The 104333-nt window shown below is 34.1% G+C and overlaps 5 protein-coding genes across 7 annotated transcripts; all 5 read right to left on the bottom strand.

The window, feature by feature from the left end:
• Nucleotides 1-524: 524 nt before the first annotated feature.
• Nucleotides 525-12869, bottom strand: LOC113513310 (beta-1,3-glucan-binding protein 1). Its single transcript, XM_052903020.1, has 9 exons — nucleotides 12621-12869; nucleotides 10645-10869; nucleotides 8485-8753; nucleotides 6657-6787; nucleotides 5440-5606; nucleotides 4683-4827; nucleotides 2936-3015; nucleotides 2111-2256; nucleotides 525-779 (listed from the first exon to the last, which is right to left on the bottom strand). Exons 1-9 carry the CDS (start codon nucleotides 12739-12741, stop codon nucleotides 591-593), a joined length of 1473 nt encoding a protein of 490 aa, XP_052758980.1. The 5' UTR covers nucleotides 12742-12869; the 3' UTR covers nucleotides 525-590.
• Nucleotides 12870-19605: 6736 nt separating this feature from the next.
• LOC113513817 (beta-1,3-glucan-binding protein-like) lies at nucleotides 19606-38145 on the bottom strand. The gene is made up of 8 exons (XM_052903021.1): nucleotides 37971-38145; nucleotides 27104-27328; nucleotides 26178-26437; nucleotides 25132-25265; nucleotides 23994-24160; nucleotides 23173-23397; nucleotides 22354-22496; nucleotides 19606-21430 (listed from the first exon to the last, which is right to left on the bottom strand). Exons 1-8 carry the CDS (start codon nucleotides 38101-38103, stop codon nucleotides 21248-21250), a joined length of 1470 nt encoding a protein of 489 aa, XP_052758981.1. The 5' UTR covers nucleotides 38104-38145; the 3' UTR covers nucleotides 19606-21247.
• Nucleotides 38146-38213: 68 nt separating this feature from the next.
• LOC113516608 (cytochrome P450 9e2-like) lies at nucleotides 38214-52756 on the bottom strand. Of its 2 annotated transcripts, none has more exons than XM_052903019.1 (11): nucleotides 52610-52756; nucleotides 51392-51594; nucleotides 47113-47276; nucleotides 46547-46684; nucleotides 45792-45994; nucleotides 43686-43821; nucleotides 42233-42328; nucleotides 41383-41604; nucleotides 40292-40392; nucleotides 39582-39750; nucleotides 38214-38871 (listed from the first exon to the last, which is right to left on the bottom strand). In XM_052903019.1, the coding sequence occupies exons 2-11, from the start codon at nucleotides 51589-51591 to the stop codon at nucleotides 38702-38704; spliced, it is 1599 nt and encodes a 532-aa protein (XP_052758979.1). In that variant the 5' UTR covers nucleotides 51592-51594; nucleotides 52610-52756; the 3' UTR covers nucleotides 38214-38701. The 2 variants fall into 2 exon arrangements, with proteins under 2 accessions (XP_052758979.1, XP_052758978.1); XM_052903018.1 differs by lacking the exon at nucleotides 52610-52756 and adding an exon at nucleotides 52015-52143.
• Nucleotides 52757-53597: 841 nt separating this feature from the next.
• LOC113512748 (probable cytochrome P450 9f2) lies at nucleotides 53598-65357 on the bottom strand. 2 transcript variants are annotated; one of them, XM_052902991.1, is made up of 11 exons: nucleotides 65212-65357; nucleotides 61271-61473; nucleotides 60340-60503; nucleotides 59926-60063; nucleotides 59643-59845; nucleotides 59210-59345; nucleotides 58680-58775; nucleotides 56684-56905; nucleotides 54705-54805; nucleotides 54248-54416; nucleotides 53598-53964 (listed from the first exon to the last, which is right to left on the bottom strand). In XM_052902991.1, the coding sequence occupies exons 2-11, from the start codon at nucleotides 61468-61470 to the stop codon at nucleotides 53798-53800; spliced, it is 1596 nt and encodes a 531-aa protein (XP_052758951.1). In that variant the 5' UTR covers nucleotides 61471-61473; nucleotides 65212-65357; the 3' UTR covers nucleotides 53598-53797. The 2 variants fall into 2 exon arrangements, with proteins under 2 accessions (XP_052758951.1, XP_052758952.1); XM_052902992.1 differs by lacking the exons at nucleotides 60340-60503; nucleotides 65212-65357 and having other exon boundaries at nucleotides 61271-61451.
• Nucleotides 65358-66278: 921 nt separating this feature from the next.
• On the bottom strand, nucleotides 66279-98087 carry LOC113513897 (uncharacterized). Its single transcript, XM_031912816.2, has 21 exons — nucleotides 97931-98087; nucleotides 95681-95883; nucleotides 92164-92327; nucleotides 90635-90772; nucleotides 89666-89868; nucleotides 84263-84398; nucleotides 81835-81930; nucleotides 80693-80914; nucleotides 78130-78230; nucleotides 77217-77385; nucleotides 76542-76705; nucleotides 73292-73494; nucleotides 72696-72859; nucleotides 72030-72167; nucleotides 71430-71632; nucleotides 70868-71003; nucleotides 70131-70226; nucleotides 69315-69527; nucleotides 68134-68234; nucleotides 66802-66970; nucleotides 66279-66581 (listed from the first exon to the last, which is right to left on the bottom strand). Exons 2-21 carry the CDS (start codon nucleotides 95878-95880, stop codon nucleotides 66415-66417), a joined length of 3183 nt encoding a protein of 1060 aa, XP_031768676.2. The 5' UTR covers nucleotides 95881-95883; nucleotides 97931-98087; the 3' UTR covers nucleotides 66279-66414.
• Nucleotides 98088-104333: the final 6246 nt, after the last annotated feature.

Raw genomic sequence — 104333 nt, 5'->3', positions numbered from 1 at the left:
CTTTTGTGCCTCCAACAAACTATTTATAATTACTCTTCTCCATCCAAAGGTTACCTGGAAAATATCGCTTTTAGCGATAAGGCCACCCATTGTTTTCTCAGTGTAATATTTTCTTGTAATTGTTTGTATTTATAATAAGTTTACTATTATAATCTTATGGAAATTAAAATTTTATTCCTCTGTACCTTGTAAATTCACGCCATATCCCACTCGTTACTGTTTCGCCCATGATAGTCCCCATGCGTTGCCGTTACTGGGGACTCAGGTGTTATTCCTATGTACCCAGTAAATTCACGCCATATCCCACCCTTCAAACCGAAACACAGCCATGCAAACACAGCTGCTTCACGGTAGAAACACGAATGGGACAGAGGTACCCAAGCAATCGACTTTTGTACATGTTATAATTATATAAATAATTATATTGGATCTCTTATTAATTTTTCTTAAACAACTTTCATGTACAGACACCGTTTAGCTATAATTTTATTATATCAATAAGATGAATTAAAAAAAAATAGACCTTTTGTACTTAAATATAAAGATATTTATTGAAAAATAATCACATCACATTTTAAAATATTTACATCCTATAATGCATAGACCCTAACATAATCGACTTGTAATGAGCTAGTGTCCTTGAACCAGGTTGGGAACCACTGGTCGCGATTGTTCCAAAAGTTGAGCATGGCTTTCGTGGCCTTATTCTGCCAGGGTTTAGTGGAGCTGTCGGGGAACTCGTGGACGCCACCCACGTCTAATCCAATGGAGATGTAGAACTGTTTGGTGATAAAAGAAAAAATAAAATATTTACTATAACTTCACACACATGACATGCCATCATAAAAAATCATGTAAAAATAACAAGCAACATTGGTCATCATAAAAAAAAAAATAAAAAAAAAATTGTGTAAACTTAAAAAAAATAATGAACGAATGAATAAATAATAATACGGGAGTAAACTTAATTAACTTTGAAAAGGTTATTTTTTTTATAACAAATCAATTTTAGTTTTATTTCAGTTGGTGAAAATACTATTTTTATATTATGTTACAGTAACTATATCCTGTGACTTCAACCGCGTGAATTAGGGGGGAAAAGGATTGTTAGTAATGGAGACTAAAAATCCCATTGCTAGCAATATACCTAATCAGGTCGACCTCCACGCGGTTCCCCCTGGAAACTATCATGGTTAATTCCTGATGAATTCATCATGATAGGCTAACTGGCCTGTTTTCATTCTCATCTATCACCCTTCACTGGTGCCCCGCCAGCGTATCCCGTTAGCGCAGGCGGGGTTACCATACCATTTTCACCCATCAAAAAAACCGCGTGAATTAGTATATAAAGTAACTTGTATGCTAAGTTAGGATTCAATCTAATTGTGATCCAAATTTTGTTTAAATCTATTCAGTAGATTTTGCGTGAGAGAGTAACAAACATCCACCGTTACAAACTTGTGCATTTAAAGAAAGAAAGAAAGAAAAATATTTATTTCGAAATATTCATACTTATACCTAACTAGCGGCCCGTCCCGGCGTCGCACGGGTGGACATTTTTAACATTTCCCTTCACTACTCTGCTCCTATTGATCGTAGCGTGATGAAAAGTATACTATAACCTGCCCAGGAGTATGAAGAACAATTGTACCAAGTTTCGTTGAAATCTGTCGAGTGGTTTTTATTTCTATAAAGAACATACAGACAGACAGACAAAAATTTTACTGATTGCATTTTCAGCATCAGTATCGATCACTAATCACCGCCTGATAGTTATTTCGGAAATATATTTCATGTACAGAATTGCCCTCTCTACAGATTTATTATAAGTATAGATAGATTAGAAATTATGCGACCAAAATGGTCACCACTCAGCTAACTGTTTAGGCATTCATACGTAACGCCTAAACGCTGATTCTGTGGTACCAATGGGAGTGGCATTAATCTATCCCTTATTTTTTGGTACTTCCAGTGTTCATGGGACGGTTATGTCTATGAATTTCCATCAGGTGGATCATCAGATCAAAAATTGGGAGATGAATTTAAAAAGACAAGACAAGAAATTAGGAAAGGATTTATATAAAACAGTATTACGAGTTATAATATTTACATAATCATCGAGGGGAGCCATAGACGTCCCTTTCAGCCATTGCGAAGCTGCTTGGACATTCTCTTTCTTCGCATCACCATAAAATCCATCTGTCGGTGGTGTCACATCTCCATATTTTTCTCCGTCAACGAAAAGGGATATACCATCTGTAATTAGCTGCTTATATCAATATAATTTTAAATAATGTAATTTTAACAATTAGTATTAGAATATATATAGGGTATTACAATTTATGATATTTTATATGATATAAGAAGGAGATAGAAGGGAAGAGGGAGACCGAGACATAGTTACATCAGGCAGATCAAGGAAGGAGTTGGTGTCGTGTCGTATCACGGGGTGAAGAGACTAGCTGAAAATCGTAGTGAGTGGCAAGAGCTCCACCGACAAGAGCGCAGCTCTTAAATGGATAGATAGATAGATATATAATATACCAATGTTATTTATGTTGTGTTCGCATGGCTGTGTTTCGGTTTAAAGGGTGGGATATGGCGTGAATTTACTGGGTACAGAGGAATAACACCTGAGTCCTCAGGAATGGCAACGCATGGGGGGTATCATGGGCGAAACAGTATACTCTGTTATGTCCATGGTACTGCTCATGTCTATAGGCGACGGTTACCGCTTTCCATCAGGTGGGCCGTCAGCTTGTTTGCCATTTTAAGTTGTATAAAAAAATTTAACTTATACCCTTCCTCATCCAATATAATAGTGTATGTCAAATTTTATAGTGACTGGTTAGACCGTTAAGGTGTTATAATGTAACGAATAAACAAACGCACTTGCACATTTATAATATTAATAAGGCTATATTCTAGTACTTACCAGGCCTCCATTCTAATGTATAGTTGTGGAAATCTTTATTCCAATGGTCAAATCCAATTTTTTGCTTAAGATTAACATTCCTGAAAATAGATGGATTTATAAGATAGTAAGTATAATAAAGCATAAAGTAAACTACTCAATAGTTATTATATCTCAAAAAATCAATATGAAGGCTCTTGATGTTAGACATTTTAATTAACAATTGTATAACTGGCTTAATGTTAAATCGTTTTATAGTATAGACGAATATCTGAACCATAATAGCAATTGACAAGAATGTATATTGAAGTATAGTGTATGTAACAATCTAAGGTAACAATTTATCAATTGCATTTCTTTTTTATTATGAATGTTAGTTTGGTATTTTATCTTATCCGTTTAATAATAATAATATTTTTATTCAAAAAACATATATATATATATATATATATATATATATATATATATATATATATATATATATATATATATATATATATATATATATACATGTTGCATAAAGTACAATTTACAATTTATATTCAACAGTCCCCAAACGAAGCCAGACCTGTATCTTGGGGAAATATATCTTGTTTAAATAAATATTATTATTTAATGGGCATTAAATTTAGGTACTCTGATATTAATTATTTAATTTTGACATACTTCTTTTACGTACAAAATAACTAGGTATTCTGGTGAAACATGTAGCTCGAAGTGTACACGACAGAACATCTAATGTAACCATGTTTAATGCAAATAAAGAATCTGAATGTGAATGTTTATCATTGTTTTATATTATATATTTCATATATATTAGTATATCTATATATACTGTAGTTTTATAAAACTATAATATTAATTTTAGTTAAGAAACTACAGTTATGTTTTTACGAATAAATCTCATTTAATTTCATATCTTTTGGTAATGTGTAATTCATTTCATTACTTTTTTTTATACAACTTAGAATGGCAAACAAGCTGACGGCCCACCTGATGGAAAGTGGTAACCGTCGCCTATAGACATGAGTAGTACCATGGACATAACAGAGTATACTGTTTTGCCCATGATGTTTGTACCCCCCATGCGTTGCCATCCCTGAGGTCTTAGATGTTATTCCTCTGTACCCAGTAAATTCACGCCATATCCCACCCTTCAAACCGAAACACAGCCATGCAAACACAACTGCTTCACGGTTGAAACACGAATGTGACAGAGGTACTCAAGCAATCGACTTTTGTACAAAGTCTCCCTCTGGTAAACTTCTATTTTCTTCTGTATTCTTCTGGTGACTTTTATTAATGTTTATGTATTATGTGTATTTCTTATGTATTATATGTATGTATAAATAAATTAGTATGTTCTAATAATTATGTCACATATTTTTCGTTCTTAAGTATTTTAACATTATGTCAATTAACAATAATAAAATCGTAGTAGAATATTTAAAAAATCAGTGTTAATTAACATATACCCTATGTTACTTGTCGAAAATGTAAACTTTTATTGCTGAAAGAATTTTTAAAGACTAGTTATTGAATTTATCCGTCACGAATAAACTTTGTCTCTGTATTTATTTATTTAATTCTTTATTGTACACACCAGTTATAAAAATATGACAGAGGTAATCAAATCTACAAAGGCGAGCTTAACTCTAATAGAGTTAGTTTTCTTCCAGCAAACAGCAAACTTTTTTTAACTTCTTTACAAATCTTTCCTGTTTGTAATATTAGTAAAGGTTAAAATTATAAAATAATTTCTAGTCACCTATAGGGTTCTGAATCGCACAGTATAGGACCGCCATATAAGGTTTTGGAGTACTCCACATTTCCTTTGACGCAGGCGACTCGCAACAGTCCTGATGCGTAACTATGAATACCGTAAATACGATCGCGAGGCTCCAGCAGGATTTCTAGAACATTAATCAAATTTAAATTACATTTAAGATAGAGACATGAACAGCACAGAACAGAACAGACAGAAGGTTCTCGAATACATTGTGAGGTCTATGGTTCTCCACATCATCATATTGTATCAGCTGTTAACCATTCATTGCTGGACATAGGCCTCCTCCTTGGGGGGGGGGTCGGTCTTGCCAGTAGTTGCCACGTTTGGCAACTAAAAATAAAATATTTCTATATCTTTTTTCTTTTAAATAATAGTAAGTACTATTACAATTATTGACAAATTTAAGTATTGTATAGGATATACGAATTAAGTTTCCAAGAATGAAATATCTGTCATAAAGACCTCATATCAAATGAAATTATGATTTTATATACGAGTAGTAAAAAGTGTAATAACAAATAACTTAACTTGGTACACCAAGAAGCAAACTTTAATTGTAGCAAAACCAGTTAATTTGATTGATAAACTAAATTAAGAAATTAATTTTGATAAAATTTATATGTAAGTACATTTTTTCAGTTAAAAAAAGAATTTTCCAAATCGCTTTACAACGGACGGGAGTTATGAGGTAACGAGCATTTATTTATTTTGGAAATTATTTGATAATAAAATATACCTGGTATCAACCAGTCACCAGTCGGCATTCTCGCCCTGACCTCCACTCTTCCATATTTAAAGCTGAACCTATTCTTGGTGTTGATCTTGGAAGTTATGACTGGGGGTAAGATTATGGGTCCGGACGCTACACGCGTACAATCAGCTGCCCCTATTGTACCTGTACATCTGACATAATAAAAAAAAAAACAGTTTTTTCAACAACTATTTAGAATAGCAAACAAGCTACAAGAGAGAACTACAAGATGTTTAGGTTGTTTTTTGATGGGTGAAAATGGTATGGTAACCCCGCCTGCGCTAACGGGATACGCTGGCGGAGCACCAGTGAAGGGTGATAGATGAGAATGGAAACAGGCCAGTTAGCCCATCATAACGAATTCACAAGGAGTTAACCATGATAGTTTCCAGGGCGAATCGCGAGGCGGTCGACCTGGTTGGGTATATTGCTAGCAATGGGATTCTTAGTCTCCATTACTAACTATCCCTTTCCCCCCAGATGTTAAGGTTAGTAATTAAACATTGCGTCCCAAAAAAAAAAACGAGTTTAATTAAAACAAAACTGGTTATTTTAGTTTAAAAATTAGACTACTGAATTGATATCGATGAAATTTCTACCGATCTGTAAGTATATCTCTTCAGATAAAAAAAATACAAATCGGTTTACAACTGACAGAGTCATAAGAAATATAACCGAATCGAGAACCTCCTTTTTTGGAAGTCGGTTGAAAAGATAATTAATTGTTGAGTTTCCTCCCAATAGATAATATTCCGAAACTACAGTACCTGAAATCACAAAATGTGAAAATTTTAATGAGTACAAACTAACATAAATTAGGTTCAGCGTGGAAATGCAGCAAGTATCCTAAGCATGGTTGGGTATATTGCTAGCAATGGGATTCTCAGTCTCCATTACTAATAATCCCTTTCCCCCCAATTGTATAGATTAAATATACATAAGACCAATAGAGTCACTGGATATATTTACAGAAGTATAAAAACAAACAAACATAGTGTACACTTGTTTTGCTTAAAAAAATATCTGTCAAAATCCTGTGAGCAAAACGTCATTTAGGTTGACTAAGTTTTCGCCTGTTTAAACAATTAGGGCTATATCTGTCTATATAATTACAAGACTATTGGGCACCAGCAAGAGTGTCTTATGGTTGGTTGAATTTGTTTGTTTACATTTCAATTAAGTTGTATTGAAACAGATCATACCTCTGCGTCAAATCCAGCTGTTGTCTCACATAATCTTCGCCGTACTTAGACTCGAGTGTTGTTGGCGTAATAATCAATTTGCCGTCTCTCACATGTACATTATCGTACAAATATACGTTGAATGGATAATCCTGTAAGTAATTATTACGCGGATTATTTTGGATAATTCGTTTTTGATTAATACTAAGCACTGTTCATTATGTACATTCGTATTGTATCTGTACATTCGAATTGTATGCTTTGTGAGAGTAAATCTATTTTATTGTCTTTGTCCTCTATAATCTTTTTTTTTTTATACAACTTAGAATGGTTAACAAGCTGACGGCCCACCTGATAAAAAGCGGTAACCGTCGCCTATAGACATGAGCAGTACCATGGAAATAACAGAGTATACTGTTTCGCCCATGATACCCCCCATGCGTTGCCAGTCCTGAGGACTCAGGTGTTATTCCTCTGTACCCAGTAAATTCACGCCATATCCCACCCTTCAAACCGAAACATAGCCATGCAAACACAACTGCTTCACGGTTGTAACACGAATAGGACAGAGCTACCTAAGCAATCGACTTTTTTCCAAAGTCTCCCTCTGGTAAAATCTGGTAATCTTATGATATAAATATTCATGTTAGTTAATTTTTTTTATTATTTCAGCTGATTACTGTCCACTGTAAGGGGAGTTTTTCCAGTAGTCGCCATGCTTGGCAGGTGGGTTGGTAAACGCAGTTAAACTTTTAGAGGTGTTTTAAGAGGAACGCTGTTGACTATCCCTCGCCCACCGAGGGGAAAGGGATTCTTAGTAATGGGGTCTGACTGCCCCATTACTAACAATATACCCTATTAGGTCGACCCCCACGCAGTTCCCACTGGAAATCATCGTGGTTAATTATTGATGAATTCGTTATGACGGGCTAACTGACCTGCTACATCCTCACTTATCATTACTCACTGGTACCCCGCCAGTGTATACCGATAGCGCACGCGGGGTTACCATTTCATTGTCATCCAGTAAAAAAAATCCCTCGTCCACCCTAAGGGCATCTTACGGCACCCACGGGAAAGGAAGGGGTAGCCCATTCTATGCCGGGGCACACACGGAAGTAAAAATTAGTACGTATGCAAAGATCGGTAGATAAACAGTAGGTGTACAATATTTTTTTGCAGTATACTTTGTTATGTCCATGGTACTGCTCATGTCTATAGGCGACGGTTACCACTTTCCATCAGGTGGGCCGTCAGCTTGTTTGCCATTCTAAGTTGTATAAAAAAAGCTGGCCAAAAGAAAATGCATGAATTAGTTGCGACAAGAGGAAACTCTTAAATACGAAGAGAGAGATTTAATTCAAAATGTATTTTGTTGCGAAATGACTTAGCGATGTTATGAATATTAATAGATTTTATAAAAATGAGTGACTGTCGTTTATAGAAAATGTCTGTAACATTTTATTTATGCAACTTAGAATGGTAAACAAGCTGACGGCTCACTTGATGGAAAGTGGTAACCGTCGCCTATAGACATGAACAGGACCGTGGTCATAATAGAGTATACTGTATCACCCATGATAATATTTAATAATATTTATGCGTTGCTATTCTTGACAAATAAAGTATTATGCCTCTGCATCCTGTAATTTCATTGCCATATCTTACCTTTTAAATCGAAACACAGCCATGCAAACACAACTGCTTTACGGCAGAAACACGAATGGGACAGAGGTGGCCAAACAAACGACTTCTTTCTTTCTTTCTTACTTTTTTCCCCTTTGGTACACACGTACGCAAATAGCTTTATACTTATTTCTATTTTTAGAATACAGTAAATAAAACTTACCGGTTCACCAGGAAACATATTTTCTGTCGTCCAAATATTGCCTTTGTCGATACCTTTGTTAAAATTATCTTCAAATAACAGCTGTCCTTTGCAGACAAAGCCGGGTACAGACACCATGGATACAGATATTTCGCAAGGATAAGTATTCTGGGAGGTGGGAGGATTGGTGACTATGGCGGTGGCTGGGGTGATAGCGGCTGGGGGTTCAGTGACCACAGCGTCGGGCTGGGATGTAGGTGCCACTGGATTTCCAGCCTCGTCGACGTAACCTGGAGGATAAAATGAATATTAATACAACGCATATATCGTCGTTGTGCAGCGAAAATTTATCAACTACAAAAAACAGATTCTGAGAATAATCGCGTTTGAATATTTTTTTACGTAAAAATCGATATAGCTTCTAAATGCTAAATGCTATCAAAAATATTTGTAGGAAGAAAACATAGCTTACAGTTTAATAAAACTGCGTGTAATGAATGAAATTCAACAGCAGTTTATTTATTTAAATTAAAATAAAAAAATCAACTTAATTAGTTTTCGCGGAGAAAGGTCCGGTAGAACTGGTACTTAGGTATTAATTGACATTCTGTAATTTCAAGAATATGAAAAAAAAAATGCTTATATTGTTTAAAATATGGCATTTCAAACCAAATGGGGCAAAAAAATAGGTTTCGCCAAAATTGTTAGTTAGTGATTTTTCGCTACACAACGACAATATGCCTATATACTGCCAGCACTGTCGTTTGGTGCCAATATAGAATGAGCAACCCCTTTCTTCCTCTTCGGTATCGCAAGAGGCGACTAAGGGAACTTTATGGTCAAGGGATGGGCAGCAGCGTCCTTTTTGAAATAACACCAAAGCCTAACTGCGGTTGTCTACTTGCCTGCCAAGCGTGACAACTACTGGCAAACCCTCTTTTATGGGAAAAGGTATGTTTAGTAATGGGCAGTTAAGAGCTGATATAGTAAAAACAAATATTGTACCCATTTAAAACATTTTATATAGACTCAATAAGTAATCCAGAGAGTTGTTTGATGCAACTACATCATTACATTTTTGCTTCTTTTTTAAAGGCGTACAGTTCTATTATACAAGTTTTTACCCTCAACTTCGTCCACGTGACTAGCTGATTGACAGAAATAATTAGTAGCCTATCATATGTCCTTCTCCATCTCACATCATCATCATTATCGACATCAGCTATTAACTGTCCACTGCTGAACATAAGCCTCCCTCTATGGGGTTTTGCCAGTAGTTGTCACGCTTGGCAGGCGGATTTGCAACCGCAGTTAGGCTTTGGAGATGTTTTAAGAGGGACGCTGCTGCCTATCCCTCGCCTTTCCAGAAAGGGGTGGCCTATTCTACGTCAGGACCACACGAGAATCACACTATCTCATATAGTCTGTGTATATTAAAAGTTTAATAACATTTAGTAGGCTAAAGTGCCAAGTGGTAATAAACAAATAAAAAATTACTAATTTTGTTGATTGAAAATTATTATGTTTAATGCCGCTAACATTAGTGTGTGTTTGTGTGTGTGACTGTCAATGTTGTTGTTGTCACTCAACAACAACAACAATAATAACAACAACTAATAGTAGCGCAATTAAACAATATAATTCTAATTAAATAACCAGTGATATGTATTAACTTCCGCATGACAACACCTAGTTCAGTAAAATATTTAAAAGACTTACTTTAATAATGTTTGAAAGAATTTTATCATTTTATCATACAGGAGCCCAATTAAGGATAGTTAGATATTTAAGACATTACCTTATTATTCATTATTAGAGCAACTTAGAATGACAAACAAGCTCATGGCCCATTTGATGGAAAGTGGTAACCGTCACCCATAGACATGAGCAGTACAATGGACATAAAAGAGTATACTGTTTCGCCCATGATACCCCCCATGCGTTGCATTCCTGAGGACTCAGGTGTTATTCCTCTGTACCTTGTAAATTCATTTGTAAATTTGGCGCGAAATTTGCTGGGAAATTCATTATAATAGAGCAACGGATCTGATTTCATCCCCACCCATCATCACGCGTTAGTACTCCGCCAGCGTATATCAATAGTTCAGGTGGGATTGTCACTCCAGTTTCAACCCTCGAACCCTTTAATGTAATTAGAAAAACTTTAATTAAAATATTCACCTGTAACAGTCCATTCTCCATTATCCTGCCGATACCCTAGTCCTTCTTTTATCACATAAGTCCAGAAGTATATCTTGTCTCCAATCTTCAACTTGGCCTGCTTGTCGTTGAAGGTCCATCTACCACCTTTGGACTTGGTGATGTCTCTAGACCAATGACCGGCTTCCAGACCTTCCATTTCCTCGTTGAGTTTTCCATGAAACGCGAAGAGTGAGTAGCCATCATCTATGCGAGAACAAATTAAAAAATTATAAGTTTTTTCTTTATTTAGAGAAATGTTCAGGTTTGGAAAAATAATAAGAGGTACTCTAAATAACTTCATTATAAAAAGAAATGCCATCAAAGTGTATTTAAAATTGTTTTGTAATTCTTGTGTGAAGTTTTTCACAGTTTTTTTTTACATATTGAAGCGAAACTGGAAATAAGGTGTTGGAAAATAATTTAACTGATTTTTTTTAATCCTATTAATTTATATTAATAGGATCATAATTAATCAGTTAAATTATTAATTATTAAATTAAAAATATTTTTAGGATATAGGATTATAATAAATCAATTGGGGTCGTCTGTCTGGGTCGTCGTACACTGCGTTTGCACGTATGGGGTCGCCACTCAAGAACCTTTCTTTCCCATCGGTTATCGGTTTTTCGAGCTATATGACTAGTCCATTGCCACATCAGCTTGCTTATCCTTCCCCGTTACATTTGTATTATTCATTATTTTCTCGTATTATTTTTACATATGTATTATTATTATTATTAACAAAAAAGTGAGAAAAAGTTTTAAAAATAATAAATATTTTTTCTTTATAATATTATTTTAGATTTCGTTTTGTTTTCTTTAAACTAATCTGCAAATAACGGTATGTAATAAACGTAACGAGAATTCTCATTTGTTTGCGCCTAGTCAATAATTCATTACTAATAGCAAATAAATGTGAATCCATTATCGGAATAGCACTGAAAAAAAAAACTTCGGTTAAGTCCCCTTACGCGGGCTTAGAGCCCCTTCGCCCCTGCCCTGCACACGCCCGGTGAAGCTGTAAAGGTCATCTGCGGTCAACAGCAAATACAGCTCGAAAAGAAAATCAAGTTTTATTTTTTACAAAATTTGTTGATTCACAGTATATTAATTATGTAAATATACATTCTTATATATAGCTACTAATAATTTATTATATTTCATATTATTTTTACACCATATATGTTACGCTTTATATACAAACCCTACAAACACTTTCTCTTATCTCGGATAAGTCCGCCTGTGTACATTTTTGTTTATAACAATAACCTAACCAAATATCTATATTTTTTTTTGGTGGGTGAAAATGGTATAGTAACCCCGCCTGCGCTAACGGGATACGCTTTAAGTTGCAAGCAATGGGATCCTGTATATTACACAAGTCTTAAAAAGATATGGTTCCAAGTTTCCACAGGAGTTGATTTTCAGAATATCAGCTACTTATTTACTTGAATTATAAATAATCCTGTTGATTTTTCAAACCTTACTACTGTATTTATTTATTTATTTAATTAACCAACAATTGATTCCACAAGATAATATAAATATTTATACGATTATGGAGCTTAGAACTAAGTGTAACAATTTTTTATAGGCAAACACAGCATATATTGATACATTTATAACAATTAGTACGGAGAAAACAAATATAAACATAGCTTACAACTATTATTAAATGCTTACCAACTAAAGTCACCATATCCATAAGCAGATCCAGCTGCACGACTCATTTTATACATTTATAGACATTTCGAACAAAAGCAATTGGACATATACTATACTATAGTATATATATATATATATATATATATATATATATATATATATATATATATATATATATATATATATATATATATATATATATATATATATATATATATATATATTTCCAATATATATACATACTATTGAGTATTTATAATCAATTTATTATTTTTCTAATAACACATTACCTGGCAGTGAAACCCTCAGACCTTTAGGCCATATCGCCTCTAACTTTGCCGGTGGCACTTCGTAGCACGAGACACATATAAAAAAACACAATAAAAATATTACCACAGTTTGTTTATACATTTTTGTCACTAATTATATCGTCATCACTGTCTAACTTAATAGAAACGAATGAAGCAGATAGCTAAGTGTATATTGCCGAGATGACCTTCTGCACTCGTCCACGATGAATGACTGACTGGCCGGATCTTCATATATCTACGTTAGTAATTAACTAGTTTTTTTTTTTTGCTTGATGTAGTGTTATTTAGAATTTGTTGCATGACGTAAGCGAATTAAGATCAATATCCAATAACAAGCGCTCAGGTATAATCAAAGAATAATATCAAGAGTCATACAATCGAATGCCCACAGCTACTTCTCATTATAGCACTGTTCGACATTGACAGGAAACTCATTCTCACACGCTTGAACCTAAATGGTCACGTACATTGTGATTTCAAAGGATTTTTTCCCGCGAACTCTCAGGCTCTGGAATAAACTCCCTGCAGATGTTTTCCCTAGAAACTACAGTTTGGGGTTCTTCAAAAAGGATATATTTTAAATATAGGTTAAATACCTTTATTATAATTTTGTATGTTAGCATACTAGATTTATAATATTTATTTGGTTTTTGCGGTCATAATGTTATAATTATTTTAATGAATGAATAAGTAAATATTAAAGTTTTGCAGGCATTCATAGGCTACAGTAACCGTTTACCATTACACGGGCTTTGCTTGTTTAGCATTTTTGTGGTATAAAAAAATCACACCATTTGTCTGGTCCTCGTGCTAGAACACCCTGTGTTCACCCTGGGATCTTATCAACGAACATTTGAGTACACATTCAGAACTCGCAAATGCGAGCTAATTCCTAAATTGGCAAGACCGGGAATCGAACCTGCGACTTTTTTAACGTGAAATAAATTACCCACCACTATGTCGCGGAGGTCGTCCACTTGATGCTTTTTTTTTAACTCGGAGTATCAAAATGACTTTATTATTTGTACTGTAATTGTTTATATAGTATACATTCACATGAAAGTAATAAATAAATAAATACATAAATATTTGTAAAAATAGAGGCATTATTTGCATGTTTCCAATGCTTTCCAGCACTTGTGTCGTAGACTCAGAATTTTCATTGCTACATAGCAGCCTTCAAAGGACAAGCAAGCTAATTGGCAATAAAAATACGTAAAATTCATTTAAGAAAAAAAAAACAAATAGAGTATCTTCATTTTATAATTACTATTCCTTTAAAAGCATAATATTTTGTTTAAATCTAAGAATAAATCTGTAATCAATAATTATTTTACAGAATATTTTTTTTTATACATCTTAGAATGGCAAACAAGCTGACGGCTCACCTGATGGAAAGTGGTAATCGTCGCCTATAGACATGAGCAGTATCATGGACATAACAGTACACACACATACTGTTTCGCCCATGATACCCCCCATGCGTTGCCATTCCTGAGGACTCAGGTGTTATTCCACCGTACCCAGTAAATTCACGCCATATCCCACCCTTCAAACCGAAACACATCTATACAAACACAACTGCTTCACGGTTGAAACACGAATGGGACAGAGGTACCCAAGCAATCGACTTTTGTACAAAGTCTCCCTCTGGTAAATATATAAACATTACATACAACATAAGAATATAAACATTTAGCGATAATAATGTTGAATTATTGATTATGAACCGTATTAATATATAGGTACAATGATTATTTTGACCTGTACACATGATAGCGTTGACCTGGCTGGACACTACCATATTAATAAGATTGTAATTAATTTAATTTTGTCTAGTTTTCTTTAAAATTGTCACAATATTATATACCGTTCTACTTATAATGGCAAACAAGCAACGGTCCACCTGATGGAAAGTGGTAACCGTCGCCTACAGACATGAGCAGTACCATGGACATAACAGAGTGTACTGTTTCGCCCATGATACCCCCCGTGCGTTGTCATTCCTGAGGACTCAGGTGGTATTCGACTGTAGCCTGTAAATTCACGCCATATCCCACCCTTCAAACCGAAACACAGCCATGCAAACATAACTGCTTCACGGTTGAAACATGAATGGGACAGAGGTGTCCAAGCCCATGTACCTACAAACCCGAATGATAGATAAAACATTCTCTCAGAACTATTGCTTGCGGTTTGCGGTTGCATTAATGGTGATCAGTGATGATCATGTTATCTTTATCACTACTTATTTCATCAGTACTGCTATTGTGGTATTATCGATTGAAGATTGTAATTAGATGTCTGGTACCTCCACAACCAGTCACGATTTAGATGTATAATTTATACTAATAGTATAAATAAAAAAGATTTGTTTGTTTGTACAGCAAAATGCTAAGCACCTGAGACCTCATTTTGCAAGTATTGCGACGACATTTTTTTTCATGTAGTTTATTATAATTTTTAACAATTTTTTTGACCCCAGTATTTTTTTTTATACAACTTAGAATGTTAAAAAAGCTGACGGCCCACCTGATGGAAAGTGGTAACCGTCGCTAACATGAGCAGTACCATGGACATAACAGAGTATACGAGTACTGTTTCGCCCATGATACCACCCCATGCGTTGCCATTCCTGAGGACTCAGGTGTTATTCCACCGTACCCAGTAAATTCACGCCATATCCCACCCTTCAAACCGAAACACAGCTATGCAAAAACAACTGCTTCACGGTAGAAACACGAATGGGACAGAGGTACCCAAGCAATCGACTTTTGTACAAAGTCTCCCTTAGAGTAGGTGTAGTCCTTCGTATACTTTTATAAAATAAATTTTCTCTCTTCTTTTTTCTATCTAAACTAATATAAAATACTTATTATTTCTATATTTATATAAATGAATATCGTTCCCTTACATATTGTTATTTTATGAATTAATGTATAGTTTAATAATATAATAGTTTGTACGTAAACAATATGTAAAAATGTAAAAATTGCAATTAAATTATCATCACAATGACTGTAAATTATGGGTATATATCTAAAAATAAAAAGATTTATTATATATAAATAATATAGAATGTATAAATAATATATAAATGACGGTGTAACGTAACGGGCATCAACAAATGTCTTTTGCATGTTTATTTCTACTCTGTACATTATGTGGTTTACCTTACGATAACCTTATACCTATGTAAATAATTGAATATAACTGCCGACACGAATTCTTCGTAAATTCTGAGTAAAATCATGAGTTGCAATCAGTAACACGGGATTCCCCAATTCTCGACAATACTTTACATCATCACCTAAGTTTAGTTGGTATATTTATTGTAGGTACATTGACCTCTAATAGATAATGATATAATATTATACATATAATATATAACATTTTAAGTACTTTCTTTTTATTTTATGTGTTTGCTTTTAATGAATTACTCAAGCTGTGCACATAATGTGATTGGATTATAACCTAGCCGAATCACAAATGTAACTATTATTTAAATTTTATTTTTAATTATTTATTTATTTATTTAATACTTTATTGTACACATTAGTTATAAAAATATGACAGAGGTAAACAAAAGTATAAAGGCGAGCTTAACTCTGATAGAGTTTTCTTCCAGCAAACCCAAAGTGGAAAGGATCATCAATGTCAGCGGATACAGCAGTGTACAATTTTTAAACGGTCAACATTAAATGAATTTTTATGGTTGTGGTTTGTTTTATGTGCCAATAAAATAAAATAAAATAAATTTTTTTTTTAGGAAAAACAATATAATATAATTTTATAATATTTTAATGTAAAAAATATCGATTTATCTTACGTGTAATTAGATCGAGAAAGCTTGACTAGTTTCGGAATCAATTCGTGACCCTTAGTCTAATTTAAAATATACATATAATATAAATATAATATACAATAAATATTTTATAATACAATATACTACAATGTATTATCATGTATAACGTAAAATGCGACTACGGAAACCAAAGTCATTAGTGTTTTAAATTTAAATTTAAGTTTCATTTAAACTATGGGAAAGGATCGGAGAAATAAACAAAATGATGTCTCTAATACTTTGGTTAAATAATAGGCATTAGTGTACCTACATTATTAGTCATATAGAAAAACTGAATTTTTTTTTTATACCACTGAAGTGGCAAACAAGCATACGGCCCACCTGATGGTAAGCGGTTACCGTAGCCTATGAACGCCTGCAATACCAGAGGTATTACGCGCGCGTTGCCGACCCCGAAGAAACCTCTTTACCCCCCTTTTGAAGAACCCCATGCTGTAGTCTATATAAATTGTCGCATTACTGAGTGTAAAGGAAGAAAAACTCGTAAATACTTTGCACCATATCATATAGTCTGCTTATTTTTACGAGTATAGGTGACGGTTATCGCTTTCCATCAGGTGGGCCGTCAGCTTGTTTGCCATTTTAAGTTGCATAAAAAAACACATGTATGCTTAATTATATACTTCGGAAAACTTTTTAACCGGCTTCAATAAAAAGGAGATTCTCAATTCGGTTGTATTTTTTTATGTTTGTTACTTCATAACTCCGTCAGTTGTAAACCGATTTAAACATTCTTTTTTATCTGAAAGGATATACTTACAGATTCGTCTCACAGAAGTTTTATCATAATAATTCTGTAGTTTAGTTTTTAAATGGGGCCAATCTATAAAATTGGTCCTATTAGATCGATATTTATTTATTTACAAAACAGATTGTCAGGCATTTTGCTTTTACTACTTCCCATGACAAAGCCTTATATAAATTATTTCATATGAACATTATATCAGTTTTTAACTGTCCACTGCTAAACAAAAGCCTTCCTTGGGGTTTTTGCCAGTACTTGCCACGCTTGACAAGTGAATCGGCAGCCGTAGTTAGGCTTTAGAGATTTTTTAAAAGGGACACTGCTACCCATCTCTCGCCCTCCATTACTCGATTCTTACGACACCTACGGGAAAGGGAGGGGTGGCCTATTCTATGCCGGGACCACACGGCGATCTCCCCTTATGGGGACTATATATTTTTTTTTGATGTATGAAAATGGTATGGTAACCCCGCCTGCGTTAACGGGATACGCTGGCGGAGCACCAGTGAAGGGTGATAAATGAGAATGAAAACAGGCCAGTTAGCCCATCATGATGAATTCATGAGGTATTAACCATGATAGTTTCCAGGGGAAACCGCGAGGAGGTCGACCTGGTTGGGTATATTGCTAGCAATGGGATTCTCAGTCTCCATTACTAACAATCCTTTTCCCCCCATGGGAGGCCCATATTCAGCAGTGGACACTAAATGGTTGATATAATAAAAATAATAATTGCCATTTAATGTTTCTCTCTTATCTAGATCGACCAGTATTTAACATAATACTGTGTAGGGAGGGAAGGGTCTGTTAGTATTGGCCACAGCAGAATATCAGTGTTTTGCTCTTTTAAGGGCAAAGCAATAAACTGAGCTGTGACCATTTTGTGTTACTATGGCACACGCATGAAGGAATGTTAACAAAGGAGATTGTTAGATTATGTATTTTGTTTTTGTATTTTTGTTTTTTTATTTGTGCTTTTTTTATTTTTATTCTTTTGTCTCTTTTGCTGTGTATTACGTGTATGTTTTTTTTTTATTGTAATTTGTGTGCTGTAAGTAATGCAAATAAATTGTCTATCTATCTATCTATCTATCTATCTATCCATCTATCTAGTAATGTGGATTAATAGCTCTATTGTTAGCAATATACTATGTTAGGTCGACCTCCCCGCGGAAAACATCGTACTTAATTCCAGGAGAATCCATCACGACTGCCTGATCTGCCTTTTTATCATTATTTATCACCCTTCATTGGTGCCCCATCAGCGTATATCGTTAGCGCAAACGCAATGTAACGCAATGTAAATAGGACTCTATTTTCCGTACTTAGCCTCCCATTTGGGCCGTTGCGCGTATGAGTCGTGGCTAGTTCAGCCAACCTAGCTCCGCCCAGAAGCACAGAAGCTTCCTGGGATCTTCACATGCCTCGCGGAGTGACCTCACCGTTCCGAGGATTTCTAAACGTTGATGGGCCACAGCTTCACATTCCAGGATTACGTGTGCAGTCGTTTCTTCGGCGTCGAAACAGCCTCGACATAGAGGGCTGCCTGTGGCTCCTATTGAGTATAAATGTTTGTTTAATGGACAATGGCCCGTTATTGTCTGTATCATTATTTTGAGGTATTTTTAGTTACCGATCCATTATTAACCATTAAAATAAGTATAGTATTGTGCTTAATCAGGCTAACTCGAGTGTTGACTTGAATAACTGATGGGAATTCAGACACACGGTATCCTAATACAAGTATCGAGTACTTACGATACTCGAATACTAGTTTTGTTTTTATTGTAATTTTTTATGTTTCTATTTTTTTTTTATAAAACTTAGAATGGCAAACAAGCTGACGGTCCACCTGATGGAAAATGGTAACTGTCGCCTATAGATATAAACAGTACCATGGATATAATACAGTATACAGTGAATTTACTGGGTACAGAGGAATAACACCTGTGTCCTCAAGAATGGCAACGCATGGGGGGTATCATGGGCGAAACAGTATACTCTGTTATGTCTATGGTACTGCTCATGTCTATAGGCGAAGGTTACCACTTTCCATCAGGTGGGCCGTCAGCTTGTTTGCCATTCTAAGTTGTATAAAAAAAAAAGTATACCGTATCGCCCATGACACTCTTCATGTGTTGTCATTCCTGAGGACTAAGGTGTTATGCCTTTGTGCCCTGTAATTTAATTACCATATTGTGTATGGTAATAGCCAAAACGAAACACAGCCATGCAGACAATTTTTATACAAAGTTTACCTCTGATAAAAATTTCAAAAATCAAAAAAGCTGTCTCATCGCAATATTTTAGTAATAAGCCAAATATAGGTTATTAGGGTAAGAAATAGGCATGCCCATTTTTCAAATGTATATTTTTATCACATAAAAAAACCACTAATTCTACGAAAAACTTACAGCTTTTGCATATTTTGAGCAACTATAATATAATCAAGTTGTACAAATAATTTTATTGTACCATCATTATCAGTCATTATGACGTTGTACATAGAACGTAAAGGCATGTCAACTGCAATAAAATCTACTAAATAAAACATAATTAAAACCAATATTAAAAATTAATCATTGCACACTGAACATTGAAAATTAGGTCTCGCCCTTATTTTGTTAAAAAACATATTTGGAATGATTCAACAAGGTCGATACGGTGGACATGCCTTAACAATGTACAGTCTTATAAAAAAAAAACATTAAATATATATTTACTTTTTAATATCCAGTGAGTATTAGATTCGAAATATAAATTTTTGTTCAGAATTAAAGTCATCTCCTTGTATTTTCGTATTTCGAACACATAACACATTTCTAGAGTCAATAATACTGAATCGAAAGAAATTGTTTTTTACCTATTATAGTTAATTTAAATAGTTATAAACATATTTATTTAGATATGTGTTCATGCATTCATTAGTATATTTTATAAGTGTTTTACCGGAGACATTTGACGTTTTCCCCAGAGAAACATATGCGTAGATACAAAAGTAAAATAAAAATATAAATAATATGCCTATCACACTAATACACTGTGGTCATTTGGCATACCTTCTCTTCTTTTCCCATGTGTATCGTAAGAGTTAAGGAAACTTAATGGTCGAAGGATGGGCAGTAGCAAACTTTTTAAAACATCACCAAAGCCTAACCGCGATTTACAACTCACCTGCTAAGTCTGGCAACTACATTGGCTTTTGTATTGACAACACCCCCCAATAACAGGAGGCCTATGTTCAACAGTGGACAGTTAACGGCTAAAATGATGATGATTTGTTAAATCATGCTCAGAATAATTCGACATGTTTCAGTCGATGTCACTTTAAAGAAAACGTCCTTTTTACTGGTAAAATGCTCTTAAAATACGCTAATGATTTCGACTTCACCTGTATGATCTTATCCAGTATGATGTATGAACTAATATTATAAGTAAGTTTGTTTTCTTGTTATCTTTTGCCGCCTCAACGGCTTTACTAACTGTTATAAAATTTTGCATTGACGTATTATTTGGAACAGCTACTTTTTATCCTGGTCAAACAGCAAATTTCGGTAACACTGATAAAGTATTAAAAAACTTTTAGTACTTCTAAAACATTGTTTCTCAACCATTTTTATGTTGCGACCCACGAAAAAGCCAAAAAATTAAGTAAAAAGTCTTGCCTCCATATATATCCCGTCACTAAAAAATTATAATAATTAATTAATAGTGTATTTATATGTTTAATAACCATTTTTTATTATTTTATTACGTTAAACTAGCAGTAAAATGCAAACTCACCCCCCCCCCCGTCTATCCCTAAGGGTCGCGACCTTCTGGTTGATGTTCTAAAGTTAATAAACACTATTGAAATATTTCCTCACTTATTCTACATTTATTATACTCATATCTATAAACTTAGTCTAGTGCGAGAAACAAAACAGTATAACATAACTTAGTAAACTAATACACATAGAATTACTACGAGGGACATAAAGAACATTTCTAGCTATATCACAGAGCATAGACCTTGACGTAGTCAACCTTCAGGTTGGAGTCGTACCAGGTCGGGAACCAGTTGTCCTTGTCCTTCCAGAAGTTCAGCATGGCCTTGTTGGCTCGGTTCTTCCACGGCTTGTCAGAGACATCGGCAAAGTCATTTACACCACCCACTCGAAGACCGAGAGAAATGTAGAACTAGAAGAAACATTAATACAGAATAAAAGAATCTATTTTGGACCCTTGGTACAAAATAAATTGTAAAATAGTTTTCTAAAAGTATTTTTTTTTATACAACTTAGAATGGCAAACAAGCTGACGGCCCATCTGATGGAAAGTGGTAACCGTCGTCTATAGACATGAGCAGTACCATGGACATAACAGAGTATACTGTTTCGCCCATGATACCCCCTATGCGTTGCCATTCCTGAGGACTCAGGTGTTATTCCTCTGAACCCTGTAAATTCACGCCATATCCCACCCTTCAAATCGAAACACAGCCATGCACAGTTGCTTTACGGTTGAAACACAAATGGGTCAGAGGTACCCAAGCAAGCGACTTTTGTACAAAGTCTCCCTCTGGTGTAGTATTAATCTACAAGAACATTGACCATGAAAATATAGCACCAAATTTTTGCATTTATTTCTGACTCTAATCATCCAGTGATGTTTGTAGTCAAATGGCCGAAATATTTAGCCTTTTTTAAGAATATCTTAACATTAAATTTACTTCTACTTTGCTTTTTTGCACGAGCTATAAAATTTCACTCTGGTAAGTCTATTAAAAACATTAAAAAACAAGCTTTTATAGGCTTTATTATTAGGCTCTAAGTACCCCACAGAGTTATAGTTTTTGTCAAGACAAATCAAACCAGCTTAAACACCATGGATTTGTTGGTGTAGTTCACGAGTTTCGATGGCTATCTTTTGTCTTCATCATTATATCAGCTCAATAACTCCAAAATATTATATTGTCACCAAAGTTACACAAGTATGCCAATTTTCAACATAATCGGGTACCAGCATTGGTTAAAAAATAAATTGCAATTTTAAAAAAGAAAGATATATTAAAGCAAGTTAAAAATCTGGTAATAAAAATTGATCCTCATCCTAATAATTACCATCTTGTCGAGTGGAGCCATGATGGTGCCTCTAAGCCAGGTTGCGGCATGTGGTACCGCGTGCTCCCTGGCGCTCGTGTAGAACCCTTCCCCGGCTTCAATGGTTCCGTACCGTTCGTTATCTACGAGGAGTTCGATGCCGTCTAGAAATCAGGATTCAGTAATTAATTATTTGAAATTAAGAAGCATTTTAACTTATATCCCTGAAGTAACATAATCATCAGTTTTTCTGTGATGCCTATATTGCTGTTTATGTCAATAAACGCTGATTATGACTTTCCTATTGACGTCTTAATAGCTCAACAAAATCTTAAAATTTACACGTAGTTCTTGGGATAGAAAAGGAATCTAAGGCTAATCAACATATTTATTTATTTTATTTATTTATTCATTAGTACAAATATGTGTACATGGCGGAATTAATGCTAAAAGCATTATCTCCCAGTCAACCATAGGGAAGTGTCAGAATACTCGAAACATATCTCAGAGAAAAGAATTGCTAGTAAAAGGAACGTCTGGAAAACATTGTGGCTAATCTTAATGAATTTGGTCACGATAAGCCAATTGACTTGCTATCATCCTCACCTACTATTCCTGTCAGGTGTTTCGCTAACGTATGTCATTAATGCAATTTTAGGTTACCACTCCATCATTATCAATTAAAAAATTTGCCTATTAGCCCGATTACGTGGGTGAAATTGCGGATAAAAACTATCTTGATTATAGAGTATCCATTGCTTATTTATAAGGCACATGGGAGCAATTGAAATATTCCAGTTCTAAACTTTGACATGAGAGAATAATATGATTGGCAATTACTTGGCTTCCAAATCAAGGTGTAGTTATGGTAGTCTCTGTTCCAATTGTCAATGCCAATCTTCTCTTTGAGTAAGAGGGTCCTATAAGGTTCCGAGTCTGATAGAACAGGTCCTCCATACAGCTTTTTGGCAAAAATCGCATTGCCTTTAGCAAAAGCAATCCTCATCAATCCAGACTCGTATCGCCGGGAACCATACGCATCGTCGCGTGGCTCGAGGTTAATTTCTGAAGTGAAAAGAAAATAATAACGTTAACCAGATTCAGATCATTGTAGTAAAGATGTAAAATATTTTACAATCGACTTTAAAAAAGAAAGACGTTCTTAATTTTTAAATGTTTGATACTGTCAGAACTGTTGATTATGAAACGATTTTTTTCCATTTATTTATTAATTTATTGGTACATCAATAGAACACTTAACATAGACATGGTAATATATGCACATCAGTAAGAGATGTACACATCATTGGCTGTATAATAATCATTTTATAAAATATGGAACTACTTAAATTATTTATGGTTGTTACAAGAATAATACTGCGAGGACAATTGAAAAAATTCATTTTGGAAGACTTGGAAAATTCCTTTTTTACTTTAGTCTTCATTTATCAACAAATGAACTAAAAGTTTGATTGTTGTTCTCTTATAAAAAACATATCCTATTGTTTTCTCATTGTGATTATTTCTTGCAATTGTTTATATTTATAATATGTTTACTATTGTAATCTTTTGGAGGAAACAATAAAGAGTATCTATCTATTTATTTCTAATGACATTTATATACCTGATCTTGTAGAATATTTTCCATTGTAATAACTTACCTGGTATTAACCAGTTTCCAGCTGGAAGTTTGGCTCGAACTTCAATTTTTCCAAATATAAAATTAAACTTGTTCTTAGTAGTGATCTTGCCAGTCATAACTGGAGGTAGAATTTGGGCACCTGATGCTTGACGCTTGCATTGTGAGGTATCGATGGGTCCAGTACACCTGTTTGAATGAATAAGTGAATAAAATATATTTCGGTACTTCACAACACTTACAGACGCTCAGGTTGTAAATAAAAATAAGTAGAATAAGAAATTACAGTATGGAATTTTTCAAAAGAAACCTCTTTACTCCTTGTAAAGAGGTTTCTTTTTGACAACACACACGCAATACTTCTGTTTTTGCAGGTTTTCCTAGGCTACGGTAATCGCTTGCCATCAGGTGGGCCGTATGCTTGTTTACCACCTTAATGGTTAAAAAAAAGATAGCATCACAGAAAAGTTTACACGAATTATCATATAATATATTTAACGGTAGCTCCGTTAAATTTCAGACAGTATTTTATACATGAAAAAGGATGCTAATCCAGCTTAAACTTTCTGCAGAAGCACTAACGCCGATTTTTAATTAGCGTTTTAGTTGTAATTTTTGCTAAAGTTGAAATGCTCGACGAGTGAGTTCATTTTCATAGTTTAAACAAAATCCAAATTCCACCAATTGTCAATAATTCTGTAGTACCATTCGTCATCAGAGATAACTTCTGGAGATAGTTAATTTCATTACACAGATTAAATGGAAATGACCTTCTAAGAAATTCAAATTTTTAATTGCTCTTGTGCTCTTACTTGCATATATCTTTATACAATAATATCACGTGTCATAATGTTCATTCCTGTTCATCTCCGAAACTGTTTAACAAATTTTAGCGAAATTTCAATAAATATGTATTGTTTGATCAATCTCAAGTTGTACAGTTTCTATTGATTTAAATTCATTTACGACAATTGCTATCTTTAAAACCTTAAGAGATATTGCTGAGCGATAATACCGTCTTATGTATCACTTCGGAATATAAATTTGCCTTCACTTTACATTAAAATTTACTGTATTTATTATTATTATTATTATAAATGGTATCATCATCATCATCATGCTGGGTCAGCTAGTTGTTTCATTTATATACATGTTCTCACCTGTTAGTTAGATCAAGGCTCTCAGTTAAGATGCCCTGGTGGAAATGTGACTCGAGCAACTTAGGACTAATAATGAGGTTTCCATCACTTATGTCTAAGGTTTCATCAGCCATATATACGTTGAATGGATAGTCCTGGAATCAGACCAAATGATTATAAATAATATTTTCTATTTTCATTTAAAATTAATGCTAAAATTGATATAACGGAAGAAGTTTATGTTCAGCCGTGGACAGTTAACGGCTGATATGACGATGTTGATAAAATACGAAAATGGATCTTTTTCGAAAAAAAAAAAAAAAAAACAATAATTATTAAGATTTGATTTTTAACAAAATTAGTACGTAATTAATGTGCAAATAATATTTGAAAAATAAGTTATCAAAGTCAGATCTGAATATATATAGGTATCACATAACATAAATACAAAGAAAGTCAGTAAGATTGAGAATTTTTTTAAGCCAATTTACAAATGAGACTCGATGAATTTAAACTATTGGTAGAAAAAGGATATGGATATCCGTTAAGTAATAGTTCTAGTCGAAAAAAGGAAAAGTATAAAAAAGTCCATTGCGTTTATTAACATGAAATTCAAATTTGTATTTCATATTTATGAAAAACTTCAAAGATAATTTACTCCTAAAGTTCTTAAAATACTGTTTGTAGTCTTATTTGATGTATTTGAATACGTATATTGATTTATTTTAATATTTTATGATTTATTCAATACTTTTAAATTAATATCCAGCATTTTTTATTGTTATTAAACAATTTTGAATGACAAATACGGTCCACCAATACGGTCTATAGGCGGTGGTTACCAATTTTGGTATTGCTATAGACATGAACAGTACTATAGACATATACAAAGTATATGCGTCTCCTATGATACCCCTCATGCGATTCCATTCCTGAGGATTATTAACTGTAGTGAAATTACAGTGAAATTATTAAAATTAAATAGCAATTTTACAGTAAGAAGTAATTTAAAGGCGACATTTGTAAAAATGATAAAATTTATGTAAAAATATAAAAAAATTACTAACTGGTTCTTCAGGAAATTTAACTTCAGCCTCCCAATTCGCCAGATTTTGTAAACCTTGTTTGTCGAAATTTTCGGTAAATATCAAAGCGCCAGTGCACACAGCGTTCCGACCTTGAACTGTGGTTTTGGAAATTTGACATGGCGGGTCAGGTCTTGGGGCAGGCGGTGAAGGTTTGTTGGGTTCATTTGGACTTTGTGGAGTTGGTGATGGTGTAGGTGCGAGATTTGGATCCACTGGTTTACCTTCCTCATCAACAAATTCTGGAAAAATTTTAGAAATGAGGTTATTATTGATCTGCTGTATACCAAATTTCTTGCTAATAACTTCACTGTTCGTAGTTTATTAGAGGAGAAATTTTTAGAAAAATGTCAATTTGGTAAAGTATACCTCTGTTGCGATTATATTTCCTTCTTAAAGTAGCTAAACTTGCATGGCTGCATTTCGGTTTTAAAAGTGAAATAGGACAGTGAAATTAGACAGACTATGGAGACATAAATTTCGTTTTCAGGAAATGCAACACAATAGATATACCATTGGCTCACCATATATTCCATAATGTGAGTAGAAACTCATGTCTATCGTAATAGATATCCACAGAGGGGTCTGTCGCTGTACGCTTCTTTGTTACTCTGAGTTTCATAGTTTTTGTTATCTCTTGGTGTCTTTATAACTGAACTAATTATTTATTTATTCTTCATTTACAAAATAATGTTTGGCACAAAAGGTGAACTTAATTATCGTGATAATTATCAGAAGACAGTGTTTGGTTGGATAAAATACCTTCTTTTTGTTGTAGTCGTCTGGATACAGTACGTGACTCAAACTGTATATGCCATAACTGAATGTCTTATGGTATCTATGACAAGTATAACTAACTTGTCATGTAGTACGTAAATATAAGACACTGATATTTCAATATTGTTTACCTGTAACCGTCCATTCACCATTATCTTGTCTATAACCCAAGCCATCTTTTATAACGTAAGTCCAAAAATAGATCTTGTCTCCCAGCTTCAACTGTGCATTTCGATCTCTGAAGGTCCATCGGCCTTCTTTGGCTTTGGTAATGTCTCTCGCCCAGTGTCCAGCTTCTAAACCATCCATTTCTTCATTGAGCTTTCCGTGAAAAGCGAAGAGGGAGAAACCATCGTCTGAAATAACAAAATGTTATAATGTACTTTTAAAACGTCATTTCATGGTTGGCACATAAAAGACTATTATACTTTGGAGACACATATAGACTATTATACTTTGGAGATGTTTTAAGAGGGACGCTGCTGCCCATCCCTCGCTCTCCCTTAATCGCCTCTTACGACATCCACGGAAAATGAAGGAGTGGCCTATTATATGCGAGACCACACCAGAATGAGCTTCAAATCACTGAAAATTTTTGAAAACTGGTATAACAGCGAAGCAAATTGTGTTACATTTGAAATCAGGTTTTATTTTACAATACATATAATCTTAAATTATTGAGTATACCTATTAAATATATTTTTAATAGATATACAAAATAATATAGTAAATAATTATACTTACACGTATATAGTATGTACCAACATATTGGTATTTTAGATAATGGCCCAACTTTCGAATCAAGTTTTGGGTCGGCCTAATTTAGGAAACAAACTTTTATAATTTACCCCGGGTCTAAGTATTTGGGCCTGTATTCCCAAATATTTTCTTTGTGTAGTTTCTAATTTGTTACGGAGTGCTTATTAACAGTGATTATGAGAAAAATTTAATAGTCCAGGGATGAGCAGCATCGTATCTCTTAAAACATCGCCAAAATTTAACTGCGGTTTCAAGCCCACCTATCAAGCATAACAACTTTAGGTAATCTCTCCTTCCTCCTTTTCTACCCCTATTGATGGAGACCTATGTCCAGCAGTGGACAATTGACGGCTGATATATAAATTAAAAGACTTATAACAAACATAAGATTCACATTACAATTTATAATACAAATGATAAATATTATGAACATGGTGTGCATAGTGATGACCATGCGTTGGAAACTGGTTTAATTTGCATATATACTTAATATTGTGGAAATAACTAAAAACATGTGATACTTTTACGCATTTAATTGAATGTAGCGCAGATTCTACAGTATGGAGTTCTTCAGCGCAATTAAGGTTCCTTTAGGATGGGCAAAACGCACGTGACACCCTTAGTAACGGTCAAAGTTTGCTATTAGATGGATTGAATGTTATCTCTCTCTGCTAAAAGCGTTGGTCGATTGATCCAAAAACTAAGTACTGATCTACGTATCAAATAAGTAATTGTCTCTAACTAAATAATTCATCCTACTTGAATATTTGGTGCAATAAGGTGTAAAATAAATAAAATAAATTCTTATGTGTAGCAGTGGCATAGGCAGTGGCAGTGGCATTGACTATTCTTATAGGCGTAGTTGTGGTATAAAAATAAACATAAAATTGTATATATACATTCAAGTAACAGTAAATATTATGCTACTAAATACGACAACTCAAACAAATGTTGAAGGGTTCAGCAAACAATATTTGTGGCCGACCTAATACTAGGAAAAAATGGCATCTTGAACGCTCGTCGAGATATTGTATTTATATATTATTATATGGGATGAAGGAAAAAATAGGTTACTTTTATCTTTACCAGTGAATATATTTCGGCCACGCGGTCGAAATCGCAGCTTAAAAGGCCGGTATGTTAATAGACAAAAATAAATATATATTTTTTTATTAAGGCAAACAAATAGCTATGCGTATTTACACACTTAAATAATAATTAAACAGCCACTAAAGTTTGCACAAATGTATAAAAGAAGTGAAGGAAACACAAAATTAAGCAATACTATTGAAAACTACAGCAATATTGTTAATAATAAAACGCAGATGTTAACAAAACCATTCGCAAACAAATGTCTATATTAAGAAATACCACTGCTAATTACAAAACCTCATTCCTTATATAAGCAGATATAAATTGAAAAATTTCATAAAATGTACATAGGTTCCTTCCAAGTACTTTTTAAATTTATAAATTATGAAATTTTAGAAAAATATTTTAAATTTCCGTAAGGCGTTCAGATAGAAAAGGCTTTTGAAATTTTTCCTAGAAATACGAGAAAATTTATTGTAACACGAAAAAGCAGTATTTTTCTTTGATAATAGAACATTTTTGAAGGTATTAATGGAACACAACAAAAAGTAGACTTTGAAAATTGATGAGACGATCTCGGACGGTGTCGTTCACATCACTTTTTGTTTGTTGTTATGCATCGCGCTAACGGTAAGTTGATTAAAGATAGAACGAATGCTTTGTAGCAATACAAAAGGATTAGCTTCAGTACTCAGACAAAACAAAAAATGAACATCTCAAAGACTTAAATAATTAATTAGCTGAACCGTGAACAGGTTTTTTCCAACCTGTTCCAAGGTACTCACTGGTCTTTGACTTGAAGAGCTGACCGTGAAATTTAATCTGGCATTATAGTTCATTGGCTCTTGAGTATTTGAAGTTACTGTAACTACCGTCAGATATTGAGAAACACTTGCTTGACCGAACATTGAACCGAAGGAATTTCTGGATGAGAAATGCTGCCTTGTTTATTTATATGAATTCAAAATTTTTATACTATCAATATTTATTGAAATAACAAAATTTTTATTATATTTAGACGATGAATTTATTTGTGTCTTACGTTTGTTGTAATATTATTATTAAGAGAAAGTATCTTATAATGTCAATGTGTAGTTAAAATCTTTACATTTTATTTGAAATTTGCAAGACAATGAGTGGAGAAAACAATGATCGATTGTAGATTACGGTTCGTTTCCTCAAATACCTCATCTGTTCTGTGTTTTGATGTGGAATGCTAGCTTATAAAAATTGTCACATTTTTTTCAGATGTAGTTTCCTTCATTTGCACTTTTTGAATTTTTCAAATATTTTTAAATGAAGACATTTTTTTCAATTTTTTATCCTATCTTGAGTGTGGCGACGAAATAACAATATAATTTGATACTTTATTATATTTATTCCCACGATTTTATAAAAGGGGACAAAGCACGATAAAATAATCATTAAATTATAATAGTATTAGTATAATCCTCTTAGAGAAGCCGTTCATAGTCAGTAGTAGGATGTAATGATCACAATATTAATATTTATTGATGCTGCATACAGCGTAGTATGTTAAGACGTATTTACATTTCTACAAATTGATGCAACAAATGCCTCACAGAAAACTAAGAACTGTATAAGGTTGAACAATAATGACATTGCTTGAGGAAACCGTAATTGATAAACCTGTCTTGAGTAATTTACGAAGTAGTTGAGGAAACGACTTGGTTTGTCACACGGCAATTGGAAAAACTCATATTAATGAAGAAGGTAAACGATCAAGTTATTATTTTGGATTGATAATAGTATAGTGATATGCCATATAATGCATTGACGCATTGAGTATTTCATTATATTAAACAGTAGTTAGGAGCAGTGTTGCCAGATAGGGCATTTATTTCAAAGTTTTGGATAAAATTTGTTTGCCAAATTTTGGAAATGATAGATTCTTGGAAAATTATTAAAATAATTTTGAGTTTTATGACAGTTTTAGTATTTGTAAACCGAATGGCAAAATTTAAATAAAATATACCAAAGAACGTAACAGGAGAAGACCGTTTCTTTCGTTGTTTGTATTATGATTACGTAAACAAAACGTAGTGTAATTTTGTGATTGGGTAAAAATGAAAGAAATCATGTTGAATTGAAAATAAGAAATTAAAATGTGGGTAAAAGGAAAAGGTTACATCTGACAACACTGATTGGAAGAATAGTTTCAATTGTTTTACCAAATAAAGTGGTAACCGGATAATCTTTGTATCGAGTTGAGACTTCAAAAAGCTTGAATTTTAAATTTTTATTTAGTCTATACTAACATTGTAAATAGGAAAGATTTAATTGTTTTTTTTATTCAAAAATTAATCAACTAAATACACATTTTTTTTCAATTATAGAAAACTAGTAATAAAGGGTATATATTATTTTCGAAAATTCTATCTACCCGTGCTAAATTGGGCCGGATCGTTAGCAAATAATAAATTTGTGTAACACCGAAATGTATGTGTATTACGTATGTATAATAAGTACTTACGCCGTGAGACCCATCTAAACATACAGCGCAGGCGCCGACCAATAGGAGCGCGCCTCTCGCGCGTCCAGAAAGTTTGCGACTAACGGACGATATAGGAGTAAGGCGTCGAGTGTTCCAGTGACATCATATTATTATAATACTGTTTCTTGTTAAGTTTTATTGTAATACACACAATTTCATAATAAATAACGAGTTCCCCCGTTACATTTGTTATTTTGCATTGCATTTGTATTCATTGCCTATACCGCTGATAAAAAATGTTGTGATGTAAATAGCAATTTTATTCATTACTATACAGTCCAGAAATGTACTCAACCACAAAAAAAAAAAAAAAAAACATCAATATAGGTCCAATGGTTTAGAGGGAATTTTGTGACATACAGAAAAAATATTTGTGTTTTATGAGCTTTTTATACTTTTTATACTCTGTAACTTTATTTAATAATCTGTATTATGTTTAATTATGGTCGTGTGGTCCCAGCACAGAATAGACCACCCTTTCCTTTCCCGTGGGTGTCGTAAGAGCCGACTAAGGGAGGGCGAGGGATGTATACCAGCTTCCCTCTTAAAACATTTCTAAAGCTTGACTGCGGTTGCCAATCTGCCTACCAAGCGTGGCGACTACTGGCGAAACCCCTTAAGGGGGAGGCTTGTTCAGCAGTGGACAGTTACAGGATGATATGGTAATGATGATGATCACGTTAAAGTTTACTTTATTTGTATGTGGTACTTCATAGCCAAGCACGATATTAAACAATCATTCATGAATCAGCTATTAGCACGAAATACTGCACATGATTTTCCAACACAGTAGACATTTCGTGTGACGTTAAAATACATATCGTCATAGTCGTAGAATACTGACGGATCTAGCAAATATTACATATATAGATCCGTCAGTATTCTACGACTATGACGATATAAGTGGAAATATTGGCCTATAAAATTATCGTGTTCGGTAAAATTGTATATGACATACGAAATTTATAAAAAACAAAATCAAACGAATTAAAAACTTCTTTTTTTTGGAAGTCGCTTAATTGATAAGTAAATATTTGAAGCTCATTTTTGACAATGAGTGAGAGAGAATCGATTTTCAATTAGGAAGTTGTTATTATTACTGAAAGACAGGCTTTTTCAAGCAGAAAACCCTGTGACACTGCGACCTTTCCATGATCTGCTCGCCCTTTATTTTTAAAGTTCGCTGCTAATTCTTTTTTTTTTTTATACTACTTAGAATGGCAAACAAGCTGACGGTGCACCTGATGGAAAGTGGTAACCGTCGCCTATAGACATGAGCAGTACCATGGACATAACAAAGTATACTGTTTTGCCCATGATACCCCCCATGCGTTGCCATTCCTGAGGAGTCAGGTGTTTTTTTTTTTGATGGGTGAAAATGGTATGGTAACCCCACCTGCGTTAACGATATACGCTTGCGGAGCACCAGTGAAGGGTGATAGATGAGAATGAAAACAGGCCAGTTAGCCCATCACGGTGAATTCATCAGGAATTAACCATGATAGTTTCCAGGGAGAAACGCGAGAAGGTCGACCAGGTTAGGTATATTGCTAGCTCCATTACTAACAATCCCTTTCCCCCCAGGAGTCAGGTGTTATTCCTCTGTACCCAGTAAATTCACGCCTAAACTTAAAATTCCTATCGTTGATAGGAATTTTACGACATTTTTTTGTAGCGACGTTTTATATCTTCTCAGGATATAGAGTGTGTTTCCCAAAAAGAGATAACAATAATAGTAGGTTGTTATTTTAATGAAATACGTATTTATTATTATATTCAGGGAAAATCGCGTTTAATTGAGCAGTGTTTAATTACTAATTGTAGTAGTATAGTTATATAATATGGTATTCACTTGAGGATGGTAACTGGGTTAATTAATTGACATATAAGTACGTACTTATCAGTCTATTAATCTATCTAATAGTAACAGCTTTCAAATCGGGCGTGTAAATTGTGTTATATTATACACAGTAATTTATGTTTACCTTTAAATATCGGTATCACTACAGGGGATTGTTAGTAATGGAGTCGAAGTGACCTATTGCCATTCTATCAGGTCGACCTCCACGTGGTTTTCCCTGGAAACCAACGTAGTTAATTCTAGTGGAATTCGTCACAATGGGTTCACTGACCCGCTTTCAGCGTCAGCTATCATCTGTCACTGGTGCCCTGCAAGCGTATAACGATAGCGCAGGCGGGGTTGCCATTCCATTAATACTCATTAAAAGGGGGGAAAGGGATTATTAGTAATGGAGACTAAGAATCCCATTGCTAGCAATATACCCAACCAGGTCGACTTCCTTGCGGTTCTCCCTGGAAATTATCATGGTTAATTCCTGATGAATTCATCATGATGGGCTAACTGGCCTGTTTTCTTTCTCATCTATCACCCTTCACTGGTGTTCCGCCAGCGTATCCCGTTAGCGCAGGCGGGGTTACCCTACCATTTTCACCCATCGAAAAAATGAAATACCCATTAAAAAAATATCGGTATCACTTGACATCTATATATTCGTTTCCTTTGAACATTGTGAGTTACTAAAAGTCGCCAAATGAAAGTATCGATCGTTCTATTGATCAATACACTTCATATTATTTTTCTTAAATATCTTTTATGTACACACAATGTCTATTTATAATTTTATTAAGTACTTATCTTTTTTTATAATATAAAACAAGAGGTAAAGGGCGAGCCTACTTTCATCTGTTGATTTGTTGTAGTAAACTCAAAAGATCAGGAAAATATATATTTTTTTTGATGGGTGAAAATGGTATGGTAACCCCACCCCGCCTGCGCTAACGGGTTACGCTGGCGGAGCACCAGTGAAGGGTGATAGATGAGAATGAAAACAGGCCAGTTAGCCCATCATGATGAATTCATTAAGGAATTAACCATGATAGTTTCCAGGGGGGACCGCGAGGAGGTCGACCTGGTTGGGTATACAGGATAATATTTATAAATATTTATAGACACACAATGTCTAGTTATAGTTTTATTAAATATTTATCTTCTTTTATAATATAAAATAAGAGGCAGAATGCGAGCCTACTGTTATCTGTTGGTTTGTTGCACTAAACTCAAAATACCAGGAAAATATTAATAAACATACGCATAATATGTGTCTGGTACTAGGAAAGTTACTAATTATACATACGTATCTGTCACGCCTCTCTCCCATTAGGGTAGGCAGAAACAATGGAACGCCAAATGCTTCGATTCAAACAAACCTCTTTCGCTTCTTCCACATTCATCAATCTTTTCATACACGCTCGCCGGTTACGGGTACTTTTGATTTGGCCCTTCTTCAGCACGTCGCCTATTTGGTCGACATGTTGTCTATCTGTCTGTCTGTATGTTTATACTGGCATTACGCAAAAACTATTACACTATCAATTGGATAGTGTACTAGTGTACAAAACGGTGTATGTACGTGGAAAGTGTTTATGAAAAACTAATAAATGAGCGAATACAATAATTTTTAGAAATTTTGTTTGTTTGACTGCTAGTCTACATGTCTATCTGTCTATAAGTTTGTTCTCGCATCATGCAAAAACTACTGTATCAAATCGGATGAGGTTTTCACAGTTGTATAACTAAAAGTCTAGTTTAAAAACTGGTATAAGATTTATCTTGATACGTTATCTAGAAGTATATAAGTCTATTTTATTGTTTTTCCTATTTCTGAAACAACGCGTGCGAAGTAAGGGGAAACAGCTAGTATAACTATAATTATCATGTACATGAGTCATTGTCAGTTTGCAATTAGTTCATTGTTGTCCTTTGTTTACTTTTTTTGTATAACAAATGTAAATATATACCCACGTATTTTATGTGAATGTATTTTAAAATACAAGTTTTCCTTAGCAGTCTTGCCAATATAAAAATTGGAGTAACATGAGAGTAAATCCTTTACATTAAACAATGGAATACTTAAGATGCTTAAGACCTACAGGACCTACTTAGAAGTGACGAAGATATCGCGTAAGATATGGACAAAAAAAAATATACTTGTTTATTTTTAAAACGTTTGGAAAAATCCCAAAAATTTAAAACAAATAGATTCCAATTATATTTAACGTAGTTTGTTAACTTTAAGATTTTTTTTAATAAAAAAAAAAGTTATGAAACCTCGAGTAATAAGTATTTTTTTTTTATATATTTTTTACATTACTAATAGGTACTTATGTATATGCCAAATATGATGATATTGGTTGAGAGTTGAGTTAAAATAAATAAATAGAATAAATAGAGTTATAATAATAAAAATATTTACAAGTGTACTTTGTTTCTTTGGATTCTTATTCAATAAAAAAAAAAAAAAAACTATTGCTAAGCCGTGAAATGTGAAAGAAGTTTTGGCGGGAAAGCATCGAAATAGTTTCGTATTTATTTTATTTTGTCAATATATATAAAATAAGCTATAAGTATTTAAAGGAACTTTAATTTTGATTAGCAATTAGTTGAATTATATTACCATACTGATGTATATAATTTTTTTACATAATTGTCCGTCTAATTGGATTGCTTGGGTACCTCTGTCCCATTCGTGTTTCTACCGTGAAGCAGTTGTGTTTGCATGGCTGTGTTTCGGTTTGAAGGGTGGGATATGGCGTGAATTTACAGGGTACAGAGGAATAACACCTGAGTCCTCAGGAATGGCAACGCATGGAGAGTATCATGGGCGAAACAGTATACGCTGTTATGTCCATGGTACTGCTCATGTCTATAGGCGACGGTTACCACTTTCCATCAGGTGGGCCGTCAGCTTGTTTGCCATTCTAAGTTGTATAAAAAAAAAATTCCAGTCTTTAATTTAAAAAGGATTTTATCGGTGTATATGTAGTTAGATGCGTAGAACTAGGTTCTTATGAGTATCTTTTTTTATTGTTGGAACAATAGAATAAAAAAGAAAGTAGTAAAAATTAAAATAGGCAAAGGCATCTCCTTATACTTGCTAAAATATCCGTTGTGTGACGTCAATAAATATTGTATTATAAATTTACCTAACATATAAACTTAGAATGAATACGTACTTAAGTACCTATAAAAGAAATTACTTAGGTATATTGATGAATCAGTACCTATTTTAGTTGATTACATTTTATTGAAGTCAATCGACCCATTAATGTCCTGCTATTAATAAATGGAGTTAATAAATAATTTTAATGGTTTAAATAAAACTTTGTAATTGTTTCCTTTATAATTATTATTGTACCAAAGTAAAAGTATATATATACATATATATATATATATATATATTTTTAATGGATGCTTAATGGAATGGTAATCCCGCCTGCGCTATCGGTATACGCTGGCGGGGCACCAGTAAGGGGTGATAGGTGAATAATGAAAAAAGGCAGTTCAGTCAGCCCATCGTGATGAATACACATGGAACTCAGCACGATGGTTTCCAGGGGGAACCGCGTGGAGGTCGACCTGATAGGGTATATTGCTAGCAATGCGACTGGTAGCCCGCATTACTAACGATCCCTTCCCCCCAGTATATATATATATATATATATATATATATATATATATATATATATTAATTATCAATGATCTATATATAGATCATTAATAATTATATGCATTACAACTTAATGTCTTGATTTATATTTATTTTACTAATGGTGAAAAGACTTGCACAGAGTTCAATAGTTTCTTTTAGCTTATCAAGTTATTAATGGGGTCTAAAAGTCCCATTGCCAACCATAGGTCGACCTCCAAGCGGTTTCCCCTGGACACCATCGTGGTTATTTCTTGTTAATTTTTTTTCTTTCCATCCCATACCCTTCCTTGTGCTTTTATACCCATCTTTATCATTTCTCACTGGTGCCCCCATAGTGAATACCGATAGCACAGGCAGAGTTACCATTCCATTTTTACTTATTGAATAAATAGTTTCACTCCATTATTACTATTGTCCCGTGTAGGTTCCAAATTTAAATAAGCCAATCTTTCCTTTCTCGTGGGTGTCGTAAGAGGCGACTAAGGGAACTTAATAGTCGAGAAATGAGCAGCAGCGTGTCTTTTTTTTATGGGTGAAAATGGTATGGTAACCGCGCCAACGCCAACGGGATACGCCTGCGGAGCACCAGTGAAGGGTGATAGGTGAGAATGAAAACAGGCCAGTTAGTCCATCATGATGAATTCATCAGGAATTAACCATGATAGTTTCCAGGGGGAACCGCGTGGAGGTCGACCTGGTTGGGTATATTGGTAGCAATGGGATTCTCAGTCCCCATTACTAACAATCCCTTTCCCCCCAACAGCGTCTCCTTTAAATCATCACCAAAGCCTAACTGCGGTTACCAACCTGTCTGCCAAGTGTGGCAACTACTAGCAAAACCCTTCAAGAGGGAGGCCTATGTTATGCACTGGACAGTTAACGCCTGATATGAAGATGATGATTACTGTTACCATTTCTTAGATTTTTATTAAGAAATATATTTATTATTTAATAAAACATGCTGTCTATTAATTGTATTAATTTTACATTAAAATGTTTCATTTATTATGTTTATAAATTATTGGCAACTGTTACCACTTTCCATCAAGTGAGCCGTCTGTTTATTTGCCATTCCAAGATGCATAAAAAAGTTATATAAAAAAATTAAAAAAAAATCTTTACCTGGAATCGATACCCTCAGCCCTTTAGGGTATATAGCTTCAAGTTTCGCCGCTGGCACTACATACTGTGCCGCCCTCGGTTGCGCATAACACCACGCTATTAACGCGAAGAAACAAATCAATTTAAGCGCCATTACGTTCGCTCTCGGCAACGTTTGACGGCCGACTGCCGAGTAAATGAAATACTTTATGCGTTGCGCATGCGCACCTTTTGAGAAACAGGAAAATAAAAAAAAATATCAAATACATAATGTAAGACATTTTATTAGACTTTTATGAGATTTACAAAACGAGAAGATTCTTAAATTAATTGTTTTTTTTTTTTATATGGCTATGTTATTCGATTGGGTCGTCAGTTCTGAATTGATTTTGGTAACTCGTTGATTGCATTCGGTGGCGTGTTTTATTTATTTATTTATTTAAGGCAAACAAACAGCTAGAACAATACATAATTATATACTTAAATAGTAATTTGGTAGACACTAAAGTTTGCACAAATATAATATAAGTGAAGGAAACACAACATTAAACAATATTAAATTAAACAATACGATATTAAACAAAACTATTGAAAACTACAGCAACATTGTCAACATTTTGTGTTCCTATGTCCAGCAGTGGACTGCACAAACTATCCAGCGTATACCGATAGCGCAGGCGGGGTTAACATTCCATTCTAATCCATTTAAAAAAAAATACACAATTTATAATGATGAACAAAAGCCAATCTGTTTAGCTCTGTCGCACTTTCAACCGTACCCAGTGGCCCCCTTTGATCCGAATGTTGAAGGTTCCCGTTGCGAGTTCTGCTGGTACAGGGGTTCTATCACACGGCGTCACTTCGATGTGCTGTAGCACTTGGTACAGCATTACTTTCAATTCGCACAACGCGAATCGTGAACCTGGTAAAAGTAATTGATATAAAAAAATTATATATATATATATATATATATATATATATATATATATATATATATATATATATATATATAATTATTTACAATAAGATTTGTAAATATTTTCGTATGTTTTGATTACGGATTTGAATATAATTAAGCTTATAGATTTTTTCTTTTTTTTTTGTTATGTTGATTTATGAGAGATTATATTTATGAGAGAATTCCAATAAAATAGGAATATTTTTAGGGTTCATCACCAAAATGGTACAAATAAAACCTAATAGTGCGACTTTATTCGTCCGTCCATCCTTCCGAACGTCCGTCCGTTTATCACAGCGCTATATCTACTATTTTTTTTATGCAACTTGGAATGGCAAACAAGCTGATAGCCCATCTGATGAAAAGTGGTAACCGTCGCCTATAGACATGAGCAGAGTATACTGTTTCGCCCAAGATACTTCCCCATGCGTTGCCATTCTTGAGGACTCAGGTATTATTCCTCTGTACCATGTAAATTCACTGCCATATTCCACCCTTCACACCGAAACACAGTCATGCAAACACAACTGCTTCACGATAGAAACACGAATAGGACAGAGGTGCCCAAGCAAACGATTTTTGTACAAAGTCTCCCTCAGGTCTTAATTTTAAAGAAGAAATGAGCAGCAGTATGACTTTAATTAAAAAAAAAATCTACTAAATGTAAATATTACCAATGCAGTTCCGAGGGCCAATTCCAAACGGCAAATAAGAAGAAGGAACAATGTTGTGTTTATTTTCCTCAGAGAACCTCTCCGGGTCGAATTTCAATGGATCCGGGAACAGCTTTGGATCCCGATGGAACGCCCATGCCGGTATCATAATGCCTTCACCTTTGCGGATCTAGGAATGACAGAAATTAATAAATTAAACGTACAAATAAATTTATATTATTTTAAGATAAGTGAGTTATAAACTCTCATTGAAGTAAATATAATTTAAAATGCGATAAATAAATGTGTGTTAAAAACAAACTAATTATTTTGATGTAAAAACGAAAATACTAGATCGATTTTTATGAAATTTCTATAAGACTAATCTGAAAGTATATCCTTTCAGACGAAAGAAGAATTTTCCAAATCTGTTTTTTTTTATACAACTGAGAATGGCAAACAAGATGACGGCCCACCTGATGGAAAGTGGTAACCGTCGCCTATAGACATCAGCAGTACCATGGACATTACAGAGTATACTGTTGCGCCCATGATACACCCCATGCGTTGCCATTCCTGAGGACTTAAGTGTTATTCCTCTGTACCCAGTAAATTCACGCCATATCCCACCTTTCAAACCGAAACACAGCCATGCAAACACAATCTCTTCATGGTTCCTCCACTTGACCTGTTTCTTCATCCAGGTTATATTCATTTTAAAATTTACTTACGATGTAATCTTCAGTAGCTTTGCTGTTTGGTTTTCCCATGTTATAGTCTTTAACGCAGATTCTGTCAAATCCAACGGCTGGAGTCCATAGTCTAAGCACTTCTGAAAATTGAAAATGGTTTCTTGAATGACTGAATTTTTATTATATATATATATATATATATATATATATATATATATATATATATATATATATATATATATATATATATATATATATATATATATATATAAAAAAATCATAATTACAAGAAGCAAGATGAAGAAGCAACAACGAGCGGTCTTATCGCTACATAGCGACCTCTTCCAGGCTACCTACCTTATTATTATATTTTATTATTATTATTAATGAATGGGTCATCCCTTCTTTTCCCGTGAGAGTCGGACAACAGCTTCCCTCTTAAAACATTACCAATGCCTAACTGCGATTGCTAACTCGACTGCCAGGGAGGGAAAGGGATTGTTAGTAATGGAGACTGAGAATCCCATTGTTAGCAATATACCCTCTCAAGTTGACCTCCATGTGGTTCCCCCTGGAAATATTCATGGTTAATTCCTGATTAATTCATCATGATGGGTAAATTAACCTGCATTTATTCTCACTTATCATCTTCCACTGGTGCCTCGTCAGTGTATACCGATAGCGCGGGCGGGGTTACCAATCCATTTTCACTCATCAAAAAAAACCCGACTGCCAAGCATAAAGGGGGTTACTGGCAAAACCCCCTAACCCCCTTTATGGGGGAGGCCTATGTTCAGCAGTGAACAGTCGGGGGAAAAGGGATTGTTAGTAATGTGGTCTAATGAACCCATTGCTAGTAATATGCCCTATTAGGTCGACCTCCACGCGGTTCCCCTGGTAACCATCGTGGTTAATTCTAGTGGAATTCGTCACGATGGGCTAACTGACCTTCTTCCGTTCTCATCACTCACTGGTGCCCCGCCAGCGTATACCAATAGCGCAGGCGCGGTTACCATTACATTATCACCCATTAAAAAAAATCAGTGAACAATTCACTGATATGATGATGATAATGATGATAATCATTAATGACAAAATATAAAACATTTTATAGTAATCATCTTTCTTACCAGAAACAACCATATCTAAATATTTCATATTTTGTACGCTGTTATAATCAAATTTGCCTTCATTCCTGGCATTGTTTTCTCTAATTTCTTCCACCAGATTCTCTTGAACATCAGGGTTTATGGCCAGTTCGTGCAATGCTAACGACATTATTGTGGACACTCCTTCAAATCCAGCTATGAAGAATATGGCCGCTTGGGCTATTATGTCGTTTTCTGACCAAGCTGACGAGTAAAATTATAATAAGGATTGTGTTAAAAAAATTTGATTTTTATTGTAGAAAAACCAGTTATTTTCATGTACAAATTAAAATATTAAACCGATTTTATAGACATTTCTACTGAACTGAATCTGTGAGTATATCCTATAGCAGAAAAAAAATATTTCAAATCGCTTTACTAATGACGGAGTTATGAGATAACAAACATGAAACAATACAAACTGAGTCGAGAACTTTCTTCTTTTTAAAGTCGGTTGAACAAATGCGTTGTGATGGGTCAACTGACTTGACTTCATTCTCCCTTATCATCCCTCACTGGTGCCCTGCCAGTGTATACCGATAGCGTGGGTTTGGTTACCGTTTTATTATTATCCATTAAAGAAAAAACAAAATTTATATAATTTTGAAATAAATCTATTAAAAATTTAGTACATATTGGTCTTTACAATAATGATTTCACTGTGAACCCAATTTGAAATTTTAAATTTAGATATAAGGCTAAAATAATGGAGTGTCAGAATCGATCACAATGCAGCCCTTTTTCTTTTTTACTTATAGACACACGATTCCACTTTCTAAATTCAAATATTTATTTATTTATTTATACATATGTTATTATTTAATATTTTTACCTCTGTCCACAACATTTCTTCCGACTGACGACTCTTCCACCGTGGCGAATCCAGCATTGGCGTCACGTGTGACTCCATTGTCGTGGGACAATTTCCCTGTAAATATAAATTAATGAAGAAATAGATAATAAATCAAAATTTGAGTCGTTTCTGATTCGTCATTTCCATGTTAAGAAATAGGTTTTATTTCTTAATATGATATTATAATTTGATAATTTCACGAAATTATTATTTTAAGGACCAACATAAACTAAATTTATTGTTGGAAGTTTTGTAATTACACATTATATTTTAATGTAATTTTCGCCGGTTTAATTTTGATGTAATTTGGTAGAGAAAGCTGAACTAGCTTCGGGATCATTCTAGTCCCTTAATCAACAGCCCGAGGCGCGCAGGCTGGCGCTTGCGTCACAGCCGCTCAAGATTTTAATTACACGTAAGCTATACTGGTAGTTAATACATTAAAACTAGGGGGAAAGGGATTGTTAGCAATGGAGTTTGACAGCCCCATTGCTAGTAATATGCCCTATTAGGTCGACCCTCACGTGGTTCCCCCTGGAAACCATCGTGAACAATTCTTGTTGAATTCGTCACGATGGGCTAACTGACCTGCTTCTTCCTCACCTATCATCCTTCACTGGTGCCCCGCCGGTGTATACCGATAGCGCGGGTGGGGATACCATTCCATTAACACCAATTAAAAAAAATACATTAAAACTAAATTTATGATCATTTTGACTTAAATATATTATAAATATAGTTAAATATTTGTTTTGTTTTCAAAAGTTCTTTATTTATCATAAGTGATTACAAATATAATAAATTCCAATTTACGTAAGCCTTGAATTTACAATCGGCCATAAATCGTTTGGCGAGTAATATACAATCCTTCAAACATTTAAAATAGAGATACAAGTATCTATAAAATAAACACAAAATGCACATATTTGTAAATTATGCATAATAACAAAACTTAAATAGTTAAATATTGGTCCTAAGAATAAAGATCTCGTTATATTTCAATTTCAAATTTAAATTTAAAGATAGGTTTCGAAAAATTATCTTTCATAATTAACATCACTGTATCGATTGTTATTGACGTAAATAATCAATGATTATAGAACTCTGAAGTTTCTCTAATTATAGATATGGTATAAAAAAATCTAAATGCTTTTAAAATAAAAAAAAAAAGATAATTTGCACCTAAAAATTTACAATACTAAGAATATTGTAAATTTTACAGCTGTACAATATTGCTTACAATCATTCTGTAGGCGCTTGCTCTGAATGTAACGTTCCAATTTTGAATTTTGTATTGGGTTAAAACAAAAGATACAATAATTATTTTAGAGATGTTTCTAGAATATTAATTTTGTAAAATCATACATTTTGTACACTCGTGTGAAGCCGGGTCGGATCGCTAGTTAAGTAATAAATACAAATGTATAAGTACCTTTCTTAGCTTCCATAAGTAGGTGTATCATATCAGGTCTGATGATGTTATGTTGCTCTCGATAAATCATTGTATCTCGTACTAAGTTTTCAAAGAAACTAGACGTTTTCGAACTGAAAAATCGAATTTTTAATACCTGAAAAAAAATATGCTTTTCTAAATTATGTATTTATTTATTTAAATAACTTTATCGATTAAAATTGCCGTGTCGGTCCCGGCATAGAATGGCACACCCCTTCCTTTCCTATAAGTGTCGTAAGAGGCGACTAAAGGAATTTAAGGTTGTGCGATGGGCAGCAGCGTCCCTTTTAAAACATTCCCAAAGGCCTAACTGCAGTTGCCAACCCGCCTGTCAAGCGTGGCAATTACTGGCAAAACTCCCCCTCAAAGGGGAGGCTTATGTTCAGCAGTGGACAGTTAGGCTAATATAGCGTTATATTTGTTTTATGTGTTACATGCCTTTTTTTTTTCGTGGGTGAAAATGGTATGGTAACCCCGCCTGCGCTAACGGGATACGCTGGCGGAGCACCAGTGAAGGGTGATAGATGAGAATGAAAACAGGCCAGTTAGCCTATCATGATGAATTCATCAGGAATTAACCGTGATAGTTTGCAGGGAGATCCGCGAGGAGGTCAACCTGGTTGGGTATATTGCTAGCAATGGGATTCTCAGTCTCCATTACTAACAATTCCTTTCCCCCCATATACATGTATTAGACCTGCTGATTATATTCTCCCCTCCTTTAGTCGTCTCTTACGAAACCCATCGAAAGGAAGGGGTGGCTCATGCTATGCCGGGACCACATGGCAAATATAGCATCAAAAAATATGAAACTAATACAATTATATTGCCCCAACCCCATTACTAGCAATTTGTCTTATTAGGTCGACCTCCACGTGGTTCCCCCTAGAAACCATCGTGAACAATTCTTGTTGAATTCGTCACGATGGGCTAACTGACCTACTTCATCCTCACCTATCGTCCTTCACTGGTGCCCCGCCGGTGTATACCGATAGCACGGGTGAGGTTTTTTTTTATGGGTGAAAATGGTATGGTAACCTCGCTTGCGCTAACGGGATACGCTGGCGAAGCACCAGTGAAGGGTGATAGATGAGAATGAAAACAGGTCAGTTAGCCCATCATGATGAATTCATCAGGAATTAACCATGATAGTTTCCAAGGAGAACCGCGAGAAGGTCGACGTGGTAGAGTATATTGCTAGCAATGGGATTCTCAGTCTCCACTACTAACAATCCCTTTCCCCCCGCGCGGGCGGGGTTTCCATTTCATTATCATTCATTAAAAAAAAATACAATTATATAAATTGGAGTATACCGGGATTGAATTTTTAAATTAAATTTTTAAGGTCATATACATTGAATATGCGTCTATTTCGGTAGTTGACCTCGACTCGGTCACCCATTGACTTTCCTGTTGACCTTCCTTGTTAAAGATGCGACGACATCTTGTCAAACGATCTATCAAAAGCTAACGTAAGTATATTACGATTTACGATATTCCTACTAGTTGGTAATCTGATTTGTTTATTATTATCAAGTTCATTTTACTTTTTTTTTTTTTATACAACTTAGAATGGCAAACAAGCTGTCGGTCCACCTAATGGAAAGTGGTAACCGTCGCCTATAAACATGTGCAGTACCATGAACCTAATAGAGTATACTGTTTCGCCCACAATACCCCCCATGTGTTGCTATTCCTGAGGACTCAGGTGTTATTCCTCTGTACCCAGTAACTTCATCATCATCATCATCATTTATATAGTTATAGTTATTATTAAATATTGTGTCCCCAAAAAAACTGATTTCCTTTTATCTCTTTTACTGTGTATTATGTGTATGTTTTTTTTTATTGTAATTTGTGTGCTGTAAGTAATGTAAATAAATTATCTATCTATCTATCTAAAAAAAGAGAGCAAGACAGGTAGGGGACGACTATTCTGTATATCTTTGTTCTCCTAATACGACATAACCTGGAATAGAGCTGGCTGAAAGAGAATACATAAAATAGATGCCGTGACAAGAGGAAACTCTTAAACAAAAAAAATTAGACGAAAAAATTTTAAAATAGGCTAATACAATAACTCACTTTCATTATCATCGGAAAAGAGTTGAATGCGATAAATTTTATGAATTGTACAAAATTGAATTGGGCTGCATCTTTGCCTTTCTGATAGAACTCATTGTTCTCTTCCTTGTGCGAGTTGAGTTTAATGCCAAAAGCGCAAGATGCAATCACGTCATTGGCGAATCGAGTCGTCAGCTCTTTAGAGTCGACATCTATATAGTGACCTGAAAGATAAACAATCATCGTCATCAACAAACAATCGTCTACTAAATCACTGCTGAACATTGCCTCCTCCTAAAGGGGTGTTTTGCCAGTAGTTGGTAGGCGAATTAGCAACCGCAATTAGGCTTTGGTGATGTTCTACGAGAGACGCTACTGCCAATCCCTCCACTATTAAGTTCTCTTAGTCACCTCTTACGACACCCACGGGAAAGAAAGGGATGGTTCATTCTATGCCGGGACCACACGGCGATATATGTTTATTGTATCGATTATAATATCAATACAAGTAAGGTATGTAGTAGGCGACGTTTACCACTTTCCATCAGGTGTCAGCTCGTTTGCCATTCTAAGTTGTAAAAAAAATTAAAAAGGGACGAAGAGGTATTTTCAGGGTCGACAATGTGCGCGTAATGCTCCTGTTATTGCACCGGTCATAGGCTACTGTAACTGTTTACTGTCAGGTGAGCCATATGCTTGGTTGCCAATTCAGTGGTATAAAAAAAACATATAAAATAAACTACTAACTATGTCTCGTCATAAGTTATAAGGTATACCTTTTGTATCTTGAATCTTTGTTTTTAGAGCTTGTATCATCTGCTCTCCGGCTTCCACCATGAACGGCACCATCAGACGCATCTTAGAGCTGGTAAACGCTGGACTTAAAGTCGATCGCATATCTTTCCATTCTTGGCCTGTAGATAATTTTTAGATCATTTTAATGAAGTTCAAAAAGAAAGAAGATTCTCAATTCAGTTGTAATTTTTTTTTTATTTTATTTTTGTTTGTTACCTCATAACTCCATCGGTTCTGAACCGATTTTTTTTTATGTGTGAAAATGGTATGGTAGCGCAGGCGGGATGCCTGCGCTAACGGGATACGCCTGTGGAGCATCAGTTATAGGTTATAAGGGTGAGTTATAGGTTATGAGGGTTATCTAAGGGTGATAGATGAAAATGAAAACATGTTTTCATTCCCACCCTTTCATTCCATTTTCACCCATCAAAAAAAAAAAACAAAAATGCGGGTAGTATACAATTTAGTTATCAGTGGTTATTACAATAAGCTCGCCACTAATACAATAAATGTTTATTCTGATCATAAAACAAATATTGATTCTAACCTTTCATAGAGAATAAGTTTCTCCCGAAGAAAGGATCGTTGTCTTGGTCGACCATAGTTCGATGATCCAAGAAGTATTCGAAGTCTTTGACAGCAATTTGTTTTATAAGTTTCAAGTCCCTTATTATTAAGATTGGTTTAAGAAACTCATATTGGCCCACAAACCTGTATAAATAACAAAGAATGTATATTAATAATTGATTTTCTATACTAATCCCAGATAGCAAGGTGACGTCTTTTTTTTTTATATGACTTAGATTGGCAAACAAGCTGACGGCCCACCTGATGGAAAGTGGTAACCGTCGCCTATAGACATGAGCAGTACCATGGACATAACAGTACACACACATACTGTTTCGCCCATGATACCCCCCATGCGTTGCTATTCCTGAGGACTCAGGTATTATTCCTCTGTACCCTGTAAATTCACGCCATATCCCACTCTGCAAACCGAAACACAGCCATGCAAACAACTGTTTCACGGTAGAAACACGAATGAGACAGAGAAAGCAATCGACTTTTGTACAGTCTCCCTCTGGTCTGCGACTCAGATAAGACGTCAGTTTTAAATCATTTTAGAGTCGGTGACTGAAATTGGACGTCTGTATGACGAATAATTGCTATCTAAGATATTATAAAAAGAAAAGATTTTATTATTTATTTGTTTGTTTGTAATAAATAAACTCAAAAACTACTCATTCGATTTAGCAACTCAATCGTATTACGATTAATCAGCGAGTAATATATGTTATTTATTATTTTCGAAAATTATATTTATTCGTGCAAAACCAGGCTGAGTTAACAGTCAAATATAATGGACAAGCTTTATCCTGCCAGTTCTGAAATTCCTCACAAAAAATAACTCCCCAATTTCTTAATTTTTTTTTAATAAATAAAGATGAGTTAGTACTGTATTATCATGCTATACAATCGTAAAGGGTTATAATTAGGGTGAAATTAGGTCAGTTGGCCCACCGTGATGAGTTCGCCAGGAAATTAAGAAAAATGAAACGACGTGGTATTTTTTAATGGGTGAGAATGAAATCCCCGCCTGCGCTATCGGTATACGCTGGCAGGGCACCAGTGAGGGATGATAGGTGACGATGAAAGCAGGTCAGTTAGCCCATCGTGACAAATTGCACTAGAACTAACTACGATGGTTTCTAGGGGGAACCAAATAACCGGACTTGATAAGGTGTATTGCCAGCAATGGGGCAGTTAGACCCCATTACTAACAATCCCTTCCCTCCCTAACGTGGAACTTATTGGAGTTCGATATGACTTCATTTATACCTGTAATCACTTACAGGTTTCTAGCATATCTATACCAATAATGCAGGTAGGGTTTTTTTATTTTGATGGGTGAAAATGGTATGGTAACCCCGCCTGCGCTAACGGGATACGCTAGCGGAGCACCAGTGAAGGGTGATCGATGAGAATGAAAACAGGCCAGTTAGCCCATCATGATGAATTCATCAGGAATTAACTATGATAGTTTCCAGGTGCAGGTCATTCTATTCTATTTTGATCATTCTATTTTGATCAATTAAAAATAAAAAGCGGGTCAAGTGCAATAAAGTATACGCTGTCGGGGCACCAGCGAGGCAGGTCAGTCAAGTATGCAAGCTGAATTGGCAATGGGCTAGTCATACAGCTCTCAGAACCCTCACGTGGAGCAATAAACTCAAATGCATTGCAGGGAGTCAATGGATGCTTGTGGCTTAGGACCGTTCCTTATGGCAGTCTATGGGGCACGCCTATGTTTAGCAGTGGATAGACAATGGCTGAGATGATAATTTTTTTTTTATCTACATCTACACTAGTCTACATCTACATCTACACTAATATTATAAAGAGGAAAGATTTGTATTTTTGTGTGTATATTTGTAATTAATAAACTCAAAAACTACTTTGCCGATTTCAAAAATTCTTTCATCATTAGAAAGCTACATTCACCCTGAGTAACAGGCTATATTTATTGCTAGAAAAGATTAATATCCCTAATCTTTTCTAGCAATAAATCCTTAATAAAACTTTATTAACGTAACTGAAGGTGTAAAAAATGCTATAAAATATCTTTTGTCGCGTGCGCTGCGGCAACTATTGGTGATAGAACAAAAGTATGTTCTATAATATTGAAGAAAATATCAATAACCACAAAAAACTTCGCGATACTATATGTCCAACTATTATCGTTGTCACAATAACCACTTCTTACATTTTAAAAGTTGATAGAAATACCGACCAAAATTACACCATGTTATTCATACTTCTGTTTAAATCCTTATTCAAATAAAACATATTGTTATCGAAAGTGTTTTAATTTATGTTTTTTGAATTGTATACTTTTTGAATTGTTCAAATCGGCTATTCCATTCAATAGATATTACGAATTTAATAAGTCATAGAAATAGAAAAAACAACGCTGTCGTGTATATGTTATTCGTACCTATTTTAGCGGTGCGGGAGAGGTGCAGGTGGGGGTGGGCACACCTATGAAATAGGTAGCTAGGTAGGATCAGATAAAAATGTAAAATGTTGTAAAAATGTCCACCCGTGCGAAGCCGGAACGGGGCGCTAGTTTTTTTTTTTTTAATGGATGATAATGGAATGGTAACCCCACCCGCGCTATCTGTATACACCGGCGGGGCACCAGTGAAGGATGATAGGTGAGGATGAAGCAGGTCAGTTAGTCCATCGTGACAAATTCAACAAGAATTGTTCACGATGGTTTCCAGGGGGAACCACGTGGAGGTCGACCTGATAGGGCATATTGCTAGCAATGGGGCTGTCAAACTCCATTACTAACAATCCCTTTCCCCCCACGGGGTGCTAGTTATATAATAATTTAAGTTCTAAATACAAATATTTATTTTTAACTAGATATAAATGATTATATTTATTTATAATTATGTATTTAGTATCAAGAAAAATACTGTTATCTCACTGACATTTGAACTCCTAATCATTGTAGACCTCAGTATGCTCATACTAATCTATATACACTATTCCAAGTTTATTTTAGGGTTCCGTATCGAATTGCGGATTCGATTCCCACACAGAACAAATATTTGTATTCATTAGTATCGTTGTATTGCTAACTATTTTTTGTATAATATGTATATATTTATTTTACTGAACTAGGTGTTATCTTAAGTGTGGACTGAAAGAAGATGTAGTGACAAAAATCGAAAAAGGAATGTTGCGTTGGTTTGGTCATTTGGAGAGGATGGATGAAAGAAGAATTACGAAAGAGATTTATCGAGCAAGAATGAATGAAGATGTCGGTAGGGGCCAAATTGAAAGTACCTGTAACTGGCGAACGTGTATGAAAAGATTGATAAATGTGGAAGAATCGAAAGAGGTTTGTTTGAATCGAAGCATTTGGCGTTCCGTTGTTTCTGCTTATCCTAATGGGAGACAGGCGTGACAGATATGTATGTATGTGTTATCTTGTGGAAGTCCAATATCAATAGTTATTTGATTAGAATTATTTAATTTAATACCATTACCATTAAACATTATATTTTAATGACTGCGGGTAAATCTATGAGTTTTTTTTTTTATGGGTGAAAATGGAATGGTATCCCAGCCCGCGCTATCGGTATACACCGACGAGGCACCATTGTATATGGCACAATAGGATAACTTTTAAATTATTGAATATACTTTGTTGATTTATTTATTTATAACAACAGATTACAAACATAACTTTTAACAATAGAATACAACAATAGCATTATAAGTTTGCAGTCCAATTATAGTTGTACTTAACATTCACAGAGATGCAACAGAATAGGTTAATTTTTAATACAAAAAAGAATGAATGATAAAAACTACATACAAAATAAGAATTAAAAACAAAACTATCAAACTATGCTTATAAACTATTAGGTTATCAATTACTTATTTAGTACTGAACATAGACCTCCCCTGCAGTCGAAGGTTTTGCCATGTGTTGCCACACTTGGCAGGCAGGTTGGCAACCGCAGTTAGGCTTTGGTGATGATACAAGAGGGGCGCTGTCTTGCCCATCCTTCGCTCCTAATTTCTCTTAGCTATCTCTTACGACACCCACGGGGGAAAAAGGAATAAATTTATTCATATAATTCCTAAATGTTCTCGAGTTAATTCTCTAATTCTTAAATTGATTAAATATAGTTCCTTTTTTTTTTTAAATTATAGTTAGATTTTTTCTGTACCCAATGGCCACTCGAACCAAAGCCCCCATCAGGCCGGGGGCCCGTGAGATTATGCTCGCTTTGCTTTTTGCTACTTACCTCTCATCAGGGAAACTGTTATAATATCTATTTAAATCGTGCGCCATATGGTCGAGCCTCAACACGATTCTGGCCATATTGCCTAGCAGTGGGATAGGTCTGAAGTGCTTCACACCATGTTTGCTGAATCTTGAGTATACACGGCGGAAGTACAATGTAAGAGCGGCGATAAAAATCACCGTCCAAAGCAGGAGTAACATGATCTGAAAATTGATATAAATTTAATTAAAATAGCTGGTCTGGTATGAGCGTGTGATACGCGGGGATGAGGAGCATGTTTTAAATAAGGAACTAAGCATAAATGTGGATGGCTATAAAGGCAGAGGAAGACAAACGGAGACATGGATGGACTTTGTGAAAGATGATATGGCCAGAATGAGAGTGAATGCGGAAATGTCTGCGAATAGAGAAGAATGGAAGTGGAAAACAAATAATAAATAATTATTGGAGGATAGAAATATGATAATAATGATGATTACGACAATATTAAGGTTATTAACCTCTTGTAAATTTTACAATTATTATCTAAACTTACTATATCACAAAAAGGAAAAAAAATTTTTTTGTTTATAATAGATAAACTCTTAAAATAGTAAACCAATTTTATGAATTCTTTAACTAACCAGAGGGAGATTTTGTACAAACGTCATTTGCTTGTGTACCTCTGTTCCATTCGTGTTTCTACCGTGAAGCAATTGTGTTTCGGTTTAAAGGGTGAGATATAGCACTGAAGTTATAGGGCACAGAGGAATAACACCTGAATCCTCAGGAATGGTAACACATGGGAGGTATTTTGAGCGAAACAGTATACTCTGTTATGTCAATGGTACTGCTCATGTCTATAGGCGACGGTTACCATTTTCCATTAAGTGAGGCGTTAGCATAACAGAGTATACTGTTACTCCCATGATACCCCCCATGCGTTGCCATTCCTGAGGACTCAGATGTTATTCCTCTGTACCCTGTAAATTTACGCCATATCCCACCCTTCAAACCAAAATACAGCCATGCAAACACAACTGTTTCATGGTAGAAACACGAATGCGACAGAGGTATCCAAGCAATCGACTTTTGTACAAAGTCTCCCTCTGGTTATAGGTGGCCTATTCTACACACACACGCAAACATACACACACACACATACACACATACAAACGGTGTATATATTATGTATAATAAAATAAAATATAATTCAATTAGTATGTCACGAATATTTACCACAAGAAATACGTATTTTATGTCTTTTTTTAAAGAACCTTATTTGGAGTTAACACACACAGAGTAAACTAAAATAAAAAAAAAACAATATTTGTTATGTATTGTCTATATCAGAGTTCAAATAACACTGCGCAAGACTGAGTTATTGATGATAAATTTATCCAATTAATAATGTAGGTACCAAGTGACGCAATAGGCAGTGAAAAAAAATAATATGACACTGCAAACCACCGCGACGACGGACTTTTTGTTCCCGTACAAAATTGTCCTTAGAACAAAATAATTAATTAACAATAATAATAAAAAAAAAAAAACAAATAAAGTAGTTTATTTTCTTCACAATACCAGAAGTACACATCTATTATTTATTCATTATTTTTAAAGGTTACATAAGTTAATGTATTGTGAAGAACTGGTGTCTGAAGTAGGATAAACCTGTGTTACAGATCACCAGGTCCTCATCCCACGGTTTTGGCACTAATATACAATTTGCTCTAATTATGAATATAATAACATTGCTGAAGAAGGGCCAAATTAAAAGTACCCGTAACCGGCGAGCGTGTATGAAAAGATTGATGAATGTGGAAGAAGCGAAAGATGTTTGTTTGAATCGAAGCATTTGGCGTTCCATTGTTTCTGCCTATCCTAATGGGAGACAGGCGTGACAGATATGTATGTATGTATATACTTAAGGTTATATAACAGATATATCCTACATACACTTACACATTTATTTATTTATTTATTTTATTCTTTATTGCACAGTAAAATTTTGTACAAATGGCGAGCTTAATGCCATATGGCATTCTCTACCAGCTAACCATTGGGTAAAAACAGATTCTCAAATTCTTATTAACATTGTTTAGGATTTTTATTATAGTATATTATGTAGTATTATAGTATAGTTGTATAAGAGAGAGTAAAGAAATATTAAAATATTAAATTAATATTTAAACATTATAGAGACAGAGAGAGAGAAAATAAACACTTTTAGATAAAAATCATATATTTATGTTAAATGAATTGTAATATAAGTATCATTATATTATATTATAGTATCAATATTTTATATTGAATACAATTTTAATAAAGTTATTATAAATTTTCGTTATGATGTAACATATTGAACCTTGAATTTGAAATTGAATTTTTTTTTTTATTATTATTTATATTTTCTTCAGTCTTCCATTATGATCTAATCTTCAGTCGTATCCAGTGGCCTCCTTTTATGCGAACGTTGAACGACTCGGTGCTGAGCTTGGTCGGTATACATGTTTTTTCACACGGCGTCACCTTCATATGTTGTAGCAGTTGATACAACATTACTTTCACCTCGCACAGAGCGAATCTAGAACCTGTAAGTATTTTATTCTATTTACATGATACTGGTAGTTTATGTTTTAATGCATTAAAGAGAATTTGTAATACAATATATTTTTATTTAGAACAAAGGACATTAGAGGGAGACTTTGTACAAAAGTCGATTGCTTGGGTACTTTTGTCCCATTCGCGTTTCTACCGTTGTTTGCCATTCTTAATTAAGTAAAGTAATTCCTGAAGTTCTATTAAAATAAATTATAACAAAATGCGTCTTTCTGTTCAAACTTATTTAAGAAAAGACAAAATTTGGTAACTCACCAATACAATTTCTGGGTCCCAATCCGAAAGGCATGTATGAGAAAGGATGGATATTGCGTTTGTTTTCTTCGGAGAAGCGTTCAGGGTCGAACTTCGTGGGATTGGGGAAGAACTTAGGGTCCCGGTGGATAGTCCACGTCGGAATTGTGACACCTTCACCTTTTCGTATCTGCAATACAAAACGTTTTGAGGAAACTGCGTTTAATTTGTCTTGTTATATGTTAAATTTCGTCGTACGTAATTATTTATATAATACAATCACAAAAAAAAAAAATAGTAAAGAATTTTTGCTACTTTATACTGTAATTTCGAACTATTTTTATGCTATTGAAATTCAAACTTTCAGTTATAGCGTAATAAGAATCTTATTGCATGAGTAACATTTTAGTTCACTACCTAAACCTCTGTTAATTTTTTTTTTATACAACTTAGAAAAGATGTATTAATATTTATTTACAATGTAATCCTCAGTCGATTTGTTATTAGCCTTGCCCAAGTTATAATCCTTGTTGCATATTCTATCCGTGGCAATAGCTGGTGGCCATAATCGTAGTACCTCTGAAAAAAAAAAAAACATATATATTATCTGTTATATGTTATTATTTGTTTGTTATAAATATTGACTATGTAGTTCCGCCATAGAATAGACCACCTCCTCCTTTCCTGTGGGTGTCGTAAGAGCCGACTAAGGAAACGCGAGGGATGGACAGCAGCGTCCTTATTAAGACATCTCTAAGGCCTGACTGCGGTTGCCAATCCACCTACTAAGCGTGGCAACTACTGGTAAATTCCCCAAGGGGGAACCTTATATCACATTAAAAATATTACCAGTGCCTAGTATGTATATATATGAATTATGTATATTTGTAAAAACGCACCAATATTTATTTGAAATTAACTGTAACGTAATTGATTACTATCGTAGAAGATTCCCAGATAAACTGGTGTTGCCCGCAATGTCAACAACATTATATAGTGACAGCTGTTATCCAATGGCAATACGGGTATACAATAAGTTACCTTTAGAAATAAAGAATCTTCCGATAGAAAGATTTAAATCAAAGTTATTTCACAATCTCTAAGAAAAATGCTATTACACAGTTATTGAATATTTAAATGACAAAAAATATAATAAAAGATGTAACGTATTATAAAAATTACTTAAAATATAAACCATCTTATATATAAAATTCTTGTGTCATAGTGTTTGTCACCAAACTCCTCCGAAACGGCTTTACCGATTTTCATGACATTTTGTGTGCATATTCGGTAGGTCTGAGAATCGGGCAACATCTATTTTTTATACCCCTCAATGATAAGGGTGACTCACCCCTAAAAATTTTTTCTTTTTGACAAAATTTTTTATTTTTATTTAAATATGATTTAGCATTGAAAAATACATACAACTTCAAATTTTCACCCTTTTACGATCAACCCCTGTTTTTTAAGTGCGATTTTTATATTCCGCAATAGGGCTGCAAGATGCCAATCGTATATAATAATTCTAATACGATAAATTTTCATGTATAGTTCTAAAAATAATGTACATGGTAAAACAACGTCTGCCGAGTCAGCTAGTTATAATATATAATAATTTGACATAAAGAATATTGCAATTTGGAAAATGTTTGGTCTTTATAATTGTAATATAATGTAGACTAATAATAATAATAAACTCTTTATTGCGCACAATAGAGATGTATACAAGGAGTATTTATACAGAATGTGCACATACAAAAGGCGGCCTTATCGCTAGAAGCAATCTCTTACAGACAACCTGGCATAAAGAATGGATAAGTAAAGAGAGGAAGGTAGATGGCGCAAGTCAGACACAGTAAATACATAAAAGGAATCAAACAAAATGCAAAATATTCTAAATATAAAAATAAGATTACAATACATAAACATACATATATAATATAAATAAAATACATAAACATAAATACAGTTTAACATTTGCATACCTGTGCGGGGTGCTGCATGTTATGTACCTGTATATGTAACTTCTTATTATACCATGTATCATGTAGCAAGCGAATAATAATAATAATAGTATTTTTTTTATTTCAAACTTTTTGGTCCATTAAATATTTATTAGTAACAATATTCTTAAAAATAATGTTACTAAATTTACATACAAAATACACATACACACACATACACACATACAATATATTAAGCATTATATATCTGTATAGATAATCACCGCTGCACAATTCCATTGGAAATTGCGCAGCAGCGATTAACGTACACACAGTGCAGCCTGCTTGCTGTCATACTCAATAAATATTTCATACTCAATAATAGAATAAATATGATTTGATTTGATTTTGATTTATATTCATCAGTGATATGATGATATGATGATGTTGATGATGAATTTATTTTTATGAAATCATGTTTTCTCACCGATACAAATCAAATGCATATCCTCACCTGAAACTACCATGTCCATGTATTTCATGTTTTGAATCGAATTGTAATCAAACTTGCCGCCATTTTTTATCTCATTCTCTTTGATCTCCTGCACAAGTTTCTCTTGTACATCAGGGTTGATTGCCAACTCGTGCAGAGCGAACGCCATAGCTGATGATACAGTCTCGAAGCCGGCAAGGAAGAATAAAATTGCTTGTGCTATTAAATCACTGTCCGACCAGACTGTAGAAAATTAAATACCAGGTAATTTGAGAGACAGTGGGGTCGATTTGAGGTGTCAGTTCTATGAACCTACTTAATAACCTAACATAGAGGGAAAGGGATTGCTAGTAATGGAAATTAAAAATCTCATTGCTAGCAATATACCTATCCAGGTCGACCTCCACGCGGTTCCCCCTAAACTATCACGGTTAATTCCTCACGAATTCATCATGATGGGCTAACTGGCCTGTTTTTATTCTCATCTATCACCCTTCACTGGTGTTCTGCCAGCGTATTCCGTTAGCGCAGGCGCAGCTACCAATCCATCCAACAAAAAAAAAAAACCTAAGATAGTGATTTTTTTATGCAACATATTTTAAGTTGCAACAAGATGACTGCCCACCTGATGAAAAGTGATAACCGGCGTCTATAGACATAAACAGTACCATAGACATATCAGAGTATATTGTTTTGCCCATAATACCCCTCGTGCGTTGCCATACCTGAGGACTAAGGTGTTTATACCTCTGTAGTACCCTGTAAACTCACTGCCATAGTGATTTAGTAATTTCGTGAAATTACTGCTTCATAGACTGTTATAAATTAAATTAATAATAACATTGACTTAAAAACTAGCTGTATCACGTGACTTCGACCGCGTGAACCAGTAAGTACATAAAATATCCATTGTGCTATAATAAATAGGACCTGTGTATCAAACTCTCAAATCCGTTAAGTGATTTTTACGTGAAAGAGTAACATCTATCCAACCTTACAAAATTTCTTATTTAGAATATTAATATAATGGTTTTAAGATTGAAAATTTCGCTGCGGTATCAAATTGTTTTAATTTTACTGATAACTTAATAGATGGGTGTCTAAGAAGCAACTCCACTATCTGTCTAAATACAATTTTTTCTCCTGATAATCTGCATCGGTATATTAGCAATACTTTAAAAAAGAATCGTGAATGTAATCTGTCTAGCAATATACTCTGTCAGGTCGACCTCCACGTGGTTCCCCCTGGAAACCATAATGCTGAATTCTAAGTGTATTTTTCACGATGGGCCAACTGACCTCCCTTTTCGTTCTCACCTATCACCCCTCACTGGTGTCCCGCCAGCGTATACCGTTAGCGCAGGCGGGGTTACCATTTCATTATCATCCATTAAAAAAAATATGTATAGCTTTAAGTTTTAATTATAATTATATGTATAAACGTACGTATATAAATTTACTCTGTTGTTAAGAATTCTTAAGTTAAAGTGACTACAGATGGTGAGTGAGTGCTCAGTTTGATCCTTTGATAAATCACTATGTACCTATCATTTGTGTGATAATTTTTATAATAGTAATAAGTCCCATACCAAACTAATAATTTTACTTGTAAAATATACTTTTAGTTAATAACTTACTAAAAAGTTTCTAAACAACTAAAAAGTTGTCTTCTTTTTTTTTTATATCACTGAGGTGGCAAACAAGCATACGGCCCACCTGATGGTAAGCGGTTACCGTAGCCTATGAACGCCTGCAATACCAGAGGTATTACGCGCGCGTTGCCGACCCTGAAGAAACCTCTTTACTCCCCTTTTGAAGAACCCCATGCTGTAGTCTCTTGGGAAAACCTCGGCAGGGAGCTCATTCCATAACCTGAGTGTTCGTGGGAGAAAGCATCTCTGAAAGAGTTCTCACAAAATTTTAAACATTGTAAAGAGTAGTAATATTGGACAGAGACGAAAATGATCAATCTCCTTTTTAAAATATCAGTCAATAACGTTGCTCGAGAGTTCGTTACCTCTATCTATAACTTTCTTTCCGACCGATGACTCTTCAACGGTAGCGAATCCAGCATCCGTGTCCTGTGCGGTCTTGTCATCATATTTTAGTTTTCCTGTAAACAATGAATTTAATTAAAAAGTGGCTATAAATGGGCAGCTTTACATAATTATTACGTCATTTAAAATTTATATAAAATACCAATAAAAAAACTTACAAAACAAATAAAATGGAATAATTAAACATATAGTGATTGAAATTACAAAATAAATATTAATAATTTATAATAATAAAATAATTTAAAAAACATATCAAGCTCATAACTATGTAATGTGTAATGGGATATTATTAACGTAAAAGTCGCTTAAAGAATTAGTAACAATAATTCGCTAAAATAAGAGTCTGCATCGTTTATATATACTTGAAACTAATATTTTTGTTTTACTTATAAAAATTAAAACTTAGTCGGTATATAATTAAAGCAAAATTGTTTATGAACAAAAAAAAAACGCCAATATTTAAATAAATACATTTGTGAAATAGTAATACCCTTTTTAGCTTCCATTAAAAGATGTATCATATCTGGTCTGATGATGTTATGCTCCTCCCGATTTCTCATCGTATTCAGAACCAGATTCTTAAAAAAGCTGGTCATTTTCTCAGTGAACAATGTAAATTTTAGTTTCTGAAAATATAATATTTAAATTTATAATCATGGTTTGATTACTATTAGCTTATGATATTCCATATAGCTTGGGCAGCTTTGGCTAGAGTTTATTAAAATCCATTTACAAGATCAGTTTTTAGGATATGAAATCCTAACTGAGTTATTTACAATAAAGAAATGTTAACATTGGCCACTTTATATTTTAATCTTTTTCCGCCATTTATAATATCGATCATGTCAATAAGGCTTTTAAGGAAAGAATATTCTGAATGGCACGACTGTATTATATTTTTTTAAACATCTAAGAATACTTACCGCCATAAGTTTTGGAAAGCAGATGAAACAGAAAAATCTAAGCATTTGAGTATATTTTAAATTTGTAGCCTCTCTTCCCTTCTGATAAAATTCGTTATCTTCATCGATGTGCGAGTTTACTTTAAGCCCAAATGCACAAGAGGCGATGACGTCATTGGCATATTTAGTCGCCAAATCTTTGCTCTCAATATCGATGTAATCAACTAAATCGGGAAAGAATGACTTTAAAATCAGAGACTAGAGAAAATCTTATAAGTAATCTTTTAATCTTTTAAGTAATTACCATCTGAATCTTTGATCTTAGCTTTAAGAGCTTGTATCATTTGATCTCCAACTTCGACCATAAATGGAACCATCAATCGTATTTTTGAACTGGTAAACGCTGGACTTAAGGTTGATCGCATATCTTTCCATTCTTGGCCTAAAAAAGTCCCGATTATAGAATTATAGTTATTATAAAATTCTAAATTTAAATTAAAATAGGAATTCCTTTTCTAAACTGCATGTTGTTTTTCCTTCCTTTTTAGTTAGCAATCTATAGGTTACCTTGACAATTAGTCGTCAGTCCTCTGTATCAAATATTGGTATTATCAGATTAAAAGTAGCAGAATAAAATAATAATTTCAACGAAGCAATCATTGATATAGATTCTCGCAAAAGGACACCTAATTGAATAATTGTTAACAAATTTACAAACCTTTCAATGAAAATAAATTTCTTCCAAAGAATGGATCTAATTTTTCGTCTATGAACACTCGGTGATCTAAGAAATACTCAAAGTCTTTAATAGTGATTCTCTTTACCAAATCAAGATCTTTTATCATTATTTTGGGTGTTAGAAATTCGTAACTTCCTATAAACCTAAAGATGAAATATATGATATATTAAAACTAGTATTTGAAAAAGTTATTAGTGTACGCGGTATGCAAACATGTGTTGATGCTAGAAGGATCCTGCGGCAAATAATCGAACAAAATCTGGACGTGTATTGTTGGATGCTTCATCTATACATTACGGCGATGTACAATGATTCATTGCTAATGGTATAAATAACGTATATAATAGTAATAAAAGCGAGGATAAAAACGGCGGTGTAACTTGTTTTAGTTCTTAACAAAGATTTGTAGCGATTTGTATATTACGAACTTAGATTATATAGATAGTGTCTCCATACTAATGCTTAGAGAAAAGCGGGTCAACTTTTTCATACAATTTTGCGTAATTAATAGTTATGAGTACAACCTTTACAACTTGTATATTTATTTTGTCTTATAATTTCTACATCTTTTTAATGCGTAAATGCTTGTTTTATTTATTAAATAATTAAATATAGATACATCAAGATACATTGTATGCGTAAGTATATATAACATTGATAAAAAATATGAGTCAGCTAATTTGACAATTAGCTGACAAAAAGTTGATCCGTTTTTGAGACTGAACGCTCTATCTATATAACCTAAGATTATTAGTTAACGGAATCAATTAACAGAACATTAACTAATTCTACATTAAATTATATAAATAAAAAAAAAATTAAATTGATTATTAAAATAAAAATTCCATTATTCCCCTTTTTGTATCTGAAAAACTATTAATTAACTGATCAAGCTAGCTAGCTCGTTAACCTTTCATCAGGAAAGTTGTCGTAGAATCTTTGAAGATCATCCGTGAAGTGATTGATCCTCAGAATAAGTTTAGCCATGCTTCTCAGGCTCTCGCTGGTTTTCAAATGCTTTATATCATGTTTGGAGTATCTGGAGTGTATTTGACGAAAGTAAAGCACCAACGCTGCGACAGCCATCACGAACCAAATCAGGAACAACATAACCTAATTGTAAATAAATTGTTAGATATTAATATTCTATTTATGGTATACGTATAGATCATCATCATCATCATCATCATCATCATATCGGCTGTTATCTTTCCACTGCTGAACTTAGTCCTCCTTTATAGACTGCCATAAGGAACGGTCCTGAGCCACCTGTAGCCATCGACTCCCTGCAATGTATTTGAGGTTGTCACTCCATCCAGTGGGAAGTCCTCCTGGACTGCGTAAAGTAAATGATGATGATATAGCCGTTAATTGTCCACTACTAAATGTAGACCTCCTCCATGGAGGGTTTGAGCAGTAGTCGTCAAGCTTGGCAGGCAGGTTGGCAACCGCAGTATGGCTTTGGTGATGTTTTACGAGGGACGCTGCTGCCCATCCCTTGATCATTGGTTACCTTAGTCATCTCTTACGATACGGGAAAGGAAGGTGTGACCCATTCAATGCTAGGATCATACAGCGATATTTTGTAACTCGTAAAAATAATAAGTTAAGTATATCCATTGTTATGATGAACCAGCTAACTAACATCCATATGGTAACCCCCAGGGGTAGAACCCAAAACACTCAGATCCGAGTTAATTCAGAAATGTTCGCTTTCTAAATTGACCCGACCAGGAATCGAACCCGGGGACTTCATTTACGTAAAGCAAAGTGTCCACTATTGTACCATGGAGGTTGTCATATATTTTATTTGTTTCCAGAAGTGGTGTCTATTTTATTTCTCCAAATCATTTGAATTCCAAAAAAAAAAATATTTAAATTTCAATAAAATAACAATAGAACCAGATTAGATATACGTAAACCCAGTCGATTGTAGATTTGGAGGAAAAATCGTATGACATATATAAGAAAATAGAATACATTCGGATCATTTTTTCTATTTTAACCGGCATAAAGTGGGGGAAAGGGATTGTTAAGAATGGAGACTGAGAATCACTAGCAATGGAAGATTGCCCCCTGGAAACTATCATGGTTAATTCCTGATGAATTTATCATGATGGGCTAACTGGCCTGTTTTCATTCTCATCTATCGCCCTTCACTGGTGCTCCGCCAGCGTATCCCATTAGCGCAGGCGGAGTTACCGTTACCATACCATTTTCACCCATAAAAAACGGACATAAAGTATAGATGGTTTAATTTTTTTTTTATTGATATCTCATACCTTCCTTAGTTATAAATCGATATAGAAAACTTTTCTTTCATCTCAAAAGATATACATTCAGATTAATTTTTAAATTATGGTTTTGCTTAACAAATGGCTCAATTATAAGTAGTTTTTTTTTGTGGGACACAATCTTAAATTATTAAGTTTATATTCATTTATATTGATTAAATGTAGACAGATATACTAATTCACAATAAAATATGACCGTTAAAGGGTCAATGTTTACTTTATCACCTATTTATCTCAGTGAGTTCATTTACACATAACTGCGCACTACTTTGATGACTTAAGGCCAAGTACATTATAGCGGGTATTATGTCATCTGTGGCCAAGGTCATCGAGCCGAAGTACCTCAATTTAAGAATTCATTGTGTCAATTTTGTTCGTTAAACAAAATGCAATTTTGCTTCTACGCCAGAGCAGACACTGAGTAGCATGTATCCTTAGATTATATAGATAGAGTGTCTCCATAAAAATGCTTCGAGAAAAGTGGGTCAATTTTTTCATACAATTTTGCGTGATAAATAGTTACGAGCGATTAATTTTTTTTTTTTTTACAACACAGGGGGCAAACGAGCATGCGGCTCACCTGATGGTAAGTGACTACCGCCGCCCATGATCACCCACAACACCTACGGCATTGCAGGTGTGCTGCCGGCCTTTTAAAAAGAAATATGCTCTTTTCTTGAAGGTTATGTTGTCATATCGGTTCGGAAATACTGCTGCTGGAAGTTGATTCCAAAGAGTGGTTGTGCGTGGGAGAAAGTGCCTTGAAAAACGCACGGTGGAGGACCGCCACTTGTCCAGATGGTTGGGATGAAATTTTAGTTTATGGCGGGTTGTACGATGGTGAAAATCTGCAGCAGGTATCAATCCGAACAATTTTTCAGAGCACTCCCCATGATAAATTCGGTAGAAAATGCACAGAGATGCAACATCTCTACGCAGTTCCAGTGGGTCGAGCCGGACAGTAAGACGCCGATCGTCAACAATTCGAGCTGCCCGACTTTGAATGTGGTCTAACGGAAGGAGTTGGTACTGTGGCGCTCCTGCCCACAGGTGAGAACAGTATTTCATGTGTGGCCTCACTTGAGCTTTATATAGTTTCAGGCGGTTTTCTGGCGTGAAATACCGTCTCACCCTATTGAGCACCCCCAACTTTTTGGAAGCTATCTTAGCTTTTTCCTCCAGATGACCGCAAAACTGGACGTCGCTAGATATATCGACGCCAAGAATCCCCAGACTCGACTTATTATCGAGGGAAGTGCCCCGAAAGTAAGGAGATATATATTATAACTTCCATATTTATTTTGTCTTATAATTTCTAGATCTTTTTAAACCGTAATAACCTATTTTATTTATTAAATAATATGTCAAGATGGAATGTATGTGTAAGTATATAGAAACTGTTAGAAAAACGAGTCAGCTAGTTTGACAGTTAGCTGACAAAAAGTTGACCCGTTTTTTAAACTCGATTTTTTTTATACAACTTAGAATGGCAAACAAGCTGACGACCCACCTGATGGAAAATGGTAGCCGTCGCCTATAGACATGAGCAGTACAATGGACATAACAGAGTATACTGTTTCGCCCATGATACTCCCCATTCGTTCATTCCTAAGGACTCAGATGTGATTCCTCTGTACCCAGTAAATTTACGCCATATCCCACCCTTTAAACCGAAACACAGCCATGCAAACACAACTGCTTCACGGTTGAAACACGAGTATTTGGCTGTGTAGTAAATTATATGCTATTAAATGGATGGCCATGAATGATCCGCGACGGAAGTTCAGTTTCAGAAGGCAGTCATGCGGCTCTTGCATTTTCTAACATATAGAGGCTGTAATTTGTTGAGGTTTTAAATTTTTTCTTATCACACACAAAGATAAAATATAGCTATTTGTTTATTAAATAAAATAGCCCATATTACTCCTTGTAATAGATTTTCCCAAATGAAGACATAGATAAAAAAAAAAATCCTTGTTTTTTTTCAATGTCCTGTACAAGGTTGTCTGGAAGAGATTGCTTAGCGAAAAGCCCGCCTTTTGTGTCACTACTTATTAAAATTTACTGTATTTATTAGTGGCGCAATAAAGTGTAAGTAAATACTTATTTAAGTATCTATTTATATAAGTATTTACTTATTTACTTAAGTAAATAGGCCACTCCTTTCTTTCCCGTGTGTGGAAACTACTAACAAAACCCTCTAACACCAAGGGAAAAAGGGATTGTTAGTAATGGAGACTAAGAATCCGATTGGAAGCAATATACCCAACCAGGTCGACCTCCTCGCGGTTCCGCTTGGAAACTATCACGGTTAATTCCTGATGAATTCATCATGATGGGCTAACTGGCCTGTTTTCATTCTCATCTATCACCCTTCACTGGTGCTCCGCCAGCGTATCCCGTTAGCGCAGGCGGGGCTACCATACCATTTCCACCCATCAAAAAAAAAATAAACAAACCCTCTAACGCTCCCTTAATCTTATGTTCAACAGTGGACAGCTAAAGGCTGAAATAAAGATAATTAGAAGTATTGGGATGCGAAGTTGATAATACTCACTGGAGACCAAGAATATTATTTATTTATTATATTTTTATAGTAATTATTGTCAATTCACTAACACAAATAACAATCAAGTAATCAAGTGTGTTACGCTGTCTGACGATCGTTACAGTACGAACAACACTGCGTACTGTCGTAAACAAGAACCAAGGTGACTTATTAGACCAGGGATTGTCAACTTTTGTATTAGATATATATAGCTAACTTCATTACGAATAAATGAAACAAAATTAATGAGTACAAAAAAATATCGTGCCATCGATCAAATTGTTTATAATTACTCCTCTCTATCCAAAGATTGCCCGAAAGATATTGCTTTTAGCGATAAGGTCGCCCATTGTTTTCTCATTGTGATCATCTCTTGTAATTGTTTATATTTATAATAAGTTTACTATTGTAATCTTTTGAAGGAAACAATAAAGAGTATCTATTTATCTATCTATAAAGAGGGTGATCCTCTTTTAGGATACTATTAAAAGAGTTTTTTTTGTAAAACTAAAACTTTATAATGGCTTTACTGACTTTTACTGAATTAAATGTTATTTTACAGAAGTCTATATCATTGGCTAGTTGATTAGAATTATTTTGTTTAATTCCGCTACTATTAGTATATGTGTGAAAACTAGCAAACTGGCTGGCGAACAGTCAACGCTACGTAGACTCCAAACAGCGATTTATCAATTGCCTGATGATGCATCATTTAGAGTTGAGACACAAATCGCAACCTAAGAACAATATAGACTATCTACTATCTTTTATAAACATGCAATAAGTTAGAAGTGTAATTTCAATGACTATAATTTTTTTATTTCAAAAGGGATAAATTGTAAGAATTTGAAATTAAAATTTCGCCGGAATTTAAACAATTTTTAGGCTAGAGTAAATATTGACTTATTTATTTATTTATTGAATCTTTAATAAACAGTAAAATTCTATGTACATTTAACGGACTTAACACCGGACGGTGTTCTTTACCAGTCAAAAAAGATAGATACCTTATTTCTCTTTGGACAAAAAGAGAAATAAGTAGTTATTAAATAGAGGAAAAATAAAACAATCGGTACTTATGTATATTGCGACATTTATTTTAAATCTTTTTCTGAATACTGCCCCATCTTTTAAGGGTATATAATATATATTTTTTTACGAATGATAATAAAAAAATATATAAATATTTAATTGTAAACATTTAAAATATGGCTAAGTTCTAATTTTTAATCGTATCCAATGGCCTCCTTTGATACGAACAGATAAAGTTTTGTTCTCGATCTTTGTTGGTATACATGTTTTCTCACACGGAGCCACTTCAAAATTTAGTAGTAGTTGGTACAATAGTATTTTCACTTCACATAGAGCGAATCTTGAACCTGGCGAATGAAAACATGATTGAAATATACAAATTAATGTCCTGGATCATTCATAATTATTAACATCGTTTTCGAGGAGTGTTCTATCAGTGGAAATGAACATTTTTCTTCAAAAACCATAGGTCTAAAAAGGACACAATATTTTGAGCGATCCATACAAAAAATACCATGACTTCTATTGTTAAAATAAAAAAAAAAGTAGGAAATGAATATCACTTACCAATGCAGTTTCTGGGGCCCGCTCCGAATGGCAAGTACGAAAAAGGTTTGATTTTGTGTTTGTTTTCTTCAGAGAATCGTTCTGGGTCGAATTTTAAGGGATCCTCAAAGTACTGAGGATCTCGGTGTATTGCCCACGTGGGGATCCCAATATTTTCACCTTTGCGTATCTGGACATAAATGTTATCTTTTTAACGGATATCAAAAAGAAGATTTTCGATTTGGATGTAATTTTTACGTTTCTTACGTCATAACTCTATCAGTTCTAAACCGATTTGGAAAATTCTTGTTTTATCTGAAAGGATATACTTCCAGATTGGTCTCATAGAAATTTTGTTAAAGTCGGTTTAATAGTTTAGTTTTTAGATCAAAATAACAGGGTTTATCACAATAGAAGCAGTTTTTTTTGTGGAGCACAATCTTTATTTGTTTATGAAAATATTTGATTTTATAATTTCCTATTGTTGTCAAGTGGGTAGTTATTGGAAGATTTAGAATAGTTTACTTGTACTTCTTAGGACATCAAACAATCTAACAGCCCATATAGCGGTAAATGATCAGTGACTTTAGATAAGATCGACATACACATGTGAGGCTTTAAATCCAAATACAGCCAAGCAAGTACAAATGCTTGACAGCAGAAACATGAATAAGACAGGAACACTTATAAAAAAGTTGCCTAAACTTTTGTCATCTTCATCTGGATTATACCAAATAATATTCATTATCTTCTCATTATATAACATTTTGCTAACTTACCAACATAAATTTTTACTTATATGCCTGCTTTGTTTATGTTTTTTTTTTGTTATTAAATAATTATGCTCCTATCTATGACTAAGTTCTTCTTTAAAAAGCAAGAAAAACAGCAGTGAGGTTACTAGATTTGAATACAAAAAATTTTAAACCTTACGAGTGGTTATGAAGATAAATAAAATAAAGGCAATGTTTTAGATGCTCTTAGTTTTGTAGACGTTAGTGCTTAAATTACTTACCGTATTCGATATATTTGCCACTTCTATATAGGTCTTGAGCATTTTAAGTGTTCTTTGTTTAATCTGAAGTGTTTTACCATATATTAGCCGTTATCTGTCGACTGCTGAACATAGGCCTCCCTATAGACTGCCATAGAAACGGGATCATTCCTTATAGCAGTTTAGTTGGCATTCTTAGTTTGGCTTTGATGCTGTTTTAAGACGGACGCTGCTGCCTATCCCTCAACCATTAAGTCGCCTCTCACAACATCAACGAGAAAGCAAACGGTGGCTCAACTTACGCTTGAACCACATGGCATAGAACACACACACGGCGATACAGTATTTTTAATACTTACAATATAATCTTCCGTTGCTTCGTTATTAGGTTTGCCCAAGTTATACTCCTTGATGCATTTTCTATCAAGTGCCGGAGCCGGTGGCCATAATCTAAGTACCTCTGAATAAAACAATCAATTCACTGAGTTGGATAAATTAGTATTTTCCTAATATTTACTAAAAGGTGAAATTATTATATTATTCATGTTTCTACAGTGAAGCAGTTGTGTTTGCATGGCTGCGTTTCGGTTTGAAGGGTGGGATATGGCAGTGAATTTACAGGGTACAGAGGAATAAAACCTGAGTCCTCAGGAATGACAACGCATGGGGGTATCATGGGCGAAACAGTATACTCTGTTATGCCCATGGTACTGTTCATGTCTATAGGCGACGGTTACCACTTTCGATCAGGTGGGCCGTCAGCATGTTTGCCATTCTAAGTTGCATAAAAAAATTATATTATTTAAAAATGGATCTTCTAAATGAAACTTGTCATGATGGTTTATGGAGAAAGTTTCAAACTATTGTATCTATCAAAAATATCGTCATTTATCGACGTATCTTAATGTTGCTATTTATTTTTTCGTCAAAAGAGTGGATCATACGATAGGATTATGTGATAAGATATGATAATTTTGACATCGTTAGAGTTTTTAAAGTATATTTGATAACTAGATAATTATAGACGTTCAATAACCGGATCTTTAGTGTGACAAATAGCTTGAAGATTTGATAAATTTGTTTATATGAGATAAAGCAAATTACTTAAGTAGATTTGCACTATGAAAGCTATGAATTGAGAAATAATAATTATACTTCCAAAAGATTAATACTGAATAAGTAATAACATTATTAAGGTAGCTTCACCAGATTTATTAAATTAATAAATAAATAAAAGAATAAATATGAAAAAATAAACATTAAACCTGAATCGGAACATTACAAAATATTTTCAGTCTTTCATACTAACACGCCGCTTTTAACAATCGACTCAGGATGAAGGGCTCCAAATTTTTTGCCTTTTTCCATGTGTATGTTTTTTGAGAAAAATATTCTTTTTACGCGGTAGAAAACCCCTTTAAAAGAAGGGGAGGTGGAGTGGGGTACTAAAGATTTTGATTTCATAGATAGAAGTTTACAATATAAACGCTAGATCCATACACAATATTCTACACTATAAGATTATGGAGAATATTCTTACCTGAAATTACCATATCCATGTATGTCATATTCTGAATTGACTTGTAGTCAAATTTGCCATCATTTTTAAAATCATTTTCTTTTATCTCTTGCACTAGTCTCTCTTGTATGTCAGGATTTAAAGCCAATTCGTGCAAAGCGAATGACATAGCAGTAGATACAGTTTCAAAGCCGGCGAAGAAAGCTTGTGCGATTAGGTCGTTGTCCGACCATACTGTTGGACAAAGTTATTCTTAATTATAATCTTGAGATGATAAAGGTACTACAATATTTAGTGTAACTATTTTTTTAAATATGTCAATACAATATCTATGAAAATATGATTTGCTATGTGATTTCGGCTTAGAATGGGCCACCCATTCCTTTCTCGTGGGTAACGTAAGAGATGACTAAGGGAATTTGATGGTCGAGAGATGGGCAGCAGCGTACTTCTTAAAATAGTCTAATTGCGATTGCCAAGTGTGGCAACTACTGGCAAAAGCCCCAAGGAGGAGGTCTATGTTCTACAGTGGATAGTTAACGTATGATCGATTTATTTATTTATTTTACACTTTATTGCACCACTTAGAAAATATAATGATTCATTTCCAACTTTTTTAATACTGAATAATGCAGAAACTTTGTTGAAATATATATTATTATCGTTATGTCAGCTGTTATCTGTTCACTTCTTCTAAATATAGGCCTTCTTCATAGACTGCCATAAGGAGCAAATCCGAGTTACCTGCATCTACTGACGAACATTTTACATCAAATGCCATAATGTGTTTGAATTCGTAACCCCGTGCCTGTACATAATATAAAGTATTATAATTACCTCTATTTACAGCTTTCTTTCCTACAGCCGATTCTTCTACAGTAGCAAAGCCAGCGTCAGCATCTTTTGCGGTCTTGTCATCGTATGTTAGTTTTCCTGTATCAAATCCCAAAATTTGGACACTTTAAATATTTCGTGCATTACATATCGTTAGCCTATGTTCCACGTGTATCTTTTCGGGCTCTGATATACGTTTTTGGCTTGGTTCCCGGACTGTTTAGCTGTTTTCCGTAATGATTTAAGAAATAAATACTTCTGAAATTTAGCTTGCATCTGGAAGTTCTGAGTGTGCTTTTTTTTTTATACAACTTAGAATGGCAAACAAGCTGACGGCCCACCTGATGGAAAGTAGTACCGTCGCCTATAGATATGAGTAGTACCATGGACACAACTGAGTACGCCGTTTCGCCCATGATACCCCCCATGCGTTGCCATTTCTGAGGACTCAGGTATTATTCCTCTATACCCTGTAAATTCACGCCATATCCCACCATTCAAACTGAAACACATCCATGCAAACACAATTGCTTTACGGTTGAAACACGAATAGGACAGACGTACCCAAGCACGCGACTTTTGTACAAAGTCTCCCTCTGGATATTTGTTACATGGCTCTTCATAACAGGGTATCCTGATTTAGAATCTTGATATGATTGTATGACATTCGTTATCATTATAAGGTAATGATTGGTTATTAAAAAGTGTAAATATTATAGAAATAGAAAATAACAGCAAACCTTTCTTAGCTTCCATTAGCAGATGAATCATGTCAGGTCTGATAATGTTATTCTTCTCTCGATTCATCATTGTACTCAGAACTACATTTTTAAAGAAGTTCGACATTGATTGAGGAAAAAGGGTATAGTTAAATTTCTGAAATTATAAACAATATTTATTGGATTCTATTTTATTCTTTATTATATGATCTTAGCCCGGTCTCGGTATAGAATGGGCCACCTCTTCCGTTTCTCGTGGGTGACGTAAAAAGCGACTAAAGGAATTTAATGGGGATAGGCAGCAGCGTCCCTCTTAAAGCTTCACCAAAACCTGACTGTGGTTGCCAACCCGTCTGTCAAACGTGGCAACTATTGGCAAATAGCTGAACCCTCGCCTTCTTTTAGTTGGTTCTTACGACACCCATGGAAAAGACATGGGTGGCTTACTCTACGCCGGAACACACATGGTAATTACAATTTAATTAAGCAACGAATTAAACAGTAACTATAAACATTCATTGATTTGCATAAAGATTTTCTGTTAATTATATAATATAATATATACAGATATAATTTCACTTACCGACAGAAGTTTTGGAAAACAGAAAAAACCAAGAAGCTTGAGCAGCTGAGTGAATTTAAACGTAGTAGCTTTTATTCCATTCAGATAGAACTCATTTTCTTTGTCCATATGTGAGTTTACTTTAAGCCCAAATGCACAAGAAGCAATGACGTCATTGGCATATCTGGTGGTCAAGTCCTTAGCATCGATATCAATGTGGTCAACTGGATAGAAAATACACATATTGATAAATTGTAAGCATAGAAGGCAGATGCCAATAGCATGGTGATAACAATAGCAGTTCTCTTTTTGATATTTTTGTATTTATTAATATTGTATTGTTTTAAAAATAAACTCATGTTTAATTGATAATGTAACTTTCTTTAGGTGAAAGAAAGAAAGAAGAATTAAAATTGGTCAAACATTTTTTTGTGATTATTTATTATAAACAATAAAATCAAGCATTTCCTTATTACAATATTAATTTATTTAATATTTATCTTTTTTATCATTTAGTATGTTAATTTTTAAACACGTCTCTGCACACCTATTTAATGCTCTTCGATTCATATTAATACTTTCATTTCTTTTAATGGAATATTAACAATTAAAAATATTTACCTCCTGAATCTTTGATGTTAGTTCTAAGAGTCTGAATCATCTGATCGCCAACTTCAACCATGAGCGGAACCATCAGTCCTATTTTCGAACTCGTGAACGCTGGACTCAATGTCGATCTCATATCTTTCCATTCTTGACCTATTTATTTATAAAATGCCATAATGCAAAAGTAACTTACAATCTCTTTTTTGTTTAATAGAATAAAATCTAAGTCTCCCCCATAAACTGCCATAAGAAATTACAGTGCATTTGAGATCGTTGCTCCATCTAGTGAGGAGTCGTCCTATACTGCATTTGCCTGTACAGGATTGTCACTTAAGAACCTTTTTTCCCCATGTTGGTTTTTCCAGATATATAACCAACCCAATACTTATTTAGCTTACTTATCTTTCAAGCTATGCCCGTGGTCGGCAATAAAGAAGCAGGTATATAGGTATTAATTACCTGCAAAAACCTTTCATTGTGTTAAGTCCCGATAGTGTATCTAAAGTATGTCTGTTGATTCTTCTGCGGATATATATATATATATATATATATATATATATATATATATATATATATATATATATATATATATATATATATATATATATATATAATGTAAATTTCAGTTACTTTACAACAATCAAGGTTACAAATATCAACAAATAGAATAAAAATACGTACCTTTTAAAGAGAATAAGTTTCTTCCAAAGAATGGGTCTACTTTTTCATCAACAAACCCCTGGTGATCCAGAAAGTGTTCGAAGTCTTTGATTGTTATTTTCTTCACCAATTCAAGATCCCTTATGAATATTCCTGTATTCATAAACACGTATTTTCCTACAAACCTGAAAATAAAATAGTAGAATTTGATGTTAGGACTTCCTATCTTTTAGATATATTAATATGATTCAGATACTATTATTATTTGATATTTTAGTTCACTGCCATAGTACCATATGAATTGTTAGTAGCTGTTAATATTTTAAAACTACTTAAAAAAATATGAGGTTCTCAAGTCTGTTTTATTTTTATTTCTTTTCTTATGTTAAGATTCTAAATTCATGCTTTTATTGCAATTGTACTTTTACTTTTGATTCATAATCGGATTATTTTTTTATTTAAAAAAAAAGAAATAGTAAAACGGTTCATCTTTTCAATTAAAAGATATTTAATTTTATGAAGTCTTAAAATGTTGTAACATTAAATTTAATTTTACTGTAACATCAATATTTAATAAGGACAATAAATACCGTATCAATCAAATCAAAGAAACAAACCTCTCTTTCGGGAAGCACTCGTAGTATCTAACGGTATCATCAATGAAATTGTCAATCCTGAACAATATTCTGGCCATGTTCCCCAGGATTGGAATAGGCTTGTAGTGTTTCACGCCATATTTTGAGAATCTGGAGTATAGGTTGCGAAAGTACAGCGTCAAGATTGCGACAATTGCCACGGTCCAGATGAGAAACAGCATTGTCTGGAAAATATACGACTGATTTAAAAGCATAATAGAAAGAAAAGATAAAGGGCAAAAGAAGAAGAGGAAGACCGAGGATTAACTACATGGGACAGATAAAGGAAACACTAGGCGTTATGTCGTATAGGGAGATAAAGGATATGGCCTGGGATAGAGCTGGCTAGAGGAAGATGCATGAATTAGTTGCACCGACAAGAGGAAACTCTTAAATGAAAAGAAGAAGGGTATATTGTTAGCAATCAATGCTATTACTAACAATCCTTATCCTCCCTAATTACGGTGTTATGCCTGCGTACCCTCTAATTTCACTGCTATATCTCATCCTTCAAACTGAAACACCCATGCAAATATAGATGCTTCAAACGTGAGTAGAATAGTGGTACCTAATAAGACGACATTTGTACAGTCTCTGAGTAAAGATATAAATGTATTTTATTGTGGTTTGGTCATTTGAAGAGGATGGATAAAAGAAGAATTACGAAAGAGATTTATGGAGCAAGAATGAATGAAGATGTCGGTAGGGGCCGCCCTAGACGGACGTATGTTGACCAAATAGGCGACGTGCTGAAGAAGGGCCGAATTAAAAGTACCCGTAACCGGCGAGCGTGTATGAAAAGATTGATGAATGTGGAAGAAGCGAAAGAGGTTTGTTTGAATCGAAGCATTTGGCGTTCTATTGTTTCTGCCTACCCTAATGGGAGACAGGCGTGACAAATATGTATGTATGTGTTTTAATTTTTTTTTTGCAGTAATTTTAAATTCTCTTCGACAATTTTAATAATTTCACTAACCCGTACATGAATAGGTATAGCACGAATAGTGAGGTTACTCTTGGAATAAATTCCAATAGATCGTTACTGGAATTGAGACATTAACGGTTCCATATTATTTTGTTAGATGCATATTAGTGTAACTTGTCAAGTCTGGGGAAAGAGATTATTAGTAATGGGGAGTTTAGTCCCCATTGCTATCAATATGCCCTATCGGGTCGACCTCCACGCGGTTCCCCCTGGAGACTACCGTGACTAATTTATCGTTGAATTCGTCACGATGGGTCAACTAACCTGCTTTATTATCCACACTTATCACCTCTCACTGGTACCCGGCAGAGTATACCGATAGCGCAGACAGGGTTACCATGCCATTTTCACCCATTAAAAAAAACTTGTCAAGTCTTGCAAACCTATCTCAATTCTAACCTAATTTCTAATTGTTAGTACAAAATTGTCATTTTTAATATGTAGATTGGATTGACAATGATATTACATTCGAGAGAAGATTTGCTGATAAGATTTGAAAAAAGATTTATATGTAAAAAAAAATGTATAATAATTATTTTCCGGGTTCGATATAAGTAATAATCATAAAAAAATATTGACAATGAACGGTATAGTCACCTCTTTAGATAAACATAGCGACTACATAGCAAACATACAAATTATCAGACTGTACGAATAGGTGATCCTGCATTCTGTATTAGAATAATCAACGGCTAATTTAAGCTCAAGGTCTGTGAGTACTATTCAACCAGCGCTCGGAAATTCGGAACAATTTGAGCGAACTATTTTATTCCAGGAGATTTTTAATTAATCAGTAAATTATATTATATTTTAAATTATATTTTTATTTTCTTTGACGTTTTTATTTTTCTTATTTACTTTACAATGGTTGGTTGGATTTAAATGAAATTATCTATTATAAAAACCGGTAGACGTTTCATTATTTATTTTTCTATCATAATTCAGTTTCAGAATAGAATTTAATTAAATTACTTATACAAATGGGTGTGTCTTTCTAATGTTTCTGTTCAATACTGCATACATTTAGTAATTAGTAATTAATATACGTTTAATAATTTACACGTACAATTCTTACTGATAGATGGCGTTTTTTTTTAGAAAAATAAACGTCTACATTACACTAAAAAGACTTCAATTATATATATATATATATAATTTCGTAGAAAAGCAACTGAACATATACTATACTATAGTATATATATATATGTATATATATATATATATATATATATATATATATATATATATATATATATATATATATATATAAATTTAAATAAAAAAAATATATACAAAAGTTCAATAACAAAATTATAACACCTACACGCCTGTAGTACCTAGGACAACATTATTGAAATATTTTTTACTTACAATTTATTTTAATGGTTCCATCAATTAATTACAATAAAATCACTTCAGTTCTCATTGTAACACAAAATAAACATACTTCAGTGTTGCCACAGACAATGATTTACTACGTAATATTACGTTATAATATTCCGTGGTACGAACGAGACCGGTTATGTCCGACACTGTGTGCACACTACTGCTCGTTTGACGTAGTTTGTTGATACTAAAATATCAATATGTGTAAATAACTAACAGATAAGTGGGTAAACACAATTTGGCACTATTTTTTGTATATGGTAATATATTTTGTTTACTCGTAGCAACAAGTGGACGTGATAAAAATATAAAAATACATACTCTTATTATATTATCCGAATTTTCGACAGTTTAAATGGACAATCAAGCCTTATTGACACTTCCACAATTAACAAAAAAAACTTACAAAATTAATGAAGCAGTTTAATGATATTTTTGAATGATTATTTAAAAAACATATTACTTTTAGTTAAATTAACTGAGATTGTCTGTAGTCAACATGTTCCCTTTTTTTATACAACTTAGAATGGCAAACTAGCCGACGGCCCACCTGATGGAAAGTGGTAACCGTCGCCTATAGACATGAGCAGTATCATGGACATAACAGAGTATACTCTGTCACCTATGATACCATTCATGCGTTGTCATTACCGAGGACTAAGATGTCACTGACTCATCTCAAACAGTCACACACGGAAGTAAAAGGGCTTTAGAGTTAGAAAATAATCGTTAAAATCGGTTCTGAGTTGGTAAACATACATTTTGGAAGACGTATAATGGTCATTGTAAATAATAAACAAATCAGTATACAAAAAGTTTAATTAATTATTAAAATAACACTAATTTCTCTTATTATATCTATTTTCTGTTTTTCATTCGTATCCAGTGGCCTCCTTTGATGCGAATGTTGAACGACTCGGTGCTGAGCTTGGTCGGTATACATGTCCTCTCACACGGCGTCACCTCCATATGTTGTAGCAGTTGATACAGCATCACTTTCACCTCGCACAGAGCGAATCTTGAGCCTGGAAGAACAAAATAAGAAAACTTTTTAAATAGAGACATGATAATTATCATTTTTATAAGTTCTAGGTGCTATTCATATTTTAAGGGACAATTTCTTACATTAAGATTGAGGACTTTAGCTGTAGCTAGTTATCTAACAAAGTTGTATAAAAAAATAATATACGAGGCATCATCATCATTATCGTCATGCAACCGTTAACTGTCCACTATTGAACATAGGCTTCCCTCTTGAGGAGATTTGCCAGTAGTTACCATACTTGGCAGGAAACTTGGTAACTACAGTTAGGTTTTTGGTGATATTTCAAGTATGATACTGTTGCCCGTCCCTCGACCATTAAGTTTTCCTTAATAACCTCTTACGACACTCGCAGAAAAGGAAGGGTTGGCCGTTTCTATGCTGGGACTACATGGTATAATTAGTTAAATATTGTAAATAAATATGCCATAGAGTCAATTGTTATTCGTTTCCCCAAAGCTGGTTCCACTATTAAAAAAAAAAAATTAACTTACCAATACAATTTCTGGGGCCGAGTCCAAATGGCATGTATGAGAACGGTTGTATTTGATGTTTGTTTTCTTCAGAGAAACGTTCAGGGTCAAACTTCATGGGGTTTGGAAAATAGTTAGGGTCCCGATGGAAACCCCAACTAGGTATTCCAACAGTTTCGCCTTTGCGTATCTAAAAAAAAGTAAATTAAAAATAACATTTCTAAAATAATATGAGATCTATGGTTATTCTATTTTATGTATAAATTTGAAACAGTTATTTTTGTGATAAGAGCCTCTATAATTCGTAATGAGAGAGTCGTAGAAGAGTAAATTGAAATCTATTTTACGCGCTTAGCCTCTCATTTGGGCCATTGTGCTTATAAGTCATGCCTGTTACAGCCAGCCCAGCTCCGCCCAGAAGCACATAAGCTTCCTGGGATCTTCACAGATCTTATGGAGCTTCACATTCGAGGATTACGTTAACAGCCCTTTCTTCAACGTAAAAACAATCTTGATGTAAAAAAGTTTTATGATAGTCTTACTTCTTCTATGAAACAGCAATCGTATCTCTATGTTTCGATATATATAATAACAATTTTCGAGTCGTATATTGCATTGATCTTCTTAGCTAGTACAATCTCTGATACAGAATATTATAATATGTTATTTCTTAGATTTGGTAACACAAGAGGAGTAGTAGTAGTAAAGTAGGCAATAAGATATGATTTGAAATTTATTGCACATGATGTTCATACTACAGTACTATGTTACTATGTGTAGGTATGTTTAGGTAGAAGAAAACAATAATCAAAGATAGTTCAGAAGATCAAACCAATGTTTTTAACAAAATAGTGTTTATTACTGTCTGTGAAAAATTTAGCTTCAATATAAATAATAATTCGATAAAATCATTCAAAGTTATAAATATACTTACAATATAATCTTCGGTTGCTTTGCTGTTGGGTTTGCCCAAATTGTAGTCTTTAACACACAATCTATCCAAAGCGATTGCTGGAGGCCATAATCTGAGGACCTCTGAAAAGAATAAACATTTTATTTAGTCGGAGACACAAATTAAAAAGTAGTAGAAGAAGAAAGAAGAAAGACTAAAACGACTAGTAAACTAGTAAAGACTAGTACGACTTTAATCGTGAGAGAAAATAAATTATATACACTCCTCGCAAAAATTAAGGGAACATAAAAATTTTTGAAATTTTTGGGTGATTTTCAACAGGCTGTATTTCAGTGAAAAATAATCGTACAGGAAATTTAAAAAAAGGGTTTCGAAGCTTGAAAACTCTAGTTTTCAGATTTTTTGGTGAAAAAATTTTTTGAGCTCCGGTTTCCATGCAATTCTTAAACAAAGCTGAAAATATTTTTTTTCTAAATTTTCTAGGTTTCGTTTTTCACTCTATGGGCATTGAAAAATTTTTTCGAGCTATTCCATTGTATAGGTCTCTTAGCGTGTTTATTCAGCTTCAAAAATCGCTTTGGATGGCTCAATTACGACCATTTGTCTCCGAGATATCGAACTTTGAATGCAAAAGCATCCTTTTCCATTCAACTGCTAATATCTCTGGAACTACTGGTCGCACAGCAAGCAGGCGCCGAGTTTCTTTATCTGCATAAAATTTCCAATTAAGCACAGTCAAGAGTTAGTGAAGAAAAAATTTTTTTTCCACCTCTAACATTGAATTGAAAAAAGTGGAAAAAAGTGACTTTTTCTCCTTTTTTGGTTACTTGGCTGTATCTTCGCTAATATGGGCGGGAAAGCTAAGGTTTGAGGAAAATTTTACAGTCTATTGTTCCTTAAAGAACCCCCTAAATCCCTGGAGCGATCGGTTCAACGGTTTTTCCCGGACCAATTGATTGAAATTTTGGAAAAAATAAGGGAACAAGGTTTTTGTCCCTTAAACTCACCCTAATCCATTCAAAAATCAATAATTTCATTTGTTTTTCACTTTTTACTCAATTTTTTGTTTTTTAAAGATTCATTATCAAAAAAAAATCGAAAAAAATCAAGAAAATTTTTAAGAAAAATTTTTTTTTGAAAAGTCGAAAAAAGTTTACAAAATTTTTTTTTTCGTTTTTAAGGAAATTAAAGTTTTGATAAAAACTTTGATTGATAATCGATTTACCGCCGGCATTAGCGTTACCCAAAGCATACCACGTGGAGGTTGCACGGTCGGATTTACGCTTCTTTTGTGCTTACGCACGTCACAAAAAAATTTTTCTTAAAAATTTTCTTGATTTTTTTCGATTTTTTTTTGATAATAAATTTTTAAAAAACAAAAAATTGAGTAAAAAGTGAAAAACAAATGAAATTATTGATTTTTGAATGGATTAGGGTGAGTTTAAGGGACAAAAACCTTGTTCCCTTATTTTTTCCAAAATTTCAATCAATTGGTCCGGGAAAAACCGTTGAACCGATCGCTCCAGGGATTTAGGGGGTTCTTTAAGGAACAATAGACTGTAAAATTTTCCTCAAACCTTAGCTTTCCCGCCCATATTAGCGAAGATACAGCCAAGTAACCAAAAAAGGAGAAAAAGTCACTTTTTTCCACTTTTTTCAATTCAATGTTAGAGGTGGAAAAAAATTTTTTCTTCACTAACTCTTGACTGTGCTTAATTGGAAATTTTATGCAGATAAAGAAACTCGGCGCCTGCTTGCTGTGCGACCAGTAGTTCCAGAGATATTAGCAGTTGAATGGAAAAGGATGCTTTTGCATTCAAAGTTCGATATCTCGGAGACAAATGGTCGTAATTGAGCCATCCAAAGCGATTTTTGAAGCTGAATAAACACGCTAAGAGACCTATACAATGGAATAGCTCGAAAAAATTTTTCAATGCCCATAGAGTGAAAAACGAAACCTAGAAAATTTAGAAAAAAAATATTTTCAGCTTTGTTTAAGAATTGCATGGAAACCGGAGCTCAAAAAATTTTTTCACCAAAAAATCTGAAAACTAGAGTTTTCAAGCTTCGAAACCCTTTTTTTAAATTTCCTGTACGATTATTTTTCACTGAAATACAGCCTGTTGAAAATCACCCAAAAATTTTTATGTTCCCTTAATTTTTGCCAGGAGTGTAGTAAAAAAATTGATAGGACCCAAAATTACTACGTAACATACACACAAAAAAGAGACACACTAGCAAATGGTAAATCAACTGTTTCTGTATCGTGTATAAACAATTTATTTTTATCTTTAAGTACTTAAAAGAAAATAGCTCTTTTCTTTGGAAAAGTTCAGAAAATAATTGAATTATATGTATTTTGCTCATAGATCATTGTGGATTATAAATAGTTTGTCATTATCATCACACAATTATAGATCGCTTGTCCTCTTGGAGTTGTCCACGACTTTGTCAGATTGGCAACCGTCTACAACTAATATATCATGTATTCTACTTTGTTCATGGCAATTTAATTAATTAATTTCTTTGTCATATTTTAAACAAGAATTATTACCATGATTAAGATTGTCCATAATATACACACCTGAAACTACCATATCCATGTACGTCATATCCTGAATCGATTTGTAGTCAAATTTGCCACCGTTTTTGATCTCATTCTCTTTGATCTCCTGTGCCAGTCTCTCTTGCACTTCAGGGTTGATTGCCAACTCGTGCAGAGCGAATGACATAGCTGATGATACAGTCTCGAAGCCGGCGATAAAGAATAAAACAGCTTGCGCGATCAAATCACTGTCCGACCAAACTGTTAAATAAGAACCCTATGTTATTACATCAAGATGATTGCATAACACATTTTTCAATATAAATAATGAATGAATGAATGAATGAGTATACTTTTTTTGTATTATACAATATTAGAAATAAACAAGGCAATTTACAAACACAACTTTACAATTATATAAGTTCAGTAAGGCGGTCTTATTGCTGAGAGCAATCTTTTCAAGACAACCATAAGGTAATGGACTAATTGTTGTACAAGTACATATATAGATCTAATACATTATCACATACATCATGCATATAGAGAAAAGGGAAGGGAAAGATTTCAAATCATATGGCTAGCGACAGTTCCTAAAGATAGAAGACAAAAGGACTGGGGTCCAACAGTCCTATTGCAAACAACATGTCCTATTAGTTGACCTCCACGCCGTTCCCACTGTAAACTATTGTGGTTAATTCTTAGGAAATTCAATGGGCTACTTTGCTATCACAAAAAAAAACATATATATAAATTATATTATCCTTACTGATATTATTCCTTAAGGAGTATCTGATGATAATTATATGCAGGTACTCCCATAAGGAACGACATAAAGAACGGGGCCCTTCCTTTTTGCAATTTACCATTGGAGAAATTTTTCCAGTAGTTGCCACGCTTAGCAGGCAGGTTTGCAACTGCAGTTTGGCTTTTGGTGGTGTTTTAAGAGAGATGTCGCTGCACATCAAACTAAATCTGCCCTTGACCATTAAATTCCCTCAGTCGCCTCTTACGACACCCACGGAAAAAGAAGGGGTAGCCCATACTATGCTGGAATTACGCGGCACAGAATAGATTATAATAATCGATTCATACTTCATAAATGGATAGACTATTTTCGATAAAGAGTACACACATGGAGTTCTTAGTTTCAGCATTTTCGAATTTTGTTGGATTATATTCACCTCTATCTATATCTTTTTTCCCAACAGATGACTCTTCGACTGTAGCAAAACCAGCATCAGCATCTTGTGTAGTCTTGTCGTCATATGATAATTTTCCTGAAAAAATAAATTTAATGTGAACATTAATATTATTATTTCAAAGAAAAATTTATATATGTACTTTCAAACGCTACCATAAATCAGTGATTTTTGTAGAAATATTATTAAAACATGAAAATCCTATTCCAATAATTAATAAGTCATTAAAAGGTTTCAAAGTAAACGGGAATTTAATTAATTTTTTTATCGAAATTCTATAAATAAAATATGTATCTTTTACTTGTATAAACTGTTTATTTATTATATCACAATTGACAATAAAAAAAATTCCTTTAGGTCACTAATACAATTGAAACATAATTTTTGTTTTTAAACGACTTTTGTTTATGTCTCCCACTGGTAAAATTTGCATTGGGATCTTTTTTTATCTTTATTTAATTTAGGAACTTTTGTCCTTATAGGCACGTCAGTCCCATCGTACCTTAATCAATTTTTGGACATCATTGGATATATTTGCATTGGGATCTGGTTCATTGGGGTGGGAGGGGGCATAGTAGGCCATGTCATCTATCTCATCAATTTGAAGGGTACAGCCCCCCCCCGCCCCTCCTTCATATTCACCTATGCTGGTAGAGTAAAGGATCACATTTAACCTAATCTTTATTGTGGTTGCTTTTCTCGGGCGCGCATTTCTTTGATCTTGTTTTTACTGCTATCGTCGGCGCTATCATAGCCTCGATAAATTTTACGGGTTATAGTTACTTTCAAATTAGATAATATCCAAGTATTTGTTAAATACTAGTTTTTTCACGCTGCTTCGTGTGCGTGTATTTTAGAAGTAGGAAAACCAATGAAACGACCTAGTAGAGGTCCTACTAGGCATTATATCAAAATGCTTTATTTTGATCCACCAGTTTTTAAGTTAGATCTACAAAAACTTAATAGAGAAAACCGCATTCGTTTTGGTACAGTAGTTTTTACGTGACGCCAAAATAAACATAGAGACAGAATTCTCGTTTTGACTTCCATTGCTCCTATTATATATATATTTTTTTTAATAAGTTCCATGTACAAACATAGTTCAGTTACAATTTTATTATATTAGTAAAATTTTATCTGTAACCACAGTCGAACAAACGGTCAATGCCTTCCTTATCGCTTCAATTTCAAAACAAAATAGTCATCGTAATGACATTGAAACTAATCATTAGGTACGTACCACGATGTGTCTGATCGTATACACAAGATTGTTAATGATGTTGTGTTTGTTTACTTTATAAATGTTTAGGCAAAAACATTTATTGTACATAATAAGTTACAATTATTGGTCATCTAACAGCCCTACACTACAAAAACAAGAAACCGGTATTTGCATTTTTTATGGGATTGTCAGGGTCATTAAGGTATTACAAATAGGCATGGGTAATATGAATATCGATTCGATATCTATATATTGGATATTGATTGCGGAAAAAAGGTTATAACGCATTTCGATATCGCCCATATCGGTCGGATATCTAGTTTTGAATATGTTTAAAGGCTGTTATGTAATAATATCTTTTTGTATATAAGATTTTTAACGTATTCGTTATTAAACGAATATATAGGTATTGTAACTCAAATATATAAATATTGCTATATGTTACTCATCCCTATTTACAAGGTACAAATTTAGTGTATTGATCTAAGCGAAGATTTATCATATCAATAATCAATATACGTGATAAATATTACTGGTTAAATGATATTAAAAAAATATGTGTTTTGAGTCAAAACGAAGAAGGAAACAATGCGAAAAATAAAATTACACTAGTAAATTTGTCTTATTATTTTAGCTTATTAAAATGTTTGTAAAGATATTTGTTTATAATCATCATCATCATCATCTCAGCCATTATTTGTCCACTGTTGGACATAGACATTCTTCATAGACTGCCATAAAGAACGGTCCTGAGCAACCTGCATATTTAAATACAAACGCTTAAATGAAGTTAAATGTTTTCAGTAATGGGGAGGCAACTCCCCATTGCTATCAATATACCCTATCAGGTCGACCTTCACGCGGTCTCCCCTTGAAACTATCGTGATTAATTTATCGTTGAATTCGTCACGATAGGCTAACTGACCTGTCTCTTCATCTTTACCTATCACCTTTTAGTGTATACCGATAGCGCAGCCGAGGGTTACCATGCCATTTTTACCCATTAAAAAATGGAGTTAAATTAAAATTGGTATATAAGTAAACCATATTCATCCTGAATCCTATAGACAACCGACTTCTAAAAGATGAGGTTATATATTTTTTACGTTTTTGTTGAAAAAATTTTTTTTAAAAACAACTAATTTTATTAGATATTAAGATAAAGAGCTAAATAAATAAATAATATACCTTTTTTGGCTTCCATCAGAAGATGTATCATGTCCGGTCTGATGATGTTTTGCTCCTCTCTGTTCCTCATTGTGCTGAGCACCAGACTTTTGAAGAACGACGTGGTCGCCTCAGTGAAGAGTGTGAATTTAAGTTTCTGGAAAAATAAATAAGAAATATCATACAATCGGGAGAAAGGGATTGTTAGTAAGGAAGTCTAGTTGATCCATTGCTAGTAATACACACTATCAGGCCGACTTCCACGCGGTTCCCCCTGGAAACCGTCGTGGTTAATTCTAATGGAATTCGTCACGATGGGCTAACTGATCAGCTTTCATCCTCCCCTATCATCCCTCACTGGTGCCTCGCCAGCGTATCCCGATAGCGCGGGAGAGGTTAGCATTCCATTATCACAGTAAAAAAAATTATACAATCAATCCAATTTCCTGATCTTCAAAATGGAATACCTTGTGTTATTAGGAATCAAGTAACAACCTATGGGGGCACAGTCCAGTATACCTAGAACCGAGATAATTTAGGAAAGAAGGGAGGAAGTGATTATAAGTAATGCGGACTGCTAGTTCCATCATTAGCAATATATCGACCTCCCCGTGGTCCCCACTGGAAACCATCGTGATGAATTCTAAGTGTATTTATCACGATGGGCCGACAAGCCTGCCTTTTCATTCACATCTATCGTCCTTTACTGGTACCCCGCCAGAGTATAGTTTTTTTTTTGATGGGTGAAAATGGTATGGTAACCTCGCCTGCGCTAACGGGATACGCTGGCGGAGCACCAGTGGAGGGTGATAGATGAGAATGAAAACAGGCCAGTTAGCCCATCATGATGAATTCATCAGGAATTAACTATGATAGTTTCCAGGGAGAACCGCGTGGAGGTCGACCTGGTTGGGTATATTGCTAGCAATGGGATTCTCAGTCTCCATTACTAACAACCCCTTTCCCCCCAGCGTATACCGTTAGCGCGGGCAAGGCATTCCATTATCATTTATTAGAAAAAAAAAATAGGAAAGACTGTTTCTAAAAAATCTAAACGCAGGATTTCTCTGGAAGCAATGGGAGTGGTAGATGGTGCTACCGAGTAGATATATTACTATTGAGAGACATATTACTATTTATCGCCATGTGGTCCCGGCATAGAATAGGCCACCCCTTCCTTTCCCGTGAGCGTTGTAAAAGTCGACTAAAGGAGGGAGAGAGATTGGCAGTAGTGTTCTTCTTAAAACATGTCTAAAAGCCTAACTGCGGTTGCCAACCCGCTTGCCAAACGTGGCAACTATTGGAAAAACTCTCCTTAAGGGAAAGGCTTATATTCAGCGCTGGACAGTTAACGGCTGAAATAATAATAATAATAATAGATACTATTTATCAATATAATAAATATAATTATTATGCAATATTTATTTACGAGGTTATTCGCAAAAACTCATAGTAATCGACATAGCCCGAAGGATAACCATAGCTCGAAGAACCGACAACCGATGGGAAAAAAAGGTTCTTGAGTGGCAACCCAGTAAGGACAAACATAATCCAGAACGAACCCCCCCTAGATGAAGTGACGACTTCAAATGTATTGCAGAGAGTTAGTAGATACAGATGGCTCAGGGCCGTTCCTTATGACAGTCTATGAGGGAGACCTATGTCCAGCTGTGGACGGATAATGGCTGAAATTATGATGAACCTTTTTGTGCCGTCAAGAATTGAACCCGGAACCTCATTTAGTAAAGCAACGTACTCACCACTGCACCACAGTGGTCCTTAAAATAAAAGGTACAAGGTTCAAGACATCAATATTTATTTTTCAAATTTATATATAAATGCTCTTTTGAAGCGCTACGTTGCGTTGACCACTGATTCTTCGATAAAAATGTATCTACATATTTTATATGAAGATAAACTCGTGTTAAAATTTATTGCTTCTCAGATACTGTGTAATTGTTCCGTTTCTGATAACTATTTTTACTATCTACACATTTGTTTTATTTATAGTTTTTTTTTATTTATATAATAGTTTCCTCTTTGATATATATATATATATATATATATATATATATATATATATATATATATATATATATATATATATATATATATATATATATATATATATATATAATATATATATATATATATATATATATATATATATATATATTAAAAAAAACAAAACCGCTGAATCTAGAATCTTGAACTTTTTCTTTTTTTTAACGGATGATAATGGAATGGCGGGGCACCAGTGAAGGATGATAGGTGAGGATGAAGCTAGTCAGTTAACGCTTCATGACTAATTTAAAAAGAAGATTTCCAGGGGGAACCACGTGGAGATTGACCTAATAGGGTATATTGCTAGCAATGGGGCTGTTAACAATTCCTTTCCCCCAGAAGTATCTTGAATTTTTACAAATAGATTCTTTATATACCTTAGATGAACAATAAGAAAGGGGTTAAAAATTCAACCCCTAAAGGGATAAAACGGGAGTTGAAAGTTTGTTTGGAATTTAGAAGTCAAATACGATTTTAGATTTAGGCTCATGGTTCAAAACACGTATGAAATTGTGGGATAAGTCTATATTATCCTTACTGATATTATAAACTTAAAAGTGAGTTTGTTTGTTTGTTACCTTATAGAGTCTAAACTGCTTAACCAATCACTGATATTTAGTATATACGTATTATATGGGATGGAGAAAGATATAGGTTACTTTTTACCCCGGTCAGTAAACATATCCATATAAACATATATAGGTTTTTTTTTTAATGGATGATAATGGAATGGTTACCCCGCCTGCGCTATAGATATATAGCGGGGTACCAGTGAGGGAGAATAATTGAAAATGAAAGAGCAAGTCAGTTACCCCTCGTGATAAATACACCTGGAATTCAGCACGATGGTTTCCAGGGGGGGTTATTGGAGATTGATCTGCCAGGGTATATTGGTAGCAATGGGACTGGTAGTCCGCATTACAACCCAATTTACAACTGATTACACAGACGAAGTCGCGGGTAAGAGCTAGTAAGAATATATTTCAAATACATTTATTCTTTTCTTTAACAAATATTTCTTGAAATCTTGTTATTCTTCTAATGTAACTTATGTATGTATGTATACATACATATGTGTTCGTGCTAATCATATATTTTTTTTTATTTAACTTAGAATGACAAACAAGCTGACGGCCCACCTGATGGAAAGTGCTAACCGTCGCCTATAGACATGAGCAGTACCATGGACATAACAGAGTATACTGTTTCGCCAATGTTACCCCCCATGCGTTGCCATTCCTGAGGACTCAGGTGTTATTCCTCTGTACCCTGTAAATTCACGCCATTTCCCACTCTTCAAACCGAAACACAGCCATGCAAAAACAACTGCTTCACGGTAGAAACACGAATGTGACAGAGGTACGCAAGCAATCGACTTTTGTACAAAGTCTCCCTCTGGTAAATACGTACATCAATTATATTGATTACAGAGACCAGTTTCCTGTACACTGTTGTTGACAATAAAGTAATTATCCTCAGACCTAATTCATGTTTGACTATTATTCTTCACCATAATGCATCATGTGACTTGCTAATTGCATGGCGTATAAGGAAATAAAAACATCCGCAAGTATATATATTCAAAATAAAATAAGATTGTGTTAAATAAAAAAAAAACGATTTCAATTGTGGCAAAACAAGTTTTTTCGATTTAAAAATTAAACTTCTGAATTGATTTTGATTAATTTTCTATGAGACCAATTTGTATGTTTATACTATTTTTTTTATACAACTTAGAATGGCAAACAAGCTGACGGCCCACCTGATGAAAAGTGGTAACCGTCGCCTATAGACATGAGCAGTGGACCATGGACATAACAGAGTGTACTGTTTCGTCCATGATGTCCTCCATGCGTTGCCATTCCTGAGGACTCAGGTGTTATTCCTCTGTACCCAGTAAATTCACGCCACATCCCACCCTTCAAACCGAAACACAGCAATGCAAACACAACTGCTTCACGGTTGAAACATGAATGGGACAGAGGTATCCAAGCAATCGACTTTTGTACAAAGTCTCCCTCTGGTAAAAATTATAAATATTTATCATTTTTAAAGTTACCTAAATGTATAGAATTGAGATCTTTCATCGTTTTTTTTTTTAATTAAACACCGTTTTACACATTTATACTATGTATTACAAATTGTTTACATACGTTCATGTTTAGCGTAATATTCACCTTGTATTTGATTTTGCTAGTCGAGTCACAGTTGATCTGTGGGTAAGTATATTACCACGTGCGAAGCCCCGTGTTCATATATATACTTGTATAATTACATACTGTGAACTTCATAAAATGTAAATAACCATGATATTTTACAAGCGAAACGCATGGTAAAGATTTCCGTTGTGATTCAAATAGTGCATCAGTCCTCGACGCTCTCAAGAACAATATTTCTGACTTCATATTGAAGTTTCAGAGATTAAGTACAGTCAAAAAATATGCTATCTCTATTTTCGCATTATGTCTGTCACCTTATTAGTTAGCTATTAATTTGTGATTAAGTATACAAAGTCGTTATCTAACTAATCCGCCAGCCAAGCGTAACTGATAAAACCCCCCATGGTTTTAAAGGCTAATGATATAGTTATCGTATTTGCATATTATAACTAGGTCTTGCCCGCAACTTCGCTCGCGTAATTCATAGAAATATATTGTATCAATATAAACCTTTAGTAATATAACCGTAAAAACTGTCCTTGGCATTCGTGTTTACAGTTTAGTTTATTTTTAGAATTTGAAGAACTGCAGTTCTGTTTGCATGGCTGTGTTATTTAGAGGCGGTGTCGCAGAACGTGAACAAAATGGCAGTCGGAGATTGATGGTTAATATGGAAGGTTGTGAAACTTCTGGTAGTAATAGTGGTGGTCAATGTACGAATGTTGGCAGTCCCAAACATACTAATAGTAGTGGTAATAAATAAAATAATTCTAATAAAATAACAAGAAATGAATGGTCATCTTAATTAATAAACTTAGATGGGAATCTAATTGATTAAACTATTTTCTTTACGTATAGTTATTAATGTTAGGTTGATCCCCACTTAGTATAGGAAAAACCGTTTTTAGGACGAACGAATTTATATACGAACGAAATTTTAATACGAAAAGGTACAAAAATACTAGAGGGATAAAAATACAAAAGTACAAAAATACTAAATAACCAGAGGGAGACTGTTATGTTCATTTGTGTTTCTACCGTGAAGCAGTTGTGTTTGCATAGGCGACGGTTACCACTTTCCATCAGGTGGGCCGTCAGCTTGTTTGCCATTCTAAGTTGTATAAAAAAAAAAAAAAAAAAAAACTAGTATAAGGGTTTACATTGTGACTTTGTTTTATAATAATAGAAAAAGATAACTTACCGACATAATCTTTGGAAAAGAAATAAAGCCAAAGAACTTGAGAAGCTGAAAGTATCCAAATGTAGACGCTTCTTTCCCCTTCTGATAAAATTCATTTTCCTCTTTCATATGCGAGTCAACCTTCAGTCCGAAGGCGCAGGAGGCGATGACGTCATTGGCATATCGGGTCGTCAAATCTTTTGCCTCGATATCAACGTAGTCAACTAAAAATGTCATTAGAAAAATTTATTTTTCTTAAAACAAAAGTTGCAAATTTAGCAAGTATTAAACTATAAATGAGTAGCAATGTACCCTAGCAGGTCGATCTCCATACGGTTCCCCCTGGTAACCATAGTGATTGATTTATTGTTGAATTCATTACAATGGACCAACTGACCTGCTTCATCATCATCTGTCATCTCTCACTGGTGCCCCGCCAATGTATACTAATAGCATAGGCGGAGTAACCATTCTATTATCATCCATTAAAAAAAACTATAAACAAATATTAAATTTATCTGAAAGAGACAGACACAAAACACGGGGAAAGGCAAATATCAGGTCAAACTCTTCGTTCATCCTCCAGAGGGAGACTTTGTACAAAAGTCAATTGCTTGGGTACCTCTGTCCCATTCGTGTTTCAACCGTGAAGCAGCTGTGTTTGCATGGCTGTGTTTCGGTTTGAAGGGTGGGATATGGCGTGAATTTACAGGGTACAGAGGAATAACATCTGAGTCCTCAGGAATGGCAACGCATGGGGGAATATCATGGACGAAACAGTATACTCTGTTATGTCCATGGTACTGCTCATGTCTATAGGCGACGGTTACCACTTTCCATCAGGTGGACCGTCAGTTTGTTTGCCATTCTACCAGTTGTATAAAAAAAACCATTAAGGCGCTAAGAGCTAACAGACTAACTCAATATCACATTTATAACACTAGTAAGGACTAGTAACAATTTGTATAATATTTTAAAAGCAATGCTTACCTCCTGAATTTTTTATCTTAGCTTTAAGAGCTTGTATCATTTGATCGCCAACTTCCACCATAAATGGCACCATCAGGCGTATCTTGGAACTGGTGAACGCTGGACTCAAAGTGGACCGCATGTCCTTCCATTCTTGCCCTGTAAAAATATTATACCCATATTTCTATGGAAAAATGTAAATAAACTATATGTTAATAATTGTATTTTACTTCTTTATATATTATGAATTCACATTATTAACATACTATCACTATACTAGTTTTTACCCGCGACTTCGGCTGCGTGACTGGGATATATTCTTTAACCGGCACTAAAGGAGGGAAAGGGATTTTTAGTAATGGAGACTGAGAATCCCATTGCTAGCAGTATACCCAACCAGGTCGATCTCCTCGCGGTTCCCCCTGGAAACTATCATGGTTAATTCCTAATGAATTCATCATGATGAGCTAACTGGCCTGTTTTCATTCTTGTCTATCACCCTTCACTGGTGCTCCGCCAGCGTATCCCATTAGCGCAGGTGGGGTAACCAATCCATTTTCACCCATAAAAAAAATCTGGCACTAAAAGTAGCATTATTTCCTTTTCCATCTCATATAGTACGAGTATATATATAACAAACAAATAAATTTACTGTCACATTTTTAATATTAGTATGGAAGTCATCATCATGATATCAGCCTTTAACTGTACACTGCTGAACATAATCCTCCCCTTAGGGGGATTTGCCAGTAGTGTCACGCTTGGCAGGCGGATTAGCAACCGCAGTTAGACTTCGGAGATGTTTTAAGAGGGACGCTGCTGCCCATCCCTCGCCCTCCCTTAGTAGCCTCTTATGAAAGGGTGACATGTTCTACGCGAACATTAGTAAGGAAGTAAGGATTATATATATATTTTTTTGCAACTTAGAATGGCAAACAAGCTGACGGCCCACCTGATGGAAAGTGGTAACGTCGCCTATAGACATGAGCAGTACCATGGACATAGCAGAGTATACTGTTTCGCCCATGATACCTCTTATGCATTCCTGAGGACTCAGGTGTTATACCTCCGTACCCTGTAAATTCACGCCATATCCCACCCTTCAAACCGAAACACAGCCATGCAAACACAACTGCTTCACAGTAGAATCACGAAGGGGACAGAGGTACCCAAGCAATCGACTTTTGTACAAAGTCTCCCTCTGGTGATATATTATTACGTCATGATTATCATCATATCATCCGATATCTGTCCACTGTTGAATACAGTCCATAGTCTATGGGGACTAACGTAAGGAACGGCCCCAAGCGAAAGGACTGTGGGCCATTTCCTCATGTTATTTGCAATTGGTGAGTTTTGCCATTAATTGCTGCGCTTGGCAAACCGATTATCCACCACAGATAGGTGATATTTTAAAAGGGATGCTGCTGCCCATCCTTCGGCCATTAGGTTCCCTCGGTCACCTCTTACGACATCCACGGGAATCGAAAGGGTCCCAAGACCACATGGCAAGATAATAAAAATATTAATTACTATTATAATTTACTGACCTTTTAGTGAAAATAAATTTCTTCCAAAGAAAGGATCCACCTTTTCATCAACAAACGACCGATGGTCCAGAAAGTGCTCGAAGTCCTTGATAGATATTTTCTTGACAAGATCAAGATCTTTGACTACAATCATTGGGCTTAGAAACTCGTATCTTCCAACAAACCTAAAGATAAAAAAGAAATTCAATATCTTAATTATATAATAAAATTGTAATTAAACGATTCCTGTACATGGGAGATCATCATGCCTTTAACTGTCCACTACCGAACATAAGCATTTCCCACTGGGGAACTAGTAGTAGGCCACGCTTGGCAAGCGGATTGCAGTTAGGCTTGGAGATGTTTTAAGAAGGACGTTGCTGCCCATCTCTTCGTCTCTATGGGAGAGATTTTTTTTTATTATTATTTTAAGGGCTTTTATCTTCTTCAGGCATATCAGTCCTATTGTACCCTGAATTGATTTCTCAAACAAAACTTTATCTACTTTCCCTAGACGCGGAAAGAGAAGAATTAGTGGGCATCAATATTTAGAGAGGATATGGAGAGATATTTAAGAAAAATTAATATGAGTAATAATAATAATAATTTATGCTAAAACAATAACAGTTTTTAGAATTTTTTCTATATCTCTATCTGTATGTTTGTTCCGGTATCACACAAAAACTACTACACCAAATTTTTTATCTTAATACGTCATTTAGTAGCACTCTATTTTATTGGTTTCTTTACTTCTGAAATCCAAGCGTGGTAATGGCTGGAAAGAAATATGAAAATTTTATCAAGCCAGCCTATTTAAAAAAAGAACGCACCAGTATATTTAAAAAAAGAAAAAGAATTTTTTGGTCAAACTTTTCTTGTAATCTCTTAATGTTATGTTAATAATTATTAATTTAAAAACAATAAATATAAAAAACTATATTTAGAGAAGTAGTATCTTTTTCCGATATACATTTATTTTGATATCAATAACTCTTCCTAAAATATTACTTTTAAAATTAAATTATTTAATTAATTCAATAAGATGGCTCTTATGGAAAGTTTGAAACTCGATCGTATAGAATATGTTAGTAAAGTACCAATAATTAATTATAATTACTGTTTCGCCCATGATAAATTCCCATAACATACGTATATTCCTAAACAAATTTATTATGTCATAAATTTGATATTCAGTAAATTCATAGACAAATAATATTCAAACAAACACATATTAATCACAACTGCTTCACGGTTGAAACAAAAAAAAAATATACAGTGTGTGTGTCAGTTACATGGTAGTGTGTGTGTAAAAGGTCTTTTATTTTATTATAATATATTTATTTTGATTATATCTTTAAACTTAATCACTATTTGCCTATCAACTTTATCTATATCCATTTCCTATCTTTATAAAATTACATAATTTGTAATTGTAATTTGTAAGATAATTTTTATCACGCACAAATAATAAAACAAATAGCTTATCACAATTGTTGTAACTTATTATCTGTCTGTCCTGTTGTTATGTTTATTTTTAACTCGAAAGTTTTATTGTTATCACTAAAGTACTTTCTAAATGGTATTAGAAATAAGTCAAAACATTCAATAAATTTTTCAATTGTTTTTATTTGTTCCACTAATGTAATTTATTTTTTATTTGTTCTACTACTGAACTTCAATAGACTGTCTTATTTTTTTTATTTTTTTTTATAAAACTTAGAATGGCAAACAAGTAACGGCCCACCTGATGGGAAGTTTTATCACGTCGCCTATAAAACATAGCTTATCCAATTGACGTAACAGATTATCTGTTTCGCCCATGTTATCCCCCATGTGTTTATTTTTAGGACTCAAAGTTTTATTGTTATCACTGAAGTACTGCCATTCCCATATTAGAAATCAAAACATTCAATAAACACAACTTTTTTTTATTTGAAACACGAATGTACATTTATTTTTTATTTGTCGACTTTTGTACAAAGACTGTCTTAAAATGGGGGGTCAATCCAATACCAAAATGAGACTTTGTACAAAAGTCATTTGCTTGGATACCTCTGTCCTATTCGTGTTTCAACCGTAAAGCAGTTGTGTTTGCATGGCTGTTTCGATTTGAAAGGTGGGATATGGCAGTGGATACACAGAGTACAGAGGAATAAGACTTGAGTCCTCAGGAAAGGTCCCATTCCCATTGTCCCATTCGTGTTTCAACCGTGAAGCAGTTGTGTTTGCATGGCTGTGTTTCGGTTTGAATTGTGGGATATGGCGTGAATTTACAGGGTACAGAGAAATAACATCTGAGTTCTCAAGAATGGCAACACATGGGGGGTATCATGGGCGATACAGTATACTCTGTTATGTTCACGGTACTGCTCATGTTTACAGGCAACGGTTACTAATTTCCATCAGGCGGGCCGTCAGCTTATTTGCTATTCTAAGTTGCATAAAAAAATATTTATTTGTTTACTTATTCATTAAGTAAATATTACATTAAAACAGACTATACGTTTTGTATTTCATTGACTTGTCTTTCATATTACAGTGTCAAAATGAACCTTTTATCTTAAGGCAGAGAGTATGAATTAATAGGTTATTTCATGAGTCAAAAACACAAAAGGTTTAATAATTTAATCCGCTATATACCACTACCATGTAATTTGTATGGCTTTCTTACATTTAAGATTATTATAATGCATATTATGCCATTCATTAAATGTACTATTTAATTTACTTCAAATTCAATAAATTCGTTAAGTTTTAGTGGATTAACATATTACAAACTCTTAGAAAATGCTCTGTTTTGTCTATGATTGTAGCAAAATGCCAAACAGCTCAATTTAATTTGTAAAACTGTCATGTTTTATATTAATATAACTAGTGATTCGGCCTGATTTCGCATGGGTTAATAGAATTTTTGAATATAATATATAGCTTATGTTACTCGCTGACAATGTAGCATTCTACAAGTGAAGTCATTCACTAGTTTTTAAGTTTACCAATTATAAATAAATAATCAATTCCTCCTTATGACAAAGTATAGATTGTTAATTTTTTTTTTTTTGTTACAAGCAATTATAAATTAATATTTCTCTAATTATAGTATTATAATAGAATTAATAGTTTAGAATAAAATAAAATATGTTATACATTGTATGGTAGTTATAAATATTTACAGTAGTTTCTGAGTTTATCCATGATAAACAAACAATCAAAATTTTGCCCTTTATTTTTAGTTGATTTTTACTTTATTGTATACGCTAATAATACATAAAAAAATGCAAGTAAATGTACAAAGCTTAACTTAAAAGCCGAGCTTAACTCTAAAGTTCTCTTCAAGCAAACCCAAAGTGGAAAGCAGCATCAATGAGAGCGGTGTAAAATATTGTGATAATTTTCGAACAAAAAGAACTAGAGTTTATACTTAACTAATTAATCTTTATAATATTATTATAGATAAGTCTAGTATAGTTAGTATTATTATTAGTATAGTTTGTAATTATTAAAAAAAAAAGAAAAAAGAAAATGAATTTAAAATTCGAACCTCTCTTCCGGAAAACTCTCGTAATATTTCATAATATCATCAGCGAAATGATCGATCCGTAGTACGATCTTGGCCATGTTCCCTAAAATTGGGACAGGCCTGAAGTGCTTCACCCCATGTTTGGAGAATCTAGAGTATACCTGGCGACAGTACAGCACCAAGGCTGCCGCAATTGCCAGCAACCAGATGAGGTACAACATAACCTGAAAAAAAAATCACTTATAGAGTTTTCTTACGCAACTTGAGACAATTTGAATGGCAAATAACCCGGCGACCTAACTGATGTAAAATGCTAACTGTCACCATAAATATAAGCAGCACTATGAAAATTACAGAATGCCCATGACGCTACTCATGCATTGCTGGTCCTGTGTGTGTTTGCCGTGTGGTCCTAGCATAGAATGGGCCACCCCTTCCTGTCCTGTAGATGTCGTAAGAGGCGACTAAGAAAACTTAATAATCGAGCCATGGGCAGCAGCGTCCCTGTTAAAATATTTCCAACGTCAAGCGTAGCAACCTATAGGTGCTTATGTTCAGCAGTTTACAGTTGATATAATAGTAATAAATTTACCAGAGGGAGACTTTGTACAAAAGTCGATTGCTTGGGTACCTCTGTCCCATTCGTGTTTCAACAACGAAAACGCGAATTAAAGCCCTGAACCAGCAGTTGAGATGAAGTAAGTGATGATTTGCATGGCTGTGTTTCGGTTTGAAGGTTGTATTTGGGCTGTGTTTCGGTTTGATATGACGTAAATTTACAGGGTATAGAGGAATCTTCAGGGTCGACAACGCGCGCGTAATGCCTCTGGTATTGCAGGCGTTCATAGGCTACGGTAACCGCTTATCATCAGGTGGGCCGTATGCTTGTTTGCCACCTCAGTAGTATAAAAAAAAGAATAACACCTGAGTCCTCAGGAATGGCAACGCATGGGGGGTATCATGGGCGAAACAGTATACTCTGTTATGTCCATAGTACTGCTCATGTCTATAGGCGACAGTTACTACTTTTCATCAGGTGGGCTGTCAGCTTGTTTGCCATTCTAAGTTAAAAAAATAATGTATTCCTGTAAGGTACTTCCGCACTCAGTAATTTTATTGTTTTATTTCATTCTTCAAATTGGGAGGGAAGGAATATTTAGTAATGGGTTCTAAAAGTCCCATTGCAAGCAATATATCCTATCCAATTGACATACACGTAGTTCTACCTGGAAACCATTGTGGTTAATTCTTGTGGAATTCGATACAAATTGCTAGATCGCTATGGTCATGTAATAAAAAACATAGTAACGCACGAGTAGTACTGGGACAGTCGTCCCTTTTCGAAGATTGCCCTTGATTACCTTGATCTTGTAACATCAGTTAGTGCGCAATTTTTACTACCAACCAGGTTGCATGACTGCGTGCTTGTGTAAGACGTTCGTTTACAAACGATAAGACTATTTAAAATCGCCTGTTAATATTACATTTATAATGATATACTTTTTCAAAAATCGATATGTCTCTAAAGGATTTGAGCAAATTAAAATAGGAAAGTATAGTTCAAAAGTACCTTTATACGTCTATTCCTATAATTTTAAAGTACGTAATCAAAGTCGCAGTTATAAATAACTAAATGTAAATGAAATGAAACAGTTCGACCTAAAAAATCAACCCATTTGGTTTAAAAAGTGATTACTGTAAGGATAAAAATATTTCATCTCATTTTTTTGCTAATTTTATAAAAGTCAGTGACCATTTACTGTACATTGCTGAACACAGAGTTCCCCCATAAAGGGGGTTTTGCCAGGAGTTGCTACGCTTGGCAGGCACGTTGACAACCGCAGTTAGTCTTTGGTGATGTTTTAAGAAGGACGCTGCTGTCTATCTATCAACCATTAAGTTCCCTTACGACACCCACAGGTAAGGAAGAGGTAGCCCATTCTATACGGAGATCACATGGATATATACACATAAATAACTTTTTAACAATAAAAAAAAAAAAATTTTGAAGAAACAATTATCAAAATTAATGTACAGTTTTGTTGACAAATATCATAATATAATCTTTTTAAGACAATAAAAAAATAACAAAAGTACGCAAATAGAGCGCGTATTACAAATGAATAAATTCACTTAAACCGTTACTTTTTGAATAAAAATTAAATAATAAACTTAAAAACTATGTCTTTCACAAATATTGAACAAAAATCCCAAATATATTTAATACAATGTTTTAGTGCAATTTCAATTTGAAAATTCAATTTTACTTACTAGTATGTTTCAACAATAAATGCCAAATTCACTGGCACGCAAATATCAAACGAGTTTCGTGTCACTTGGCTTGGCTCGACCTACAACACTGCTTGTGCCTGTTGCAGCACGGAAAACACTGTGCGCGTGCGCAACCGAATGTGTTTTATATTCCTTATTAGATCGGTACGTCTTAGTACCGCAAAGATGACAATTTGATAATATCTATCATTCTTTGTTTGTATAATTAAGTACGTATTTAAATTTTGTTGTGCGTAGGTATTTAGGTGTTATCTTGATTCGTGTATTAATCATTATTTTTTTATAGTCTACCTGTTTGTCTTATACAAAAAAAAAAAAAATTATATATTCACCAATATTTTTATTTATTTATTTTATTTCCTTGTTTCCATGTCTTACAGGATAAGACATTAGAAGAATTAGAACATTATTCTTGAACTAATATATTAAAGTGGGGGAAAATACACACATACATATATACATAAATATATACCTAAACCATCAACAATCTATTCGTCACGATGGGCTAAACCTATCCTCATATATCCTTCACATACAATATACCTATTATCACATATAAAAAATATATTAAAGGTTGATTTACACAAGTACGTTGATTAGGGTTCGATTTATGACATTTTTAATTATAAAGCAATTGCACGTATATTATTATGATATTAATAAGAATTATTGTAAAATATTGGTTATATTATTTTTAACTATATTTATTGCAAGAGCTCCACCGACAAGAGCGCAGCTCTTAAATAGGATAGATAGATAGATATTTATTGCATCCATTATTTATTTTTTGACACGTTAAATATGGATCTATGTACAGTAAAGACTATGAGTATAATCCGGACCTCAATGATCCAGATTCGCGATTATCCGGACTGTCAACTTTCTAGAAAATAATGTATATATAACTCTGAGATGTTAATCCTCTGTACTCTGTAAATTCACGCCATATCCCACCCTTCAAACCGAAACACAGCCATGCAAACACAACTGCTTCATGGTTGAAATACGAATGGGACAGAGGTACCCAAGTTAGTTAATAGGAAATCGTACTCCTAATTTCTTAATATACATTGATTTTAATTAGTTTATACGAATAAACACACGTACGTAAATGAGTTAAGTTACCTTTTTAAAGCTAAGACTATGCACAAACATTGCTCCGATGTATAAATTAAATTATCCGGCTTTTTGATTATCCGCATGTTTTGCAACAACAAATGGTCAAGTTAATCGAGTAAATTATGTTAGTTATTTATAATATTTGTTAAGATAATAGTTAACTAATTAGTTTATTTAAAAACTTATGTAAAAAAAAAAATTAAAATTTTATCAGAATGATATATTTATATACTCATCAATATTTTTATTTATTTATTTTATTTCCTTGTTTCCATGTCTTACAGGATAAGATTTTAGAAGAATTAGGAACATGTAAAATATTCTCTGTTATGTCCATGTTACTGCTCATGTTTATAGGCAACGGATAACGAACTTTTCATCAAATAAGCCAGGTTTATTTGCCATTCTTTGTATTGTATAAAAGAAAATAAAAAATCATGAATGGTATGAAAATTATTATATTGTTAAATGCTTTTTTAGTGCCCGCACTAATATGTAAAACAAATTTTATGTTTACGACACCAGGTAAATTGTTACGAAACAAATGACTGTCTGAGTAAATGACGCATCAACAGCATGATGCAAAAACGATTTTGATTGACTTATAAAAGATTCATATATTTGTTTATTTATACTTTTGTACATTTGCTTAAAGTATAATATATATTAAGTTAAAACAAAAATGTGCAATGATGACTTATCCCTTAAAGGGTTTTCTTCAACCTTAAGAACCCGAAAGGAGAAAATGTTTGTATATAAAGCATAACATACGTATATGGTGTAAAAATAATACGATGAATAATTATTAAAATAATAGTAAATTATATATATATATATATATATATGTTCGCGACATTGTAATCATTTTGTATAGTTTATAGCGATATTTTATAGTTAATTTTGTCATTAGTTTTAATCGTTTAAATTGTTAATTTTACATAGATTTTTACGATGTATCTATAGCTCGTAAGTTGAATAAAACATTTTTATTGTGTCTTGTCATTATTACCCGTAAATAGAAATAAGGGAAAATTGTAAAAATAATAGAAATAAGACAATTGTAACAAATAAATAGACGCCGAACGGTGCTTTTAAGCATTAACATGTTGTCGTGCGACCGGGCGGGTATAAAGATAGGCCGCCTACCGTCGAGCGGCATGCTCTGTTATGCTCTGCGACACAGTACACTCCCCAACCGATAAGAAATAGGAACTCTTCAGAACGGAACCGGGAGCTTCAGAAAAGGAATTATTGCGTTTCTCTCCAGCCTGAACCAGCACCCCTACAGTCCACGCTCACCGAGCGGTCAAGCTGCACCGTTCAATATATATATATTCCCTATGTTGACTGGGAGAGAATGCTTTTAGCATTAAGTCCGCCATGTACACATATTTGTACTAATGAATAAATAAATGATGAATAAAATCTTGTAATTACAAGAATAATCACATTGAGAAAACAATGGCCAGCCTACCGCTAAAAGCGATCTCTTCCAGGCAACCTTTGGATGGAGAGGAGTAATTATAAACAGTTTGATCAGAGGCATGATGAAATTCTATTATTTCTAAATATGGAATTCTTTCTAAATTATACATATCTGTATATGTATTTAAAAAAAGATCAGTTTCGTGCCTCCATTTAAACTGTTTATAATTACTCTTCTCCATCCAAAGGTTACCTGGAAAAAATCGATTTTTGCGATAAATCCACCCGTTGTTTTCTCAGTGTAATATTCTCTAGGAATTGTTTATATCTATAATAAGTTTAGTTATATAATCTTATGGAGGAAACAATAAAGAGTATCTATCCAGATAGCTATTATTGTGATGTTCAATTGTAAACGCAGTGTCAAGGTTGATTTGATACCTAATTGAATGGACACACGAGACCACACTGCTGTTGATGACGCCTCAGCTCCCGGGTGCACGTCCGTGTATTGTCGGATTTTAATTCGGTGCATTAAGCTGACATAAGCTAATGTCACTTTCATAAATAATGTTGCCCCATCTAACTTAGTAGTGATGGCTTCATTCATTTAAAAACCAACTATTTTCACTAGCGTAAACCTATTAAGTTATAATTATATAAGTAATATATAATAATAACTATTTCATTACAACAAAAACAAGACAAGAAAAAACCTACCTACCTCGATTTTTTTTTATTTATACCAATAAATAAAAAAAAATCGAGGCCCGCATTGTACGCTGGTTTCTCTCCCTGGGGCCCTGAACTCCGGCCGACTGTGCTTCTGCCGGAGGTTAGTTTGCCATCTCCTCTCCTTAAGAGGAGAGATGTGAATTTTCTAGAAATTTAAAAAATAATAATAAGCAATACAGTAACAACCTGCAACACTGGAACTGACAGTTTACTGCACTGAATTAAAAGTCCCGAATATAAATCTCAAGGCGACCGCATGCCCGGTAGTCGACCATTATCTTCGTTTATTGCAGTCTGCAACCGCTGTACACATATACCCATATTATATTAAACTCTATCAGCATCTTTATATAACGGCATGCTGCGCGACTTTAACTCATTATAAGCGTGTGACACACACTTAACGACTAATGATAGGTTAACCGTCGAAAGGACGATCAGAAGATGATTGGGGTTGCCCAATCGACGACCGACCACTCTCTTATTTCACAGTCGTAGGTCATCTATTTTGCTAGATTTGTCTCCCTTAACTTGTAATCCACCCTCAAATATATATAAACAATGTGCCCAATATAGCAGGGATCCCATCACCTATATCAAATAGTGAGGACGGTATTCTATGTACAGACAAACATCCTAAACTAGCTTTACCATGGGGGGAAAGGGATTGTTAGCAATGGAGTTTGACAGCCCCATTGCTAGTAATATACCTTATAGGTATATTGCTAGCAATGAGAATTAGAGGTCGACCTAACCTCCACGTGGTTCCCCCTGGAAACCATCGTGAACAATTCTTGTTGAATTCGTCACGATGGGCTAACTGACCTACTTCATCCTCACCTACCATTCTTCACTGGTGCCCCGCCGGTATATACCGATAGCGCGGGTGGGGTTACCATTCCACTATCATCCATTAAAAAAAATAGTGAGGACGGGGTGAACAAAAGCACCTCCAATTAAAAAATGATACAGGAGGCTCGACCAAGATACTATTTCAGAATCATAGATTATATCGATAGAATGTCATTCAAAATATATCCATCCATCAATTTGCTATGTGTGTGTGAATTTAGTTACCATAATATACATATATAGTTGCGCCATCTATCGTATCACACAAGTTTACCGCGTTATAATAATATTTATAGGACTGACACGACGATCAACACTACTTCCTTTGTTTCCTATTCCCGCACGTACTTTTGGTATACGTACGGGCAAGAAAGGCCCTTTGTCGTGCTGAAAGTTTAAAAAATTCGCCCGCGCGGTGGCGCGAAAGTTGACTAGTAACGCCCGCATCACCAACATGTCTGGTGCACATTGTTGACTAGTAGCTCCCGTATCACCAGCATGTCTGGTGCACATTATTGACTAATAACTCCCCCATCACCAGCATCTCTGGTGCATATTGTTGACTAGTAACTCCCGCATCACCAGCATGTCTGGTGCACATTATTGACTAATAACTCCCGCATCACCAGCATCTCTGGTGCATATTGTTGACTAGTAACTCCCGCATCACCAGCATGTCTGGTGCACATTATTGACTAATAACTCCCGCATCACCAGCACGTCTGGTGCACATTATTGACTAGTAACTCCCGCATCACCAGCAAGTCTGGTACACATTGATGACTAGTAACTCCCGCATTACCAGCATCTCTGGTGCATATTGTTGACTAGTAACTCCCGCATCACCAGCATGTCTGGTGAATACAGTTAGTCTTTTTTGATATCGCAGAGTTGTGAATTAACTCCCGCATTATCTGCATATCTTTTTTGGTACCGCACATGTTGGACTCAATATCGTACATTTGGTGAAATGCTATTATAACACCGCATTGAAAACTTTTGACTGATAACGTAGTGATCCAGTGCTTTGACTGCGATTCGTCTCGAGATCCTGGAGCTTTGAAGATTGTGACGGTTCGCCTATAGTACAATAGGTTTAATACCATAAGTACATAGAAAAGAAACAGGGGTTCCTATGGGTGACCGCTGCGAAAGCTGAGCTATTTAATATAAACAAACTTTAAAGTCAAGGTTCACAATAGTATACAGAGAAGACGTTACCATATATGAAATATTGACACAGAAGGGAAACTCCTTTGATGTGTTTCCAAAGTGTAGTGGATGTCACAAGAAAATTAAATAAATTAAACAAAAATATATTATATTTTATATATAACCAAATTATAGTTTACCTTTTTATCATCAGGTGTAAAAAAGATACATACAACACAGTTTAATAAGGTTTATGAGAGTCTTTAAAGTTTTATAAATTCGATAATCAATTTAATATAAAATACCAAAATACGTTAACATATAATTAAATTGAATTTAAAGAAAAGTTCAGTTCGAATAATAGGCTAAATCTGATTATTGAAATATCTACCCTTCGGTGACATAATCTATGACGTTATTAGAGAAAGAATAAAAAAAAAAGAGGAGGAGAGACGGCAGATCGGCGGGCGCGCGGGAGTCGGTTTTTAGGAATTGCGGAATAAGAGGAAAAAGAAAAAGGAAAATGGCGGGGAGTCGTGTTTTAGGGATTGCGCAATAAAATAAAAAAATAACTGGGATATAGATCTAGGAGGGACTGGATCGATGAAGGGGTTTGAGACCTTAGTGTATCACTATCGATTAAGTGTGTGAAATTAATCAATAGAAGACTGGAGAATCCGGTGAGCTTGTTCCATTTATTACTACGTAGTTAGATTTTTGACTGTGATCGCAGGCAAAGTCTATACTTAATATTTTTCCCAACAACTATTAAAATACGTATTTAGTCGAGTCCATATACCTTTAGGTAATGCGTATATTGTTAAATGCAATCACATTTGAACAAATTTTACATCAATATAATTTACGTACTTACGTTATTTTACTCATATACAAATCCAATTATATGGTCGTTTGATAGAACTTCATCAATTTGATTCAATGTTCTAATTGTCCAGTTTTGGAAAATACTTATTGAATCAACTATTGAACTATTACAATACTAACTAGTTTCATATCTAGTTATTTTGATGAGAGAGAGGGGTTATTGAGTGGCGACTCTGTAAATGCAAGTGCGATGTGGGCTACCTCCATTGTTTGG

Source organism: Galleria mellonella, unplaced genomic scaffold, assembly GCF_026898425.1.
Source record: "Galleria mellonella isolate WM207_F2 unplaced genomic scaffold, CSIRO_AGI_GalMel_v1 utg99, whole genome shotgun sequence".
Classification (NCBI taxonomy): domain Eukaryota; kingdom Metazoa; phylum Arthropoda; class Insecta; order Lepidoptera; family Pyralidae; genus Galleria; species Galleria mellonella.
This window is presented reverse-complemented; position numbering and strand designations above follow the sequence as displayed.

Coding starts and splice junctions, on each gene's coding strand:
- LOC113513897 (XM_031912816.2), bottom strand. CDS start 95,880: ATGTTGTACCTCATCTGGTTGCTGGCAATTGCGGCAGCCTTGGTGCTG. Junction 70,227..70,867: donor GCTAATGGAAGCTAAGAAAG/GTTTGCTGTTAT, acceptor GATTTGATACAG/GAAAACTAACATACGATGAC. Junction 68,235..69,314: donor CATGGATATGGTAATTTCAG/GTAAGAATATTC, acceptor TGTTTTATTCAG/AGGTACTTAGATTATGGCCA.
- LOC113513310 (XM_052903020.1), bottom strand. CDS start 12,741: ATGTATAAACAAACTGTGGTAATATTTTTATTGTGTTTTTTTATATGT. Junction 8,754..10,644: donor TGGAGAATGGACTGTTACAG/GTGAATATTTTA, acceptor TTTATCCTCCAG/GTTACGTCGACGAGGCTGGA. Junction 5,607..6,656: donor CAGCTGGATTTGACGCAGAG/GTATGATCTGTT, acceptor TTATTATGTCAG/ATGTACAGGTACAATAGGGG.
- LOC113512748 (XM_052902991.1), bottom strand. CDS start 61,470: ATGTTGTTCCTGATTTGGTTCGTGATGGCTGTCGCAGCGTTGGTGCTT. Junction 60,064..60,339: donor AAATTTATTTTCATTGAAAG/GTTTGTAAATTT, acceptor GGACTTTTTTAG/GCCAAGAATGGAAAGATATG. Junction 54,417..54,704: donor AATCGACTGAGGATTACATT/GTAAATAAATAT, acceptor TTTGTATTGCAG/ATACGAAAAGGTGAAGGTGT.
- LOC113513817 (XM_052903021.1), bottom strand. CDS start 38,103: ATGGCGCTTAAATTGATTTGTTTCTTCGCGTTAATAGCGTGGTGTTAT. Junction 24,161..25,131: donor AGCCTTGATCTAACTAACAG/GTGAGAACATGT, acceptor TCATTCAAACAG/GTGTACTGGACCCATCGATA. Junction 21,431..22,353: donor TGGCTCCACTCGACAAGATG/GTAATTATTAGG, acceptor TGTTTCTTCTAG/TTCTACATTTCTCTCGGTCT.
- LOC113516608 (XM_052903018.1), bottom strand. CDS start 52,041: ATGACGTTTGTACAAAATCTCCCTCTG. Junction 45,995..46,546: donor AAAGATTCAAGATACAAAAG/GTATACCTTATA, acceptor TTTATCTTTCAG/GTCACTATATAGATGTCGAC. Junction 41,605..42,232: donor AAGAAATGTTGTGGACAGAG/GTAAAAATATTA, acceptor TTTACTCGTCAG/CTTGGTCAGAAAACGACATA.